This window comes from Myodes glareolus, chromosome 18, assembly GCF_982192425.1.
Source record: "Myodes glareolus chromosome 18, mMyoGla1.1, whole genome shotgun sequence".
Taxonomy (NCBI): Eukaryota; Metazoa; Chordata; class Mammalia; order Rodentia; family Cricetidae; genus Myodes; species Myodes glareolus.
Window position 1 is genome coordinate 41,675,522 of NC_142043.1, and position 144,179 is coordinate 41,819,700.

The 144,179-nt window shown below is 45.8% G+C and overlaps 1 protein-coding gene across 6 annotated transcripts; it reads right to left on the reverse strand.

Annotated features, from left to right (window-relative positions):
- Positions 1-9,806: 9,806 nt before the first annotated feature.
- Fhl2 (four and a half LIM domains 2) lies at positions 9,807-83,306 on the reverse strand. 6 transcript variants are annotated; one of them, XM_085679625.2, is made up of 7 exons: positions 83,145-83,306; positions 69,441-69,536; positions 39,351-39,533; positions 26,816-26,990; positions 17,553-17,722; positions 14,670-14,856; positions 9,807-10,380 (listed from the first exon to the last, which is right to left on the reverse strand). In XM_085679625.2, the coding sequence occupies exons 3-7, from the start codon at positions 39,504-39,506 to the stop codon at positions 10,229-10,231; spliced, it is 840 nt and encodes a 279-aa protein (XP_085535751.1). In that variant the 5' UTR covers positions 39,507-39,533; positions 69,441-69,536; positions 83,145-83,306; the 3' UTR covers positions 9,807-10,228. The 6 variants fall into 6 exon arrangements, with proteins under 6 accessions (XP_085535751.1, XP_048286147.1, XP_048286148.1 ...); XM_048430190.3 differs by lacking the exon at positions 69,441-69,536 and having other exon boundaries at positions 83,145-83,305; XM_048430191.3 differs by lacking the exon at positions 69,441-69,536 and having other exon boundaries at positions 39,351-39,530; positions 83,145-83,304.
- Between the last annotated feature and the right edge of the window lie 60,873 nt (positions 83,307-144,179).

Below are 144,179 nucleotides of genomic sequence, written 5' to 3' on the forward strand. Positions count from 1 at the left end.
CGCCATGACTGATTGGGAGTGCTGCAAGCAGCTTGACCCTTAATCCCAGCACAGGGACACAGGGCCCAAAACACTAGGCCTCTTTAGCAACAGCGCAGTGGCTGTGTCACGACCCTCTGCATCAGGTTGAACAGAGCGGCAGGGCAGGAGAGCCCGGCCGGGGTAGGCCAGGCTGCCTTGTTTATTGGCCACTAGAAGCTCTTTGACCTTTTGTGATCTGTGAATTTAACCTCTGGATTTGAGTGTATATATTCTAGAGTTTACTTCCTGAATCAACGCCATTGCCACGTGGATTCAGGTGCGCCCCACCTCCTACTGGCAGGCAACGGTCATTACAGGTAAGATTTTTCTTTTCAGTTGAAAATACATACATTCATTCATACATACATACATACATACATACAAGTACAATTTCTTTTGATTGAAAATGTCAGAAAATATTACTATCCAAAAGTTCAATGGTTTTTTTAATTGCGCTATGGAGGATATTCTGAAGGATGTCTCTGATATTCCTCTTACTTTGTTATTCCTGGGATCTGTTGCTTTTCTGGTGTTTGGCTATTTTATAAGAAAGATACAGTCCTTACAGACTGAATCTACAGTGCTGAGGGCAGAGATTAAAATCTTAAGAACAATTCAGACTGATACCAACCTCCTCAAAAAAGAGTTTGGAGATTTCAAGGAGGAAACTAGATCAGAGTTTGGAGTTTTCAAGCAGGAGACTAGATCAGAGTTTGGAGTTTTCAAGCAGGAGACTAGATCAGAGTTTGGAGTTCTCAAGGAGGAGACTAGATCTTTGTCTGATATGACTCGGTCGACTGACCAAAATATCAAGAAGGTACAGTCTGATATTGCTTCTTTAGAAGGGAGCTTCACTGCTCTGGAGGAGGGGACAACCAAAATGACTCGTAACCTCCAGTCCATGACTGTAAGTGCTGAAACATTAGCTGAGAGGATTATAATCATTGAATGTGAAAATCGGACTTTATCAAAAGGGTATGATAGATTAATTGACAGGATTTCCATACAAGAAGGCACAGTACATGCCATGAGGATTATGTCCAAGGAGGATATGATATCTCTAACTGACAAGCTCCACGCCTTAGAATTATCAATGAAGGCAATTGTGTCCAAGGAGGAAATGGTGTCTCTGACGGACAAGCTCCATGCCTTAGAATTGTTAATGAAGGCTTTGGAGCATAATACTGGACAGGAGATTCAGGACTTACAGAAGGCAGTGGTGAGCAGATTTACTAAGATTGAGGAAATCATAGACTCTGATGAACAGGAGCAAAAGGTAGAAAGGCAACATTCACCTCAAAAAACTCTCAGTCTACATAGAGTTATACCTGCCTTTCCAGTAATAACATCAGAAAAGATAACCGGCTCCAAAAACCCTAAGGTCATTAAAGAACATACATGGGAGCCTATACGTATGAATGATCTGAAAGAATTTAAACAAGCAATTGTGAATTATGGACTACATTCATCCTTTGTTAGGGAGATGTTAAAATCCTGGGCTCTGAGCAGCAGGGCCACCTCTCAAGATTGGAACCAGCTCACATCAGCTGTCCTAGAGAACGGACCTTTATGGCATTTCAAATGCCTATTCAAACAAGAGGCCAGACTTTTACAACAACAAGAATCAGCAAAAGGAATTGAGTTTTCCCTAGATCAAATTCTAGGGGAAGGACTTTACTCTGATCCTCAGGAACAAGCTCTTTATGATGAAAACATTTTATCCATATGTGCTACAGCAGCTCTAAGGGCCTGGGACAGGGTTCAAGACTCAGGTCAGAGAGTAGAATCATATATCAGGGTCAAACAGGGTCAGAGAGAACACTTTAGTGACTTTTTACAACTAACTAAGGCTGTACAAATAGGGATACCTGATCCAGAAGCAAGAAATATAGTAATTGAGTCTTTGGCTTATGAGAATGCCAATGTAGAATGCAAAAGGATCCTGGGGCCTTTAAAGCTCAGATCAGCGCCTTTGGATGAATGGGTTTTACATACAATGAATGTTGATACATTTGATTATGGCAATGAAACATGGGTGCAAGAAACAATTTCCAAAGGTAAAAGGAGACATCAGATTACAAAATGCTTTCATTGTGGCAAAATGGGACACATGAAAAGGGACTGCAGACAATGGAATTCCAGGAATAATGCCTCTTCTAGGAATAACAGGAATAGGAGGACTCAGCCTTCAGGTTTATGTAGGAGATGTGGAAAGGGCAGGCATTGGACGAATGAGTGTAGGTCAACAAGAGATAAACAGGGCAACCCGTTACCATCGGGAAACTCAATAGGGGGCCTCTCGAAGGCCCCCATGGCAAATGTGGTCCAGTCATTTCCGATCATTGCAGAGAACATGCCTCTTCAGGGAAATTAGAATGCCCCATGCCTGCTGTTAAAAGCAATAACGGCCTGAAGGATGAGTTAAATGTGGTGAATGAATCAAGAAATCTAAGAGGACAAAGTAAACGAATATTCTGGCAGACTTCTATAAATGAACAAAGGCCACAGCTAAGAGTGTGTGTAAATGGCAAACTTATTACTGGCTTACTGGACACAGGTGCAGATGTAAGTATCATTACACCAGAGTCTTGGCATCCACATTGGCCTCTTCAGGAGGTAGATATTCAGTTCTTAGGAATTGGAACCCTATCTCGAGTAAGACAAAGCACGAGATGGGTCAATTGTATAGGTCCAGACGGACAAATAGGAAAACTAAGGCCATATGTAGCAAATATTGCAGTGAATTTATGGGGCCGTGACCTATTGCAGCAATGGAATACCCAAATTAACATTCCTGCTGCTTCCAGAGCCCATATTTCTGAGGACAATATTACAAGATATTACAGATGGCGGAAACCAGCCATTAGAGCTATACAAGAACACAACACAATTGATGGCTCTTCAGAGGTACCAACAGCCATGCCTCTACAATGGTTGACTGAGAAACCAATATGGACTAAACAGTGGCCTTTAGCTGAGGAAAAGTTACAGGTTTTAGAACAGCTGGTACAAGAGCAATTAGATGCTGGACATATAGAAGAATCTACCAGCCCTTGGAACTCTCCTGTATTTGTTGTTAAGAAAAAATGAAGCTCTGGAATATACTAAATCATATTTCTGAATTTATAGAGCTGGTTTTGGAGTTGGACTCTTGGCTCGGTCCCTCTCTAATTCCAAGCCTGTTATTAGGAGAAAAACCCAGAGTTTCTGGAGTTTCTGTCTTATGTCAAGAGCCATGATATGAGACAGAAAGAAATATGAGTTTAGAAAACATCTTTGCTTTTCTTCATATCTATCATACTTCTCATTGAATATGTCTATCATACCTTTCATTTATTATGTTTGTATATGTCTATATAATTAATATTGAAGTTTTCCACAATGAACAATGAGTTCTTTCTGCACTGACATTTGAAGTTTTCAGGAAGAAGATGGGACCCCCATAACAACAACTCCACTCGGTTGATATGACGTCATGATACTGATAGTGCTACTACAAGTCCTGTTTCGGGTATCAGCTGTACAGATGATTCCAACTTGGTTAGCTGAAATGGTGCACATCTTGTACAACATTCTAGCCAGACCTCCACAAAATACTCAGAGACTGTTTGCAATTTTAAAAGACATTGATCTTGAAATTTAACCATCATTTTAGTTTCACAGGATCCTCCAGTAAGAACCATACCCCCATGACAGCTGGAAGTAATTCTAGAGGACGATGTCCCCTCTCTCAGCAAAGTTTGTCCTAAGGTTTAGGAACAATATTTAGGGATTTATTATAATTAGTATACAGTTGAGAGTTGGGAAAGGAATTTTATAAGCTCAGGGATCTTTTGAAAAAAAAAGGGGGGGATAATTGGATAGATAATAATGGTATTTGTGAGTTATTGTTTATAGATAATTACATCGGCATATATTGAATTTTGTATGTAAGCATGCTTCTACTTGTTTAAAACATTTTTTATGTATTGATAAATATTGTATTGATATATGTATACCATATTGCAGTGTACATTTCTACCTCTGATTCAGATACTCATATATTGTTTATGTATTGATATTTATTATTTACATTTGGAGGTCATTGTCCTCATTTATTGCACAGTTGTTTATTCTCCTAGTCTTTAAGTTAGATACATGTTAAGAATTGTAGATCGATAGTCATCTATGTCTGTCATATTTATGATTAGACTAATCAGGTTCTTTAGATACATAGAGATTATATATAAATAGTCTTCAACCTCTTCGAAGAGCTGTAGAAAATGGCATTTAATTTAATCTTAGAGTTCTGTGTAGTGAGACACAATCACTCCTGGCAACACCGACCTATTCTTGAGAGATTGTTGAGCACCAAAGACACTCCACTTGGAGCTTGTCTTCTTGACAAAACTGGCCTCTGGGTAAGGAACTGCTCATACCTCAACTACTGACATATACACAGTATCCGGAAATGGTTAAACAGAACTGTCAAATCTTGCCAAGACATGGTAAGATGGTTTTGAAAAATCTCTTGCCTGTTAAAATCCGGAAATGGATAAAATCCGGAAATGGATAAACAGAACTGTTAAATCTTGCCAAGACAGGGTAAGATGGTTTTGAAAACTCTCTTGCCTGTTAAAAGTAATCTGTCAGTTATTCTAGGCCTAAGTCAAAGTTGGTTGCTTCAACGCTGCAAACAGGTCTTTGGTGATAGCCAGTTGTCTCTGTGATCTGTTGCATGTTTTGGAAGTTCTTTGATTGCACTTCCTAATTTCTCAGGTAACATTATTTCCCTTCTCGGATCTTCTGTGGGGTTGAAGACTAGATAAATGTAGCTACTTTCCTCTCATGACTTGGCCAAGTTATTTATTATACAAGACTTTAGCTAGTTAGAATAGGATATTTGTACTTATTGTATATAATTGTGTAGGTTTGTACTTACTGTACATAATTTCATAGTAGGCTTAGAACTTTCTTACTTAAACAAAAGGGGGAGGTGCTGCGGGAGTATCTTCCGCTGCTTCAGCCAATAGTCGCTGAAGCAGCGAGCCCACGGTGCTGTGGGAGCGCCTTCCAGCCTTCCACTCCGTCAGCCAATAGCCGCTGAAATACCAGCCCACTGGGGCGTGGTATATTTCTCTTTTAAAAAGAGCCACAGAGCTCGGCTCTGGCCTCTTGGTTCCGGCGCTTGGTCCCAGCTCCTGCTCCCAGCTCCTGCTCCAGCCACTAGGCTCCCTTCCTGATGGTTTATAGTGTATGTAAGTTTTACCCCCCAAAATAAATAACCCCTTAAAACATAACTGGTGTGGGATTGATTCGCCGTTATTAAGAGGAAAGTTCACAGCACTAAATGCCTACATAAAGAAGTTGGGGAAAACCCTACACTAGTGAGTTAACAGAACACCTTGAAACTCTAGAACAAAAAGAAGCAAGCTCACCCAGGAGGACTACATGACAGGAAATAATCAAATTGAGACCTGAAATCAACAAAATAGAAACGAAGGAAACAATACAAAGAATCAATGAGACAGAGTTGGTTCTTCGAGGGGGAAAAAGAAAGATAAACCTTTATCCAAACCAAAAGGCAGAGAGAATATCTAAATTAACAAAATGAGAAATGAAAAGGGGACATGACAACATAGAGGAAATCCAGAGAATCATTAAATCATACTTCAAACCTGTACTCCACAAAATTACAAGAGTTAAAGGAAATAGACAATTTTATTTATTTATTTATTCATTCATTATGTATACAATATTCTGTCTGTTTGTATGCCTGTAGGCCAGAAGAGGGCATCAGACCCCATTACAAATGGTTGTGAGCCACCATGTGGGTGCTGGGAATTGAACTGAGGACCTTTAGAAGAACAGGCAATGACTCTTAACCTCTGAGCCATCTCTCCAGCCCCGAAATAGACAATTTTTGGTTAAATATCACTTACCAAAATTAAATCAATACCAGGTAAGCAAATTAAATAGACGTATAACTGCTAAAGAAATAGAAACCGTCATCAAAAGTCTCCCAACCAAAAACAGCCCAGGACCAGATGATTTCAGCACAGAATTCTACAAGATTTTCAAAGAAGAACTAATACCAATACTCTGTAAATTGCTCCACACAATAGAAACAGAAGGAACATTGCCAAACTCATTATGAAGCTACAATTACCCTGATACCGAAGCCACACAAAGACATTACTAAGAAAGAGAATTACAGCCAGTCTCACTCATGAATATTATTACTAAAATTGCCCAATAAAATACTGGCAAACCTTTAAAGATGAGCTTGAACCAATCAATGCTCCTCAAATGGTCCCATAGTATTGAAGGAATGGAATATCACCAAACTCATCTTATGAAGCCAATATTACTCAGACATGGTCTCTCTCTCTCTCTCTCTCTCTCTCTCTCTCTCTCTCTCTCACACACACACACACACACACACACACACACGGAGAGAAAAGGGGAGAAGAATTATAGATCAGTTTCCCCTATGAACAGGAAAGGGTATGTGGTCTTGGAGGTGTATCACTGGGGTGGGCTCTGAGACTTCAAAAGACTCCTGCAATTCCCAGTATTCTTTCTCTCTACCTTTTGGTTGTAGATCAAGATGTGAACCCTCAGTTGTTTCTTCACTCCACCCTGATGGACCCTAACCCTCTGAAACTGTATGCCAGATTAAATGCTTTCCATTTTGGTTGTTTGTTTTGAGATTGTCTTTTAATTATATTTTCTCCTTTCCTTCCTCCAAACCCTCTTGTGTGCCACCTTCAATATACTCCTCACACTCTCCTTCATATTCATGACCTCTTTTTTTTAAATCAGTTTAAATATTTTCTAAGTTGTCTTGATCATGTTGTTTTATTACAACCATAGAAAAGTGACTTAAGACAATGGCAAAACCTCAACTCAGCTCTAAGTCCCAGATGATCCACAGTACTGTTAGTTTCCTGTTGGTGGTAATAGACATTATGACCCAAAGAAATTTACGGAGAACGGGTATTTTTGTTTATAGTTCCAGAAGAATGGGGTGCACCTGGCAGCAGGTGCAAGAGCCGAAAGATCAAATCTGTATCCACACACAGGAAGCAGAGAATGAACTTCCAATGGAGTGAGGCTATACAACCTCAAAGCCTGCCCCCAGTGACATGCTTCCTGCAGGAAAGCTCCACCACCTAAAGGTGGCATAAACTCCCACACATCACCACCAATGGGATGGGGGTGGGGTGGGGGAGAACCAAGTGTTCAAATGCTTGAGACTTTGAGGAACAGGTCTCATTTCAACCACCACACCCACTTCACATGCTACTAAACATCACCCAAATTAGGAAACTGACTTGAAAAGCCTTTGGGAAAGTCATAAGCACAGGTGGAGAGCCTGCTGCTTTGTTAAAGGCACATGGTATCAAACGGCCTTCTCAATATTTGTTTACACCCGTAGATTAGCGCGGCTCTCAGCCTTGCGGTGGACAATGATTAATGCAGCAGGGGATGAATGAGTGACTGTTGGATATTCAGCCCGAAATGGTCATCCATATCACTGCAAACACTGCAGAAAAGAGGGAAGAATGTAAGAACTGGAGGCAGGAAGGACGGATATAAAATGTTGCTCTCTGACAATAGCATGGCTGTTGTCCTCATGAAACAGTGGTTTTGGTTATCGGTACACGATGAGGCCCCTTAGAGTCCCACCATTTAGGGATGAGGTACTGATAAGGCCCCACCCGTTTCTGAGGAACTAATGTGATTAATGATTGCTTGGAAAAGGGAGTAATTTTTTTTCAGTGGTGTGGTCATTGGTAAACTGTTCACGCTTGAATAAATAACCTCACCCATGCAAAACTAGGTGGATTATAATGTGAAGGTAGGAGAAGACTTTTCGGGGTTCAGTGGGAGTGGGAAGGGGCTAGAGAAGGAAATTGTGAGTAAAAAATGACTCATATACTTTATATACATGTTTAATATTGTGAAAAATAAAATGAAAGGACATCCTGTACCCATTAAAAAAACACCTGACTTTACATGATTGGACAGAGGTGTTTCCTTTTGTACAGCTTGCCTCTGTATCATTCTCTTTTCTTATGAAAGAAGAGGGAGAAAAGTTGCCATGTTGCCATCCCAAAGAGAAACGTATCATGATCCCGTACACAGATTGGCTCACCATGTCCTAGTTCAGCCACCAGACAGAGAACTCTTTCACAGGCTACTGCCACAATCTGAGTTCTCTGTCTGTGTATTTATTGTTTTTCCTCTTTAATGAAAGCCTGAAAGTGAGTACGCGCACTCACTCGCACGCGCACGCGCACGCACACACACACACACACACCCTGAAGATCTCAGTGTCTCCGTGTGTCTCCCCTTGCTAAGGGGCTGGGCTGAGGATGTGAAAGAAACTAGGTGTTGTCTATGGCTTGAGCCACTTGTGTCTTCGCTTGATGGATGAGAAGGCAGCCAGCCAGTGGGGCTCAACCTTTCCAATGCTGTGACCCTTTAATACAGTTCCTCATGTTGCGGTGTGAAGCGTGATTAATAAGAACTCAGAGACAGAAATTGGGACTCAACCGGCAGGTCAGAAAAGCAAAACAGCCAGTCACTGCCTCTTACCTCAACCTCAGTCTGAAGTAGTGATGCTGCCTCCAGGAATCTCAGAATGAGACTGTGTGAGAGCTGTCTGTTTTATAATCCTCTCTAGTTCTGGGATTAATGGTGTGCACCACTACCATGTGGTTTCTATGGCAAGCTAGTGTGGCTACTGGGATTAAAGGTGTGTGTCCTTGCTGCCTGGTCTGTAAGGGTGACCAGTGTGGCTGTTTTACTTTTCTGATCCTCAGGCAAACTTTATTAAAATACAAATGAAAGGCCCCTACAGTGGTGACCCCCTAACCATAAAGTTATTTCATTGCTCCTTCATAACTGTAATTTTGCTGCTGTTTTGAGCTGTAATGTAAGTATCTGATATGCAGGATATCTGATATGTGACCCCTGTGAAAAGGTCATTCAACCACCTCCCAATGGGTCACCACCCCACAGGTTGAGAACTGCTGGCTTACCCAGATCTGTGCTGATGGGATGGAGCCGAGCTCTGCTACCAAAAGTGAGACTCAAAACCTGGGTTCCCGGTCATTAGCCCCCTAAGCCTTGTTGTCATCCATATTATAGAGCATAGATTCATGCATCAAATGTAGAATATTTGTGTTACAAGAGGAAAGCTTGGGAGGGAGAAAAGTTAGTGTCAGGAAATAAGGTGCTGCCAGAAAGCTTTCTTGAAACCAAGTGTGGTAGAATTTTTTAAAAATACTTTTTATGGTTTATTTAACTTTATTCTATGTGCATTGGTGTGAGGGTGTCAGATCCCCTGGAACTGGATCTTCAGACAGTTGTGAGCTGCCATGTGGGTGCTGGGAATTGAACTCAGGACCTCTGGAAGAGCAGTCAGTGCTCTTAACCACTGAGCCATCTCTCCAGCCCCGTGTGGTAGAATTTTAATGAATACTGCCCCAGTCCAACCAGCTGGGCCAATATTCACCAAATACCGACCCATCACGACCCACTGCAGGTAGTGGTCACTGGCCCTCTCAATAAAGTATTTCTGATATCACATACCAGATACCCTGCATATCAGATATTTACAATGCAATTCATAACAGCATCAAAATTACAGTTATGAAGCAGCGATGAAATAACTTTATGGTCGAGGGTCACTACAACATGAGGAACTGTATTGAAGGGGCACAGCATTAGGAAGGTTATTTAAAGGGAGACTCCAACATTCAATCATGATTTTACACACTGGGCTTGGCCAACGGTTTTATTCTGAATAACTTTATTCTAAGTCACATAAATCTTACTCTGGGTGTACACAAAAAGGAAGTTACAAAGCTGCACATCCCAGCTCTCCCTTGAGAACACATTCATAACAAATGTTAATTGCACTTAAAAATTAAATAGGCAGTGAAAGAGGGATGCTTTATAAAGACACGCTGGAGCACATTTTCATTTACTCTGCCTCGTGTCTCCAAAAAAATTCCAAGTCATCTTTCCATCCAGGGTTTACAGTCCCCGCTAGGACTGAAATGGTGCAGAGAGCTAAAGGATTTCAATTAACATGAAGCTGAGACAGTGAGAGAAAGCCTTGCGGTGGCTAGTGGGAAGCAGAACACAGCATTGCCTGGTTAAGAAAGAAAATATCCGAATCTCCGCATCACAGGCTGCGGCTTCCGCGCTGCCTTCAGATGTCCTTCCCACAGTCGGGGCAAAGGATGTCGTCTCTCTCCGTGAGGAAGCCGCGTCCCACCAGGGACAGGGAGCACTTCTTACAGTTAAAGCAGTCGTTGTGCCACTGACGTTCCTCGAAGGAGATGTACTTCGTGCCACCGAGCCCTGCGCATGAAAGAAAAGCACAGGGTGAGGCGTCTCCAGGGGACCAGTCTCCGCAGAGCTGAAAAAGACATTACAGTTTGATCTGCTTCAACCTTGTGCCTACTGCACATGCGACCTTCAGATGAGTGACGGAGAGCCAGGAATCACATATAATCATCAATTCTACAAAGCCTCAAGGAACTCAGGGTCATCAGAAGGATGGGAAAACAGGTTCCAACAAGGGTGTGAGAACATGCAATGAAGAAGTGCCTGCTTGGGCTAGGTGTGTTGCTCAGTTGTTGAGCTCTTGCCTCTGAGTGTGGGGTTCTGGCTTCCAACCCCGGCACTGTGAAAAGAAAAGTGCCCGCTGTTTCCTGGGTTAGTATCTATTGTCTCCTGAAATGAAACCTGCTCCCCACGAGGAAAGGGAACAGGTTCCTGTGCCTTTGCTGGGTGCTGTAGCAAAGGGAGTAGACGCGGGGAGGCAGGAGAGGAGAGGTGTGATCATCCCAGGAATGGCTAGGAAAGGGCCAGCCTGCAAAGGGGTGACCCTGGGACCAGCTCTAGATCAGAAGCGGGGTGAGAAAAGGGGCCCGGTTAGTCGGGGTACAGTACAATGAAGGAAAATGGGGTCGTAGGCCAGAGCTGACGCTGAAAGAGTCAAGGACTGAGCAAAACCACAGTTTTATCTTTTTACAGTGCTGGAGGCAGGCCGGGGGCCGGGCATGCTATGGAAACTATTGAGCACTGAGCTACAGCCCTGCTCCAGTATTAGTAAACAAGCAAACTAACTAGTTTCACTTCTATCCTATCTGGTGACTCATGTTTGACTAGTCCTCATGAGACGTTTAAGGTACACAGCGTGCTGATTATGGTATCAACAACAGGTGGTCTGTATGGCCACGGGCCGCTCTGCAACCGAGAAGAATGGACTACATGAACACAGTTGCCATGTGTTCTGCTGGGATTTAGATGATGAATTTCTGATATCAAGAGTCCAGTGTGATAAACCATACTGTGACAAAGTAGCCACACCCACACCCGTTCTCAGACTTACATAACTCTGACTCACCAGATTCCTACTGTAACCCTTCCACACCGGGAAAGTGTCAAGATTTTTCTCTTTGGCAAGTCATGCTAGGGCTTGGTTTTAGCAGTGGTCTCTAATGAAGTGTCTGTGTCCTTCCAAAGGCCACTTCTGCTCATGATAGAGGGATAAGCCAGCAAACCTCATCAGCCTAGAGTTTTTGTTTGTTTGTTTAAAAAGGAAAAAAAGCAAGTTCCTGGAGCTAAGGGTGTAACACAATGGCACAGTGCTTGCTTAGCATGTGTGATGCCCTGGGTTTGATCCTCAGACCACAAGGGAAAAAAAAAGTAAAATTGAGTATCTAGTTTACATACAAATTGCCTCATGTGTTTCTAAAAACTAATACCTGGCCCCTAGCCCTGGGCAGAACACGATCAAGGCTTTAGACTTGACACTGTAGCTTTTCTGCATGTCTGAGTTGCTTAGTCGCCCTTAACAAGACTGAATTAGCAAATACGGAACTAAGAAACACAGAGCATGGGCTGGAGAGATGGCTCAGTGGTTAAGACCATTGCCTGCTCTTCCCAAGGTCCTGAGTTCAATTCCCAGCAACCACATGGTGGCTCACAACCATCTGTAACGAGGCCTGGAGCCCTCTTCTGGCCTGCAGGCATACACACAGACAGAATATTGTAGACATAATAAATAATTTAAAAAAGAAAAAAAAAAAGAAACACAGAGTAGGTTTCTAAACTCCTCCATCTCAAAGATGTTCCCCCTCCGTGTGCTTCTCTTAGAATATGAAACACTTTAATATAATTTACAATCATTGGCATTAAAACTGTGGCCAGTCACATTGGGACGCTTGAATGAACCTTCTCTGATGTATTTATTTCCTTTGTTAAGGCACATTGTCTTTTTACACTCAGGGTCACTATTTAGAAATGCTGTCTCTCCAGTCAGAAAAAGGTGGGGAAAAACACCCCTGTCATTGCCATTGGATGTGTCTTCAACAATGTACTTATTTGAGAAGGGAGCTAGAACACAGAGACGGGGCTTCATTTGTCCAGTGTCAACCAGAAACACAGATGCCTGGGACCTCAAACCTACTGCCGCTCTGTGCACATCCGTGGGTCGCTGACAGCACCATGGGTATTGATTTGAGGTTGTAAATCAGTTCTAAAGACTAGACATGCTTGCAAACCTGTGTGGGTAATAGTGAACGGTTATGGATGAGAAGGAAGCACTGTTGCACATAAGGATCTGCAGTCTTCTCCGATTTATTCACAAAAGCAGTGTGACTGGTGTTGAAGAGGAAACACACTAAAGACCTATCTGAAGCTTCGTCCAAGCTCCGTGTGTAAGTCTCTGGAAATCTGGCTGAGTGTACATCCTTAGCTGCAATCTCACAGTCCTTCCGTATGTTTTTGAAAATTCATCGCTGCTTTTCAGAGAATTGATTCTGACGCTTTAAAGGAAGAACCATGTTCTTACTAGAGGTTTGCTTTTTTTACCAAAAACTATGACAACTGCCACAAACATCCGTGTCAAATATTAAAGGACTTCACATTTATGCTGTTTTCCCACAGATTAAAAAGTGTTGCAGATGTTTCCCTCAACAGAAGTTATGAAGACGACAGCAAACATGGACGTGCCACTGAAAAATGCCCCACTCTCCTCCCTACCTAATCTCGAGGAAATGAGAGCGTGTGAGCACTGGAGTCAGGTGTCTTGACAAAGGAAAACATGACGATTCTGTGTACTCTAACTTTACATGTAAATAAAGCGTGAGCTCTGGGTACTTTCCAGAGTCCTGCCAGCTGGAAAGGTCAGTAGGACCAATGCGACTTGGTTTTAGGCAAGGTGAACAGTGGTGTGCAAGTGTGCCTGTGTAAAGATGAACAGTGGTGTGCAAGCTTGTCTGTGTGTAAAGGTGAACAGTGGTGTGCAAGCGTGTCTGTGTAAAGGTGAACAGTGGTGTGCAAGCGTGTCTGTGTAAAGGTGAACAGTGGTGTGCAAGCGTGTCTGTGTAAAGGTGAACAGTGGTGTGCAAGCATGTCTGTGTAAAGGTGAACAGTGGTGTGCAAGCGTGTCTGTGTAAAGGTGAATGACCAGTGATGTGTAAGTGTGTCTGTGTAAAGGTAAACAGTGGTGTGCAAGCGTGTCTGTGTAAAGGTGAACAGTGGTGTGCGTGTCTGTGTAAAGGTGAACAGTGGTGTGCGTGTCTGTGTAAAGGTGAACAGTGGTGTACAAGTGTGTAAAGACCCTGCAAAGCTGCAGGGGAAAGTTCTTGCTGTTCCTTGACATATGTGTCTGCTGACTGTGGGCCCACAATGGTGGGATGGTTAGCTTTTTGCCAACTCAACAACCTAGAGTTTATCTGGGAAGAGGGAACCTCTTCCTGTAGGCAAGTAGGCTGTAAGGCATTTTCTTGATTCATGATGAGTGTGGGAGGAGGGCCCAGCCTAATGTGGGGAGTGTCACTCCTGGACAGGTGGGTCTGGGTTAGACAAGAAAGCAGGCTGAGCAAGCCATGGAGAGCAAGCCAGAAGGCAGCACCCCTCCCTGGCTCTGCTTGAGCTCCTGCCTCCAGGTTCCAGCCCTTAACTCCTCTTCATGCTCGCCTGTAAGAGGAAATCAACCCTTTCCTCCACAAGCTGCTTTTGATCATGGTGGTTATCAGAGCAAACGCAAGCAAGCTAGAGCAGATGGAGTGAATGAACGGGGCTGGAAAATCCACTTCAAGAAACATTCCTCCATTTGACAGAACTCTCGCGATTGATACATGGCGAATGTTTAGTCTTAAGTCATCTCGTCTCCACCTTCAATATCTTCAGCATGTCTGATACCTTAGACCAGATAACTGGCCGGCCAGTCAAGCACATTTTGAGCTCTCAGTTTGTCAAACAGCTTGGGCACTGTGCTATGACTCGTCTTTCTAGACGAGTCTTACTAAGACGGCCGTATGTGGACACTTCCACATACCAAGTCTGCTGTTGGGGCCTGAAATGAATCCTACATTTTTGCTCATGTGATTATAACAGCCCCATAGACCCAAGCAGAAACACTCAATGAGAGGCCAGTGGTTCTCCATGCCCAGGCAAGGGGAAGATAGTTCTCCATAGTCTAAAAGCCGTGTGCCAAGGACGGGCAGCAGGGAGGCAGAAAGGTAGACTGGGCGCAGAGCCTCTGGATGTTAAGAACACCCGTGCTAACACTCTAGGCCTCCGCGGTGTGGAGCCACTAGCCTATCCCCTGGCAGTGGCCTTCCCGGGATGCTTACCACTGATGGGGTTGGTGCACCCAGCACACTTCTTGGCGTACAAGTCGCAGAAGCAGGTCAGGCAGTAGGGAAACTCATCCCGGGCTGTGAAGCGCTGCCCAGACAGCTGCTTCTTGCAGGCAGTGCACACGAAGCACTCCTTGTGCCAGGGTTGCTCCCGGTAAGTGACACCTCCTGTGGTGATGGGCTGGAGGACACAAATGCAAGAGTCAGGGCCACCCCGGTTTCTGGTAGGCATCTGCCACCATTATTGCCAGTGGACGACGCGAGACAGCCCCGGCCCCCTGCAAATGTCCAGTTTGTTGAAGGGGTGAAGGAGCCTCAACCCTCAGGCACCTCGTGTTACCTTCCCTACCGCTGTCGCTCCTGGCTTTCTCCCTGGTGACGATGGGTCTCTAGGTGTCACTAGTGCAGGGGAACAGAAGGTATGGGTGCTATGGGGCATTGTCACCTTCCCAAACAGGAAGGTGGCACAGTGGTGTGGTCAGCATCAGAGCCAACACTGAGGATGCAGACGCCTACTTCTGAGCAGCCCCGTTGCTGAAGAGAGAGCCATGGCTAAAGACCTCAGCACCTCAGTTCTAGCTATGGCATTGCCCTGATGAAGAGGGAGAAAAATCTCTGTGGAATAGTCCTTCAAATACCAGCAAGCAAGGACCTCTCCAGCTCTATCCCCATGCCCAGCTTGTACAGTGACTAGAGGATCAGGAAGGAAGAGGTGTGTCTGCTGGTGTGGCCTGAAGGGACCAGCATCCTGGGAGCCTTTCCTCACCCTGTCTTCCAGACATAGAAGTTTTGTGAAGGAAGCTGCAAAGTGGCAGACAGCTCTCCACCCCTCAACTGCATCTAGTCACTTTTAAATATTGCTTTTTGCAGGGATTTAAACACTGGGTGAAGAGCGGAGTCAGAGATCAGGGGAGTCTAAGGAGGTCTCAGCTTGATTGGCAGTGGTGAAGGAAGGTGGGATGGGGACACTCCAGGCCATACCTCGGCGAGGCAGCATCCGGCAGTTTCTGGGGTTCTTGCGTGATGCTTGTGCAGCAAGATGCTATTTCCGTGCTACAGGGGACTCGACCAAAACCCAAGCATTGCCCAAGGATGAAGTCATTGCTGGATAATGACAAGGCTGGAAGGATCAGGACTCCCTTCGGCCCTGCCCTCTTGTCATTAAGAGACCATTGGCCAGTCACTCCCTCATGCCAGGGACAGAATGTGTGGAAAATATCCTGGCCCTCCGTGCTCTGAGGAGATACAGGAGGCGTGGATCTGTGAGGTGATATTTCCTCCGCCTGGAGGCTCTCCTCCGTGCCCTGGATCCCACGCCCACTGTCTCCTACGCCTCACACTACTCCACCTCTCCTCACCCCTTCTATTCGTCCCTCACCACCCCACCTCTCTTCATACCTTCCACCCCTCTCCCTCAGCTCTCCTCACAACCTCCACCCCATCATTTCACACCACATCAGCAGGTTCGGCTTCACTTCAGCATGGCTTCCTTGGGGATTTCTTCCCTAAGCACCCCCAGTCTCCACGCCCCAGCCTAGCTGGTTTCTCTTGTTGCCTACTCTGTGAACAATTTGTCCTGTCCCATGGGACATGTATCAAGACACCCACTGGCTGCACGGTCATCTCCACCTAGGTGAAAATCCAGCCTTTGAATGTGTCCTGTCTGGCCTCCGATTTCTGGCGCTCCATGGCTTCTTTCATTGCCTGAGGAGGGATGTGTCCGGCTTGAAAGTCCTGAGTGTATTTGGGGAGCACATACACAAAGGCATGCACCCCACAAGGCTGTACTACTTGCACTTCAGCAACTAAAACGACCACGCGGATGGGCATGTGACAGAGGGGGTTACTCAGAGGAGGTGCAGGGAATGCCACCAGGGTCTTGCAATGTGGAGATTATAGGGGTGCCTATGGGTTTGTAGGCCTGACCATGGGGCTGATCTCAAGGTCAATGATTCCCAGAGCTCGGTTTTTGCTGTGCGTAAGTACAAATGAAGAGACTTTTAGGCCTCACATATAGAGTCCATGACCATCAAACACACGTAAGTGAAAAAGGAGTTCAGGATGAGATACCCGCCTTGCTGACAGAGTTCATGATGGGTAAATTCACATGGGAGCTTCCCCCACCACGTTAAGGTGAACCTCGCTGAAAAAGACCAAACTGTTTCCAAGATAGAAGAGGTAGCTGCATAGCAGAAAGATACTCAGAAGAAACAAGAATTTAAAGTACAGGAGTGTTCAACAAAGAACAATCATCAGTGTGGTGTGGGCTGGTGGAGCAGGAAAGTGAGGGGAGGAAGGGGGCACAGGTGAGAGGGAAGTGAGGGAGGGGAGGGCACAGGTGAGCAGGGAAGTGAGGGAGGGGAGTGCACAGGTGAGCAGGGAAGTGGGGGAGGGGAGTGCACAGGTGAGCAGGGAAGTGGGGGAGGGGAGGGCACAGGTGAGCAGGGAAGTGAGGGAGGGGAAAGACATAACTTAAGCAGGCTGGCAGAAGTCCTAATGGCAATGAGGCCCCGGAATTGTCCCCACCCACGGAGCTGTATGCGGGAGAGAGTGGCAGCCCCCTTCTGTGGCTTTTGTTGATTTCAGATCAGCAGAACAGAAAGAGGTTAAGACCCGGAGTTTCACTTCCCTCCACCATCAGGCCATGAACATTCAGAAATGTTCTGGAAGGCATGAAGTTTTCTCCGAGTTCATCTCTTTGAAACAGAGACCGGATCACAGACCCAGTAGATCAATGCACAGACACCCACAAGAACAAACACGCAAGGCAGAAACGGCCGCGCCCGGAAGCAGGGAGATGCGATAGGCGTTCCTTCACGGCAGCCAGGCCAAGGACCGGAAGTGAGAAGTTCGAGCGGCCCTAGGGGAGCTCAGCACCTTTTTGCATTGCACGCACTGCAGGGCGTACTGCTTCTCATAGCAGGGCACACAGAAGTTCTGGTTCTCCTTGGGTATGAAGCTCTTGGTTCCAATGGGCTGCTGGCAGCGCTGGCAGGTGAAGCAGGTCTCATGCCAGCTGTTGCCCTTGTATTCCATCTTGCGGGTACCTGTGGCAGGAGGCAACAGAAAGCAGCAGATGGCGTTAGGCTGGCTTGGGGTCTCAGTGATGTGCCTCCAGAGCCTGCTACCACTGAGTTTCATGATACAGCTAGTCTCTCCTGCTCTCAAAGGCTCGCCTCTAACTGGAGATAGTTCCTAGTTTGCCTTCAGATGCAATGCTTTACGTGTGATTCTCAGACAGTACGGGTACTTAGTAGGCACTTGAGAGTTACCTTAGATACGGTAGTTGGTAGTTAAATAAAAATAGAAGTGGAATGCTTTTCTGTATTACAAAACATAGATGATAACTACAGGCTTAGTGCATTCTTACGGGGTGGTGTTGGTGAAGGTTGCGATGTAGGGATGATAACGATCCCCTCCACACTCATAGCTTAACCTTCCATGGTTTTGGTTATCTGAGGTCAAACTTCAGCCAAACGGAAAACATTTAATGGAAAATTTCAGAAATAGACAATAAAAATAATATGTAGTGAGGAGCTGCGGGCAGGCCTGATTTTCGTCCTGCCCGGCTCCCGCATGGCTAGCTTAGCTTTGGAAATAACAACAAACAAATTGTATTCATTTAAACACTGCCTGGCCCATTCTCTCTAGAGAGTTAGTTACTGACTAACTCTCACATCTTGATATTAACCCATTTCTAATAATCTGTGTAGCACCACGAGGTGGTGGCTTACCGGGAAAGATTCAGCATGTCTGACCTGGTGGCTGACTCCATGGCATCTGTCTCATTGCCCTCTTCCCAGCATTCTGTTCTGTTTACTCCGCCTACCTAATTTTCTGTCCTATCAAAGGGCCAAGGCAATCTCTTTATTAACAAATGAAAATAACACATAACAGAAGGCCCACCTACATCAATAATAAAAAATAAACCATTAAAAACAAATTGCACATCCTCCCGTGTAGTATGGTGAGGTATCACATTCCCCTCTCCAGTCTTGCTAAGAATGGGCACTGTCCTATTGCCCCGTGCACCCACAGTGTGTGTGCTACCCACCCACCTCAGTTACAGGACCAGCTACCATGGTACCACAGTCCTTGGGTCCACATAACTTTACCTAATATTACCATGTCCAGTTTACACGTTTACGTTTTATCATAAAGCAGAGGAAATGCAGGCTGAGTACTATTGATGGGCCTCAGGCTATACTTGCTAAGGATGGAGGGGATCCTGTACTTTCTCCTGCCGTGCTTCTACTGATCCACATCCCCTGATTTCCAGTGAAGCTGAAGTGACTAGCACCACTGAGGTGGCTCAGCAGGTAAAAACTCTTGCTGGGAGAGCCAACAATCGGAGTCTGATCCCCAAAATCCACTGTAGAAGGAGCAAACCAAGAGGTGTCCTTTGACCTCCACAAGAGCACTGTGGCATGTGCATGCCCCGTCCGCACTCCGCACCCCCCTAACACCACACGTACACACAAGCAGATCCACAAAATAATAATACATAAAAGAAATGCCCGTGGAGCTGGTGATCTGAAGTCTCCAGCCCAGCGTGGGGGGCGCACTCTTGCCACACCTGCCACGTGCAACTGGCCACGAGGCCCACATTGTTATGGCTCCCTCTGGTCTTCCACATTGAGCTATGAACTGGAACTAAGTCTACTCTTGGGTTACTACTGTCACTGGGTATTTCTCCCTCTTCCAATCAGTTAGCATGTCCTAGACAACAGAAGCACGTTTTGTTCACTCCCCCCAACTGCAGCCCTGACCAACAGCTAATGCTGTATTTATTGACTGACTTATTTTCATAGAGTGGGGTCTCTTACATGTGATACCTCAGGGGCAGCCCACAGCACAGTCCATTGGCCAGACCCATGCCGCTGTCTGTTTCCTCATTGCGGTTTATTTTGTCTGTTTTATGGTGCTGAGAATTGACTAAGGGGGCCTCTGGTGTGTTAGGAAAGACCCTACCGCTGAGCTATACCTACAGCCCACAAACGGGGTCTGTGTAGAGCCCAGCCAAGTTCATCCATTTACTCTTATAATCTCTGGTGGGGTTTTTGGTTTTCCAACAGTGCAGAATAGTTGAGTCTGTAACAGAGACCGAGTCATCTGCAACTGCATAAAAGCACGTTTCTGACTTTAAAGAAAAAAAATGATAGATGAGGTGTTGCTGGCCTTGAACTCACAATCCTCTTGTCTCAGCTGCCAGAGTAGTGAGGGAATTCTCCCTGCAGTACAACATCTGGCTTTTGTAGCTTCGACGGGAGACCTTTTTTCAGTTGGGAGGATCATATAAAGGATGTTGACTATGGGCTGGGTAATGGCACATCCGTCAGACTTCACTTGAGCCCCAGGAATGTGGGGAGGCAGCTGGAGGGACCCCTCTGCTCCAGACCCGACAGAAGCAACTGGGTAACCTGAATCTACTACCAATGTTACACAGGAGCTCTGCCCCCTATTTACCTCCTCCTTTTGTTTCAGGTTTTATTTGGAGTATGATACTTTATATTTATCTAACAGGGTATAGCACTTTAAGTAATGATTGTAAACGATGAGTCGTGGTCAAATCATAACCATTTCTAGGCACAGGCATGTCTGTGGTACTAGCCATTCGGAAAGCTGAGGCAGGAGGATCACTTGAGTCAGAGTTTCAGGAAAGCCTGGCAGTGCAGAGAGATCCGATCTCCTAAATGCTAAATAGCAAAACCACCAAATCCCCTGGTCCTGATGTTGCTGTGAGTGTGGTTTTCGAGGGGATGACTGGCTGCATCCAGCGGACTTAGAACACAGCAGATCACACCCCTCACAACAGAGAGGCCTCACCCAATCAGCTGAAGACCTTCTAAGCAGAGATCAAGGTTTCCTCCAGGGTAGGAAACCTCAGGACTAACTCAGAGATGGCCTGTGTGCCTCCAGTCTGCTGCCCCACGGAATCTGGATGTTTTTGTGGAAGCTGAAGTCTGGGGATGTCCCTCAGATGCCATACTTTCCACCATCACAAGAGGCAGCCCCTTGCCCTCCGCACTCCCTAACAGCCTGTCTTGAGTCTGTCTCAAAGACAGGTGAAAATTTCAAAAAGCCAGGTCCTGGCTGGTGCTGAGGGTTCACATCTCCAACATCCCCTTGTACTGAGACTTCCAAACCACTTCAACGGACCATGGGCAGACAGGTTTTGAAGACTTGTTAGGAGAGGAGGCGATGTCCCCATGAAAGTCTGTGACTTCAGAACTGTCATTTCTACCGGGGAGAGTTGGGGATCCAGAGCAGCAGCCAGGGTATGTTCTGGACTGACTGGGCAGAGAGAGGAACAAAATAAACTGATCTCCCGTGGCTCACTTGTCATTCAGCAAGAACATTCACAGCATTCGAGAGGCTTCAGGAGGAGCTGAACACAGAGGGTCAATACTGTGGCAGTGCACAAGGGGACATGAGTGTGGTGTGGTCCCATCAGCTGCACTGCTTCTGAACTCAAAGTCACTCTGATTGGCATGACCCACTTAACTGTGCACTGGTAGGAGACTCATGCAGACCATGGCCTCCCTGGGAGGTGAGCAGACCAAGGCTCACAGAGCTCCTGGCCACATCTAGGTTCTTCTTCCAGCACAATGGACCACAGAGGGATGCCTCATTGGGATGGATCCCAGGACTGCTCTTCTATCCTCTCCTAGAGAGACTGTGTGTGCTCACTACAGCGAAACTCTGTGCCTCCTGTCTCTACCTTCACCTGCCTATGTGGGCTTCCTTGTTCACTTCTCCTGCACCCATGCTGGTGTCTCAGCTGCTCTCTGATGACACTTGTCCCTCCTCTGGACCTCTACTTCCCCAGGACTTGTCTGCATACCCCTCGGCACAAAAGATCCTAGCACTGGTCCTCTAGGCATGAAGGACAGGGCAAACTGGAGGGACCAGTCAGCAGGAGTCCCACGGAGGGTGGTGGGGCATTGCATAGGTGAGATCAAACAGTCAAAGGGAGAACAGAGATGGGAGGAAGGAGAGATTGTGGCTGGGCTGCAGCTGTGTGTCTGGGCTGCATCAGTGTGGCTGGGCTGCAGCTGTGTGGCTAAACTGCAGCTGTGTGGCTGGGCTGCAACTGTGTGGCTGGGCTGCATCAGTGTGGCTGGGCTGCAGCTGTGTGGCTAAACTGCAGCTGTGTGGCTGGGCTGCAGCTGTGTGGCTGGGCTGCATCAGTGTGGCTGGGCTGCAGCTGTGTGGCTGGGCTGCATTGGTGTGGCTGTGCAGCAGTGGTGAGGCTGGGCTGCATCAGTGTGGCTGGGCTGCAGCGGTGTGGCTGGGCTGCAGTTGTGTGGCTGGGCTGCATCAGTGTGGCTGGGCTGCAGCTGTGTGGCTGGGCTGCAGCTGTGTGGCTGGGCTGCAGCTGTGTGGCTAGTCTGCAGCAGGGTGTTTGGGCTGCAGGCTTGGGAAGGGTCTACAGGGACCCTGCCCACCAGAGGAACTGCAAACTGACTTTCTTGGGCTCTTGTCCAGAAGACCATCAGAGATTTAATTTGTTTTTCTTTTTTAAGATAGACTCGTGTGCCGGGTGTTGGATTTGTTTGTCTGTTTTTATCAATTTGATATGAGGTAGAATCACTTGGGAAGAGGAGCCTCAATTACTAAAATGCCCCCATCAGATCAGCCTATAGGTTGACGATTGATGTGAGAGGGATCAGTCTTTGGTAGATAATGCTTCAATGCCCACTGTCATACCCCTCTTGGGCCCTAAGTTTCTAATTAATGTAGCCTAGAATTTGACCATCATGTATTGTCATGATGCCTTCCGCACTCCTCCCCAGCTGTGTTTTCAGGCTGGGCGCTTCCATTCCCATCACAGTGTGTCACCGTCATTTAAAAGTCGTACTAACCGGAAAAGTGGTACAGCAATAAGAACCTACCTTACCAAAGGTCTAATTATCTCTGCTGGAGAAGTAACACTTCCCGTCCCACATATTCTCCAAATACTTTCCATATGTCAGTCTGTCACCCAGAATGGTGCAGCATCTCTTCTTTGCCAAAAGCAAAGCAAGCCAAAAACAACAACAGAAACCCAAAAGTGTAGCTGGTCAGTTGCTCTCCTGCAGAAGGGTCGGAGCTTGAATGCTGTGACTATAGCCCAGCAGTATTGTTCACTGGCGTGCAGGAGGCCGTGAGCATCCACTGTACCGAGTGTCACAATGTGACTCTAGATTGTCTCTTAAGCATCATGTACTTCACACGTCCATAGGACCTGGCTGCCTGTTGGGTGCTTTAAATTTTAAAGTTGAAACTACAAACTCAAAACCCTTGACTCGAATTGGACTCTCCCGTATCGCCCAAGTGTGTGTGTATGTGTGTGTGTGTGTGTGTGGTATGTGTGTGTGTGCGTGTGTACACATATGTGCAGAAGTCAGAGGTCAACCTCAGGTGTTGTCCCTCAGGAGCTGTCCACCTTGTTTTTTTTTTTTTTTCCATGGGACTTTGGGCTCACTGACTAGCCAACACTGGCTGGCATCTTCCAGATTCTGTATCATGTTTTAGCATATGATGGCATATTCTCTGACAGTTCTTGTCGCCAGCACTGAACAGCCAGATTGTCTACGTTCCTGGCCCAGCAGTGAAAGCAAACATTTAGGGAGAACGGTCGGTCCCTCCATCTCCAGCATGTCCTTCTTTCAGGATTCAGTTGCTTCTGGGACCTGTAGTATTTTTCTCCTTGGTAGAAATGGTTATCATATCTGAGGTGAAGCAGACAGAATGCAAAGAAAGGGTAACAACATCTTTCCAACAAAATGCAAGTCCCTGCAAAGACCTCACCATGACCCTGCCACATGGAGGAGCACTGAATGTCTGTGGGAGTGGGTTACTGTGGCTGGGAATTGGAGACTGGGTACACACTTGATCCCAATGACCAATCAATACTCTTCCTGTGAGCTGCCTGGCAGTAAGAGTGGCCACAGAATGGTCCCAGGACTCTCCTCCTGTCTCTCCCACTGTGTGAGGAAGCCTGCTTGCCACATGCAAAGCATGAGTCAACAAGTAGGAGAGACTAAAGGTGTCAGTCAGCGCCCGCCTGGTTAGACCAGTGTGAACACTGTTGAAGACCAGCGTGAACACTGCAAAGGATCGGTGTGAACACTGCAGAGGACCGGTGTGAACACTGCAGAGGATCAGTGTGAACACTATTACAGAAGCCCCTTCTTAAACCCCTTTCCAACTTCCCCTGCTGTTCCGACATGGAGGTTTCGCAGCTCACACACCCTTATGAAGGTGACAGGAATCAGGCACTTTCTGACTGAGCCATCTCCCCAACTCCAACTTCCATTGCTTTTACATGCATCATTGATGCTGCTGCTGGCACAATGGAGTTTAAACATCTCCTTCGACCAGACACAGGCAGGGGTGCATACCTACAGTTCCAGCCGCTAGGAAGCCTGAGGGAGGAGGATCAGTTGAGCTTTCTCTCAACCCCTCCCCTATCATATGTGCTTATATTTTACAGATCGGTCTTAAACGTTTGGTCTCAGTTGAATTTGATTCTGTGGTTTCTGCGTTTACACAGAAACTCATCATGTAAGTGGCTGGCCTAGAACTCAGAGATCTGCCTGTCTCTATCAACGGAGGGCGGAGATTGAATGTGTGCCCCATCACACCTGGCACCGAATGTGATTCTTTAAGAAAAAATACTTTAAAATGGCTTTATGTTGGTCTCAGTAACCAGCGGGGTGAACTGAATTTCTTTTAAGCTTCACTTTCAAATTTAATATATTTGATAGCTCTACTTAAAAGCTATCTGATTAACAAACGTCAAACTCTTAAGTAGTAGCAAAAATAAATTAAAATTATGGGTATTATGAATAACGAAATATTTAAAGTGCTAAAATAGCTAACGCGTTAAGAAATTTCAACTTAAAGTCACAAGTATGGCTCACTTTCTCAGTGTGTACTTTAAAACTCAGAATCCCAAGGTTAATTCACATTTTTAAAATCTCACACACACTTTAGCGGTGACTTAATATTACGGTGGTCTCAGGAGTGTGTCACCAGTGGACACGGCAATGCGATATTGTGATCTACAAACACATCGCTGGCATCCATGGTTGTTCTGGGACACTCAGAGCCTGTGGGCCAAAGTGGATACACCTGGTGATTCTAAAGTTTCTCAGTGTGTCTGCTTCTCCTTGATTCTAACCCTCCCTGTAATTAAAGGAGTCTAAAGAAGATGTCTTATTGTACATAGTCATGGCCCAGGCTGACCTGAAATGCACTGTCCTCCCGCCTCAGCTTCCCGACTGGCCAAGTTCAAGACCACATTACCAAAACTGCCTTGAAAACAATTTGAGTTCTCTTGTCTATACACAGTTTGTCCACTAGAGGACGCCTGATGGCCTTGCTTGGACCTTGCTTACTGGTGCTTCTGCCTACCTAGTCTTCAGGAAGGGCCTATACTTCCTAAGGACACTCCAGGGACGGAAGCTCTCTGCTGGCTTTGTGGAGCTAGTCAGCAGCCATATATGACACATGCTAAAAGCTCCCTGGCTCTTAAAGTAAGTGAAGACCTGCATCTTTTTTAAAAAAAGGATTTACTTATTTATTATGTACACGGTGTTCTGCCTGCAGACCAGAAGAAGACAGCAGATCCTGATTATAGATGGCTGTGAGTCACCATGCGGTTGCTGGGAATTGAACTCAGGACCTCTGGAAGAGCAGCCAGTGTCTGAGCCATCTCTCCAGACTAAGACCTGTATTTTTATTGGCTGAACCAGACAACTTGATCTGGGCATCCTTTAATAGGTCATGCAAAGGCTATTCCTCATGGTGGCCCCTGAGCCTACCCCTATGCCTGTACCATCTTTTTAAAAATGGGGTGACAACAGAATCCTAGGCCAGGTTCTCTGAGCTATTCTAATGCCCATTTTTACATCACGTATCTGCTAAGATTTGCTTCTTCAATCCCATATTTGTGCATGTGTATTTGTGTGTATTTTTGCAGTGATGGTAATCAAACCCACATGCCAGGCAAGTACTCTATCATTGAGCTACACCAGCCCTGCATATATTTTCATTAACTTACCTTGACAGGTCTCTAACTCCCAGAGATCTGCCTGCCTCTCCCTCTGGCATGCTGGGATTAAAGGCGTGTACCTCAATACCTGGGCTGTTCCCTCACCTTTTAAAAGTAAAGATTCCTTTTTTCTTCACAAAACCAAAAGGGGGGGTACCCTGTCTTCTCCAGGTGAAAAAAGAGACACCTTATCATTATGTACAGTTCTTAACCCAGTTGAGGTTCTGTCCTTTTTGATGTCTGTCTGTCTATTCAGGACATAACTCCATGAGTCAGACAAGACGATGGGGCTGTGGGACTCCAGCTAAGCAGCTTGTAGCTCTTGGCCGGTCCTGACACCCCAGGGCACAAGTCATAGTTGCTGAATCACTGAGTACAAACTCAGTAAGCAGGGCCGAATGCAAAAACACATGTACTGAGGAAAGTGAGGGAGAGGAGGAACTGTATTTCTAGGGAACGCCCGGCATTCCTTTTACTGGTCAGTTCTCTCTAGCTATTGACAACCAGCTGCAGGTCAAGAATCCTCAAAGAAAACAATTGTCCCCATAAAGGACTTATATCGACTTCTTCTGTTATTATTTTCCATTCCACATAGCACAATATAGCAGTGTTCATATAGCACTTGCAAATGATTTTAAATACACGGGAAGATGCTCTATGCAAGCACTGGGCATTTTGCATAGGGAGCTTAAGAATCTGTGTGTATTGGTGCCTGGACCCAATGCCTGGAGACACCAAGGGGTGACTGAATATAAACTACTTAGAGATCCCACACCTCCTAATGATACACCTCACCCCTGTATTTTTTTTCCAATTTTTGAGACAGGGTTTCTTTGTATAGCTCTAGTTGTCCTGTAACTAGCTCTGTAGACCAGGCTGGCCTCAAACTCAGAGATCTACCAGCTCTGAATCCTGAGTGCTGGGATTAAAGGTGTATGCTACCAACCCCACATCTTAGGTCACTAAACACATCTTGTAGTTTTGGAGACAGCACTGAAGTATCATTACCAGTGTCTATGGCCAAGTGAGAGTCCCACATCACTAGACTGGCTCAGGCCCTCCTGTGCCATGTGCGTGTGGGAAAGGCACGTGTTCTGACCTGGCATGATGGTCTTCTTGCATTCCTGGCACTTGGACGAGTACTCGTTGGAATAGCAGTCGGTGCACAGCAGCTGCTCCCCCTTGGCGGCGAAGGGCTTGTCCACCAGCGAGCTCCCGCATCTGGAGCAATGGAAGCAGCCTTCGTGCCAGTGCCGGTCCTTGTAGGACAAGTCCTGGAGAGTCAGACACACAGTCAGAGGCAGGACAGAAACGTTGGAGCTGCTGTCTAACTCATCATAGCACAGAGGCACAGCAAAAACCCTCAGGACAAACGTGGACACAGGTTGGCTGGAGCCCGGGAGCCTTGGTGTGCTGCATTGCTAGAGGGTGTGCACACACTCATGTACACATGTGCATGCGTGTGTGTGCACGTGTGTGAAAGAGGCAGGGGGATGAAGGAGGATGGCTTTTGAAAACTGTACTTCCTGTACAAAGTATCTTCAGCAGATGGGCCACTGTTGGGCTGGAGAGATGGCTCAGTGGTTAAGAGCATTGCCTGCTCTTCCAAAGGTCCTGAGTTCAATTCCCAGTAACCACATGGTGGCTCACAACTATCTGTAATGAGGCCTGGTGTCCTCTTCTGTACTGAGGAAAGAATACTGTATACATAATAAACAAATAAATAAAATATTAAAAAAGAAGAAGAAGAAGAAGAAGAAGAAGAAGAAGAAGAAGAAGAAGAAGAAGAAGAAGAAGAAGAAGAAGAAGAAGAAGAAGAAGAAGAAGAAGGGCCACTGTGGTCACAAGCACAACAGGGAGACCCTGGGTGTTGGGGCATGCAGACACAGGCTCCAGGGCAGGATCCGGGGCCAGCAGGAAGTGGATCAGGAAGGAGAAAAAGGATCGGTGTGGACAGCTGTGGGACAGGAGAGACAAGAGACCAGGTGCCTGTCAGATCTCATGTCACTGAGGGCAACAGGCCCAGGGTTAGAAAGTTCATGTCCAGGTGAATCAGGCTGTGTTCCTGTGAGCATGCAGTTCAGTTCATCCTGAAAGCTGTAGGGGGCAGCAGTGAGGCTGTAGTGTTGGACCAAGAAGGACACAAAGAGATTAAGACAAGGGTCAGCACTGGCGTGGGGGGTGGGCGGGGTGTGCACCGGGCTGCCTCTGAGGGGGAGAGAGGTGAGGGTTTGCACTGGGTTGCCTCTGTTGCTGATGGCAACAATACACACAGAGGGCGGGGAAAGCTTTGAGAAGACAGAAGCAGAGGCCTTAGTAAATGATGGGGCGGGGGGGGGCGGAGGGGGGGGTTGGCACAAAGCGACCAGGGGAGAAAATCCTGTTGACACTATGCTACCCTTGATCTTGCTTGAAGAATGAGAAAAGCCCTGCCTACCTTGGCCCTAGCGTTTTGAAAGCACCAACACGGAGCGAAGCCACAGCCCTGTCGTGCCCAGTTTCACGTTAGAAAGTCTCTGTTCCTGCTGTTGCCACCCCGATCCCCACCACCATCCACACATCCATCAGGCAGAAACAGAGTATGAAGCTACCAAGTTTCCTGGGCGAACTTCCAGCTGAACATCTCCTGGGCACCTCGGCTCAAGCAGGGGGATCAAGAGCAAACATCCCAAGCGTTGTGAGCTGCACCCAGGTCACACTTAGAGTGACACCCGGGGAAGGGGAAGGTGTGAACACACATCCTGGGGACTTGATTAGAAAGCTCTAAGTGTCCCCAACCCAAACTCAGAACAGAAACAAAAGTACAGAAATTCTCTTGCTGACACCTCCCTCCCTCCCTCCCTCTCCCTCTCCCTCTCTCTCTCTCTCTCTCTCTCTCTCTCTCTCTCTCTCTCTCTGATCCCAAGTGTCAGTGGGTTGGTCCTTTGAGGAAGGGGACCAGGGGCACAGCTTACCTATACCCTGGCCTCTCACAAGCCTGTGGAAGATGAGAGTAGGGGCATAGGAAAGCAGAGGCCCAGCCTCTCTTTTGCAGGTTTAATACTTAAATATTTTTAGAATTTTTTTTGGGTAGGGGGAGAACACATGACCTTAGTTTTTAAGTGAAATAAAGTATAAACTGCTTTAATTTGAACCCACAGGTCTGTGTGTTAACTCATTGCAAACTGCTAAGTTAACATGATGTATATGTTATCATTATATACATATATATATAATCACATGCTATAATATATCATTTGAAATTGGATATAACCTGTTTTCTCTCTATGCATATACCCTATCTTCACAATGAAACACATCAGGGGTCCAAATCACACAGAAAATAAAACAGCCACAAAAAATAAACCGCAGAAATTTGCACTACTGATGACAATTGGGACTGTGTGGTAAGCTCACGATCCTACGAAGGCCTAGAAGGTAGTTAGCGCTGAAGCTCAGAGCACTCCTCGGCTTGCTCACAGTCACACAGCTGGCATGTACCCAAATCAGGCTTTGGGCTCAAATCCTGATTCAAAGCTGTGGCATGGTCCAGGGGAAGGTCGCTTTTGCAGACGTTAGCTGGCCTTCCTCTGGGATAAGTCACCCTACCAAGGAGGGCTCTTGGTGGGAAGGTTGCACTTCCTTCCTAGGTAGGCTGCCATTGGACAGAAGCGAGGGAGCAAAGTCAGAGCCGCCTTTGTAAGCTGGGCTGTGGTTACCTGGCGGGCGACTCTGCTCAGGGAGCGGGCACTGCACACACATGCTGTCACTTTTTATTGGCGAGAAGAAAAGCAAGAGTTTTGTTTGTTGCTTTTCATAGGGGCAAAACACCATGCCCAAGGTAACTTAGGAAAGAAGGTATTTAATTGGGCTTAAAGTTTTAGTGGATTAGAATTTAGGATGGTGGAGCAAAATCATGGTGGCAAGGAGAGCCGAGATCTCACGTCTCAAAACCGCAAGTAGGAGGCAAGTGTGCAGTGCATTGAGATGACAAAGGCCTTTGAAACCTTAAACTGGCCCTCAGTGACATGGCTTTTCCACCAAGGCCACACCTCCTAATCCTTCCCAAACAGCCATCCACTGGGGACCAAGTGTTCAAATGCCTGAGACTTACAGGGGGCATCTCATTCAAACCACCTCAAGGATCCCAGAAAGTTAGTTGTATTTGGAGGCAACCTTCAGAAATGACAGAAACAGAGAAAGGAAGCCTTAAGAACTACAGTATGAGAGTGAAGCTGCCACATGTCACCAGTCCCTACCCTGGTTAATGAGTCCCTAGAAGGGCAGAGTCCTTTGCGTTGATGTAATGAGACATTTGCAGACAAGCTGACTGAACGCTCTAAGGTTCCGTAGAAACTCTTTGTTCTTTCCACAGGGAACAACACTTCTGCCATGAAAACGCAACAGGTAAAGACTGCCTTGCTGATAGTCATGAGACACTTACAAGAATAAATACGAGCACTGTCATGTCCTTTAGACAGAAGGATCAACGTAGGGCCTAGACATGTCCAAGGGCAAAGCTCTTACTAACTTGACTACTCCTGATGGGACACTCTGACTTCTCACCCATGGTCCGGAAGGAAAGGGCCTGTTCTTGGCTGTGACAGTTCACCCTTTGCCTCCACCTATGCTGCCCTGCCTTTCAAACTGCTAAAGAGTAGACCCCCAAAGAGAAACAAAACAAAAACAAACAAACGAAAAACCACCCCATCCCACTCAGGGAGCCCAGCCAGGCATGCAGAGATCACAGGACAGTCAGGCAGAGCACTCACTCCCAGCTGCCTTCCCATGATCAGGGATCTTGGGACGCATTTCCCAAGGCTTTCCTAACTCACTTGCCTGTCTTGCACACGCACTCGAGTGCATATGCACGAACACACACACTCACCATGAGTAGTATAGTGCACATTAATCGTTCTTAACCCTTTCTGACAGACATATTTTCTCTGAAGGTAAATATCAACCTCTGCTGATTATATTCCTAATTCCAGTGGTGGACCAGAAAGAAAAACACCACTAAACAGGACTGCATCACCATTGTTGGCAGGTCCTGGATGGGTGGGTAGGAGACTCAGAACGGGCCTGTCCCCTATTCCAGATGGAGATGGTGATAACCTTCCAGACTCAGAGTACGTGTGATACGCAGGCAGTAGGAGAACCTAGTGTCACGTGCTTTACATGGTGAGTGCTATTATGGGCTGGGTACTACTGAGATCCCAGAAACAGAAGACTCAACAATTACAGAGCCCAAGAGCCAGACCCACGATCCTCCATATACCAGCGACTTGACTGAGGGCAACCACTGAGCCTCTCAACCTCAGACTTCTCACCAGAAAACTGGAAGGGCGGCGCCTGCTATTGCTTGTGGCAGGAGGATGCCTTAATACACCTAAAGCGCGTGCAGCGGTTTCTGCCACATCGGGACTGCTCGGTGAATGTTTGTTCATTATCAGTCATGGAAGCGGTGGCCTGAACGTCACTCACTGGTACTAAATTTCCACAGGAAGATGGCAATGAAAATCAGACGTTCCTCTCTCTTGTGTCTTTTTGGTTTGTTTCTTTGTTTTTGAGCTTACTGTGGAGACCAAGACACAAACTAAGTATTCTCTTTTCTTAGCCTCCCAAGTGCGAGGGTTCCAGGCATGAGACACCACACCCCATTAAAAAATTTTAACATCTTGAGAGCTCCCACAGGAAGAATTCCAGCACTCTAATTCCGTGTAGTGCTTTTAAATTTTCCTTGGTCCTTATAGTCTAAAAATATGTTTCTAAATTCATCTTGCCTATTTCAAGCCATACAATAACCATATGAGACAAAGCTTTATGCTTATGCATGAGCAGATTCGAGACAAGGATGCAAAATACTAAATGCTTCCCCCAGCATCCCCCAACCTGCGCCCCCAGATTTCTACCTTCACTGATTTAATAAACCAAACTCTGCTCCCATTTTTGTTTGATTGATGGATTGATTTTTTTAGATGGCACATCGGCATTAGCCCTTTCCAAATTGATCCCAACCTGCTCACCCAGCCTTGGCTTGCTCCAGCCCCACCCATTCACGCCTCCATCCGTTTCCCTCCTCTCTGGCAAAATGCTTCTCAGCTGCAGGCTCAGCCCACATCTCACCTGCCCTGAGAAAGCCGTGGCCAATACAGAACCTCACGCATGTTGCTCAGACTCACACATGCAAAGCCATACAGTACATCACTTATTAGGCCACTGGGCTCTTTCTGGGCCTCTCAGGCTGTGCTCTGAGATCACTTGACAACGCTGCCACATCTTCCTCCTGGTCTCTCTGCTTACTGAGCTCACCAGGAAGTGGGCAAAGAGCTTCTGGTGAGAAGATGGTAAGCGAGACTGTGCATTGCACTTGCTTCAGAGCGGAGTGGTTTCCGGGCCCATCTGGTTTCAGTGTCTTGGGTCTTAGTGGGAGACAAGGTCTTAGTCCCAGGAGTCCCTGGGGCTCAGAGGCAGTTCAAAAATGCCACTCCAAAAACTGAGGTGATAGGTCAGAGCTGACCAACGCTTGACACTACACGCCACATATTCATCACGAAGACCGGGTGCCAAGTGATCTTGCCATTCTTTAGGTTCACGGCTCCAAACAGAACTTTGGTTTTCGTGATTAGTATTATGATAGTATTGGCTAGTTCAGTTTTTTCTATATTGTTCTTCACAAATGACTCAGATATCTACAGATTCTCAATCCTGAGGTTCAATTAACCACAGATGGAAAAGATTCAAAATTAAAACATCATCTGGATTAAACACACACACTTGGTGGGGATAGGGGGCCTAATAGTCCCTAAATAATACAACAATTCTTTACATACTATCTATACTGCAGTGGATATCACAAACAGCCTGTAGACAGTTTAGAGGGTGCTGGAGGCTGTGTGTAGTTACATGGAAATGCTATACTGTTCCGTAGAAGAGACTTGATCTCCATGTTTTATTACTAACCACCCAGTCTCCTCCAGATATTGAGGACCACACTGCATCATGAGCATTGACAATGACACTTAAATGTTGAGGGGAGGGGCAGCTTGAACTTGGTGAGCATGCGTGAAGCCCTATGCTCATCACAACACTGGAAAGAGAGGGAGAGAGAGAGAGGGAGAGAGAAAGAGGAGAGAGAGAGAGAGAGAGAGAGAGAGAGAGAGAGTTGGAAAGGGGGGGGAGGGAGGGAGGGAGGGAGGGTTGGGAGGAAGAGAGAGAGAGAGACTAAGTTTTCTAGAGAGACTGGAAAAGGGGAAAAGACCTTTTCTATCTCTCAGAAAAAGAGAAAACCACTAAGGCTAATCTTGAGCCCACAGGAAGGTCATGAACTGCAGGAAAATGTTGCTATATGCGGAAGAGCAGCACAAACACTTCTTTTCAGACTATAGTTTTCCCTTTGAGGACATTCCCAATTGAGAACACGCTTGTTGTTTGCCTCCAAATATGCCCTTGTTGGGACTTCAGCTGAACTCTAGCGTTCCGCTGGGCCTTTACGTAGCTGGCGGTAGCTCTAAGCAGCAGGCCCTGCTGCAGCCAGCTGCCTTCCCATAGTTCCTTTGCATACTCTTCCACCTAACCTAGGAGGTGTTTGGCTGCCATTTCCCCAAACTAAGTGCTTCGCAAGCTGATTTCAGAGCACGAGGGGATTTGCTCGTCAGCCATGCCCAGCCTGCTGAAAAGACGTTCTGCTTTGAGACTATTCGGTGATCCTGTTTCTACTACATTCTTTCAGATCGTTAGAAATGAAGTCAGCAGGAATGGACGGCAGGAGAAAGGATGGCTGTCGCACGGCGTCCCAGGGAAGGAGAATTTCCTCACATTGTTCATGTCCCTTACAGTTCTGTGAGATAAGCAACCTCGTTTGACAGATACGGAAATGGAGGCTCATAGGTGGCAGAGCTGGTTCCTGTCACAGAGCTTGCAGAAGATGGAACCAGGTATCAACTCAGGCAGAGCAGCTCCCGGGTCCCGCCTTGAGTAGGCCGCTGAAGGACGCACGCCAGTAAGCTGGCTTTATTCTTCACTCTGAAGGCCCCGATTTATTGAATTTCCTTTAAAATTTGTCCAAATAAATCCAATATTCACCCTTTATTACACTTTTACTTTCCATGTTCTCAGATACCTAAGCCAACCACAATATAAAATTATTAATGGGAAAATCCAGAAATAGATGAGTCTTAAGTTTTAAGTTGCAACACATTCTGAGAAGCATGACAACATCTCAAGACATTTCACCTTGTCCCAGACGGGGCACGAATTTTCTGTTGTCACATTGTACATGCAGCTCCCGGCAGTGACTTCTTGTCATGCTGACTGTAGGGTGTCCTGGTGCTTCTAGAAATCATAACGTCAGGGGTCCAGGGATCTTGGAATATACTTTGGCAGACAAGTGGGATTACTGTACCCACGATGTCTGTGCTCATTACAAAGTCTATGGACAGACTATGCATGGCGTGGCTTGCTCATTGAGACCTGAGGAATCGGGTCAAGAGATGGTTCATTCGACATAAAAGCTTGTGTATAGGCCTGATCCCTGGGCCCCATCAGTCAGAAGAAAACTGACTCCCAGAAGAGTTGCCATCTAACTTCTACAAAACACATAATGACTGCATATACCTACGGTCACACACATAAACACAAAGTCATAATAGCAACAACACCAGTAATAATAATTAATAATAATAAAATAATAATAATAATAATATGAACTTAAACATCCTAATTTGGAGAGTACTGACTTGATACACTATTTTAAACTATTGTCATTATTATTTTGTAGAGAGGGTAGCCTTGGCTGGCCTAGAACTTGCTATGCCAATTGGAATGGCTTTGATCTCACAGAAATCCACCTGCTTTGCCTCTGGAGTATTGGGATTAAAGGCACGAACCACCACACCCAACACAAAATCTCATATTTTTGAAAGGAAAAAAAAAACACTTGAAAATCATTCCAAAGAGTAAGCGTCAAGTTTGCAAGACGAAGAATGGTGTAGCACTCTTAGTAGAGAGGGGTCCAGGGCTGTAGGCAAGGCCTGCATCGCCCCGGCAGATGACTGACCCCTTCCTAACAGCCCCCTACTCCGCAGGTGCTCAAGAACTTTCTCAAATACAAGACAGGCATCTAGGTCTTCCCTGGGTTTGGGAGGACCAGAGTCTACCTCAGAGCTCACCCATTCAATTCCCCAAACAAGGGCCTTCTAGATTTTTCTGGTTAAAAACGCTTTAACATTAAGTAATTAGCTGCATCCTGATGGGGAGAATTGGCGCTGGTTCTATTAGTTCTCCGAGGTTTCCCTCTTAATTGACTAGCAAAGCCAGTGATTAGCTGGTGAATTGCTTAGAGCTCCTGAATCAACCCTCTAGGCTACATCTGCTGTCATTATTTATTTATTTATTTATTTATTCCCTATTAGTTGAGTAGAGATAACACCTGAGCTTTGGCCTTGATGTCCACAGGTGAGGAAGTTTGATACAACAGTCTACTCCATCTATTCTGTATTTAACCTGTAAATATCCCAACCCTGCCTTGGGGAGTAGACCTGAGACTTCCCCTTAAGTCTCCACAGCCTTATGGATAAACACTACTGGAAGCTCACTATTTCAGGGATTGGTACACAGTGGTGGACGGGGCAGGGGACACAGTGAGTCTGCCACAGTAGCACCAGAAAGCTGGACAGGAGCTGTAGCCCAAACCCGGCACCATTTCTGCAGCATCCTCATTGCTATTGAATAGGAGAAAGACAAGGACCTTTTCTATAAGGGAGACAGGTGGAAGAGGTCAGGCAAAGATCTCTTACTCACGGGACTGACCACTGAGAGTCCATTTCTGACCTGAAGTCCATGGCCAAGGCTGCGTGCAGGTGGGCAGGGAGCATAGCTTGTCGGTTAGGGACCTTTCATGTCTGTCTGTGACTATCTGCACTACTTCCTAAGCGCTCAGTAACACCCTCAACTCTTCTAAGCCTAGTGGCTTCTACATATGATGGGGTGCAAAAGTCCTTCTCAGTGGGAGGGCCCTAGAGGGGTTTAGATGACACAACGGAGTCATTTCCAAGCGCCAGAGCCAAGTAACTACCCAACGGCACTAAGTTTTAAAATTAGTATTGGCTGCTAGCATCCTCTACTGGCATCTTTTCGTTACTATTACTGCTCTTATCACAGCGCCCCCTCAAGGTACACTGGAGTATGACAGCTGTCCAGTGTCAGGACTTTGCAAAGGCATAGAATTTTTGGTCTGTTCAGTCTGAGACCTCTGTTACAGTCATTCATTTTTTAGATGCATAGTGCTCTATGAGAAGTCTGTTTTTCTTCACTTTCTATGGTTCAGAACTCAGGTTGCTAAAAAAAAATCCTATAATTAACACATGTTTTTCTTTGCTATTGTCTATGGGTATCCAAGAAAAACTAAACAAGATGGAATATTGCAGGACAACAAAATTACATTTGTATTGCGGCCTCTCAACTATTTCACTGGCTGTCAGAATCAATGATCCTGCCTTGAGTATTACAGCATTTCCAAAGAGTGGCTGAATGGAGACAGGAAGGGAGCTAGGCGGCTGCCAGGACAACCAAACAAATAGATGCATAGTAGCTACCGGGACAGGTTCTCAAAACACATCTATCTCGGTACCTCAAAATCAGCCCAATTCCCACAGGCATGAGTTTATCTTAAGTACCCATAAGCCTGTCTTCCATTGAGTTGAATGCAATCTGAGATGTCTGGACCTACTTTAAGAAGACTGAAGACTGAGCGGCCATTAGCCCCTGCTGCAATGTTTTAGTTTCCTTCCTGAAGTAACAGAAACTTTTTTTTGATCACTGCGTCCTCCACAAAATCAACTGCACAACTATGTCCGATGATCAAGAAAAACCACAGCAACCAGAGAAAATCCTCCAGTGCAAAAGTCTCCCTCCAACCCCACGTCTCTTTGTTCCCCAATGAGGAAAACCACAGGGCAGGACCCACACCCACTGATCTCAAGTTGCTGGTTGTGGGTTGAAAAGTTCAGCGTGCTAGCTTCTGACCCCTTCAGCAGTCTTGTTGACTTTGGCCCCTCGGAGAGACTCTTGTTTATTTGTGCATAAAATGTCTTTGGAAAGAAGACCGCCTTTTGGGGTCTTTCCATTAAATCATTCTGGAGAAATGAGAAGTGACTTTTGTCTTGTTTTGACTCCAGCCATTGGTCAGGGATGACTAGCCCCAGGTATGCGCATTATTTCCTTTAAGCTAGCCTTCATCATCAGAACACTATGTAGACCTCTCACCAGCTTAACTCTTTCCTACCCAGAGAAGGGTTTTTATAAAATCCTTCTTTTTGTCTCTGCCTAGGAGTTTGTCTTCCACACTGACATTTTTACTGATATGGCCATCGTGAAAACAGGTAGGGAGGGCAAGGCTTCTGGGAGGAGTGTGTTACAGGAGGAATGGAAGGAGGACTTGGAGCGAGGGCAGAAGCATGGGGCTTACAATATCGCAGCTGCCACTCAGTGCGAGGACTTTGCGTGAGGACACTTCTCACAGTGACCCTATTCGGCAGACACCGCGTTTTCCATTTTGCAGGTGTGGACAAGAGCACAGAGAGGTCAAGTAACTGGTTGAAGTCCAACAGGCAATGAGATTGCCTGGCAGCTGAGCTCTGGTGCTTGGCCTATTGAATGGTTGGAGAGACTGGTAGCGTTTGGACCTTAGGTTTCCTCCCAAGTCCTATGTGTTAAAGGTTTAGTTCCCCCACCGGGAACTCATGGGAGCCAGTGGAACCTTTAGAAGGTAGAGAGGGCCGTAGATGATTGAGGGTGTGCTTTAAAAGGGGGTTGTGAGACCCTGGCTCCTGCCTCCTTCCGGCTTTATTTCTCAGCTTACAGCGTAAGCAGCTTTGTTTTTCCGTGTGCATCTACCATGATGGGCTGCCTTGGCACAGGCCTCAATAAAAGTGGAGGGACCCCTCTTAAAGCTGGACGCCTTTAGGACTTTATGACTCTCTTTAGGAGCGAGTGATCTCTGCTACCATGATGGAAAGCTGACACAGGGCGGAAGAACGCTTACCACCTAAAACATGACACACACCAGCAAAAGCTGGAGAAAGGAAGAAATACCATTTGGGATGGGTTGGGTTAGTTGTTTGCTCTGTTTGGTCATCAAACCTCTGAGCGTTTTTAACACTGGTATGACATAACTGCTAAGTTGCCTCTAACACCCGATGCAGTTCTGAAGCTGAAGCGACCTGCCTGCAGCTTGGTTTTGAGTGATCCAGTCCCACACCCTTCATTGCTGGCCCAGACAGAAATCCTTCCTCAATACGCAGATACCTAGCAACAGAAATTGTTGGCATACCCATTTGGCTATTTTCTAGGAGACAGATGAACAAAGAATGAGTAAGGGCCATGCCCTGGGCATGCTGGAATGTTCCTACTGCCGACAGAGCCTGAGTCAGTTGGTCGGAAGTTACGTATTGGTTTTTAGAGTCACGGAGGAGAGTAGTAAAAATCCCAATGGAAGAGTAATTACTGATAGCAGAAATTAGACTGCCCAATGCCACACATTTCCTTTGAGTCCATAAGCTGGAAATTCCCTAGGGACTCCAAAGTTGCCCTTTTGGTAATCAGTTTTGTGGCTGTGGGCGTGGCAGTCACTTGAATGGCTTTCCAAGTGTGTTCTAGGAGCACTTTTGCCAGTAAAGATAATAAGAATCTTACGTGGACCCTCCACTAGAGTTGGGGTCTGAGGCTTCCCCCAAAGACCCATGTGTCTTGGTCTCCAGCTTGGTGCTGCTAAGAGGTGGTGGCACCTTCAGAGAGTGGAGCCTGAGGGGAGGGGGTCATTGGAGATGTGCCCTTGATGGGAATATTGGGACCTTAACCCTTTCCTGCTTCTTATCACAAGGAGAGAGGCTTTCTCTGTCTCAGGCTCCTGCCATGGTGTGCTGGCCAAAGGTGACTATGCCAACCTCACAAGAATTGGAAGGTCTCAAATTGTGAGTCAACTTAAACTGCTCCTTAGAAGTTATTGTCTTGGGTAGGCTGTCTGTCACATTGATGGAGAGCTAAGACAGACCCTCCCTTGTGTAGCCCGTTTGGCTATGTGTGACCTTTCATCACTAGTCAATTAGCAGGAACGAAGAGGCTCCTATCACCCATGCTGGGCCACCTGTGGGAAGCTGCTGATTCCTTTGTTGTATAAATGAAATACAAACCCCATTCTTCTCCCCAAAGAGAAAAGAGCCCATCAGATCCCAAGGACTTTGCTGCTTTTCTGGGCCCACTTAACTAGGGGGACGACTAGATAATGCCTATATACATTCGCTCATCAAATATTTACTAAGCAGCGCCTGTTCCCTGTTAGTCACCAAGAGGCAAACAACAGGGGCAGGAGAAGGCTTTACCATTGCCCGGAAGGGTGGGGTTAGATAAGGGCCCTAGTAACCAGAAGAGGGAGCGTGGACTTAGAACACCAACCAGACAACCTGGCACGACAGAAACTAGAACGTGGAGTGAGCAGCTCTGCCCGGCCTCACGAGAATTCAAAGCCATCAAAGGCGGCTGTCTTAGACACGGGAGATAAGGACAAGGGTGCCAACAAGTAGCTAGTTCTTGGGACGGTAGCGCGGGGGTGGGGTAAGGAGCGGGGGCGGCGTTGCCAAGAGCCAGCAGGCAGCTACCTTGCAGTCGCAGCCAATGGGCGTGCCACACTCTTCACACGTGTTGGCGAAGAGCTCTTCGAAGCAGGCCACACAGTGCGGGTTCTCCTCCTTCAAGATGTACTTCTTGCCGTACAGGGACTCGTTGCAGTGGTGGCAGTCAAAGCGTTCAGTCATGTTGACACCCAGCTCCACAGCAACCTGCTACCAAAGGAGAAAACCCAGACTTTAGCTTCAGGAACACTCCACGCTCCGTGTCTACGAGGGCAAAGCGTCAGACAGACTTACAACGCTCATCATTTCAGTCAAGCCCTTTTCAGCTGAGGGAGCTTGGGGCTTGAAGGCGCTTCATGCATTAGAGCAGTCATTCCTGACTGGCTCAGAATGTCGGATTTCAGAAAAGGCAGCAGAGCCTCCACTTCACCCTTGCTACGTGTAAGCTTCCAGCGCGTGACCCTGCCTCACCTCTCTGCCCTCAGAATAGAAAGGCAGGCGCAGAAACAATATGTCTATCTCTATAAAAAGATTTTCCATGCGCTCTGCTTTATGATTCATAAATTTGAGTAGGAAGAAAGCATGGCAGCACAAGGCAAGGGTATCTGACAGGAAAATCTGGAGTCAGAGGCCAGGAGAGTATTGACCTTGACCTGAGCCTGCTTTGGGAAATACAATGTAGATGAGAAACTGCCAACTTCCTTTAGGGAGTCATTCTCCCTACTTCAGCTGTCCAGGTATGGAGAAAGCAGGATAAAGAGGAAGGCTTGACTCCAAGAACAGGGATTAGCGCACAGTTGGGAATGCAATGACTACATTCAGTGACTTTCCAGGAGACACCTCAAGCCTTGCAAAGAGGGAACGAGAATGTGTCTCCATGCCAGACACATTGCATTCTTCCAGGGTGAGTATGCAGTGTCGAGAGAAAGAGATGTTCTGTAGCGTGGAGGGGAGGAAATGACTGATTTTCACCTCCCCACCTTAAGCCATCATACCTAAAGATCCTGTTAGGACGATTCTGGATACAGAAAGCCCACTCTGAGAATAATGGCATGGACCAAGGCCTCTGGCACATTGAAATTTTAGACTTGATCTTTTTTATTTTTTCAGGAGATTTTTCTTAATTGGCAATAACTAATGTGTTAAAAAGTAAAAAGTTTTACCAGTCATTCACAGGCACACCAGCTAGTTCTATGACTAAGCAGTATTTCACAAATGCTCAGCAAATCCAGCTCAATTTCCAGTCACCTCAAGTCATTCAAGGGTGAACTTCCAGAATTGGGCTCTCCGAGGCAAATACAGTATTGCTGTCTGGTTTATGATTACAGTAAATGTGATAGCAGCTATTAATTTGATACCTTGTGTACACAAGGTTGCAGTGACTACAAGCATTTGTCACTGGCTTATGTCTGTGTTTATAGAATAATTTGCTTCCGAGAGTACAAAACACACAGCTAGATACATGTGGCCAGAGCCTTCCTTCTAAATCGCTCTTCCCGGAGTTACAGACAACTGTCTGGACAGTCCCGTGATAGCATCCCAAGAGGAGGTCCTTGAGCCCTTGAGTAATAACTGAAACATGACATAGGGATAGCATTTTTGCTCAACTATCTGGGTTGTAGTAGCTATGCTGGCAGCGGAGCCCATGCTTTCCTGTAAGTCTTCAGTTAATGACCTTGAAAATGCCTGTTCACTTATTTCATCCCCGGGGGGAGTCGGCCTTCCAGCATATATGTTTTTCCATGAAACGGTGCCATTTAGCAGCAAGTGAGATCACTGTCTGTTCTGTCCACACAATCAGAAGGACAATGGGGAGTGAACTAACTATGAATCAGGGGATTTTGAAAGCTGGAAAACACTCCCCAAATCATCTAAAGCAACGACCTCACTTTAGGGATGGAGAAGTTATAATTCAGAAGTGAGAATGGACGAGGAGTCTCGTAGGCTCTCCCAAGAGCTACCTAACTGAGAAAGTAAACTGATCTTAATCAGAAAGGTGGTTCCACATTTAGATAAGCGCCAACCTTCTGGAAAAAGAAGGCTATCTCGTGAGCTATGCAGCTATCTGCATAAATACCGCATCTGTTTCTGATACCAGGGAGGGGTACATGCTTCTCACACCAGTCATGATATACGTGTTTTCCACCTCATCTGATTCTATAGGTCAAGTATGGAGAGAGAGAGAGAAAAAAAACAAAACTAAGGGTGTAACCTTTGAGAATCAACAGGGATTCTACAACTGTTCAAAGTATAAAGCCATGTAATACCAAATCTCACCATTGTTGAACCCCAGTCTCCAGCAGGGATGATGCAGCAGCTACTTTCTGATCTGGAGGTCTAACAGAGGTGATGCATTTGGCCCCATTTCCGTGGAATCTTTTCTCATAGTGGTTGAATCCATCCTGTCTTGTCCCTTCTATTTTCTAAGAGGTCACTGTGCCTTAACTAGCTAGTGTAAGGCATAAAGTGAACAGGTTAGGAACTACTATCATTAGTTCAGAAGATAGCAAGAAATTGATTTTTGTTTTTTGAGATAAGCTTTCATGGTGTAATAGTCCTGACTGTCCTGGAACTCACTCTGTAGATCAGGCTGGCTTCAAACTCACAGAGATCTGCCTGTCTCTGTCTCGCGAGTACTGAGATTAAAAGTGTGTCCCGCTGCCACCACCCAGCAAATTAATTTTTATAAACATACAAAATAATAGATTTCTCTTTTAGTTTTTTACAACTCTATTTACATACATGTCATATTTATTTCAGTGATTTAGTAATTATTCTTGTGAACATGATAATACTAAGCAAAAAAATACACATTAATGACAGACATTCTGATGATTAATGTGGATCAATTTTCAAAATAAAATATATATTTTCCACCTATGACTAGCTCATTAATTATGATTCTTAACATGAGAGGTCCTATTTTGTGTAATGTAAATGTTTCCCAGAGGGTTTCCGTACTTGAGACAGGCGTGTACCAGCCATAGACAGCTTTGTATTCATTTCTGATAATTGCCAACAAGTTGGCTCTTCCCTAGTTGGAAAAGAAAGAAAACCCTAGAATTTGACACCATTGTTATTTTAGAAGTGTGCATTCACTGCCAATGCTGTGCAAACTTAACTATATAAAATGGGAGTCAATTAATCAGGAGTTTAATTAATCAGGAGTTACTATTTTTTGTTGCTGGGACAAAACACAGTTTTCAGATGAGAGGGTTTATTTTGACTTATGTGTTCAAAAGGACACAGCCCATCACGGAGGAGAAAGCATGTGAGCCAGAGTGGGAGGTTGACCGATCCTATCACATTTGCCGCCAGAAAGTGGGGGGCTGGGGGAGGGTAGGGGGCAAGGAGAGAGGGGAGAGAGACCGGAACCAGCTTGTACAACTTTAAGCTCCACCTTCAGTGACCCACTCGTTCTAGCAAGGCTTCATCCACCTATCTCCTGGAGGTTTTATGACCTTCTCACACAGTACCACCAGTATTCGGGGACCAACTGTTTAAACACATCCAATGTTCAAACATGTGAGCCTATGGGGTGTTATTTAGTAAGGAGTATGAAGGTGTTAAATAAATTCCTAAATTTCAGGGTGGTGTTAAGAATCGCATCCAGGGTCTCTCCATCCCTGGTATCACCATCATTCATTGGTTAACATAGCTTTTTAGTTTTTCAGAGCATAAATTCACTGTGCATGTACTGTGTTAAATGACATTTTACACAGGTATATATGACTGATGTGCAGGTGTCTCTGTGCTATATATAACTGGAGTCCTGTGGGTAAATGCCTAAGAGTGGCATAATTAAGTCACATAGAAGATTAATTTTGTTTTCTGAGGACCCTCTATACTGACTTCAGTAGTAGCTGGGCTGGTCTGCGTTCACACCAGCAATGCATAAGGGTTCCCTTCTGTCTACATCCTCACCAGCATTCATTGTTAATTGCTTCTTAGTGACTGCCTCTGTGACTGGAGTCCAGTGGAATCCCAGTGTAGTCTGGCTTGTATTTCTCTGTACTGAGGCCGGACACTTTCTCAGGCTTGTTGGCTATCTGTGTTTTATCTTTCAAGAACTGACTGACTATTCATTTTACTAGTCTTCTTACTGATTGGATTGTTTGATTTCTTGTGGTTTAGATTTTTAAAGGATCTCTACATTCTACATACTAATCCTTGGTCCGAAGTATGATGAAGATTTTTATCCCGTGTGCTGTCTTTGCTTGATTAGCTCTTATCTTGGCTGGGCCGAAGCTTTTCAGTTTCGTGAGGTTCCATATGTCGGCTGTTGATCTTATTTTCTGAATGACTAGAGTTTTATTCAGAAAGTCTTTCCCTATGCCTATATCTTGAAGGGTTTTCTTAGAGAGTTTCTGGTCTTGCATTAAGGTCTTGGATCCAAAAACGGGCTTATTTATGACATTTTCATAATGTGTTTCATACTTTGCTCATATTTGGCAATCATCACTTCCTCTTGTCCTTTTCTTCTCTTGTCTCTTTAATCCTCACAAATATTCTCCCAATGCTCTGTGTGTGTGTGTGTGTGTGTGTGTGTGTGTGTGTGTGTGTGTGTGTGTGTGGTGTGTACATTTAAATCTAGGTCTCATTTCTGAGATAAGACATTGCATATTTTATCTAGGTCTCCTTGTGTCAGAGACAACAGTTCCCAAGATAATTCAAGAGCTTGGAGGACTTGTCTCACTGTCACAAGAGGCTTTAAACCCATTCATCCCTTTTATTTTTATGTTGGAGGCCGGGCATTGCTATGGGCTTGACACAGAAGCATGTGCTTATCAATGAGTTCCATCTATAGCTCCCGAATATTTCTTGTGAAAACCTGCATGTTAAAAGTTACACACTCAGATTAAGCCACCTTTTAAAAGGCAGACCACTACCTGCTTTGCTAATAAGCCATCTTATGTCATGCTTCATGAGGATGTACATCCATAGCGTTATATTAGAAATTGCTATAATTCTTCATTTTTAAAACCTACAAAATGCCTGGTTGTTCTTTCATTCACTCAAAAATGACTGAATAGGCTGGAATTATTTACTGGATGTCAGACAAAGGATTGGGGCTACAAAGATGAGAGAGGGATGAGCAACATAGAAGAAAGCCCTCATGTCAACTGCCAGAACCCCAGGCTGGGAGCTCAGTGGAGACTCACAGACTTTAGCGATATAACCTCCATATCCAGGAGTACCGAGCTGGCTTGCTGGAGGGGAAGTGCTTGTGTTGAGAAGGGTGGTCAGGTCATGCTGCAGGCAAGGGGACAGAAGGTCACACTATAGTCTAAAAAACACTGCCGGACACGTACACACCAGGAAGGCGAAACATAAGCATCTGGGATGAGAAGGGGGAGATGCCTAGCTCGCTAACTTTAGTGTTCCCTGTAGGCAGCGGGATTTTACAGTTTCCCCAAATCTGCGCAGCACTGAGTAGAGAATGTTTACTGCACAAAAGTGACTTTAACATGTAAAACCGGGGGAGAGAAAATAGGAGCAATGCCTCCTAAGAACGATGTCATGCTGTCAGAGTCAAGTTTTTGTCTGTTGAGCTCCTCCACCCACCCTCCACCTAGTGGGAGGACTCAAACCCAGGGATTTGCACACGTTGGGTGAGGACTCTACCACTGCTCCATATCCCTGCTCTTTACATTCCAGTTCTGAATAGCCTTTCCAAACATGCATGTAGACGGGTGTGGTGGTTTGAATAAGAATGGCCCCCAAAGGCTCACACACTTGAGTGCTTAGTCACCAAGGAGTAGGACTCTTTGAAAGAATTAGAAGGACTAGGAGGTGTGGCCTTTTGGGAGAAAAATGTTCACTGGAGGAAGACATTGAGGTTTCCAAAGCTCATGCCAGGCCCAAACTCTCTCTCTAGGTCAAGATGTAGAACGCTTAGCTACTTCTCCAGTACCGTATCTGCCAGCATGGTGCCATGCTCACTGTCAGGAGAGTAATGGACCAAGCCCTCAGTTAAATGCTTTCTTTTGTACGAGTTGACTTGGTTGCCAAATCTCTTCACAGCAATAGACTAGTGGTTAAGACAGGGAGTCTCTCACTCAACTGAGTACAGTCCATTTGCCATTTCTGAACTCTTCCCTTCCCACCAGGCTGTGGACATAATTCCTGCCCATTACCTGTTGCATAGGAATGCTGGAAGGATTAAGTAAGGGCATGCAGGGAGACACCTGAATGTGAGCTATAACTGCTGACTGAATCAAATCTAAATTACAGGGTGCCAGAGTTCTCAACCTTCCCAGGATGAAATCATCCTCTGATGTCATTCCCCTCCAGCTGCGAGGAACCAGGGTATTTGAAGCAGCTGGATTTTAGGGCTCAGTCAGGAGACCAAACTCAGCTACCTATACTGGGAGAAGCATGGATCTGGTACAGCTCGTGGGGAGAGGGGGTGTCTGCACTGGGGACAAGGGTTTTGACCTCAGCCAGCTTCCTGACTCTTGCAGAATAAAAGTTCAGAGGTCAATGGAGCAAGGATGCCTAGGGCTCAGCTACTACTAAAACTGACAAAGCCTGCATGAGTCAACAGGCTTACATTTGCGGTTCTGTTTATCCATTTTCAGACAGGGGAGTGTCAGAGCTACAAAGAGGAAAGAGAGAGCCATGCAAATCCGGGAGAAAGAAAAAGGAGGGAGGGAGTGGTGAGGGAGAGGAGGAAGGGCAGGAGGCAGATGAGTAACCAGAGAGCTCCTCTCTTGCTTTTCTGCTTAATTGAGAAAGATTTTCAAGGCAGGGGCTAGGATGCTATAAAGCCCAGGTCTTTGAGTTTCAGGTCAATCCTGTGAAATAAGGTAGTCCACTACACAAGGCTAGTGTTGGCAAAGAGTCCCCAAGAAGCAATACTTCTCAATACTTTTTTTCTCTGTTTATTTTTACCCCTCCCACGGGCCCATTCAAATCCCAAGGGATGCCAACCATGTTTCATAGCCATATCTAAAGTGAAACCTGTGACCCTTCCAGAGACCCCCCCCACACACACCCACACAACACGTGTAGAAGCAACTGCCATCAGCCAGTTTGAGACACAGTTGATATTCCTTCCTTCATTGTTTTGTTTCTTCACTCATGAAAGTTCAGGGTCTTGCTGGGCAAGTCAGACTGACCTTAAGTATGCATCCCTCATGCCTGTGACTCTAGAGAGCTGGGATTGCAGGCTGGGGTTACTAGACCTGGCTCTTCTCATGCTGATCTTTAATTGTTACCACAGATTTAGGAAGGACATCTCACTGCTAAGAAGCAATTCAGCACAGTTCGCTAATAAAAAAAAATAGAAAGTTGGTCAGTTAGCTGTGAGCTCTTTGTAGGGATGCGGTATTGGGCAGGGAGCACTGTACATCATGGAGACCTCCCCAGCAGGGAGCGCACACAGGGCCTTTGTAAATAAGTGTAGAACAGATGAGAAAATTGAACAGCTGGGCAAATTAACGAACTGTCTTAGCTAGGGAGTTTGCTCAGTGGTTAAGAGCTCTTCCTGCTCTTGCAGAGGACCCGGGTTTGATTTCCAGCACCCACATGGAATCTCACAATTGTCTATAATTCCAGCCCCGGGAGATCTGATGCCCTCTTCTGACCTTCTTGGGTAGCAGGCATGGATGCAGTGCACAAACATACATCTGGCTAAAATGTTCATGGGCATAAAATAAATAAATACTTTTTTTTTAAAAAAAAGTATCTTGTAGAAATGTGGGCAAAGGTCAAGAGTGCAAAGGTAGAAAAAGGTTTTCTATGTGTAATCTACCCATAAGTCACCGTGGTTTGGCATCTGACAGCATTAAGATCTCTGGGTCTTTATGTTTTCTCTTCAACACCATTTTTATCCCTCCTTCCAGACCATTTGCTGCTTCCACAGGAGGGGGAACTTACTTGTGGGGTTTGGACACTGAATTCAGCCAATACACAGCTGCATAGTTCAGGTTACCACCTGAGGAGGTCAAGAAGCAAAAAGCCAGCCAGGAGACACTCCCAGGCCTTGAGAAAAATGAACAGATCCAGACGTGGGCTGCAGAGATCAGCAAAATCCCCTGGTGGATGCCGTGTTTGTAATCAATGACATTCCACCTAAGCCCAGAGGCACGGGGCTCTTACACCAGCACCCAGCCAGAGGACATTTGCTCTGGTGTGATTTGTCTTCCCTGGATGGCAACACTGATGGGCAAACTCAGCTCCCTCAACACTGTGCTCTCTAGTCTAGGTTCGTCTAATCAACCTGACTTAGTTTAAGTCGAGATTCTGGTAAAAGGGACATTCTAATGATACCCGTGTGTCTAAATGTATCTGAAAATAGAACAACCTACCTAGAATCCACTTGAGATTAGCCTCTGTATATCTGGATTGCAAACACTTTAGATTACAAAGTGTATGCTTATTAATTCACTTAACCAGCCCCTCCTTGGATAGCGCACCTAAGGGCAGAGGGAAAGGTGAGTCACTGTGTGCCCTATACACTAGGAACTTCTGAAAACTGAAAATGAAAACAAATCTTGGCTTGTCTCTGGGAATTTTAAGATATATTATTGCGTTTAAAAGAGGGGGAGGATGCTGTCTTCTGAATGATCCTGGGATTATTCTGTAATGAAAGTCAATAAATGTCAAATTTCTGACCCGAGGCCCACCAATACAGGATAGCTATACTTTTTTTTAAAAAAAAAAAATATGCTTTTGACATTTTCAACCCAGTGAAAGAATGTACTGAGTAGCCGAGATGTCCCTGGACCGTGTTAGGCACTGAGGAGCTGAAAACAAAGGCATTCTGCCAAGCAGCCTCGGCCTGACTCTATGGCCAAGTCATTGTTTAAGATCCCATCACAACAATCCATTCTCAAAACATGCCCATTCGGTCTCCACAAGAAAGCCTGGTGAGGCCCAGAAGGGTAAGCTGCTTTCACTTCACAAGTCTTCCAGATGGCGGGAGAGCCCACCCGATGGCTCTACCACCGCCTTTGAGGGTGAGAACAAGAGACTGATGTTGTCAGCTCTGCACCAGCAGAGTGAAAGCCAACCGTTCTCTCGCAGGTTCCTTCTCTCTCCAAGGTACAAATCCCTAGCAGCTTGATCTTCATCTGCCTGGCCTCTGTGTCCCAGCCCCATATGCAGACCTCCGCTGTCTTTTCCTTTAGCCTTCCCCACTTCAGGAACAACTGCCCTCTTCCTTTGCATGGTATCCCTTCTCTCTTGTGGTTCTGCCTCGGTGTTCCGTATCAGGGCACCATCAAGAGAGGCTGGCATATTTCCTTCCACTCATTCACCAACTGCCTAACTTAACCGGCTCCAATGGTTGCAGCAAGCCCAGGTCTATGTGCTCTTCGACTGACAGTCCTGGTTGTACAACAAGCTGTATTTGCTGGTTCCAAAGACACTTCCCAACATCCTAAACGCTGCAGCTTTGTGTTCAGATGCTCCTTAATTCACGGTTCTGGGGATTCAGAGGCCTCAGTTCTCCTCTGGTGAGGATCTCAGAGAGGATGTAGAGAGAGTGAACTCACAATGCCCAAGTTCGCAGAGACTGAAAGAGATGGGTATCACTGTCCCTCCCGAGGGTGGGCCTTCTGGAGATTAAGACCCCTCTCTTAGGTTCTTTCATTTTGATTTTTTACATAGTGTGTATGTGTCTGTATGTGTGTGTGGAGGTGCCCATGGTATCCAGAAAAAGATGTAGAATCCTTTGGAGTACAAGTTCCAGGGGGTTATAAGTTGCACGTCAAACTCAGACCCTCTGTAAGTGCTCTTAACTGCTGAACCATCTTTCTAACCCCTAGACTCCACTCCCTACCTCCCAACATCTACCCAAGGATAACCAAGCTTCCAACACATGAGTCTTAGGGAAAAATCATATCCACACTACAGCTGTTCACAAATGGGGAAGCCGGTGTGTGCTGGTCTAAATGAGAATGATCCTTGTAGATGCATATGTCTGAGTCTTGGTCACCAGGGAGTGGAATTCTCTGAAGGAATTAGAAGGATTAGAAGGTGTGGTCCTGTTGGAGGAAGCGTATCACTAAGGGTAGGTTTGGAGGTTCCAAAAGCCCATGCCAGGCCCAGACTCTCTTTCTCCCTGCTACCTGCAGGTCATGATGGAGAACTCTCAGCTACTTCTCCAGCATCAGTCTGTCTGTGTGCTGCCTTGCTCCCCGGTCTTGATGAGCATCTGAACTACGCCTCTGAAACTGTAAGCCAGTCCTCAGTTAAATGCTTTCTTTTATAAGAGTTGCTTTGGTCATGGTGTCTCTTCTCAGTCATAGAACAGTGACTCAGACATGGTGTATCAGGTGCTAGGTACCTAGCCCTCCATGCAGAACAGAGGTAGAATCCAGACCTGTTGGCCTCCTGAACTTTTTTTTTCTATGTCCTGATGGGCATTTCTCTCTACAGTTGGAATACAGATCAGTATTGAAGGCATTTAACAATCTTAGGTCAAAACATATAGCACAGGGCCTCAAGAAAATATTCATACAGTGTGGCCCAGTACAGAGTAGAGGTCAGAACTCAGCTGTCAAGCTCTCTAGAGGTAGCTCTCAGGGCTACCAGATACAGGCTGGGAAACTTTGGACAGCAAAGTTACTTTAATCATTCTGTTTCAGTTTCTTCTCTGTGAACAAGAGGCTATAAAATTCACACACCTTGCACATATGTGTATGCACATATACACAAATACATATGTGTATATGTATATATATATATATATAGAGAAAGAGAGTTAAGATAGATAGGTGGATAGATAGAAGATAGGTAGATAGATAGATAGATAGATAGATAGATAGATAGATAGATAAATCAACCTTGCCAGGAAAGCTCCCTTGTTATCGGATTCTATGGGAGAAAACTGAGGAACCAATAGATTTTGTAGCTTAGGCAAGGCCATGTGGGCTGAGAGGTCCTAGTGCTTATTATGGCATCTTGGTTCTGTTCCAGATGCATCTATTTGCCAGTCAAACCTTCTACACCCATCCATGTTGTATCTGTGAGGCTGGACAGCAAAGAGGCAGAACAAAAAGAAGCCAGAACAGGGGCTGCCAATGCTGCACACTGTTCTGTGAAAAACTAGGAGAGAGCAGAATCTGAAAAAAAAAAAAAAGAGTGAGAAAAATAAGTGTTTTAAAGTTTGGTTCTATTGACTTTTAGTTATTGGGTTGAGAATTCATAGACTCTAAGACTTCAGGCAAATTTTTGTTGGGGGGGTGATTGAGGGGAAGGTTTTAGATCACCATAGCTGCAGGATGTCTAGGTCACTCTTGCAATTGCAACACTTTGCAGGCTGAGGCAGGAGGATAGGCACCAGTTTGAAGTCACCTGGGATGGCATGGTAAATTCCAGGCTTTCCTGGCTACAGGGGGAGGCTTTATCTCAACCAACAAGAACAATAACTACACACACACACACCACCACCACCACCACCACAAGCAACCTTTCTCTACTACATTACTGCTAAATACACACATAAGCAGGTAGCAGCACGTGAGACACATTTAGAGTAGTGTTTTGAAGACACTCTCTTGACCATAAACCCAAATTGTAGCTCATTACTTCCAAAATGCGTGTAAGAAAGTGCATGCCACAAGTAGGTTCTGCCGAAGACAGCTGTGCATTTCATAAAATGCCTACTTCATTGAGTTCCAGAGACACACCTGAAAACTATCGAGTAAATACGGCTAATTCTTCTTTTAAAACCAGAAACAGCATTGAAGAGTTTCTTTTCACAAGATATCACAAGACTGCAATCTATCGGTTAGAATTCTCTTCATTTAAAAATATTATTGTTTTTTTAACCCTATGGCTCAGGTTTTCATTTTGTGGATGAGTCAAGAAGTGTGGTCACAGGCTAACTCCCGCTTCTTCCCAAGGGAAATGCCTGGCCATCCACGTGTTGACCATCCTGTCACCTCCCTTACAGACTTCACAGACCAGTTCCACTTCGTCCCCCCGAGGGGGGGGTAGGTTCACCGTCTCCCACCACCTGGCGGCGACCCACCCCTCTAGGGCTGCAGCCAGCCCTCTGGACACCAATGGTCTCTTCCCCACCATTCCCAAGTTAAGCTCTCCTATGCTCGGATCCCTGGCACTCAAGGATCTGGTCCTCTCTGGCCCGCATCCGCTCTTCCTGAAGGTGTCTTCCCGTAGATCAGCTCCCCGGTTCTGGGGTCTCCCCTTCAAGACTCCCCTTCTTCTCCCATGTTTCCAGTGCACCGTCTCCATGACTCGCCCCCTCCCCTCCTAGGACCCTCCCCTTCATTTCGAGCCCCCATCTGGTATCCCCTACCCAGCTAGGCTCTCTTCTCCCCGGCTCTGTCCTCTCTGTTTTAGGTCCCCATCCCGGGTGTCCTTTGCAAAACAGAGCTCTCCTACCGTCAGGATCTGTCCTCTCTCCGTTTCGGGTCCCTACTCCGGTGCGGTCTGCACAGCCCTTCTCCGGTCTCCCAGGTCTCCGCCCCGCGGTCGGGCTACGCTGGCTACCGGTGTCTCTCCACGCGTGCTAGGGCAGCTGTCTGGTGACTATTCTTGTGTACCAGGCCAGACTGTGGCCTGGGCGGCGGCAGGAGTACTCGCCCGCAGCAGGGCCGGGGTCTAGGGCACCCAGCGGACTGTGGCGCGGTGGTGGTGGCGGCGGCTCAGCGGGCGGAGTGCAGCCCGCGCCGCTCCCGCCCTCGAGAACCCCCGCCGAGTCATTTGACCATATAAGGACAGACGCGCCGGGGCGGCGGGCTAGGCGCGCGGGCCAAGGGAGCAGGGCGCGGTGGCGAGCGCCCCTCGATGATCGCCGGTCGTCGCGTGTTTCCCTACTGCAGCTGCTGCAGACCCTTTGTTCGACTTAACGTTCTTCCTTGCTCCCTGGTGTTTGGCGCACAGGGCCAAGCCTCCCTGAGCCCTGGCCCTGGCTCCAGGGGCCAGTGGCGGTGCGGGGCAGACGGCTGTGCCCGCTGCCACCCAAGGGAGAAATGACATGAATTTACTCTCACTAGGACCCTCTTCTGGGTTTCTGGGTCTGAACCTGGTCACAGCCTGGCGCAAACATGGGTGGGCCATTTGGAGATTTGGGGGAGGAGCGGTGTGTGCACAGGACATGCCTTGACATGGTGGTCTTCCGGACTTTGCTTTGCAGATAACTCACCATTGGAGGAATGAACCCAATCAATGACCTAAAGAATCCTTAATAAGTCTGTTTCACTAAGGAGCTGACTGAGAAAAGGTCCTACGCCCAATGCTCAGGATTAGAGAACTGTTGACATTCAACGGCTCCGTCAGGGCAGAGGGCAAATGAAGGTCTTAATGTGTCCCTCACACTCAAAGCCAAGATCTCTGAGCAGAGTTGGCCCTTAATGGGGGCAGGAGGCAATGTCCGTCACGGAGGTGGGAGGCATCGGTATCCCTGTGACTAGAAAAGGCAGCATTTGCTCTTGAGCGGGCCCACATGCAGACACAGTGGCACATGGGTACATGGAGGGACAATGAAGTCCTGAGTTAGTCACGTCTCAGTGCTGTGATATTTGAGTGCAGGGTTCACGGAGGGCTACAGCTGGGTGTCACTGAGAGGGCATGGCCACCGTGAGAATGTGAAGCTCATTCTTCTTCACTTGCCTTCTCAGTCAGGAAGCAGAGAGAGATGAGAGCTGGTGCCTGGTTTACTTTCGCCTTTTCATCCAGTCTGAGAAATCAGCTCTTGAGGGGTGCTGTCCACCTTTGGCGGTCAGTCTTTCCCCTCCATTAAACCTCTCTGGAACCATCCTCAGAGTCTTCCAGAGGTGTGTCTCCCAGGGGATTCTAAACCCAGTCAAATCGACTGCACAACCATGACAATGGTAGAGGTTTTTGTGGGCGGGCATGTTATTTTCATCACTCGAGGGGGGGGGGGCTCAGGGTAACACGTTTTTCAGAGAAGGCAGGGAGAGCTGTGTGTTGACTTTCTCCTGGCTGACACTTCCTGACTGGTGTCACAAGAGAGTCTGCATGGTGGACTCTGCATGGTGGAACCTGAGAGGCGAGGGTGTCACGTGGTCTGTCACTTACTCAGCACTTGCTCCATCTGGCCTCTCCCAGGATGCTCAGCCCCTTTAGGTAAAGTTAGTTATCTCGGTTAGGAGACTTTTGCGCTAGATGAGGCGAATGATTTTTATACCAGCTGAGATGTGCACTGGTGTCTATGAGATAGCAAGGCCATGCAAGCATCGTAAAGGACCAGAAATTCTCAACTCCTGTCACTCACTCGGGGGACTCCGCAAGGTTAACACTTTCCTCCGAGGAGGTGGGTCAGCTGGGACTTGACACGGGCAATCCACCTCACTCCTGTCCCCATCTTCCAAGTGGGGCATGCCCTAAGTGAATTCTCTTCAACGGTCAGGGTAGGCTGGATCCTAGATTCCAAGTAAGGTGTGTGTAGACAGACCAATCACTCCAACATTTACTCTCTCTATGGAAAAGCTACAGATTGCAAAGTCGTCTAGCTAGCAGATGGTGAGTCTTAAGCCTCAGTTTTAAAATACAAGTTCAAAGAGTAATGAAACACTAATTCTGCATTTATTCTCGCCTGCTTCCTTCTGTTTGACTTGCTTACATTTTGAGAGTTGTGAATTTAGTTTTATTATTGCTGACATAGTACGTTACATAAAGCTTCTTCTGCTAACTTCAGGAGCTGTGCCACACTGACTCTGTTATGTTGGTGCTTTCTGTATTAGAAGTTCTGTGATTTATTTTTATATTTCCCTTTCGACATTAGAGAGATATTAAATACCTCAATGGTCATATGGTCAGGAAAATTCAGTCTCTCAAACAGAGTTATCCCACTTCTATAATGCTGAGAAAAGAGGGATGGGAGAGAAATCACTGAAAACCAAACAACCCCCCCCAAACCCAACCAACTAATCACCACTTATGTTTGGATTTTGATCGCAGAACAAACTATTAAAAAAAGATTTTTTTTATTAACCAATTTGAGAAAATTTTTCATTGACAGGTTATTTGATGATATTATAATAAGTTAGTAAGGTTTTTTTTTGCTTGTTTGTTTTTCGAGACAGTCTTTCTCTGTGTGTTGGAGCCTGTCCTGGAACTCGCTTTGTAGACCAGGTTAGCCTTGAACACACAGAGATCCATCCACCTGTGCCTCTGCCTCCCAAGTGCCGGGATTAAAGGCTTTTCAGAAACGTTCCCAAATGAAGTAATATGTCAGGGTTGGTTTAGAATAAATTGAGGCAGAGGAAGTAGATGGAGCTAAGATGTACATGTAAAACGGTTTCACCCGTGGGCTTTTATAGTAACTTAAGCTCGATAGTGAATGTTGAGAATTCATCATATCTCTCATTTCCCTTCACAATGCTTGAAAAACCTCATGATGAAAAATGTCTTTAAATTAAAAATGCACACACTGTTGGCCATTTCTAGGTTTTCCCCTAGCAGGAACCTACCTTGTATGTACTTTTTCCTAGGCAAAATGATATGTACCGAAGAGCAGTCCCTGAAGAACTGTTTGTGACAGCGAAATACTGGGCCAGATCAAGTGTCTGCCAACGGGGGACTTGTTAAACACAGCATGGTACTTTTCCAAATTATTTATGAGCGTAGCTGTTAAAAATGTGGTAAGTATATTTACTGATTTGGCATGATCGCTGAGATATAGCAACCAAGAAAAATAAAGGTAGGGAATATTTCCTAGATTGTAACCAATCATTTGCCTTCGTGAACAAAGAGAGGGGAAACAATACAGCTTTGTATGTGACTGGGCCTGGGAGGCTAGGGCTTGGGCCAGGAGGGAAAGGAGGCTATTTTATTGTGTATTTTCATTTGTTTCCTGTGACATTCAAGAAGCCCAAACGTATGAGCCGTTAAAAAACATATTAGTTAAATGTTCTTATGCTGAAAGTAACACGTGTTCATTTAAGAAGAATAAGAAACTTGTTGCTTAGAGAGAATTAGAGAGTCAGGGGACTTTTGGGAAACAGCAAGGTTAGATAATTGCAATTTCTGGTTTTAATATCATCTACTCATATCAACAACTCAAAGAATAAACTATTTAAAAATAAAAATTATCATATAATCTGGATGAACGAATGGACCAGTCACTGAAAGACAGCTTGGGACAATCTCTCATTTTTAAAATTAATGACTTTTTATAGCGCATTGGATAAAACATCCTGAAAAATATAAATTCTACTATGGAAGAATAGAGCCCTGAATTCAGGCCTGTACCTGAGTGCCCTATGATGAGATCTGTGACCTCAGGTAAACCATGAGACCTCCTAGCCCTCAATTTACTTATTTCTAATATGGCCTAACTAATATCTACTTTAAGGAATTATTGTGGAAGCTCTTAGTCTCTAGAGGTTTTGCATATAAACAACTCAGGACCAAACAGTATAGCCCACAGTAGGTCTCCAGTAAACGTTGGTTTTTATCCAATGGCAAAGGGGTGATGAATCCAAGCATGAGAAGGAAACATACTGCCTTCTCACCAGGAAGGAAATTAAGGCTCAGCTCCTTTCTATAAATGGAAGATTTTCTTCTGGAGAGAAAAACTCTGCTCTAGATAACAGGCTAGTTGGTCAGAGAAAAAGAAACTGAGAGGCAATCTAATTCCGTAAGCAGAACCAAGCCACAATGAGGGCAAAGGATTGGTTGAGTTCTTGGCCTGTAATTCAGTCACTAGCCAACACTCGCTGGACCCTGGGGCCACACAGCTGAGGGGAATGAGCTCCTAGCTGCGTGTCTCAAAACCTGTAGCCAGCTTTGCCAGGATGCACAGGGGCCATGTGAGAGGGCAAGTCCTTAGGGAGGCAGCCCTCTGGGTGACCCCGAAGGCGCTTTGAATGAAACAACTCCTTGGAATTCCAACTGCCTGGCTGAGGTTACTGTGATTCCCTGTCAATCTCTGGAAGAGGGAGGGAGGGAGAGCAAAGGCAGAACAGACCACTGTTAGGAACACCGAAACCCAATCTCATGTATCACGTCCTCTGTCACGGGAAAACGGCACAGCAACGTCACAACGTCAAAAGGTTTAGTCTGTGGAGCAGAGTGATCCAAATGCTGACCTTGCATTCATTGGCCTGCACCCACCTGAAGACTGAGTGCCTGGGGCAGGTGGATGCTACCACCTGGTGGCAAGTCAGCTAGTGAGACAGGCTGGCTGCAGGCCCACCTGTGAGGAGTAGACTGGGGTCCCCTTCCTCCGATGGTGGCCACTCTCTGGGGACCAGGAGGACCTAATCACTAAAAAGAAAGGGAGCACATGAAACAGGGCCAGGAGACAGACCTCCCCGTATGGCCACCGGCACTGGATAACTTTAAGAGCACGTTTGTCCCATCGAAGAGCGATTTCTCCCACGTAGACATCCCCACTCAACCCTGAGCAGGAAGCTGCCTGGATGACTCAGCCTTGATTCAGAGCTCATCTTCCGATTGCCTCATACAGTTGGAAGGTGAGTAAGAGTCCAGGATCAGAAAGCCAGGACAAGCAATTAGGCACGATCAGACACCATGCTCTCTCCACCGGGGAAGCCGAAGGCAGGTGTTTGCATGTGTCTAGGTGACACAGAACCAGATCCTGGTGTGGTGGCTTAGCAGGTTCTACATGCTTTCCAGAAAGTACTATGGCCTTGTCAGCAGGAAAACCAAACGGTTGACAGGGTGCCAGTCTTCTCAGAGCTTATGCAAACAAGGACTCCCAAAGGCTTCCTCCAATGAAGGGGAGGAGCCTTTGGGAGCCATCTCCCACTCCTAGAACCCATACTCTGTTCATTTGCCTGAGACGGCCAAGAGAAGCTCAGCGCCCCAGCAAAGGCCACCACATCCCCCTGTCTCCTTTCAGACTCTGTTTAGAAGGAAGATGCTTGGCTCTCTGGGATACAGTTTCCATATCCTGTCCCCCCCCCCTCCTTTTCACAAACGTATTTAATGGATGCAAACAGTCAGTGTTTGAAGCCTCAAAACACGTCTGACTCCCAGCCAAACCCACAAATGACTCTATGATTCTGAGTTTTCCATGGGTGGTTAGAGCTCGCTTGGAACGCTGGACACAAGTTTCCACTGTGGCTTTGATAGCACACCGAGAAGGGCTCTGCTTGGCTGGCTCAACCACCAGGGGCAAGGAAAAAAAGAAAAGCTAAAAACACAACGCTGGCATCACAGTTCAGTCCTGTCAGCGAATGTTGCCGAATATTAAACTCTTACTCATGAGAACTTCCTTGGTGCGGACCCTGAAAACATGTGCTTCTCGCTTCTCATTTGAGCTCTTAAAGGGAAACAAAACTCACAAGCATGAGCCGCGTGTTTGAGACCCCTCTGTTCTCTGCTCTCGAAGAGAATTATCTGCCTTTCTTTCTCCTTGTCTTCTCTGGCTGTTTCACTCTCTTGTGCCCCAGTCAGGATACCTTGAAATGCTCGCACATGTGGCCTCTCACCCTTCTTCCCTGCATCCCCGAAAGGGGACAGTCTCATGTGTCTCTTGTTCCTGGGATGTTTACTTAGACCACACCAAAACTGTCTCCCTGTGTGGAGTAATTTGGCGAGTCAGCCTTGCAACTTTGAGATCTCTCTCTTTCTCCTTCTCACTGGCAGACCATCTGAATGGTCTGTCCAAGCATGGCTTTGCGCCAGCCTGGCTAGAGAAGGGAGGGGGCTAAACTCAGAACCAGAATCTGTGGGGCTACGGCAGCTTTCTGTCACAACAAGGGAACATTATTTCGGCTCGTTTGAACAGGCCTGTGCTGAGGCTTTATGCCAATATGATGTGATAAAGCCGTTCACCTCGCCGGGCGGTGGTGGCGCACACCTTTAATCCCAGCACTCGGGAGGCAGAGGCGAGCGGATCTCTGTGAGTTCGAGGCCAGCCTAGTCTACAAGAGCTAGTTCCAGGACAAGCTCCAAAGCTACAGAGAAACCCTGTCTCGAAAAACAAAACAAAACAACAACAAGAAAAAAGCCGTTCACCTCAAGGCCAAGGATTAGAATCCTCAGGATCTGGGATCCCTGATCACCTTCTAGGACATCCTCAGTCCCCCGTTGGGAACCAGGGATTGGTTGTTATTGTTTGTTTACTTTAAGTTCGAGGATCCAACCCAAATTTTGTATATGCTTAGCACACAGTTTCTACTGAGCTCCAATCCAGTTTGGGGTTTGGGGAGGATAGATAAGATCCAAGTAGAGCAACAGGGGTGTTTGGGACTTGGGAAGGTCCTTCTACTTTTCCCCACCTCACCTGTGAAGCAAAGGGAAAAGTGGCTCTCTTTTTACCTCATGAGAAGAGACCACCTGATTTCTCTATCTTTCTTTTAATCCAATTGTTGGTGGGTTTCAATCGGAACACTTCTAGAAAGACTCTTGTGGATAATTCTGCACCAGGAGAATGTTAGCTATATATATGTTTTAAGTTTGCCTAGTAAGAAAATTGAGGAAAATTTTCTACCTATTTGGAGGACGCTTTAAAATTGGGCCCAGGAGTCGTGGCAGAGCTTTCTAGAACGACCACGTTTCTTTTCACATCCCTGAACTTGGTAGTTGCCTGTTGGAAAGCCAGGAATACATTTTCGGAATTGTGTGACGTTCAATGTCTTCTGTAGCAATATTTGCTGGAAAACTACAAATAAAGACATAAATGATGCTCAGGCTGTACTAACTGTACAAATATTTTTGGAATCTTCCGCACAGGAAAGATGCTGGCGATTCTGTACAGTTGTTGTAGTGGTTTGATTATCTGCCTCCTGGGACAGATCCAGGGAGCTCCAGAGCGATTAATTGTCAGACACCTGAGACAGCCAGCAAGCGGTCAAACTCTATGCTGCCAACCCCCGCCCCTGCCGCCTTTGCCATCCTTTCCGCAATTTGAAATTCTACATTTCGCATATATCCTTGAGGTGGTCTGATTTTCTGGCTTCATGGCCTTGGGATGGACTCTCCCGCCCTATTAGATCCCTGTCTGCTTCCTTGGGTTGCCGTGGGTACCTTGTACTTCTGTAGTAGGTCAGGTTTAAAGTAGAGGAAGGACATACTGGAGGCTTTCTTTTCCCAAGAATATGCTTGGCCAGTTACCAGGCCAGGGCATCAAAGACTGTAACTCAATCCCAAGCAAGAAGAGGGGCTTTGGGATCCCATCCTGTTTATCCTCATTGGCTACAGCTTGTCTTGGTCTGCCTTCAACCAAAGTGAGAGCGCTTTCAAGAGAGAGTTTTTTTTTATTTCCATATCAGTATTGTATTGTACCAGAACCTTGAAGGTGCTAAACTAACTCTCTCTCTCTCTCTCTCTCTCTCTCTCTTTCTCTCTCTCTCTATCTATCTATCTATCTATCTATCTATCTCTCTGCTACACCCCCAGTTATCAGAATGAGTCTCTTGGAATGTCTGTCTTTTCTCTGTCCTCTCTCCTCTATTACCCAGAACTCCAACCCTAACCGCGTCGAAAGACTACATGCAGTAACTCCAGGCAGAAGCTCTGTGAAAGACATGCGCATGCGCCGTGTTAGATCATGCCTCCTCTTTCTCTCAGCGCGTATCGGCAGAAGGAAAGGATGTGAGCCCCTCACAGGAAGGACTGGGACATTTCCATGTTCACGTCACTCTGCAATTTGGTCTTATTTACTGAACTGAACTCAGGTTTCCTGAATACCTGAACCAAGTATATGGTTGCAAACGTTGTGCTCTACATCACTTGCCTGGACCAAAGCAGTCAAGGCCGATTCCCACTCTGGCACTGTCGTGATCTGGACTTTGCCCTGAGATCGACCTTGCAAACAAGCTAATTTGAAAAGCCTACTTGGCAGCATACTTGGGCTTGGGAGCAATTCTTCCTGCATTAAGGGAAGTGACCGCCACGTCATAGCATTTGTAGTTGCTTCAAAGAGTAAGGTTGCCGGAAAGCCACATGTGGGAAGTCTCGAAGAGCTCAGGAGCCCATTTGCTCTGCCTGCCGTTCCCGACACTGCTTACCACAGCTCTAGTCAACCCCAGAGAACTTAGTTCAGGGTGGCTTCCAGGAAGTCCCCATTCTGCAAATGACCCCTCTTTTCATTTCAGGGAACTGCATCAGAGTGCACGTCTTTCTGCAAAGATTGCATTAATTGTCTGTCGACTATTTTTAAAACCTCTGTCTGTGCAAACGAGAACATATAAAATAAAGCAAGGAATCTATCTCCCCACCACCCTGAGAATCTCTCCTTCCTAACAGCGTGAGCATAGGTCACTGTGCAGGCAGGCATATGATCCAACGTCACCGACTCAGTCATAGCTTCACGAGGCCTCCTCAGACCTCTTCCTGTATTTCTGATAGTCCTTGGGCAGAAGCCCTCACACCTCCCTTTCAACACTACCTGCCTATGACACATTCACTTGGATTGAGAGGCTCAAGTTGTGCATAGAAAACATTGACCTGTGTAGTAGACAGGGTCAGAAGGTCTAAGCCCACAGATAACTGGAGGTGAGGCATAGTGAGAGGTCTCCAGGTCACTGAGGGTGTCTCCTAAAGGAGCTTGGAGCGGATTTATCTATTTCTGCTCTTATCTTTTTCTTTTCAGTCAGGGAGTGAGCTGGCTCTAGTGCACTATCCCTGTTTTGATACAATGCCTCACCACGGGGCCAAAATGGCAGAGCCTAATGACCCAATACTACCGTCCCAGGGCCTTCTAGGTTCTCTGTCTGAAAAAAGGTAGAGAAGTAGGTATGAAATTCATCATGAGGCTGCCTCTAAGGCCAGTTTTTAACTCTCCTGGGGTCCCTGAGGCATCTGTGTGGGCTAGATGGAAAAGGATGGGAAACACTTTCCCATGGCAGCCAACACCAAAGCCGTGACTGCGGGCTGGATCTACCCCAGTGTCTCGGCCAGGAGAACAAGTCGGAGCATGCCTGGTTCCTAGACAGGGTCTACCTCACATTACTGGAATGGAGAGGTGTTACAGAGATCGGGGATCACAGTGACTCAGCCCTGCTACCATTTGCACCCGGGTGGAGCTGTAAGCAAGGTCTGCAGTTCGAAAGAAGGCAGGACCCGAAGTCCAGGGCTGGACACAGGGGACTTGGTAACCTGGGTAGGAACCAGAATGGAATTAAAGGTGGGAGGGTAGACTGACAGTTTTATCTCTCAACTGTAATCAGGGTGAGGCCAGGCAGCTGGCCAGCTGGAAGGGAGACAGGAAGGCTAAACCCGGTGTGACTTCATCGGCAACTCCTCCACCTCCTAGCTTCCTTAGCCCTTCTCCCTTCACAGTCTGTGCAGGGACTGTGTTCCACACAGGCCCTCATATCAGCAGAGTGGAGCACTTTCTCTGCATCTGGTGGATGTGTGGCTGCTCTCCATGCTGAAGGGGAGGGTTATCCTGCATGTAGGTCTGTTTTAACAGCATGCCTCTTTTCCTCAGCCACCTCTTCTGGACCCGTCCCTCAGTAGGACCTGCTCCGATATAGCTCCTTGGCGAGCTCTCTGCCAGCGGGTCTATTAGGGTGAAATCTTTTGAAGTCTATTTTGATTGCTAATCTCTGAGAAAACAGGTCACCCATTGTACTGCTAGTTGGTGGTGGTGTCCAAAACCAACACTGGCCTGTGTTTCTCAGGCAAGAAGGATTCTTGGCTCAGGATCCAGAGGGAAGTGTGTGGTATGCATGTCTTCTTGTATCAGCTTGTGTTCTGTCGTCCTGGCAGTCGGAAGGTCCACAGAGGTGGGGAAAAAAAGTACTGCAGGATGTCAGGCAAGGAGCAATGAGATGCTTGGCCCTTCTGGATTTGCCTTAACAGTGCTCAAGAGCCAATCAGGGGCAGCCACAGCTGTGGCCGCTGGTGTAAAGGAGGAAGGGCTAGGTGATAGAAACCTGCTAGGTTTCTGTGCACCCTCCTCCACCCTCTAGCTGAGGACTGAGCCCAGAACCTTGGGCAAGCTCTCTGCCACTGAGCTAAATCCCCAACCCCACATGCTAGCTTTTTCTAGGAAGCCACACACCACAGTAAATCCAACTCACTAGAGAAGCCACAGGACCCATACTCAGAAGATTCTGGCGGTTGCTCCAGGTCTGTTTCATCGTTTGCCGAATTGCTGCCATTTTGACCTTAAGTCTATGGCTGTGTGCTGAATTGTCATGAAGCTTAAAGGGGAAAGGGGACTAAGACGAGGAGCAAACACTCAAGGCATAAAAGGAAGCCACCCAGTGCCCTTTCTCCCTGAGATACCTACAGCCATTTTTTCTAATGTCAGTTTAAAACCCGATCCTGAAAGAAGTCAGGTTGACACCCCATCCATTCTAAACTGCGCAGAAAGTTAGAGGATACTAGTGTACGCGTCTTGTATTATCTCTGGGTTTGTTTCAAAGTATTACTAAGAAGAAAATATAACTTTAGTAGAAGTATCAATATCAGCGTTGCCCCCATTTGGACGTAAGTTTTCAGACAATAAACTGTGGGGTACGAGGTTTCTGACTCATTAACCCCTTTCAAACACAGTCTAGTGAATCTTAATCTCTTATTCCTGGTTTTAATTGAAGTCCTTTATTTCTGACTCATCCAGAGTCCTCACATTTGGAATGAATGATGTGAAAACAGTGTCAGAACTTGGGGGCCATTCTGACATTCAGAGCTCGTAGGGCCCAGGGTAGAGCGATTGCTTAGCATGTGAAAGGTTTTGAGTTCCGTCTCTAGAATGATAGCAATAGAAAAGCAGGCTCCTACAGCATCCCTCCAGGAGTGTGTGTGTGTGTGTGTGTGTAGGGGGGGCATACAGACTCCTTCCAGGGGCGGGGGGGGGAGCCCAGGAGGAAGCTGTTAAGAAGGAACCTGTTATTTATCAAGTGACTCATGCTTACAGTGCCACCGTGATTAATCCTCCCCATCCCCTTTTAGTAGGACTAGAAGAGAGGGAACTAGCTGAATAAAGGTGAAACTCCAGGAAGATCTGGTCAGAACTAAGATCTGGAAGGCATGCTCTGCTTCTAGAACTGTATCAAGAAGACTGAAAAGCAAGATCTGTATCCACTCTTGTAGAAGTACACATGCTGGCCAAGAGGCACATCTAACTGAAGTATCCACAGATAGAGGAATGAATGAGCAAACTATGTATGAGCAAAACTCATACAGTGGAATGACGCACACAATAAAACACTATATAGTCCTAAAAAGGAAGGAACTTCTGACACACGCCACAGCATAAGCAGAAATGAAGGACAGTATGTTAAATGCAATGAGCCAGTCACAGAAGTACAAATCCACAAAGCAGTCGGAGACGTGCAGACAGGAAGAGCAGTAAGTTCCAGAAGCTGCCTCGGGGCACTGGGTAGGACGGAGGTGGGGGAGGGGCGGCAGAAGTTGAACTGGAAACAGCTTTCCATTTTTAGAAGATGAAGGAGTCCCAGAGATGGCCCTCCAGCTGGTGCACGTACACAGAGTGATTGAAGCAGACATTGCACAGTGGTTAAGATAGTGGGGGAAATGTATGGCAAGAGCGTGTATAGAAATTATGGAAATATGGGCACAGTGCTTAATGTTATATGTTGACCCGAGTAGATTACTAAGTATTAAGATATTCGGCCAACCTTATTCTGGAGTTTTAGATGAGACTGACGTTTGCGCTAATCAGCTTTCTGAAGGGGAGACCAAATGACAGAGAGAATTGACTTAAATGGAGAAGAGGTCTGTCTGCTTTGACTCGGGGTTTCCAAAGCTTCAGGCTATGCTGCTTGGGCTCTGTGGTGAGTCAGAAGACCACGGCAGATGCATATGGAAAAGGAGGCTGCTCACCTCATGGTGGCCAGGAAGCAAAGAGGAAAAAGGGGCTAAATATGGGGCGGGGGGGGGGGGAGATTGGAATGTCAAGTGTGCCATTTGTGGGCACTAGCCAAAAGCCTAAATCTCCTTCCATTAGGCCGAACTCCTAAAGGTTTCACCATTTTCCAAGAGTGCTTTCAGCTGGGCACCAAAATCTCAACACCTGAACCTTGGGGGAAGCATTTAAAATCCAAACATAATCGCCTCCACGGCAGTCCAGAGAGATAGTTTATGTCGGGGTCTGGCCGAGAGAAATAATTTATGGTCCATGTTAGCACCGGACCCCAACAAGGAACAAAGCAGTTTAGCTTTTGTTTTGTGAGTGCCCTCCGATCAGTTAGGGCCTGGATAGAACAAAGCCTGACCTACCCTGCCTGACACTTCTAGGCCTTTCCATCAGGTTTCTCTTATTGTTAGCTGCAAGTGGAAACTGTGGCCTGAGCCTGCCCGTTCTCATCAAGGCAAATCTCCTTTTTCCCAGTTCTCGGGCGCGGGCTCCCTTGGCTTCCAGCTTGTTGACTACACTTGTTGACTCTGGGACTTGTCATCTGTCACAATAGTGTAAGCTATTGTGTGTGCGTGTGTACATAGTCATCCCTTGGAGTCGCAGGGGGGACTGGCTCCAGGAGTTACCCCAGGACACCAAAATCTGAAGGTGGTTGACTCTCTTACATAAAATGGTGGAGCACTTGCAATATAACCAAGGGGTGTCGTTGAATATACTTTAAATCATCCCCAGATGGTTTATAGCACCATTTCAACACAAATGCTATACAATACTGATACACTGGATTATTTCGGGGATGATGATAAGGAACAAAAAGTTTGCACATGTTCAGGAGAGAGAGAGAGAGAGAGAGAGAGAGAGAGAGAGAGAGCCTACCTGTCCTTCCACTCCTAGAACAGCAACAGCAAAATAAATCACAAGAAGAGCTCATCCAAAGAACAGCATCCTTTGCCTAGGAGTAGAGTGGAGCATCCAGGAGGGAGAGGAGACACATGTAGGCTCCAATCGACACGAAGGTAGTGTTATTTGAGAGCATTATTGTCTGTATGCGTGAGAGCAAAGTGTCTGTCCACTTATGAGAACACCCTGTACAACGGCATTTGTAATACCTGCTTGGTGCCCACAGGAACGAGATAGTGAGACCCTACTGCTGAAGCTACTTCACGCTTTGGTCGCAGGGCAGAGAAAACAAGCTGGAACCAGAATGGACGCTTCCACCCTGCTGGCTAGTTCACATAGTGCCAGACGGGGCTACTAAGGCTCTTGGGGGAGAACTGTCATCAAACACCTTACTCGGCTGTGTTGCTGGGGGACCGGGTGAGAAGTATCCCCTGGTGCCATACTGACAAATCTCCAGTAGGAATAACTAATCCTCTGACTGGTTTTAAGGCCTCTTCTACAGGAGGGAATCTGCATCTGGTTCTGTAAACCTAGTCTAAAACCTGTGGCTGGGGAAATCATAGGCCCTAGTGGAAAAGCTCTGCCTTTGCTTTGCTAAATAGACACAATGTCCCCATCAAATGACTACCTAAAGAACCATGTGTATACCCATAGACTAGTGCTACCATCATCTTTGGGAAGGGACGCTCCTTTATGTAGTGGGCAACAATACCTGCCAAGAGTTATGCATGGTTAAGGTACTGAGAGTAAGGAATCGTTGAGCACTCAGCCACAAATGGGATCTCTATATCATTCCTCCGAGGCTCAGAGAACATCGTGGAAGACTGGTGGGAAGCAGGCCAGAGGCCAGGGAAGAGGGAAAATGAATAGAATACCATCTTCAGAATGTGTCCTGGCTCTTACAGCCTTGGTCTCACAGCACTTGAGATACTGGCAAGACCTATATAAGGTTGTACCTGTCACCCTGGGCCCTTGGGCCCTCCCATCCCTAGGACCTATAGGCAAATGAGGATAGCTAAGGGGAAGGGGCTAAGGAGGCCTTTTCTCCTCCAAGTATCTATAGACACTTAATGGTGGTTTGAAAAGGGAAAGAGATTTTCACCAGTGGTGTATGCGCTAGCAAGGAACCCGTAATTCTGTGAATAATTTCTCAACCGCAACACTGTAATCAGCCCTAGTGAACTACATCGGAATGCCTGAAAACAGACAGACAGATAATAAAGACATGAGTGTTGAGAAGAACTCGGAGAGAGGTGGAGGGGATCAGCAAGAACAGAAGGGAGCCAGCAGAGGGTAATGGTGGGTGACTATGATGAAAGCTGTGTGAACTGTATGAAAAGCTCTATGAAAATGCCATAGTAAAATCTATCATATTTGTCCAGCATGTGCTAATACAAAGTAAAAATTAATTAATTGCCTGTCGGTCGTGCAATTTGGTAATGGTTTCAAATAGAGACCAGAGGTGTTTCACGTCAGGCAGTGCAACAAACCCTGACAGAATGAGAAGAACGGAAACTGCATCTGTGAAAAAAAAAAAATACCACCAGTCTACGTGAGGGAGATGAGCCAGCTGAAAAGATATTCTTAAAATAGAACCAAAAGACAAACCAAAAAGGAAACGAAGCAAAGTCTTTCAGAACACGGCTGTCCATACACCTGAGTGGAGCCACGGCCGAGCCGTCCTGACAGAGCACACTCCTCGGTGAGGACATGGCCCATGCTGTGCACTGGCCCAGGTTAGCCACGCCAAGAAACACATCTCCGACTCAGCGTTTTCTGTAACCAGCTGAAATGGGGGCTGTGGAGAGCTGGAACTGTCTCTGGAACCATCCTCAGCATATTGCCCATCTTCTGCCCCTTTCCCACACCAAAGTCTCTGGCATATTCTTTATGGAGAGGTGACTTGTTCATTTTACGGCTCCCACCTACACAGCAGTCTCTCCTGTCTCTGTACACCAGGAAGGCATTTATACAGATCTGCAAAAGGCCACCAAAAAGGACCAGGATGTACCACCCCCGTGCCACCCCCACTCCGGTGTACCAGTTATTTTGAGCCTAAGGCATCTGAGAAACAGTCAAAGCAGAAAGAACAGTTCTGCCACCCCTGTTCCCCATCTGGGTAAAAACAAGACATAAATTTCCCTTTGAGGCCCTGCCCACCTTCCAGGATCAGAACAGCCCGCAAGGCACCACAGAGGGTCTGCACAACAGACTTCTCTTCCACCAACTTCCCCTCCCACAATTCACCGTTCCCAGAACCCCAACACCTTTTCCCTTTGTTTAAAAAAGGAAAGAAAGAAACAATTCATACATCCATTGTTGTTTGTTAAAAACGGACTATGAACTCCCAGGTCTGGCCGCCTCTCCGGCTTTCCATTCTGCTATGAACATCTCTGGGAAAGAAAATAAATCCTCAGCAAACACAGCTCAGTGTCTTTCCCCCTGGCCGTCTGTTTTCTTAGTCTGACTTACAAGCTTCATCTGCAGAACGTGAGGCTAGAGAAAATGGTTATTTTCTTTCCCCACACCGATAGCCCGGCAATACACACTAATCAGGGGAGGGGGGGTCCAGAATGCACTGGCCAATGCTTCCAGAGAAGGCTTGAGCATGTGGATTCAGTCCCATTTTTTTTAAGACAATCCACCTGATGGCCCTCGTGCTAATCTGCTATGACAAGACTGGGTGACCTAAACACTCGGATTCATTTTCTTATAGCTCTGGAGAATAAACATCCACAAAGTGCCAGTAGACACGTCTCATTTGAAGGCCACAGATAAAAATCCATTCCTTGATTCTCACCTAGTTCCTGGTGAGTTGCTAGTCATTGCTTGCTTCCCTTGGTTGGCAGACTCATCACCCTGATCTCAGTTTTCACGTCCACACACTATCTCCTTGTCCGACTGTCCTCCTTTTATCAGGACACACATCATACTGAATTGGAATGCATGCTGATCCCTTCCTCTTAACTGATTGCTTTTGTAACAACCCTATCTTTTGTTTGTTCCATTCTGTTCTTCCTTCCTTCCTTCCTTCCTTCCTTCCTTCCTTCCTTCCTTCCTTCCTTTCTTTCTTTTTTTCTTTCTTTCTTCAAGACTTTCTCTGTACAGCCCTGGCTGTCCTGGAACTTACTCTGTAGACCAGGTTAGCCTCAAACTCAGAGATCCACCTGCCTCTGCTGGTATTAAAGGCATGAGCCATCATGGCCTGACGTACCAACCTTATAAACAAATGAGGTTCCACCCTGAGTTGCTGAAGATTAGGGTTTCAGCAAATGAGTTTTGGGGGTGGGAGCATAATCGACACCTTAGCCAGACTAAGGGAGAGGTACAGATTAGAGTCAGACTCCATCTATTCCAGACCTCCTGGGAACAAGGCTCTCTGATGGAAATAAAGTGAATATTGCTTCCATCCATCTATCAGCATGAACTTGTCACTAGCTCGGGGAATAGCCAGTTCTTCATAGGCACAGGACAGAGTCTTCATGGACTTGATTTGGAGCTGGTGATAATGGCTCTACAGTGGCACCTTGCTTTGCTGGAAGTTAGGGATGTGGCTTTAAAGGGTGGCAGTCAATCCCTAGTGAATTGAGTGGTGGGGTTGGAGTAGACTGATCACAGTTACAGTTGGCTTTCCCTAATTATGGATTCCTCATCAAAGGATTCAACCAACCATGCATAAGAAAAGGTCAAAGCAACATTCTGGAATGCTCCAGAAAGCAAATCTTGAATTTGCTACATGAAGAGTATTATACCACATTGCATGTATGACATGATATGTAGGCATTGTGCCAGGTATGCCTGAGGTAGTCTATGTGAAGATGTGTGTGGTTTATGTGCAAACATGACACCATCCAATGCCCTTGAAGGCCCATGTATCCCGGAGGTCTGGAACCAATCCCCTGTGGATATATGTCCGACAGAAAGCCAAATGCCCAAGGGAAGAAAATAAACTCAGCTCTCATCAAGAAGACAAATTTATCCCAAATCAACACCATTACATTGAAGTCAGACCTGCCAAGTTCAGTGGTATCAGAGGAGTGAGAAGCACAGTGTGTACTGGGCTCATAAGCACAGTCCTTGCTGTCGGGGACTCCTTGTCCTGGGGTTTCATTTTCCCCATTTATTTCTTTGATTTAACAGGAAAAAAAATGTCTTGGTTTCCACACTATACTAGTTCTCCCCTGGAATTAATATTGATAGTATTTTTACTTCCTTTAGCCTTTTGTCCCTCTTGGGATCCTATAGTTCCCAATGTGAGGGCAATGCAGACAGAGAGGAATTACAATGGAGGCCACTCTCCCAGATTCCTGCTGCAGGTTCCTCAACATGTCAGCTACTCTGCAGTGCATGTGCATCAGAAGGCAAGTCACAGGGGAACTGCTGGTTAGCTCGGGATTACAACAGGTTTCCCTTTTTTGATCTGGGTTTTCAAGAGGCTGCTATCTACTATAGTGAAGATGGTATAGATTGCTTGCCTTCTACTTCCTGGCTTTCCTATGTGTGGGGCAAGCTGGGCTTGGAAGTCAGTGGCTTATGCTGTGAAGAGTAGAGGTTCATGGGAAAAGGCTTTCCTCTTTTTCAGATACGGCAACACGTGGGAGAAATGAAATAGAGATGGAAATAAGGGATTACCGAAAGGTAAATATCTTCTTCTGATTTATGATTTCCTTTGTTTTGATTTTCTTTTGACTTCAGGATTATAGCTCTAGATGAGACATAATCTACAGACCAATGAAAATGAAAACTAGTTTTCTTATTATTTTGCTTGTTCGCAAAGCTGTGACTGGATGACATTTCAGATCCAAGATGTAAAATTAAAGGCTGCCTGCAGTTTCAAGAGTCACCACCTGACATGGTCTAGGTTAGTCTCATTCCCTGTATTTGACTGATGAAGAAGGTCATTGTCTTGATCAGAATACTGTGAATGGATTCATTGGGCGGCATTCCAAAATCATCAAAGAATGTCCGGTTTCATGCTGGCGTTTGTACCACCAGCCCACATCTATTAGCTAAGAAGGAAGTCAGAGCAAACGTGGCATGTGGCCCACTCTGTCAAGCCATTAACTTTCTCATTTCTTTATTCCCCTGCAACTCAAAGCACCTAGCAATATCCCATAGTAGTAACTCTGGAAACAAGAAGGGTGTCTTAGTTAGAGTTTCTATTGCTGTGAAGAGACACCATGACCACACAATTCTTATAAAGGAAAACACGTAATTGGGGTGGCTTACAGTTTCAGAGGTTTAGTCCATTAGCCTCATGGTGGGACATGGCAGTGTGTAGGCATGCATGGTTCTGGAGGAGGAGCTCAGAGACCTACATCTTGATCTGAAGGCAGTAGGGAGTGAAGGACAGAAGGACATGTCACACTGGGCACAGCCGGAGCAGGGAGATCTCAAAGTCCACACCTACAGTGACTTGCTTCCTCCAACAAGGCCACACCTACTAATAGTGCCACTCCCTTTGGAGGCCATTTTCTTTCAAACCACCACACACAGGGTGTTTTCTTGGAGTCTCATCTAAGCAGTGTGATCTAGGACCAGATCCCTGGGGTGACTCTTCCTTACCAGCCTTGACTTTGCCCCCAGAGCAATGTGGATATTTTAGGTTTTGCTGCAGGGCTGAGGCTAGCAGTAATACTCAGATATGAGGACTAGTCAACAGTACGGAGATCACCACCAAAGGCAAGATGGCACCAAAACACACAGGCGGGTCACCTTTGCTTATCGGGGAACCTCTTGAAGATGTCAAAAGCTTATTTCATGTGTCCTAACAGTGCTATAATAATTGTATTATACAAGTACAATTATCTTCACTGTTGAGGAGGAGGGAGAGAGAAAGACGTGCTGGAGATAAGACTTGATAAGACTTCTGGCACTGGTACCAGATTAAAACAGTCTCTGTTTCTCTATCTCTGTCTGTCTCTCCATCTCTGTCTGTCTGTCTCAACTGCACATGGATGTGGACATGTGGAGGTCAGAGGACAACTTCTAAGAGTCAGTTTTCTCCCTTCACCACTGGGTCTCCGGGAGAGAACTTAAGTCATCAGCCTTGATAACGTGTGGTGTATTTACCTGCTGAGCCGTCTTGCCCACCACACAACAGAAGTTTTACTCCTAACACTGTTTTCAGGATTTTTTTTATCTAATAAGTGAACCATTCTTTTATTATTATTATCATCTCTTTTTATGGCTTTCTTTTTTAGCAAGCCACCCTATTTTTGCAAGAGTAAGAATGTTTATCTTTGCATCTTGCTCTCTGGTCCAAAGGCAGCTGCTTCCAGTGCAGCAGCCTCATGGCCACACACTTTGTGGTCTCCGGCTCTTCCTCCACTGGAGGCTGAGTTTTACCATCTGTGCTAGCCAGAGCTCCCCGGGCTCTTTTACAAACGGATTCTTTTCCCACAAGGAAGAAGGAAGAAAGGAATTTTCCAGATCTCTAGAAAGGCAATGTGCTTTCTGCCTTAGCCATGTAGCATCCTCGTTAGCCCACCCCAGACAAATCACTAACCATTTTTGATGTCTAGAAGCAATTGCAACCGTGTTACCTTAACCAAGCTCCGTAATGAGAGCCAAGAGTAACCAGAACGGGAATGAAAAACACATGGCAAAGATGGGAACAACATGTCCACTCAAGTACCTTTGCAGTTTGCTCTCTCATGACATGTTGCCGAGGGCTGGGGAGGCTGTTCCACACGGGGGCCTCAGGGACCCCTGTCTCCCTCCCTGGTTAGCAGGAAAGAGGGCTGTGACAGAGAGCCGGGGCTTCCTACGTCAACCTTCTGCTCCATGATGGGAAAAGGCCGGTTGCGGGAGCATTTCACAGATCCTCAAACAATGCACAGTAAGGCCTGGCCTCGGGCTGGGGTGTTTTCCACTCGTGATGTGGCACAGAGGGGATTGGGGCAGAGCACACATCTGCAAATGCTCAGAACTCCACGCATGCCATGGAGCCTGGCGTCTGCGCAGAGGCTGCTTTGACCGTCATCACCATAGCTGTTTTGAGCTTCTCTGAGAGTTCTACACGCCAGTGATTCTGTCACTTTCCAGGGAAAAGTGCAGATTTTTTGGTACTGTTTTTTTTTTTTTCTTTTTCAAAAAAGACACGTGCTGATTGAACCGAACAATCGGAAAGCTGCTTCATCCGCTCTCTCAAACCTTGCCATCCGCGGTCGGAGGACTTTTGAGAGACTGCATAGTATTAGGCGAGTCGTTCTAGGAATCCAGACGAAAGCAGAGAGGAAGCAAGCAAAACAGTCTAAGACCAGAGATCAGGAACTCGGCAGCAATCGTACCGAAGGGCAAGTCATAGCCCTTCTCTGCTTGGACACACAGGACGCTAGAATAGTAATATCATTACATTTCACACTATTGTGAAAGAACTCTTAATCTTCCTTTCCGCGGCTCAGGTTCTTTCTGATTTTGTATTTTTTCTAGAATATTCCATTTTGCTATTCAGAATATGTTGGTCTGCCTCTATGGGCTTGATAGGCAAATATCATGACTCAGTATGCTAGGAGTGCAAGAGTTGAAGACTTTTGTGGAGACCCAAACAAGGCGGGAGGCCTTTGAACCCTTAGAGAGGACAGTAGAGGCTAAAGGCTAAGTTAGGACCGTGTCATAAACTAGCAAGTGACTAGGGCCAGCTCTTCAATATTGACAGATAGTGCTGGAGGTTCCTAGAGTCAACCTGAAAAGAGCTGGACTTTAGCCTTTCTGATTTTCTGCAAGAAAGCAATTCAAATATGTGAGTCTGCCGGCAAGCTCACAGAAGCCACATGTTTACAGTGTCGGCAGCACCACTGGAGACCCGCGTGTCTGTGTTCTGAGAATTCCAGTCAACGGATTTTGGTTCCGCCTTCAGGAAGGGCAACAAAGAAAGACTTTCCCCAAAGCAAACTTTTGGACCCAACAAGCATGTATCCCTTAAACGATGGAGAAACGTTCTGAGAACCATGAAGTTAGGCGATCTCATCATCGGGCAATTTTGTCACCGTGTGAGCCGCAAAGCATGCTCTTCCTCAACCTCAGATGGTGTGGCCTCCTACATGCGCGGGCTGAAAGGATCAATATACTGTTTCTTATTGCAACACCACGCAGCACGCTACTTACTGCACTGAGCACGGCAGACAACTGGAACATCATGACAAGGTTCAAGTGAGTAAATATTGAAAAGATACAGTAAAAGTCCTTGGTGAGAGCCATTTTTTTTTTCAACCTCCACCATGTTCATGTGGCGGTGTCACCGTACTGCTTTGATCTCACTGCCATTCCGAAGCACGGTTAAAGAACTCTCGAAAGGGCCTCCGTTTGGGCAATACACTTTGTAAATGTTGGGACCGTCCTCTGTAGGGAGAGACGAGGAAAGCGTGTCTACATACATCTCGTTGCTCTGTCTCAAACACACAGCCCCATGTGTACATTCGCCTCTCTTTTCTGACATTGCAATACACACAGCAAGCAAAGGGTGGACAGGGTGCAACTCACTGGGTGCAGGTACATACCCTTACCCAGTCATTCAGGAGCTTGCTTAGGGTCCCCTAGTCCTTTCTGCCTAGAGTGGCGGTTCTCAACCTGTGTGTTTCGACCCCTTTAGGGGTTGCTTCTCAGATATCCCGCACATTATGATTCATAACAGTAGCAAAATTACCATTATGAAGTAGCAGTGGAAATACTTTTATGGTTGGGGGGTCAGCATAGCATGAAGAACCACACTAAAGGATCACAGCTTCAGGAAGATTGAGAATCACCAGCCCAGAGGAACAGAGGCCCCTTTGGGGTTCTTGCAGCGCTGGGAGCATTTGTATATTTTCCTGTGGAGACAGCCCTATGACTCTTAAGGGTGAGATCTAGATAGGGATCATCAGAAGAAGGGTTTGGGAGCCAAGGGGAGGCAAATGCTGAGGCTCAGGGAAAGCCTGAGCTGAGCTCAAAATGAAAGCCTCGGGAGCAAGATTCCTCGCTGACCTTCTCCTGACCCCCTATTCCTCCTTCTCCCTTGAGGCAAGCCATAGGAGTCCAGATTGCTCTTTCCATAGGCAGGTCATGGCATCGGAATCACTCTTCCCCAAGTCAGTCATGAAATACAAAAATTGGCCCCTAACTTTCCTGTCTATAGGAATTAGAGTTGAACTACTTACATATATGTTTGAACACATATGATACATATGAGTGTCATGATGGGGGTCAGAGGACAACCTCTGGTTTGGGTTCTTTGAGACAGGGTTTCTTTGTTGGTTGCAACTGTAAATGCCGAGATAGCTACTCTAAAAGCTTCCAAGGATTCTCACATGGCCACCTCCCTTCTCACCATAGACCTCGTACCAATGCGTGCTGTGCGTAGCTTTCTGCGGGTTCCGAAGACTCAAAATCAGGTTCTGATGTGCGTGAGTCAAGGGCTTTACCCACTGAGCCCTCTCCCTAGAACCTCCCCTGCCTTTTCATTTAGGAGCTAGCCACAGGGAAATTCTCTCATCTATCTAGTCCGAGAGTAGATTATAGTCTTCCAGTTCCCAAGGGCCCTGCCTCACACCTGGGAGGAAGGAATGCGGCAGCAAGAGGCCACAAACAATAGGAACAAGCCCTGTGGCTTCCCCACTCAGTCTGTTTCCACTGGGTCAACACTTTTTCCCAGTCACGGCAGCTCCTGCCTTATTGACCCCAAGCATGAAAATGGATTGTTCTCCCTAGACCTGTGCTCTTTAATCTCAAGGTTCTTAATTGTCCCATCCCAAAGAACCAGGACAAGTAGCCTGCTGAGGTGCCTATTAGCATACCAAAGTACTTGTTAGCAATGTGCTGACTGCCAGGCTCCCTCAGTACCTGTGGCTCCTCTCTACTCTTCCCACCCCACCCCTACCCTGAATCCCTCTAACCCAGGGTCTTCCCTTCCCTTCCCTTCATCCAGCTTCTCTTTCGTGTGTGTGTGTGTGTGTGTGTGTGTGTGTGTGTGTGTGTGTGTGTGTGTGTGAAAAGTGGTTGCCATTTCAGCCACTTACTTGCTTGGTCCTCACTTTCTTGGTCCTCTGTGCTTGGTCCCTACTCCTCCCTCTCTCTCTTCTCTACCTCTTTAGTCCCCTCCCCTCTCATGTCCGACTTCAGTCTGCTGCTCATGTCCTGTCTGGTGCTTTCTCTCCCTGCTCTGGACTCTTCCAGATGCCTCTGACTGAACTCTCACTCACGTACAGTGAAAACCTTCTCCTCTACCGTCCCTTGTAGTAGCTATGACCTCATTTCTGTCCACTTAGGTCATGTACAATTACACTCCGACAAATGCCTTCCGTGTCCCTCCTGTTAACCCGGCAATTGCTGGTTGATTTCAGCAGATTCCAGTGTTTGGCCTTCCGAGGGAAAGTTCAAACACCACTCTGAATATCATTGTGCTGAGGGCTGCTGCTTGCCTCTAACTTCTGACCTTCGCTCAGACTTACTGCTTTTGGACCCAGAGAATCGTCTGTCTGTCTGTCTGTCCGTCTATCTGTTTCTGTCTGTCTGTCTGTCTGTCTCTCTCCACTAAGTTAGACTGCTATCTGGGGCATCTCCTTTGCCAGCCTTGGCATTGCCTGTGGGCTCTGTTCAGTCTCAGGAACTTGAGATTCCTGTAGCCCCTGCAAACTGACTTTGACACCAGTCACCCCCTGTTTCAGAGGGCTGTCGGCAACTGCTGTGGACCCGCGACTGTGCCCACTATGCCCTTTGTCTTTATACATCACCTTGTTCTATCACCCTGCTGATCTGATCTTGGAGCTTCTGCCTGTCCTGGTCTGACCAACCTTGGTTTCCTGACTACTTGGGCTTGGTTTGTCATGGAGGACACTGAGCTAGGTCGGTCTTTCTGTTGACTCTTTCAGGGATTAGAGGCTCCTCCTCCATCGATCCTCTGTCACAGGTCTGCCTGCTGCTCCTGGCATTCTGCACAGGCACCAGGCTCCTGGTGAGTGGGAGGTACAGCTCAGCCCATCTCCAGCAGGGCTTTCATTTCTCCCGAGACTGATTTTTATCACATATCTGTGGTCTCAATCATATGTTTGGGGTTCCTGTGAGACTGATGATTTGGTGAGATACGGCCATTTTCCAAGTTCACTGGGAATCTGTGGCACCCTGTATTGCAAACCAGCAGGACAGAAGAAGGAACCGCCCTGTGCAGTTTCCTATAGGAACCCCAAGCCAGGCTCCTGGGCCTCCCACCTCTCTCATAACAAACGGGAGGACACTGCCGAACACCTCTCGGGGTGATGGAGTTTAAGCCACCTTCTGCCACAGATCCATTCCCCTAAGAAGTACACATTTTATATCTGGTACCTGCGGGCATCGTGCCTTACTTGGAGAATGGGCATTGTATGTGTGATTAAGGGTCACAACATGAGGAAATTGTCTTGGATTAACTTGTGGCCCGAGTGCACTCCTGAGAGCCCTTACCACATGAAAGGCCATGTCAGGGAGAACTTTGCTCTTGCCTTGGAAGGGGAGGCAGGAGCCACAGGCTCTAAACACAGGCAGTCTTCAGAGCTGGAAAAGTCGAGGAAACGAATGTGTTCTGGTGTGTATCCCGTTCTAATGCCTCAATTTTAGTTCACGGAGACACACGACAGACTTTTCACCTTCACAGCTGGAAGACCATAAACTTCGACAGGTTTAAGACAGAACATGGGTTCTGACGGACAGCCTCAATATGAAACTGATGTAGTCACCGCTGCGCTTCAGTTGTGTGGATTTCACTGTGGTTCCTCATTTGAAAGTCAGGGGTTATAAAAGTGGTAACTGTTGAGAAAGTGAGGCCATTGTTTCCATGGCATTTGCATCATATTTACATATTTGCATATTCAGTGCTCATGGCACATCATCTAGAGATGGATATGTGAGAACATGAATAGCTTCCTCATAAATAAGTGCTGTGCCGTTTTATTTTAGGGATTTGGACATCTGTAGATTTTAGAACCCCAAAGGATCCTGAATCTAATTCTCTGTATATAAAGAGGGATAACTTTCTATATGCCACATTCATACATGTATATACACATAGAGTATTTCCAGGTGTATATATGTGTAAGATAATGCTCTGAAGAAAATATAGAAGGAAAAGTAAGTTAGATGAGGCACTAGAAGGTGGCTGTCAGTTTTAGATGGGGTGACGGGTGGATCTCAGATGTGGTTTGATAAAGAAGAGAGTAAGATGTGTGATTCTTAGGTACGTGCATGGTTGATAGAGACCCCCTCAAGTGTGAAGGTCCTTGGCCCAGCTGGGAGGAGGTCGATGTGACTGGACACCTCTAAATAGAGAGGAGGACATACAGGCTGGGACTAGTTTTCTGGGCCCTGGATCGTGCAGAAGTCAGTCGGCCATGCTTAGAATTTGGCTGTGCTGACTCAGGAAGCCTTTCTAGGGTATTGAGGAGGGCAAGCTGTGTTCGAGTTCAAGTTCCACGTACAATAACAGGCTTGTAAAGGCAGCTAGAGGTGAGGCTGAGTGCTCGCTGGTCTGTGTGGTTGTCTGGATGCTCCTGCTTTGGGCTTGGTTCGTCGGCACTCCCCAGGAAAGAGAGGGGTGCTGCTTAGGAAAGAAGAACAGCTGAGGGAAGAGAGCCAGGCCCTGCCCAGTGGATCAGCAGCCAGACAGGAGGATCAGCTGCTCTTGCTAGAGTCTAGGACTGCGGCCTATCCGTTCTTCCACCCCGATCTCCTCACATGAAGGACACTGACCTTGGTGCTGTGACCTTGGCACTTGGGAACCCAAGCCCCTGACTTGTTGAGGACTGTGTTTGAATCAGAAGGTCCCTTCTCAACCTTTCCCTACGTCTTGCAGAGTTTTCCACCTGGAAGTGTGTGCCAGAATGGCATGGAGATTGGGCTTATTTTTTTCCTCTCAAGGATGCTTGCCAAGTGTGGTTCACTAGAGTGCTGGTGTAGGAGGGTCTTTTGTCTATGTGTTACTTTCATTGGTTAAATAAAGAGGCTGCCTTGGCCTAGTTGATAGAGCAAACTCAGGTAGGTGGGGAAGACAGAACAAAATTCTGGGAGGAAGAAAGCAGAGTCAAAGAGAGCCACTGCCATAAAGCTGCCAGGTCAGACATGCTAAATCTTTCCCGGTAAGCCACGAGCTCATGGTGACATACAGATTATTAGAAATGGGTTAAATCAAGATGTAAGAATTAGCCCAAAAGAGGCTAGATATAATGGGCCAGACAGTGTTTAAATGAATACAGTTTCCGTGTAATTATTTTGGGTAAAGCTAGCCAGGAGTCAGGCAGCGGAAAGCAGCCTGCTGCTCCTATTACAACAGAGTACCAACACACTGGCACCTGCTTATAGGACTTCTTCGCATTTTCAGTTTGTAGGGGCAAAGAAAGGGGCACCTACATTGAAATTTGTCTGTGTAGGTAATCAATTCTCTTAGCTTTGTGGATTGTTGTAGTCTTATCACTCTTTCGCTGACGTTCTCTGACCGCCCTCTGTCTTCTGACTTTGGGATTGGAAGAGAAGAACTCTTGACCATGGGTCCTCAGTTCCACACAGTTAAAACTGGCTTTGAAATAAAGGTTATACTGTTTCACCTGAGTTTTTGTTCCCTAAGTTGTTATTTCGAGAGAAAAACATGTCTCCTAAAATTAATTAAAAGACTGTGGCTAAAAATTGGGAGATTGTTCAGAAATGGAAGCTTCTAAACTTTGGAATTTGTAGAGCATCGTTTGGCCAACCTCCAACACACTGGCCCAGCCCCCACATTGTGGAGAATGAGAATTCCAAGGCAGAGGATACTCAAGGGTTGATTATCACCAGATATTAGTGTTCAGTGCCCAATAAAATGACACTTAAAACATTATTCTAAGCACCATGTTCTTGTACGGTGTACAAAGGGTTCAGGAATGAACATCAAGCCTGCTTACCAGCCAACATCCCAAAAGGAGAAACTGTCCACTAAGAGAAAGCTCCAAGTTTCTTCCTTTGGCTTTCAGGACTTAATTGACCCATACAGTTTAGTTTCACAAATGTTTGCTAGACAGTTGGGTGAGTCACTGTGCCAGCTCTGAGTCTGACTAAGAAAGGTAAATACACCCTTCCCAAGCTCCAGGGACGCCGGGTACCCTGAAGAATCTATGGGAGGGGAGATTGGCATTTCCAGTTTCTGTTCCGATTTGCGTTGCTCTCACTGTGGGTGGGCCCCAGGCTGCTTTCCCACTCACTGCTTCTGAGCCTCTGCACTCACTAGGATCCAACAGGCCTCCTTAGAGAGGGGCATGAGCCCTGTGGGGCACAAGCATAGATGTGTGATACACTCACAACAGTGCTGGCTGGGCCCATGCACACTTTAACACCCACTTCTTTTCTCCCTCCTGTTCAAACTGAATGAAAAAAATGCAAACGGTATGTGTGTGCATAAGGACATGTGAGGCTCTGTGTGGATGCCGGAGGGAGACAAATGCATTCACTGACCAAAAATTCCTCCAGACACACCAACCACCATGACTGTTGCACTGCCTAGAACATGGTCAGGTTCTTCACCTATTTTTTTTTTCCTTTCCATTTTTATTTAGAGGAGCCCAGACACTTCTTTATTCCCTTTCCTAAAATATTGAGTGTTAGAAATTCTCCAATAAGAACCAAAAAAAAAAAAAAGTAAGCCAGCCCTGGTCCCTAAATCATTAGACTTCAAACATACACTTCGTGGATTTCCTGGGCCTTAGAGAAACCACATTTGTTTCCATCTCTACATCTTGTCCCCGGTCTTTCCCACTGCCGTGTTCACAGATGTCAGGGATCCGTCTCTGCTTCCTACAGGCTGAGCATGCCAAGAGGAGCAAGCCAGTAAGCAGCATTCCCCTGTGGTCTCTGCTTCATTTCCTGCCTTGACTTCTCCTCATGATGGATAGACTGAAAGCTGAAACAAACACTGTCCTCCCCAAATCGCTTTTGGCCATAATATTTGTCACAGCAACAGAAGTCAAACTTAGATACATATGTTTTATGTTATTAACTGATGCGGGTTTTTCCTTTTTGGCTTGATTCTGAATATTATTTTTTAAATTGTAACAAAAACTTGTTTTTAATTATTTTTTTATTCATATGTATATTTTAAATGCAAACGAAGTAGTAAATCGTAAAAACGCTCTTTCAAGTTAAAATTTGATGAAAAAAATTAAATGGCTGAGGCCTTGCGTCGTATGACAGTGGCCTGTATTCAAATTCCAGCACCAAAAAATTAAAATATTTACCTTTACTAATTTTCGCTTTTAAAATACCATATTTAGGAAGCACATCTGTTACAGAGCAGATTGCTCAAGGCTTCTCTTTATTCCTTTCATTTTCACTCTCAGTTTAACATAATGGGGATAAGGTGATGCGCTTCGGATAAACCAATGGCATTAGCAAAAAGAAATCAGGAAAACAGATTTGTGAGGCTGGCTGGCTGGGTCCGCAGGGAAGTGTGTTTGCAGGTGCAGGCCTGATGACTTGACTCCATTCCCAGAATCCACGTAAAAGTGGAAGGAGAGAATGAACTCCAGAGAGTGTCCCCTGACTCCCACAGGCACGCTGTGGCACATGAACACTCGCATACGGGCCATAATGACAAGGTTTTGAAGGGAGGGTACGCCAGTAAATGTGCAGAACAATTGAGTTCTGCACGACTCAAGAGGTTGCAGTAAAAGGTGGAGAAATCATGGGACCTATCCGACCTAAAAGCCGGTTTTACAGTCTAATAAAATGTTGACCAAATCTCCAGCTATGCTTTTGACTCCCCATTTGTGCAACCATTACCAGTATTTTAACACAAGAACTGAGAGGAATCACACTGCCATATAGAAATACTCAGTTTTCAAAACATTGGAATTTGAGTAGACAGTAAAAGTATGTGGACCATAAATTAGACGTAAAATAGGTTACCGTAAAACCTGATTATATTTAGAGTTAATGTATATTTATTCATATACTTTTGAAATAAAAACAGATCCTCTTAAGTTATAATGAGCAACATATTTTAAGATGAATCAAAAACACCTCGTCGTGGAAGGAAGATATAACCCAAATGGCTGAAGATCTCTTTTTCTCCCTTAAAACTGTTTATATTAATGCTTGCTCTTCAGCAAGGACGTCTAGGATCAAGAGGCAGTAATAGGACTGAGAAGATGGCTCAGCGGGTGAAGCACTGGCTGTACAAGCGGGAGGACCAGAGTTCAGATCCACAGCATCAGAGTAAATGTCGGGTGGGTGCGGCAGTCAGTCTAGGATCCAGTGCTGATGACATGGTGCCAGAGGGTTCTTGGAGAAAGCTGCTAAATTAGCTGGAATAGTGAACTCTTCACTCATGTACAAATCAGTCAAGGAAGAAACTTGACATCAACTTCTGGCCTCCACAAACATAAGCACACACTTGGACCACCCTCACATGCACCACACACATGTGAATGCAATACATACACTTACAGTCACGCCCCACACATACACAAACAAAAATTAAATTAAGACAAGAAAAAAGAAAAAGTGTAAAAGTGGAAGAATGGTATCATGGGTAGAACCACACACAATTTTCTCCTTTTCTCTTTCTGCTGTTCTGCCTTTTCTCTGACAAGTAAACACTATTTGTATCACTAAGAAAAACCAAAGAAAAATATAAGCACCAATAATATGGCTTTACCTCCTGTTTTGGTGGGGAAAAAAGACTTAAAATGAACACCAGGGTCACATATTCCAAGTACCAAGTATTTTGAGATGAAGAGCAAGGTATCCTCACTCTAGGTTTGGAAACTGAGGAAAAGAATGAGGTGTTCTAGGATCTTGGATGGAAAGTTCTGAAAGCACTAAGTAGGATGATGAAATGTACAAGTTCAAAACATGCTTAACAACAGATGGGGTCTGCACAGTCAGAGAACCCTGTATTGGGGAGAATGCATGGCTCTTCATAGGTTTTCTATATTATATTTTCTAAGGCTGGGGATGTCTAGGTTGGCCACAGAATGCTTGCCTAGCATTCACAAGGCCCTGGATTTGATCCTTGGCTTTTTTATTTCTGGAAATAATTTCCTTATTGATTTTTGTGTATGTCTGAGTGTCTTTATGTGCCTATGTGTGTACATGCACACATGCACGCTATCCACAGAAGCCAGAAGGGGGTGTTAGGGTCCCTGATGCTGGAGTTACAGGTGGTTTTAATATGACTGCTGGGATTCAAACTCTAGTTCTTGGGAAGAGCTGCGAGGACTCCCAACAACTAGGTCATCCCCCCACTCCCTTAATCTTTTTTAAATATTGGGAAAAGTTTCTAAAATGGAATGATTTGAACTAATAGGCCTTCTACTCAATGAAAGACAGGATGAACCCTAAACGTGTACCACACTTTATCACAGTCCAATCGGTTATCAGCCTAATAATAACAAGGAATCCAAATCGCAGAAACGAGAAAACAGCAACAACGAACCGATAAACAGCACCTGTGAGATAAGACCATATAAGCCTAAGACTTGGGTGTCTAGTCTAGGGCTTCAGAACCAAAACAACAACAACAGCAACCAACCAACCAACCAAGTAAATAACAAAAAAACTGGGGTAGGAATATTTTTAAATTATGATCGAGTCTAGTAAGAGATGCTGATCGATGCCACGTTGATTGTCATCTGAGTCGGGTTATCAATACTGAGAACGTTATGCAATCTGCCAGATGTAGTCAGTCCTGTACAACTTAGCGGCAAGAAATGGTAAGATACGCACACATTCGCTTTAAAGCACACAACAGCTCTGGACGTTCAAACCGTCAGCCTTAGCGCGTAAGTCATCTTGTATAAACATGCCTTCCCAGAGTAATCAGACACATCAGTAATTGACCTTTCCACCCAGGCCTCCCGGAAATATTGGGATGGGGCTAGGGGTGGGTGCTTAAGTACACTGCAGCTTGACCTTAGCCTGTGTTTATCTCAGGATTTTTTCTTCTTCCTTTGCTTTCTCTTCTAAAAGCTCTACTGGCTGCCAGTTCTGGTTCCCACAGAGGCAGGCCAAGGTGAAGACGGACTAGGGTTGTTCTCAGCATCTAAGCAGGTACCACAGCAGGCATTTGGGGAGCTGGTGACCTGAGGGCGCTCCCTCTGCACTGAGCACAATGCCATCTAAGCACAGTGGGCATCGAAGTACGACCCAGACACGTACTGGAACCGACCATCATGAAGAGGAAAAGCCCGAGTAAATGTGATCCTTACCTGTGGCATCAGAGCCCTTTCTTCTGCCCTGCCACCAGACCAGGGGGGATGAGGGCCACCGCTGCGCAGGCTGTGTGCCTCATTGGGTTGCCTCAATGTTGTGGGCTTCTGTCAACAGCGCTATAAATAAGGCATGTCCACTGGCCCAGCCCAGCAGATAAGAGCCCAGCCCTGGCTCCTGCAAACCTTTTTTGGTCTCTAAATGTAAGAAGTCTCGGGCCCCAGTTGGGAAGAGGCTGTTGTGTATGTTCCTATTTGGCCTGCCTGTCTCAAGGACACCCTAGGCCTCACGTGTATTTCAGCAATCCAAGAGCAGCCCAAACAGGGAGGCCATTGGGTCCAGAACCTCCAAGGCTATATACCTTGCTTGGAGGCTGCAGGCAGCAGGCGCATGAGTGGGAAGGTCCTTTTCTGGGGATACAGGAGCACCTCCACAGGCTCAGAAGGGAAAGCTAGGTGTTTGGCTCTCCCTGTTGGAAAGAGTCGTTGACCTTCCTTCTCCAGCTTATGAGGACAAGGGCATTTGCCTGGGCATGTATTCTAGACAGTACAGAAGGAGTCATGGGTTCAAGCACCAGGCATGTATTTGGCTGTGGGCTGAAATACATTTCCAGAAATTCATGCCTTCTCCATCATCCTTGCTCATGTGTGACCATAGAGATTCTGTGTGGAACTGAAGCAAAGGGTTTACTGAAGTCTTTTAGGCAGCCTGTATGCCAGAAGGAAAAAAAGACTGGGGGAGCAGCAACTCCTGAACCTCCTTACGTTTCCAATTTATGAGCAGATGAAAGTGGCATCTCATGGCCCCTGCCCCCAACACCGTCCCTATGCTGTGTGCTTGGCACTAGCTGCCTGAGCTCCCACAGAAAAGCAGCTTGGGAATTCAGACCACTGCAGCCAGTGCTGTGGGCAGATGGTGAGCAAGGGTGGTTCCTGAGTTCTCTTCAAGGCATCAGGGAAACCCACCCATCACCTTCCTACTCAGCGTAAATTATAGAGGAGAAGAAAATGGCTGCCTCCACCCTGCGAGGACAGGATCCAGACAAATTGATATCAAACAGTTGAGAAGGAGGAAAAGCATCTTAACCACATGCATACTGTCATGAGTGACTGTCCTCTGAGCCAAGAAATACCTATTCTTGTGGAAGTTTAGCTGCCCTCTGTGGTGGTTTGAATGAAAATGGCCCCCATAGGCTCGTATATTTGCATGCTTAGCCCCCTGGTGATGAACTGTTTGGAAAGGGTTAGGGGAGGTGTGGCCTTGATGGGGGAGGTGTGGCCTTGTTGGAGGAGGTTTGGTCTTGTTGGGGGAGGTGTGGCCTTGTTGGAGGAGGTGTGGCCTTGTTGGGCGAGGTGTGGCCTTGTTGGAGGAGGTTTGGTCTTGTTGGGGGAGGTGTGGCCTTGATGGGGGAGGTGTGGCCTTGATGGGGGAGGTGTGGCCTTGTTGGAGGGGTGTCAAGGCCCAGAGTCTCTCTCTGCCAACTGCCTGTGGATCAGGATTTCAAGCTCTCAGCTTCTGCACTGTGCCTGTTTGCTCCCTGCTGTGATGATAACCCACTGACTCTCTAAAACTGAAAGCAAGGTCCCAATTAAATATTTTCTTTTATATGAGTTGCCTTGGTCTTGGGGTCTTTTCACAGCAAAAGAACAGTAATGAAGATACCCCATCCCTTTGCAAAAGTTCATTCCAGTCAGGCTGGTCAATGTTTTTGTTGTTGTTTGGTTTGGTTTGGACCTTGCTTTGTCGACCAGGCTTGGTGTCAGACTCACAGAGATCAGCCTGCCTCTGTCTTCTAAGTGCTGGGATTAAAGGTGTGTGCCACCACTGCCCAAAGGGGCTAGTTGCTGCGGGAGTACCTTCCACTGCTTCAGCCAATAGTCTCTGAAGCACGAGCCCACAGTGTTGCAGGAGCACCTTCGGCTCCGTCAGCCAATAGCCGCCGAAATACCAGCCCACTGGTTTTTAAAAGAATACTTCTTCTTTAAAAGAAGAGCGGCAAGCTCCGCTCGGCCTCTTGGTTCCGGCTCCTGCTAGCGGCTCCTGCTCCAGAGACTAGGCTCCCTTCCTGACAGTTTATGGTGTATGTAAGTTTTACCCCCCAAAATAAATACCCCTTTAAAACATAACTGGTGTGAGATTGATTCGCCATTAGCTAGTCAATGTGTTTCACCTTCCCATAGAGGGACAGAATTCTCTCCCAAGTATCCAGATGATCCCTGCCACTAGGCAACTCTGCACCTGGCCTGGGGGAGGGGCTAGAGTAAGCTAGAGGCTGGGGAAGACTAGAAGGCAGGGATCTCTATATCTATTCCTGTTGGGTAAAGCTTTTGAGGTGGTAACTGGTTAGAGGAGGAAACACCCACACCCTTGTAAGTAACCCCTCATCTAGCCTCCATAAGGAAGCCCAACAAATTCATAGTTCCCCAGGGTAAAATTTGGCACAATCATGCCTCAGTTTCTCAGTTTGAGACCTAAGGAGGAGGGGTAACCATTGTTTCGTGTCTCCCCCAGGGAAGGGGTTTTAGCAACACTAGGATCCCATAAAATACTAGGCTTGAAGAAGGGTCAGATAATTCAGGCTTATGTGACATCCTGAGTACTTGGAGAAGAATGGAGGCTTGGCCACTCTGGGGGTGAGTGGTGATGGAGGATAAGATAGGAGAGCGTGGCTGATAGATCCTGCCACACAGCTTTATTAACACGGGTTAATCTCGTGGGTAATTTAGATCTCTGCAACTTCACCTTCTTCATCTGTGGATTCAACTGCGGGTTGTGGAAACCCTGGATCCAGACTGAAAATACGACCCACCAAGTTGCATCTCTGGCATCTGTTTTTAACCCTGTGATATTGTCTAAGGCACAGAATGGGCTGGGTTTCCGAAGCCTTCCTGTCAGGTGACTGTCACGAAGAAGGGTCTGTGGCAGCTGCAAGCAGTTGTGGCCTGGGTACAGAACCCAAGAACAGAGCCTGGGACTGAAGCCTCAGCTCTCTAGACTGTCTTTCTGAATTGGGGAATCAGAGCCCTTGGACTAGCCAAACCTTTCCTGAGGGTAGTAACGCTGATTTCCTGCCTCTGATGTCACTGGGCCGGTGGGATTCACAAAGTGAGGCTTCAAAGCCAGGCATCTCTGAGGTTGAGCCGCCCTTCTGTCTCTCACTGCTCATTCTGCTCTGAGGCAGACCACAAAGATGATAATTCATCTTCCCCAGTGTGGGTTATAGAAATCAGAACCACTTTCTGTCTCCCTAAACACAGCCGTTAAACCTAAAAGGACCTCCTTAACTCTCCCTGGTGTTTCAATGGAAGAGTCAGAGATAAAGAAATTCTCTAGCTTGCCATGGTCATGAGACCCTCAGTCAGAGGAATCCTATTCCCCTCCAGGATTCTTCCCTGAAGGAAGAAAAGCTACCCAGAGGGGTCAGCAGGAACCTGAGCCACCACGCCTGTCTGGGATTTCCCACTCTGCTCCCAACCTCTTTGTCCAATTACGTTTCTACCCCCCCCCCCCCCCCCCGCTTCACCAGTCCAAGCATAAACACAGGGAGTCTCCAAGTCTTCAGTCTGCAGGCTGCTTTGTCACGGTGATCTGTGAGCACACTCCTGCATGTGCTTTGCTCTTGGAAGTACATCTATGGTGGTGCTGGCCATGGTCATGAGGAAGATTAGCTCTCGGGCAACGCTGGAACTTCCAGTCTGAGGTCAGCCTCTAGGCCCTGGGGGTTCTGGAGTGAGGCAGGGAGACTGCGGGCTGAGAAAGCCAGCTGGACACCTTCTCTTAACAGGAACCAGACCAAGGACCAGGAATTCAAGTGTCCACACGAGGAAGGACCTTCTGAAAAGAATCTGTGAGTTTGGAGGACTCAAGTGGAGGAAAACTAGGTATCTCCTTGCCCTTCTCTGGTTCTTAGCTGTGACGTGCTGGAAACAAGGACAGATCTGCAAGAGAATAAGTGCAGGGGCTGAAGAGATGGCTCAGAGGTTAAGAGCATTGCCTGCTCTTCCAAAGGTCCTGAGTTCACTTCCCAGCAACCACATGGTGGCTCACAACCATCTGTAATGGGATCTGGTGCCCCTTTCTGGCCTGCAGACATACACACAGGTAGAATATTGTATACATAATAAATAAATATTTAAAAAAGAGAGAGAGAATAAGTGCAACACTATGGTAAGCACCACGAAACTGTGATTGGAAAAGGGGACTGAAGGAGAAACCTGGCTAGATCTGTCTACTCAGATCCCCCACCCTTCACGGAGCCCCCATAGAGCCCCCATATATGGAGTAGGATCTCTCTGAAGTGAGAGTCTTACTGTCTCCCATCAGACAAGAAAGATGAGAAAATTTCTTCTTGGCAACTTTGAGGCAGAAAAGCAAGAGACAATTAGATTATCAATGACAGCTTCCTGGTAGATGTAAATTCCTCGGACCAAAGGATCTCTTTGCCTGAGGTTCGGTGTGGCATATTTCCATCTCTGTGAGCAGCATCCTTCTTGCTACAGCTGTGGGGGTGGGTGGCAGGTGGTGAGCAGGCAGCCTGTCTGACGTTCACACCCCACCCACTGGAGCCACCACAGGTGGGAGGGAACAGCATCTGTGGCAGCTGGGGCCTGGCATTCTGGGTTCTGATCAGGCAGGCCCAGGTGTGCCAGGGAGAACTGGTCTTGACTGTGGCATTTGTACATCTTTTAAATGGTGCTTCTAGACTGTGCTATCCAAAACTCCAGAGATCAACGTCAAGTGCCTAGAGTAAGCAGTGATTCAGCTTGCAAAATGCATAGTAAAGATGGACAAGATCACTACAGTGTTGTTCAAAGATCTTCATCACCATTATCATTTTGAGAAAGGATCTATCATCTATCTATCTATCTATCTATCTATCTATCTATCTATTTATCTATCATTTATCTATCATCTATCTACCATCTATCTATCTATCTATCTATCTATCTATCTATCATTTATCTATCTATCATTTATCTATCTATCATCTATCTATCTATCAATCTATCTATCATCTAGCTAGCTAGCTAACTATCATCTATCTATCTATCATCCATCCATCTATCTATCTATCATCTATCTATCTATCATCTCTATCAATCAATCAATCAATCTATCATCTATGTATCTATCATCTATCTATCTATCTATCTATCTATCTATCTATCTATCTATCTATCTATCATCTATCTATCTATCTATCTATCTATCTATCTATCTATTCCCTTCCAAGCTATATAAGCCAGAACCACTGTGCCTGAGAAAATAAAGCGTTCTACTGGCTTTACTTATGGTTGCATTGTACCGTACTTTATCCCACAGAATAGGAGAATAAACATCCTGATGGGATGCACAGGAGTGGTTTGGGCAGACAGAGAAAGGATGAAGCAACAGAAGCAGAAAAGAACATAAAATAGACAGGTCACTAGGAAGTACCTGTGCTTGGAGACACGAAGACAGAACAGGAGAAAACCAACTGGTTTGCTTAAATCGGGCTGTCCTTTCGGTGTGAGGATGGAGACGGGGGAGTGTCATTACCATGCCTGTTACAGATGGTAGCTTGGGAGTTTGGTTTTCATTTCTCAAGCCTTATATCTCCTTAGGTCAGATGAGCAACTTAGTTTCGGTACAGTGAGTGATTCTATCTTGACTTTTCGCCTCATTTGTGTATGAACAAGCATAGAGAGGTGATAGACTCAGGAGGAAGAGTATATCCCTGCCTGTCTACTATCCTAAATAGGGATAGCCCTCCACAGCAGGGTGTCCTGGAGAATCCCAATCTCCCACCCGTGGCCTATGTCTATTCACTTGGGCGTTTTAACATGGGATCACAAAATCTGCTGACACTATTGTTCCTTGTTTGGGGTTGGGCCGATAGTGGTTTCTCCTGGGATCCTGGTGCTGTGGCTTCCTGAGCCTGTCAGAGTGCAGCTGGCAGCTGTGGCCCCTGTGCACTGTCCGTCAGGGGGTCTGTGTTTCTGGTCAGTTCTGAGGTCCAGTAGGCCCATATACAGGCTGGTTTTGTGTGTCAACCTGACACAAGCTAGAGTAATCCGAGAGGAAGGAGCCTCCGTTGAGGAACTGCCTCCACGAGATCCAGCTGTAAGGCATTTTCTTAATTAGTGATCAACGGAGGAGGGCCCAGCCCATGGTAGGTGGTGCCATCCCTGGGTTGGTCCTGGGTTCTATGAGAAAGCAGGCTGAGCAAGTCAGGGGAAGCAAGCCAGCAAGCAGCTCCTCTCCAGGGCCTCTGCCTCAGCTCCTGCATCCAGGATCCTGCCCTGTTTGAGTTCCTGTCCTGACTTCCTTCAGTGATGAACAGCAATGCTGAATAAAGCCTAATAAACCCTGTCCTCCCCAACTTGCTTTTAGGTCACGGTGTTTTGTTGCAGCCATAGAAACCTTGGCTAAGAAAGCCTTTCCTCACTTAGTTTGCCTGTTGCTGTGACTGCCTTTCTTGGGTGCTCAGAACACCGTCCCTCAGGGTTTTGATTTTATTTATGCTGAGTGCTTTGAGTGAAAGGCGATCGGAAGTCCTTAGAACCCAGGTCTCTTTGCTCTTCTCCCGGCTTCCTGTCTCCTAGTTCATAGTCTCCCCAAAGGAAGCCACAGAAACCAAAATTTCTCTTCCCCAATGTGGATTAGAAGAATCTATCTGTCCCTTCCCCCAAAATAAGGTAGGGAGCATAAGCAGGACATTCTCTCCCTTCTTTCCTTCCTTGGAGTCCTGCCCCACATCTGCAGGCTGGAGAAAGGAAGGGTGCACAAAGCCATCAGGAAGAGTTCTGCTCTGCACAGACATGCCTGGCTGGGTTCCCCTCCATCTCTTTCCATTAGTTCAACCTGGTTAGCCTGTTCTTTGTTACAGGAGAGCCAGCTGTGACCCTGGTGACAGACTAGGAAACTGGAGCGCACACCCACGCTGCTACCTAGCCAGGTGGTCACTGGATTCCTACATCTAATGACGCCAGGGAGCCTGCAGGGAAGGGAAGGAAAGGAGGAACACGGTGCTGGGTCAAGAAGCCTGAAGGCAACGGCTGCTTGGGAGAAAGAAGAGCAAAGGCAAAGAAAACTGCGTGGTTCTGGACTAGGAAGTTCACAGATGCAGGACCAAGGTGAGTCTCCAGTGAGATGCGAAACTGAGTGCCTCAGGGAATGTTTCACTCACCAGATGTCTGTCTGCGGAGACTGGGAGGACGAGTCAGCTTTGTTTCAAGTGGTTGCCGGGATTACCTAGCCACTGGATCTGATCTTACTGAAAGTTCCCTATAAACAGCCCTTCTGCACTTCCCAGAACAATGACCGGGAAGGCGGCTGCAGAAATGTCTGCAGTATAAACACATCCCTGCAGCTCTGGAAAGTCTCAACCTAAAAAAATAGCACCAGCTTTTGCTGACGTGACAGAATCCAGGCACCTCTTCCTTCTAAGTGTGGCTTAGCCAGAACTCATTTGGATGTGGAGAAGAACCAAATTACCTTCCAAGCAAGAACTCAGACGGGAGTGTCTGGCATGCTAAACCATCACTCTCTTGGGGGCTTAGAGGGTAATACCCCACTGTAATATTAAGTTCGGGGTGTCACCACAGCCCCTGGCAGTCATCCATGAAGCGCCAATGGAGCAAAAAGCTCCATCTCAGGCCCCTCCCCCTGGGAGTTGCCTTGGCCCGGACTTCATCTCCCAGTCTGCCAAGCGCTTACCCCTTCCCTGGGAAGGGTCAGGACCACTCCCACAGGCTATTTAGGCTAGAAAAAGGAACACGTGGTCTCTCGTCTCCCCATCATGCTGTCTCGATCGAGAGTGCTGCATTTATTAAACGCAGGCATTTTAATTTGGTCTAATCTGGTCTAATCGGGGTTATTTGTGTCGGCGGAGCAGCTTTTCTTAAGATTAAACCAAACACCCACCTTAAAAGCTTCTGACTCTAAACCATTCCCTCATCCTCTCCTGCCCCACTATCAGCCACCCTTCATTGTTCCTGAGGTGGTATGAATAAGAATGCCCCCCCACAGGCTTATATGTTTGAATGTTTAGTTACAAGGAAGTGGCACTATTTGAAAGGATTAGGAGGTGTGGCCTTGTTAGAGAAGTGTGTGACTAGGGATGGGTTTTGGGGTTTCAAGCTAGGCCTAGTGGCTCTCTTAGTCTAGGGATCAGGATGTAAAACTCTCAGCTGCCTCTCCAGAACCTTGTTGCCTGATTGCCGCCATGATGATAACGGACTAACTGCTGAGACTGTAAGCAAGTCCACAGTTACATGCTTTCTTTGATAAGAAAGCCTCGGTCATGGTGTCTCTTCATAGCAACAGTGACTAAGACACTTCCTCAAGGCAAGCCATGGAGACTCTTCCCCAGCATGGATCACAGAATCCAAGGTCTTTCTCCATAGCCAGATACTATGTCCTGGAAGAGCTGGCCATAAAGAAGTTCTCTGATCTACAGCACACTAGTAGGTCACAAGACACCACTACCCCCAATTCCAGAAAGGGTGCTGCCCACATCTAGAAGAAAGGAATGTTGCCCAGAGATACCAAGAAGAACCAGAACAGACAGGGTCTACTGGCCTCCTGCCCCAGGTCTAGTCCATTAGCTCAAACACTTTAGCGCAACCACATTTTACACAGCTGTTTGCACTTTGCCAAACCTAAAGATGAAAAGGGATTGTTCACCCTGGTCTTTAGCTCTTTAGTCTGTAGGCTTCTGTGCCATGTAACACTGTGATCAAATAAATTTATTTTTATTGGATTTCTGTATCCATAGCAAATACATGAGATAAGCCACTAAAGGGAGGAAAGATTCATTTTGGCTTATGATTTCAGGCCATGGTCACTCGGCCCCATCATTTTGGACTTGTGACAAGGCAGAATACCACAGGGAGAGCATGTGTTAGAGCCAAGATGCTCACTTCATGGGAAGCAAGAAAGGAAGAAGGAGGAGGAGGATACAGGGTCTAATTACTATGCCACTCACAACAAGGACTTCAATGACCTAACTTCTTCCATGGGTTTCATCTCCTAAATCTCCCAACAGAGTCATCAGCTTAGACACTGACTATTCAAAACAGTGTTGGATGTTGTGGCATAGATCTGCAGTCCTACGGCTCAGGAAATAAAGCCAAGAGTTTGTGGTCAGCTTTAGCTATACGGTGAGAGCCTGTCTAAAACAAAACATGAGATAAAACAAAACTAAACATCCAAACCACCTTATTTGTTAAGCGGTCTTTTGTTATAGAGTATGACTCTCATACGGTGGGCAGGGTCTCTCCATCCCTACCCCTACAGTATTTTCAGCAAGCAAACAAATGCTTATGGAGTGCTCAGTTGTTCAAGGCTTCTGCAGTTCAGATCTCCTGGATTCGGTAGGTCGTTTTTCTTCTTGTCACACTGAAACACGTGTGTGTGAGTGCACACGTGCACACACACACTCACTCACACACACACACACACACACACACACTGCAGCATAGTAGGTGCTTATAGATCAGTATCACCCCCATATTACAGATGCTGTATACCCTCATTTTCTATTACTAACATTCCCATCCAATCTGCTTTTAAAGACTTTATTCACACCAACTTTTGTGACTTGTAATAGTGCAGGGATAAATTTTCTTTTCTTTTAATTAACTTCATTAGTTTTATTGTTTGAGAATTTCATTCATGCGTCTAACACATATTAGTAAGGGCTACCCCCATTCCCGCCCTTTCAATGTCTCCCCATCAGCCCCACCCTTTTCCCTGCCAACTTCATGAACTGTTTTTAAAAGAAACCCACCGAGTCTACTTAGAGCTGCGTATGTGCGCATGGGCATATTGGGTGTATGGTTGTCTACTGGAGCATAAGTAAGTTTCAGGGCCAGCTTCCTGAAGAACACTGACTCTTCCTCCCTTGGCAACCACCAACTGCCTATAGCTCCTCAGCCAGGGGACTTCTTGAGTCCCTTTTCCCACCTGCCCTGTGATTTTGGTTGGCCAGATCTAGTGCAAGCCTTGTGCATGCAGTCACAGTCATTGGGCATTCGTGTGTGGTGTATAACAGCCATGTCGTGTCTGAAAAGCACTGTTCATAACAGTCCTCTGATACCTCTGACCCTTACAATTGTTCCAATCTCTGGCCCATGGAAATCCCTGATCCCTGTGGGGAGAGGGTGTGATTTCTGTCCCAGTTAGGACTAAACGATCCATAATCTCTTATTCTCTGCACACCGGAAGGTCATAGTCTTCTGTGTTAGTGTCATCTTCTGTAAAAAAAAAAAAAAAAAAAAGCAAAAACAAAAAACTTCTCTGATGGAGTCTGAGAGATACATTCATTTGTGAACATTAAGAAAAGCACATGGGGGCAGTTTATTACTCTGCCCATTTAGCAGAATAATGCTAGTGGATTCTCTGCGAAGGTTTGTGACTCCCCCAGCTACAGGTTCTCGGTCCCATTAACAGCATCAGACATGTGTGCAATTGATGCATTTTAGTCAGATGATGACAAATCCAATGGAGACAGCTTCCGGCCCACTGAGGAACTGCAGGAGAGTGGACTGAATGCTTTACTAGCTGGAGTTTGCACAGGAAACTTTCTTGAGAGCTGGAGTCGGAGTAGTCTAGTGGTAGAGTGGCCGCCTGGTGTGCAACAAGCTGTCGGTTCTATCAATAGTACTGCAGAAAGGCTGTGAGGAGGAGGAAGAGGAGGAGGAGGAGGAGAAGGAAAACTGGTAAGCTACTCTTGGACCTCAGCTGTCACTGTAAGTAATAACAGAATCGGGCAAACAGACTAGACTCATTTATAATCATCCTATAGCAAGATCATTGAGAAAAATGTAACCCACTGAAGAGGTACCAGAGAGCTCCTTTGCCGCCTGGCACTGGTTTGGGTTTAGCCAATGCAAGGGACCAATGGAAATTAGAAAGCAGCAGGAGGATGATGGCAGATTCTTGGAAGCCTAGAATCACCCTGCAGAAGTACTTCAAGTTGACAGTCCTACTTCAGGTAATCACCTCAGCCCTCAAGGATTGATGATTCCCACAGCACCAGCTCCAGGTTCCTGTACTGTCCCTTGTTCGTTTCCCAAAGTGCTGACCTCGTTTGGTTCCTTGGTTTGAATGCTGCTGCTTCAACACTAGGTTGAATGTGTTTCCCAGTCTGAATCTTCAGGATGAACCCACTGAGAAATGACTTGGGAAGAGGTGTTTAGGTCATGGGCGACTTTTCCTCATTAATGGATTACTGGCTTCATGACGGCAATGAGCTCACTGTAAAAGCCACCCTAGCTCTTTCGATCTCAGATGCTCCTTCCTACACATCGCAATTGGGCAAGAAGGCCCTCAGCACTTTTGGACCCATGACCTTGGCTTTCCCAGCCCCCAAAACCACAAGACAAATCAACGTCTGTGGTTTATCGGTTCCTCACTCCATGATTTCCTATGCAAACAGCTGAACGACCCTGCTCCAACTTCCCTGGGAGTGAGAGGCTTCCCTCACTCAGCTCTGTGCTGGCTAACCCAGTCTTCCTCAGGCTCAAGGGCAGTGCTAGCTTCTATCAGAGGACCCAAGAGATTGTGAGACAAGATTGTTCTCTGAGTCACTAGAGCAAGCCTGATGACTCAGAAGGTACCTGTGAAAGCCGCCTTCAAATGTCGTACATACCTGACAAAGAAGGAAACCACAAGCCAAAGTTTTGTATTGTGGTGTACTTTAACCCTTTCAAAGGCAGAGTTCAGTATCTGCAAGTGTGCTCACATGGTCATGCAAGAGTCTACACCACCCTCTCCTAAACATTTTACCTTCCCAAACTGTAACTCTGTCCTCACTAACTTCTCACCCACCCTCCCGTCAGCCCCGACAGCCATCATTCTGCTTTCTTTATGTGTGCTCGGTTTTTCTCCTCCGTGTTGCAGCCTGTGTCTGCACTTCCTTTTGCAGGGCTGAATTAAATAATTTCCAGTACAATGTATGCCATATTTTATTTAACTATTCATCTCACCTATCAACAGAGAGTTGGGTTGTATGAAGTAAAAAAAAAAGATTTATTTTCATTAAATCGCCTCATACACTTCAGAATAAATGAACATACCCATAATTTTAGGTACAAGAAACCCCAGTCAAGGGGCTCATTTAGGAGGGCTGTCAGAATATGGGTGTTTCCTGAAGCAGATATGTGTCCCAATCTAGAAATGTGGGCGTTCAGGAAACACCCCTTGGCTTTTTGCAAGTCTCCAACCAATTGTGAGAGCCTTAGTCAGTCTATTTAAAGATGCTATGTTCCTGGACTCTGCTGAAGCAAGCTACCAATGCAGTCAGGCTATTGAGTGCTAGCCAGTGGGTGTGGAGGTCATGGGCTGCTGCTGTTCTCTATCAGGGGGTAGGAACTGGCCGAGTCTGGTTTGGAAGCTCAGGGAGACCCCGGAGCATCCTTTGCTGTGAGCATGGAGCCGTGGGTGGTGATCTGTCCGTGGAGAAGAATAAAGCTCTGCCCTTTGACCTCAGTCTACTTCTGAGCTCATCACAGGCCCATTCTGCCCTGTCACAGCCATGCCACCAGGCTGTATTTCCTGGTTCAGGTGTCTCAGCCACTGGGTGATGCTGGCAAGTGAAGGCATGAGAAGCCAGATGTCTTAGTGTTTCTATTGCTGTGAAATATCACCCTGATCACAAGAAGTCAGAAAGGAAACATTTCATTGACATGGCGGCTTATGGTTCCAGAGGTTCAGTCCATTATCATCATGGTGGGATATGGTGGCGTGCAGGCAGACATGTGCTAGAGATGTAGCCGAGAGTCCTGCATCTTGCACGGAACAAGAAGTGGTTGGTCTTGCTGGTAGTAGTAGACCTCAAAGCTCACGCCAACAGTGACACACTTCCTCGAATAAGGTCACACCTACTCTAACAAAGACACACTTGTTAATAGTGCTACTGCCGTTGGGGGCCATTTCCTTTTACCCCACTACATCTGGTATCTTCTCATCCTTCTCTGGTAGGACCTCTAGTTTGGTTGAGGGTTTTTACTATAGTTTGAACTTCTGAGAGGTCATGTAGCTACTACCAACAGGGATTTCTCACCCTCCCAGGTAGTATCTCGGTGTACCATTGCCTGTGTATCCATTGCCCAGCAGAACCCCCTGTGGGAATGACTTGAGTCTGTTTTCTTAATTAGGTCACTTCCCAGATTTACTGCTAAGGTTTCCTCATCCACACCTGTCCATTCATATTCAGTACAATTGTGTTCCTATCTTCCAAGCCTGATTGACTTAACTTTTCAGGTACAAATAAGTCCTAGGCTCTCTAAGATCAGAGAACTCAAGTGCTGAGTCCCTTTTGGCTGGTTTTCATATCTGTGGCCTCATGTCTGTGAACGGACAAACTAAAATATCTAAGAAGGAAGGCTTGAGAAGGAAAACCTATATCGTTTACTGGACATACAGAGATTTTCATTGTCACTATTTCCTAAACAATGAAATCAATATGTCAAGAGAACAAATGACAACGCTAGCAAGGATATGGGGGAAGGGGAACTCTGATTTACTGCTGGTGGGAAGGTGAGCTTGTGCAGCCCCTGTGGAAGTCAGGATGAAGATGCCTCAAAAAATCTGAAAGCAGAGATTGCATGTGACAGCTATCCTACTCGTCCATCTACAGAGGAAGAACCTTCCATCAACATATCATAGAGACGTTTGCGCATCCATGCTTGTTGCTCCATTATCGGCAGCCAGGAAATGGGACCATCCTAGATACACACCAATGGATGAAGGGGTAGAGAAAACATGATACATATATATAAGCTATAATGAAAACTGAAGCTATGGCATTTCCAGGTGAATGAGTACCACTGCAAATCACTATGTTAAACAAAATAAGCCAGACTAAGAAAGACAAAATGCTGAATGTTGTCTCTCGTAGGCAAGACCTAGATCTAAAATTACAGATAGGCCCTTGTGTGCTTTCTAAAACTAGAAAGGGGAATATTCATGAGAAGAGGTCAAGAGATCTTAAGGGAGCTTGGAGACAGAAAAGCTAGGGTAATAAGGAAGTAGAAGCTGGGACTAACTGGAGGGAGAAAGGGAACCAACTGAGTGAGGGGAATGGACATGGGGCAGGGCAGTGGGGAGCAGGATAAATGAGAACACATACGTAGAAAAAAGAATGATAAAACCATGCCGTGTGTGCTAATCTAAATTTTAGTTAAAAGAAAACAACTCGGCCTGGCAACTGTTTACATAATATTTGATGTGTAAATCTCATAGAGTTGGCTTAAGGTCTCCTGAAGCATGCACACAAGCTGTGTGAAGGGTTATTTTATTTATTTGTGTGTTTGTTTATTAGCTTTTTCTGAGACAGGGACTCTCTCCGTAGCCCTGGATGTCCTGGAACTCTCTCTGTAGAGCTGGTGGGCTGGTCTTGAACTCACAGAGATCCACCTGCCTCTACCTCCCAAGTGCTGGGATTAAAGGTGTGCACCACTGTGCCTGACATGAGTGCTATTTAAATAAGTAATTCCTGCATCCATGGATTTTGATGCCACTAGAGGATGACTTAATTGAAAGAGCGACAAGGGTCTGGGGCCAGTTGTGACAAAGTGAGGACAGAAGCCAGGGAAGTATTTGCCAAGGGGTTGCAATCAGGAATATTAAGAGTATTTCTAGAGCTGTAGAGACATGGAAGAGACTATAAAAATCAGAGCTGCAGAGTCAAGGCATATGCAGCCTCATTCCCATGGTCTTGAGCATCTGCAGGTTTTGTAACCTATAGACTGGCCCTAGAGCTCATCCGTGCATTAGAAGTTGTGGGGGAAATTAGTCAAAAGAATAGTAAGGGGGAAGCTATGGGAACTGCACTCTAACAAAACTAGCCCTACAGTCAATTAAGCAATTTTTGAGATATCTATGAGGTGGAAGAAAAAGCGCATTAAATTTCATGATACTGAAAGAGACTGGGTGTTAGTTTAACAGGAGAGTAGAGACCAGGACTGGGTAGACCAGGGTGCGTGTAGCTGAGCCCTCCTCAAGTAGTATGGGCAGGGAGAGACCTGAACTGTGGAACTGCAGCAAGTTCCTGGGCTCCTCCCATGCTTCCAGGGCCGCAGGTACCCACAGCAAGGTGTCCTTGTGAACATCCGTTGATTATAGTCCAAACCATCACCTGATCTGGAGACACAAGGGGCATCAAATCTCCAGGTACCCCGTCAGATGCATTTTCTGTTATTCCACCCTGCCTGGTATCACACAAGTAGCCAAGAACCAGACTAATGATCGCAAGGGGTGGAGTAGGTAGCCTGGGACGCACTAGATTGGGAGCAGACCCGTGGAGACCCCTAATGGATGCAGGACGAGCTCTCATGGGATGTCTTGGGCTGACAATGGGAGAGAATTTACAAAAGGAGAAAGTGTGACTTACTGCTAAGAGGACAGGAAACTCCAAGTGAGCAGGAGCCGGGCGTGGCGGGGGGGGGGGGGGGGGGGGGCGGGGGTAATGGGACAGTCACATCTGCAGGAAATGGTGGCTTTAGATGAGAAGAACTGCTCAGGTGGTGTAAGTGCATTTCCAACCTCTGTCCCAAACTCTCCAATCATGAAGGACCCACGAGGGCATTTTTTTAAAATATTTTATTTTGTATGTATGTATGCATGTATGTGCACTCTTGTGTGCCTGGTGTCTGCTGAGGTCTGTGTAAGGCATCAGATCCTTAGGAACTGGAGCTGCAGATGGCTGTGAGCTATTGTGTAGGTGCTAGGAATCATATCTGAATCTTCTGCAGAAGCAGCAACTGCTCTTAACCACCAAACCATCTCCACAGCGCCCCCCAAAGGCCTTTGTAGCAATCTTTTCTTCATTAGAGATTAGAATCCTTTGCATTTGGTCTTTCACTATGACCTTCTGCAAAAATATTAGCTAAACTTTGCTGATTCTAACAGCAGTGAACTCAGAGAGTGCCATTCATTGGTTCATTCACTCATTAAACTCTTGCATATGGTCTTTGAAGTGAAATGAGCAGTGGCGTTGCATACAGCCCGAGGAAGCCATTCATTGCTCACCCTGGCTTCTCATTAGCCTCAAAACCATTTCTTCTGGGCTGGAGTTATAGCTCAGTGGCAGAGCATTTGCCTAGCATGCGAAAAGCCCTGGGTTCGATCCTCAGTGCTTCGAAAACAAGCAACAATTTATTGATTCTGCTATAGTACAAAGCTTCCAAAGGAAATTTTGTGTCATGACCCATTCTTGATCCCTTATCTGGTTTAAAAATCACTCTGTTTTTATCATGAGCCACTTTTAGGCCTAGTGTCGGTACAGTCCAGTCAGTCTGGAAACCCTTACCTCCTGTGGATAAAATTTCTAAGAAACAGCCAGCCAGTAGCCATGTTCAGTTGTCAAGGAGTTAACTCTGCAGTCGGCTCAGCACTAGCCTGTGCTCAGCCTATGTGCCCTGGTGGGAAGGCATGTGGCCCAAGTGCCAACGGAGTCTTGAAGGCACAGCTAAACAGCTGTTGCCGCGATAACTGATGTTTATTTTCTGGGATCGTGTCAGAGTTACTCCTGGCACCTAGCTGGTAACCCGACCTCTAGCAAAGGCCTGGCCAAGTGCTGATGGAGAGCTTCTATAATTACAGCAGGATGGAAAGGTTGCTTTCCATCCTCTTAGCACTATGAAGGGAATTTAGGGGTGGGGGTGGGGGTGAAACTGTCTCTGGTAACCCAGCAGGCGAATGGTGTGGATTTCCTGAATTTGGAAGCTAGAGATCACGCCCCTTGTCAGATGCTGAGAAACAAATCACAATTGCCTGTATGACCTTGAGATTAGGGAAGGTGTGAGACCTTAAAACCACTGTAGGAAAACATTGAGCTGGGCCATGTGGAAATGAAGTGGCAAGAGGGCCAGGGAACAAGAGTGTGGTGTGAATGCCCTTTTAATGACTCTAGGAGAGAGACGACACTCTGAGAAGAGAAAGAGAGAAGACTCGGCAACCAAAACGCGAATGGGAGCGCTGAAAAGGAAAGCACAGGGAAGCAACAAGGCAGCTCAGAGCCAAGTGGGAAGCACCTCTCAGCTGGAAGACAGCTCCCAGGTGGTGAGGAGGGGAATCCAGCAGACGTTCAGGTGTGCCTGGAGAGCAGCCAGCCCCAAACCAGCACTGTATACTGTATTTCAGGAACAACTTTGAGATGGCCAAGAACAAGGCTCAGTGCCCACAGCCTGGCCCCTCTCCCTCTAGTGTAAGACCCAGTGGATCCATCTATCCTGCAGCATTTGGAGACATATTGAGGCATAGACATTTGCAAAAACCCCTGGAGCAAGTAGACCCTGGTCAGTACATATGCCATTAAAGCTCCTCAGGGCTAGCAGCAGCTATGGGCGCCTTCCTCAGCCCCTACTCCCTCCAAGGTTCTGGGGAAGCTCTGGAGTGAATATAACCCTGAAGCAGATAATATACACTTACTCAAACTGGTGGGAAGTGAGGGAGGCCTCCCCACTACGTTCTAGCGCCAACAGGCTTGGTGGGAGCCTTAAAGAATTACAACAGTTTCAGTTGTGACCCAGCACCCCATATTTGGTAGATTCTACCATTTGAGAACCCAGCAAGAAGCCTTTGCCATCTGTGCACCTGTGCACAGGTGGGTATTTTAAACTTGTTTTTCCTTCCTTCTTTCCTTTCTTCCCTTTCTTGCTTCCTTTCCCTTCCTTCCTTCCTTCCTTTCATTCTCTTTCATTTATTTTTTTTTACTGAATTTGGCTTACTTATTTTATTCCTTAATTGAATCTTAGGAAGTCTTGCCTTTTTCCTTTTCTTCATACAAGAATCTTGCTTTTTAAAAATTAATTTTCCCTATTGTTTTTCATTATATTTCATTCCACCATCATTAATATTCAATATCTGAATTTATTCTGTATTATTTTGTCTGTTTCTTTTCTATTGCTCCTGATGTTGAGTATATTCCTGAAACACCATCTTTCTATAACATAGATGTGTTTGTTTCTGTGTCATTACCATATTGTGATTTGTCCTGTTCTCTCTGAGCGGTCCTGGGGATCCAGTCCTCTCAGAAAGGTTGTTTCCCAAGGAGACTCTCACATACAGAACGAAGTAATCTCCATCCTAGTGATGTTTAAATCTGCACCAGAAACATGGGGGGTGAGGAACAACATGATTCCCCCAAAAGTTTCTAACACCCCAGTAAAAGAATCCGAAGATATCAATATGGATGAAATTATGAACAAAGAGTTCAAAAGAGTGCTTTTTTTTTTTTTTAGTGGTCAGTGAATTCAAACAAACAGCTAAGTGAATTAAGAAAGACAGTACAAGATTATGAAAGAGTAATTCAATAAAGAGCTCGAGATGCTGAAAAAAAAACATAGCAAAGCAGACCTTGGACAAGAACAGTCCAACAAGTGGAAAGAAAAGGTCAGAGGAAGGCCCTCCTGCCGAGGTCTCTTTTCCTGTCACTGTGAGGGACAGATGGAAAACTCTGACAAAGACGTTCGAGGAAGAAGAGTCAGCTTTGGTCCATTGTTCCATGGTCTGCCTTGATGGTGGAGTCAAGTCACCTGCATCCTAATGTTACTGCTCATATCATGTTTGTAGGCAGAGTGGAACAGGAAGGTATATGCTGGTGATCAGCTGTCTTCTGGTACTTTCGAAAATGCCCACCCCAATGAATGGTCCAGTCTACGGTTAAGATGGGTCTCTGCACATCAGCTAATACAATCAAGATAAACCCTTCACATACCTACCCAGAAGACCTTCTTCTGGGGGATTCCAGATTTTGTCAAGTTGAAAATCAATATTAACGACAATATTTAGCAAAAGAGCAGATACAATAGGAGAAAGAATGTCAAGTACTTAAGAAAACAAAGAGAGAAAATAAGTAGTGAACATTATATACAAGACCAAATCACACATTTGAGAGACCAAATTTACAAATACTCAGTTTAGGCAAAGGATTGAGGTACAAACTAAAAGCACAGAGAACATAGTCGGTGTAATAATGGCACCAAGATCTCAACTCCAGAAAGATGTGAATATCTAGGTACAGAGGCTTTTCAATCCCTGTGTAGACACACCCAGAAAAGAGCCTCTCCATATCTCATTATGTGCGGTAACAAAAGTACAGAACGAAAATGAATACTGAGGTCTTCAAGAGGAAGCACCAGCCATGTGTTAAGGCAAGTCCATCAGAAGAACTGCAGATCCCTCCACAGGAAGTCAAAGGCCACGAGTACATAGAGGGATTGCATTTCATGCCTGATAGGAAATAACTGGCAACCTTGATCACCATAACAAGCAAAGTTATCCTTTAGAATCAAAGGTAAAAGAAGAGGTTCCCCAGCTAATATAAACTAAAGGAATTCATGACTGCTACACCAGAAGATACGCGAATCAGCCTGTCACTCAGAAGAGGCTGAAAAAGTAAATAAACAAGAGAACATATGTAGGTGGAGGCTGCCTGTTCGTTTCCCGGCCACCCAGACCTGAAATAACAACACAGAAACTATATTAATTACAACACTGCTTGGCCAATAACTTAGACTTCTTATTGAGTAGCTCTACATCTTAAATTAACCCATTTCTATTCATCTGTGTATCGCCATGTGGCTGTGACCTACCCATAAGGTAAGGTTCCATCTGGCATCTGTCTCCTTCAGTGGTAACATGGTGTCTCTCTGACTCCACCTTCTTTTCTCCTCTATCTGTGCCTGGAATTTCCATCTTGCTCTATTCTGTGCTGCCATAGGCCCAAAGCAGTTTCTTTATTAACCAATGGTAATGAAACATATTCACAGCAAACAGAGGGGAATCCCACATCAAACATAGGACAGTACAATCCTCACCAGAGGAGAAGAAAGTGAGACTCAGGGAAGAAAAACAGGATTAATTTGCTGGATCTTCAAACCTTTAGAAAGAATAAGAAAAATGGACATTGAACATCCAAAACAAGTAGAAGAAAAAACCAATATGTCTGACACTATTTCATATCTTTTTTTGCTTTGTTTTCTGAGGCGGGGTCTTCTATGCAGCCCTTGCTAGCCTGAAAGTTGCTATGTAGACCAGGCTGACCTCAGACTCACAGCCATCTACATGTGTCTGCCCCGAGTGTTGTGATTTGTGTGTCACTGTTCCCAACACACATGCCTTTTCTTTTTCATTAACATATCTTTTAAATATATTTTTATTTTTTAAATTAAGAATTAGATAATACCCCTTCCCTTTCTTCCTTCCAATTTCTCTTACATATACTTCATTGCTCCCTCTCAAAGCCAAACCTTTTCCTTTTTCTGAAAGAAAATTTTCTTTTATTGAAAATAGATTTTTTTCATACAATATATTCTGATTGGAGTTTCCCCTCCTCCCACTCCTTCCAGTTCCTCTCCACCACCCCTCCCCTCCAGACACACATCTTTTCTGTCTCTCCTTATAAATCAAAACAGGCTTCTAAGGGATACTAATAAAACAATGTAAGATAACCCAAAAACATATCAGAATATAACCAAACAATCGGACAAGAAAAAAGATTCCAAGCAAACACACAAGAAACGCATAAAAGTGCAGAGACACATATTCGCATGCAATGGAATCCCTCCCATAAACACCAGAAGCCAGAAGCCATAATAGATACACAAAAGTCCTGTAAGGTTAAAACAAAACAAAAGCAAAAAAGCAAAACCCTGACTTAACATTATGAGGCAAAGAACCTCCCAAAATACTGTCAGTCATTTTATCAGTTCTGTTCTTTTAGAGAACCCTAACAAATACACAAATCAATTCAGTTAACAGAATGAACTAGCTAGCTGTGAAAGAGCGGGGAAATGATGGAAGCAGACAGACAGGAAGCTGTAAGGTAATTGTGTCAAGAGGCGGAACTCTGGAGGCCGCTGTTACTCCAGCGTTGGCATGCTCTGAATTAATATCAAACTCACCATATCTATGTATGAGCTGGATGACCATGCAGCCCTAAGCATCAAAACTCAAAGCACTAAGTTGAAGCCAGATCAACGATCCGCATCATATTGATAATTTAATATATTGACACAGATACATCTATTTACATAGCAGGTATAAACTTGCTTGGATATTCACGAAAGCGTACTTTTGAATAAGAAGGAAGAAGATATTTTGGCAAGTTCAGGAGCCTCTTTATGTTGGGCGTCTGGCATGGAACTACACTCAGGCTTTGGAAATGGTAAAAATGATTTATCCTTATTAAAACACAATATCCTGTCTGGAGGCCTGGGAGGAAGAGAGTCCTTTAAAAGAGGCTTCCACAAATCTTTTAAAAGTGTTCTTGGACACAAAGAAGGTAACAGTTGGCTGTGTCAAGTATGAACGTGGGCGAAACCCGGGGATTATATTTCATTTAAAGTACACATCCAGTTCAGCAGTCACAGGAAAGCTAGAAAAAGTCCAGGAAGGGAGAGAGCTTTGGTTTTGCTAAGCCCAAGGAGTTGAAAGTTAAATGGTGACGTGTGACACAGTCAGATGTCACTTTATTTGTCATCCTCCCCTCGAAATGAACTCTTCTTGCTCAACACAGGAGGCCTTGTTCTCCGATGATTCCAGGTACTCAACCACAAAATGACGGGGTAACTCTGCGAGTGTGTGGAACGTGACCCTGACACTCACCGATGCTTTGATGCCTCAGGGGTCCCACAGAGATCTGTTCACAGAGCCTCAGAGATATGATGCTCTCTTGGAGCTGGTGAAGGCAGGTTGGCCGTCTTTTGCGGTCCAGGTGGACTTTCCCGGTCAGGCTACAAGCTGTGTGAGTTTAGGTCTAACTGCGGGTTTACGAGTTTACGTCTAAAGAGATGCAGGTGAAGGCAAAGAAAGGAATGCGGGCAGAGTGCTGTGGGAAAGCTGGGTCAGGGAGGAAGATGTGGAGGGATGTTCGGAAGAAAGACAAAAAGACACAGACAAGTAGAACCAGGGGGATGACATCCTGAAAGCAAAAGAACGCAGGAAAAGATCTCATCTCACTCTCCATGGTAAGGGGAGGGTCAGCACCTTGAAGACATTGTCAGCTGGATGAGACAGAAGACAAGCCTTCCTGGGAAGTCCTGGAGAACGGCTCACATGGTTGCTTCCCTCCAGTGGTGCTTGGCTCCATGCATAGAGGTGATTCTAGTCCACTCCAGCTGCCATGACAAACCCTCCCAGAATGATGGCTTGTACTCGGTAGAAGGTTATTTCTCGAAACTTGGAAGTCCAAGACCAAGGCCCTAGCAGACTGGGCATCAGGTTTATAGATGACTTTTTGTTCCCCTTGCACGTGGCCTCCTGAAGTTTAAAAGCCAGGAGGTCCCCTTACATCAGGGCACCAATCCTCCGATGAGGCTTCATTCCTGTTATCTAAGCACCTCCTAATGATTCCGGTTTTAATACTGTCATTTTGGTGGTCGGGATTTCAACGTAGAAATTTGGAGAGACATATGCATTCAAACCGCAGCTCAGGTTCTGTCCTAGCTCATGAAAATGTCCACTGTAGCATACATATTCTTTTTATAGGAACGAGAATATTAATCATTTAAGAAATTTATCTTTAATTGATACAAAAACATAGAGCTGCACAGGCTAGTGGGACACCATGTAACAATATTCAATGCATCTATAAGTTTCTTAATGTCTACATCAGATTAAATATATTTGTTTCCTCAACTGACGTTTCTTTATAATGAAAAATTTCAAAATCATTTGACATACTTAGTCTATAAATTCACAAGATTTACTTAGCCTTTTCTTGAAACCACTTATTCATATCAGCAAAAAAAACTACCAAGGAAAATTATATCCTAACTTGTATTGTCTTTAGAGCAAAAATAAAGCAGAAAACTTCAAGTATGGAGGTAAAAACTCATCTTCTGTTAGGAGGTGCCTAGCTTAAAGTCCCTAAGAGGGGCTGAGAGATGGCTTAGAGGTGCTTCTATGCAAGCTTGAAAGCCTGAGTTCTGATCCCCAGAACCCCAGGAAAAAGTTGGGCCAGGGCTTTTTTATGAAGGGGGAGGAGACAGGAGAATCCCCAGCCCCTCAATGGGTCTGCTAGACCAGTATACATAGCTGTGAATGAGACAGACCCTGTTCTCCAACAAAATGGAATGTGAGAACCAAAACCAAAGCTGTCTTCTAACTTTCACGAACACGCTTTGCAAGCATGCACACACACACACACACACACACACACACACACACACACACACACACACCTCTAAGGTGGGCAGGAAGTAGGAATAAGATATTTTTTAACATAAATGAAACCATAATACCTTCTCCCCTTTTCCTTTCTTCCTTCTTTCCTTCCTTTCTTTAAAAGAAAACCCTTCTCCAAAAGAGGCAAGCCAGCATGTCATCAGATTTAAATTGTTAAGGTCAAGGATCATTTCCAAGGGGGTCTGGAATCAAGTATGAGTAGAAGATGGTGTTTGCCAACCAGCTGCGATCCGTGCGTGGATGAGCAGTGCCCTGCCAGCTCTTCATTCCCGACCCTCGAAGGCTCGCTAGTCCACTACTATGGAAGCACAGAATGAATCGGAGCATAGAGGTCCTTAAAGGGATAACTTTTCTTGCTTTAATCTCTTGTTTTGACTTGGCTAGGCACAACAAAAGAAGCAACGATAGCCCCTAATGTCAATGACTGTTATTTAATGGGTAATAACTTTCAGCTCGGCTCCACTTGCGGGCCAGGAGGGTCAGTGGCTGTAAACTCCTTTAGCTTCAGGAATTTCAGTCCCGACTCCATAACGAATGGGTCTATCTGAAAAGAATGTGTGCATTGGATGACCACGTCCTGAGAAAAGCCAAACAAACAAACAGGCTCCAGTTTAGGAATGTCTGCGGTTTCCCGCTTATCATGTCCTCCCCTTCATAAATCTGGATATTTATGGAAAGCCAGCCTTTCTGAGTAGGCTGTTCTCAGTAACATTCCAGAAGCAAGAAACCCAAGGTCTGTTTTGCTTAAACCGGAAAAATGTAGGAGGGAGAGGGGAAGAAAAAAAAGAGATGGGTGGAAAGAACCAGACTTAAAAGAGCGAAGGCTAAACTTCAAGGCTTTATCTGGAAGTCTTGGCCAGCACCTGCTAGGGCCCAGGCCGGGACTGTCAGCCTGACTTTCCAGGGCCTGCTCTCCTCCAGGGGCTGCCCCGCCACCACAGTGAGGCCGCATGCTGCTGCTCCTGGTGACTCTGTCCCACTTGCTCAGGATTCCCCTCCCGCCCCGAATGTCCTCAGAGGTCTATGCCACACACGTAGGCACACAGCTGGCTGTTACAGAGGCACAAGTCTGAAAGATCCCAATCCTTCTTAGGGGGTCCACGTTCAAGAGTGAATTCATTTCCGTCAGGTTTCAGTGGAACGCAAGAATGGAGACAGGAAAGTATGGGACCCTAAGATGAGCCACCGCTGCCAGGCTGGTAGGTGCTGGCTCATAGCCCTGACTTTGACAGCTGTCACAATCCCGGGCTGACCACACCAAGCAGGCCATCGGGGACTCCTAGGCTGTTCTAGCCTTGAGGTGTGAGCATATATTTCTTAGAGTCTGGGCTTCTGGGCGTGCCTGTGGGGAGGGGGCTTTGTTACCTATATTAACTGATGCAGGAGATGCATTTTAATTGTGGGCAGGGCCGTCCCCTGGGCTGAGGCTCTCGGCTGTGTAACATTTAGATGGTGAGCTGAACACTGGCAGGTACCTGCCCTCCTCAGATCCTGATGGTGGGTGCGGTGTAACAGCTCCCTCCAGGGTCTGGAGCCTTGACTTTTCCATCCTGATGGGCTGTGCCTTAAACTACGAGTTAACATAGACCCTTTCTCCTTTTCAACAGGAAAAGAAACAAACACCAGCCAAACACTTTATCCTTTGTTTCTGTTTTCTATGACTATAAAGCTAGCCTCCTCTGCTGGCTCATGGATGGTCTGTCCTAAGTCTTTGTAGAGTGCACTGCTGATTTAGGAATTCCTCATGAGAGATCCACCTATTGCTAATAGATAATAGTCTAATTTTGATGAAATTTTGTTTTTGTAAGTTTTTATCTTTTTTTCTAACACAGAATAAGATACGAGAATTTACTATTCTGTTAAAGGTGCTGTATTTTCTACATGAGATTTCATCAACTCTTTCCTTCCTTCCTTTCCTGCTTCCCTCTTCCCCCTCACTCTTTCTCTCCTCTTCCTCCTTTCCCTCCCTCCCTCCCTCCCTTCCTTCCTTCTATGGTGGCCTTTGGTACATCTGATAAACAAAGAGAAAGCTTGGGGTTGTCTTAGCCAAGAGAAAAGCCTCATAAGGTGTTTCGAATAAGATCTCACTGATGCTGATAGTGTTCAGGAGTTGGCAACCTATGTTAGCCTACAGCCAAAGCAGGCTTGTTGGTGGTCTGTGCTTGGGAGACAAGCGTGCGAAGCCAGGATTCTGACACAAGCAGTTAGATGTCCTTGTGCAGCCAGCTGGTCTATGCTGTTCCAAATAAGCTCTCACTGGGAAAGCATTCTGTGGCAGTTCCTGCTTTCGGACAAACCAGGAATGGTGGTCTCTCTCCATGGCCTTGCTCAACAGAACAGGACCGGAGTTTCCTATGAGAAACTCCATTTGGGATCTGAAAACATCCACAGTATTTGCTTACTACCTCCAGATCACCCTCAGTAGCTTCCAAGTTGATATCTAAACTGCTTGGCTTGGGCTGGGAGTCCCCATGCCCCATCCTTTAGACTACCGCCCACCCCACGCAGTATAAAAGGGGTAAAAAAAAAATCCCAGGGCGTCAGAAACCTATGGCCAGCACCACTTACCACACATATCAAGGCTGCCACCATAGCTGTTTAAATTAACTACCTCAGGACACCCTGTAGGCCTGATGACCACTGGTAGAGAGTAGATGGGGACAGGTGGAGATGGTGAACAGGAGGCCAGTTATAGGAAGAAGCCTCCATTTGCTTTGTGCCATTTTCTCTGGACACACAGACTGGGTGCTGCCAACTCCTCCTGGTTTTTGTTTTTATATTTCCCCCCAAATCTCTGGAACTCAGGAGGGCTAAGTATATCCCTGCAAGCTTTCCGTGCATCCTAGGTGATTTAGTATTTTCCCCAATGTTCTTATTCTCTGCCCACAATTAAGATGCATCTCCTGCATCAGTTAGTGTAGGTAAGATAGCCCCTTCCCCCCAGGCATACCCAGAGGCCCATCCTCTCAGAGTCTCTGTGGGACTCTGAGGCAGGTTTCTTCTTCTGAGTAGGACTTGCAAGACTTTATCTAAATTATTTTAAAAATAGTTCCTAGAATTTCTTCAAGTCTTCAGGGAGCAGATGGCTTCCAGATAGCCCGATGTCAGATAACAGTCAGCAGGAAAAATTCTTTGTGACAATCTTCAGTTCTATTTCGGTTTGGGGTCCCCTGGCTCCCTCCTTTTCTACAAACAATCCCATATAAACACTGTGGAGGAAGGCGACCTTCACTTAGCAGAAGCAGAGAGGCTGGGCACCGTGGCTGGGTGGAGAAGCTGCAAGGCTAAGGAAGTAGCTGATCACTAAATTAGAGGCTGGTATGGTACGTGGGATCCAGGACGGTACACAGGCAGTCACAAATGGAAACTGACCTGGAGCCAGAGTTCACTTTCAAAAACAGCAGTGGTGCCTAAGTTCTATGTCATGGGAGTGTCATGGCCCATCAGCATCACAACACTGCCAACAATGGCTCACTTGTGGACAAGCAGATCCACAGTGACCAAAGGGGGCTACGCAGTCTCTTGCCTTCCATTCTCTGTTCCTGCTGAGTAGTGGAAAACCACCAAGAACAGAGACTCCAGGACACTTGGGAAGACTACTCGTCATTGCCTGTATACAACCGCACACAGTTCACAAGCAAGAAGCACACTGATATGTGGCATGTGCATGAAACCTGCTTTCGTGGTCTTGCTGCCCTTCTCTATGCTGTAGTTTGAATGTGTCCTCCAGAAATAAGTGCTTCTCAGAGCCTTCCTAAAACAACACTGTCGGGAAATGGGGCCCAATGAGAGAGTGTGTCATGAGGGTCCACTGCTGTGGGACAATGGTACTGTATTGTTTTAATAAAACACTGATTGGCCAGTAGCCAGGCAAGAAGTATAGGCGGAGCAACCAGGCAGGAAGTAGAGGCAGGACGACGAGTACAGGAGAATTCTGGGAAGAGGAAAGAGTCATTCTGCAGTCGTCACCCAGATGCAGAGGAAGCAAGACGAGAATGCCTCACTGATAAAGGTACCAAGCCACATGGCTGACACAGACAAGAATTATGGGTTAATGTTGGATGTAAAAAATAAGAAGCCTGAGCTAATAGGCCAACTGGTTTATAATTAATGTAGACCTGTGTGTATTTCTTAAGGACTGAACAGCTGTGGGACTGGACGGGACAGAAACCTCTGTTAGCAGGTCCACCTCATCAAAGGGCTTGATTGCTTGCTCATTTCTTTTTTTAAAACCCTCTTTAACAAATGCTTCTGCCATGGGATGAAGTGACAAGAAGGTTACGCAGATATAGAGCAGGTACTGGCCCAGAGACATGGACTTACCAGCCTCCAGAACTGTTGGTTAAATGGGTTAAAAATGACGTTGTCTCTAGTGCTCTACTACAGTCTAATAAGACACATGAAGATACTGGGCAAAGCACTGAGACAACAAGCCCAAGACCTCAGAAGCATCTTTTCCACATTTACTGTAGTGTAATTACTGTAATTACAGACTGGAAACCAGTGAAAAAGGGCTCATCTTTCTTCTCATTCCTGCAAACATTTTTTTCCATTTGTTATCTTGTTGTTACCATTCTGCCTGGAATGAGATGGAATTTTGAAGATGAATAAAGATGTTAAACATTTTCCCCAAACAGCTATTGACCATTTGTGTTTCTTTTTTTGAGAACAGACTATTTTACTTATTAGTTCAATTATTGATCAATTTATTTTCTGTGTATTTAGTTTTTATCATTCTTTATATATCCTGAATATTAATCCTTTATCTAAAGTGTAATTGTCAATCATTTCCTCCCATTCTGTAGTCTCTCTTAACTCTGACAACTATTTCGTTGGCCGTGCAGAGGTTTCTAGTTTTATGTAACCTCACTGTCATTCTTACGGTTATTTCCTGCACTAATGAAATCTTATTTAGAAAATCCCTGCTTGTGTTGTATCTAGAAGTATTTTATACATGTTTTCTTTTAATAGTGTCACAATTTTAGTTTCTACATTAAGTTCTTTGGTCAATTTTGAATTTAATTTTTAATGCAAGGTGAGAGATATGGATTTAGTTTTCTCACAGCATTTGTTGAAGATGTCATTCCTATTAAGTATATTTTTATGGCTTTATCAAAACTTAGGTGGCTGTAATTGTGTGGGCTCATTTCGGCCTCCTATCTTCTATTCCCCTGGTCTTCACATCTGCTTTAGAGTCAGTATCACTGTTTTGTTTCCTAATCCAATGAAATCAACAATCAGAATAATCATAGTTACTACTGGCAGTTTCACCCAGTGGGTGCCTTGGAATGTGTTCATTTTATATAAGAGGATGCCACCATCACAAATGGCAGAAGCAGAAACTCAACCCCAGCCACCCTGCCTTTCTCATTGGTGATGATCTCTTCTCACCCATAAGAGCATGGTGACTCCATCAGTAAACTGTTCATCATGTAGACAGGGGGCTGGCTACACTTTCACAATACATTTCATTGAGATCAAAAGAATCCGAGTTTATACATGGGCTTCAGCGAGTGTAGCAGGAACAACCATCCTGTATGTCTCCTCTATGAGTCACATTGGCACCCCAAGGTTGTTCATGCTTCCTCTAGGAACCTCTATTGGGTGTTTTTCCACAGAGTCCCTCACTGTTCTGGGAAGGAGCCCATTCTTCCTCTTCAGGCTTGGCTTTTTCCTTTAGGTCAGATGAGAAGTTCTTTCAAGTTCCAATTTTAGAGTGGAAGTGAAAAGGAAATGATTCAAACACTCAGAGTCCCTTGGCCCAGGTAGCTGGGGGGTATTTTCAGTATTTAAAAGTTCCCCCCTCTAGAATAGGAACCTTCCTTACAGCACTGCTCTCTGTTTGCTGGTTTGGCATCTAATACATTTAGATCAATACAATGAGGTAGATTGTACGTAAAGGTTAATAGATTTAGGTAAAAGTTGAACTACAAAATATGCAAAAATATTTGATTGTGAAAATCTTTTCTCCAAAGCCTTCTGAGACAAAGTTAGACTTCAAGTTCATTGATGGGAAGATGAGATTTTAATTTTTATAAAACATGCTTCAATAGATTCTGTGTTAATATTTTCTGTCATTGAGGACAGAGAGCTCAGAGATCATGGCCTGGAGCAGAGGGGGAGATGCAAGTTCTGATTAGTTTCACTTGGAGATTGTGTACCTGAGGAAGGGAACACTGCATGAGTGGTTAACATCACTTCTAGGAACTCCTTGGCAATTTGATTCTGACAACTGCCATTAACCATTAACCAGTTCCTCCAGTTCAAGAAACATAAATGCACGCAAAAAATTATAACAAGTCTTTCTTTGTTCTGCCAGCCAGCTCCCAAATGACACAGAGACTTGTTATTAATTAATTAATTACAAAAGCTCGGCCTATAGCTTTAGCTTTTCCCACTAGCTCTTATAATTTAAACTAACCCATTTATATTCATCTATGTTTTGCCTCCTGGCTTTTTACCTCTTTTCCATCTTGCACTTCTTGTTTCCCTCCATGATCTCTGGCATCCCTCTCATGCCCAGACTCATCTCCTCTTCTGTCTCTGCTCAGATGTCCTGCCTCACCTCTTCCTGCCTGGCTACTGGGCATTCAGCTCTTTATTAAACCAATCAAAAGGGGCCTTGACAAAGACATGGTGTAGAAGGTTCTTCTGTCTATGTGTTGCTTTTATTGGTTGAATAAAGAAATTGCCTTGGCCTTTTGATAGGGCAGCACTTAGATCGGCGGAGCAGACAGAACTAAATGCCAGGAAGAAGGGCAGATGGAGAGCCAATATGGAGACACCAGGTCAGACATGCTGAATCTTTCCTGGTAAACCATGACCTCGTGGTGACATACAGATTATTAGAAATGGGTTGAATCAAGATATGAGAGTTAGCCAATAAAAGGCTAGAACTAATGGGCCAGGCATTATTCAATGAGTATAGTTTCTATGTGATTATTTTGGGTGTAAGCTAGCAGGATGGCTAGGACGACAAGCAGCCCGCTCGTTCCTACTACAGATTGGCAGCCTTATACAACAAAGACATGCAACAGAGCCTCATGTATGCAAAGCCTCATGCAACAAAAAGATCATTCTACAACTAAGAAAATGTCCTTCAGTTTTCTTCAGAACAGGAAGGAACTGTTGAAGATGGCAGGAAAGCTAAGACCAGCCTGGGCTCACTTGGTGATTTTCAAAGGAAAGACAAGCTTACAGAAGGCTCTTCTTTCTTTATTGATTCAGGTAAGCAGTATTTTTTTTTTTTACAGAAATACTCATTTTTCATTGATATTTGTGATGAACTCTCTCCACTGTGCCCATGGACCACCTGTGTGATTTACACAGACATTATTTGACCGAGTGTCTGCTCAATCAGAAAGTGGGAAGACTTTCACGCATTTCTCTCTGGGGACAAAACCAAAGCAAACCAACAAAAACCAAAAACCTGAGAAAAGATACACAATATGAAAATTACTCTTTTGTTTTAAGAGTGCAGTTCATTGGCATTAGAACTTTGTGATACTATACACCCTCGTCCCTCCATCTTCAGCCCTTTACATCTTCCCAGAGCATAACCATCCTCTTAAGTGTCAGCTCCTCAGGCTCTCCCGCACTGCCTCCAGCGCCTGCCCATAGCACCTGCGCCAGCACCCACCATCTTCTCTCTGGGTCTGAATCTAGATGCTGTCATTACTACGGTCTCAGCACACCTGGACATTTCTGCCTGGGCAGTTTCACTGTGCATGACATCCTCAAGGCTCATCCTCATCAAGACTCTGTCAAATTTCCTTCAGGGCTGAATAATATTCCATTGTATGTTTACATATACCACATCTCCCCCCCGATTGTGTTATCTATCTGCAGACCCTCCATCTTCAGACTCTTCTCATCTTCCCGGACTGTCACCATCCTCATAAATGCCAGCTTGATTGTTTCTGCCTTTGGCTTTTACCCCACACTAACAAAGCACAGGCTTCCAGTTCCTCTATGTCTATGCCAGCACTTGTTACTTCCTGATTTTCATAGAGCTGTTCCATCACCTTTTTTGTTGTTGCTGCTGCTGCTATAGTGAAATGCCCAAGGCAGCCTTAATAAGAAAAGACTTTTTGTTCTTCTTCTTTTTTTTTCTTCCAACTCACACTTCTGAAAGTTTAGAGGCATGGCGCTCATATCAGTTGCGTTCTGTTGAAATTTCTGTGGTAGGTGACTTACAGCAGCTGGAATACAGCAAAGAGAAAGGGTGACATGATGAACAAGTCAATAAGCTAATTAGGGTCGTGTGGCCCTAGCTACTTGGCAAACTGATCCAGGATAATTGAAAACTCAAATTTTACATGGGCCACAAGATTAGTTCAAGGGCAGCTTGGGCAACTCAGTGAGTTTTCTCAAATTAAAAAGAAAGGTATGTTAGGAATAAGCTCCATGCTCGAAGCTTGCCTAGTCATGTGTGAGACTTTAGGTTTTATCCAGAATCACACACACACACACACACACACACACACACACACACACACACACACACGAAGCCCGCTCTTTCCTCAGCCCATGCTCACATCAGGTGGTGGGTGTCATTCCCCTCATGCATGCTGGAGCTGCACAGCATGGGGAGCTAAAACAGCAGACTCAGCCACCAGAGAATTAGAGACATGGAGGCCTCTAAGGTCTTAGGCGCGGGGATCTGGCTAGGTGGCTACCCCAAAGGAAGCAGCATGGACTGAGTATCTCAACAATCCCTGGCTAGAGTCTGCCAAGTCCCTGTGTCTCTCTCAGTTTCCTCTTGCAACTGAGCTATTTGTCATACAGTGACTTCCACCCCCCACCCACCCAAAGACAGAGTTGTGTGCTTTGTGCTTCATATTTTGGGTACTTATTGTCACTCATGTCTTGGTAGCTATCACCCCTTATTTCTTAGGAAACTATTGCCCCTTATGTCTTGGATACCTGTCATCCATCATGTCTTGGGTATCGATTGTCCCTCGTCTCTGGGGTGCTTGTTATGTCTTGGGTACCTATTGTCTCTATGTCTTGGGTACCTGTTGTCTCTATGTCTTGGGTACTTATTGTCCCTCATGTCTTGAGTACCAAGAGTCCCTTATGTCTTGGGTGTCTATCTTCTCGGACAAGCAGATTCTGGATTACTTCCCTGAGTGAGGTGCCTTGTTATGAAGGAGGTCCACAGACAGAATCTAGCCAGTAGGGTTTTGTTAGAAAGCCTGGATAATACTGTTTTTAAAATGTGTTGGCAACTTTATAAGATTCCCCATGAAAATACAGCTTTCAGTGTCTCATGAAATGACAGATCTGGCCATCCTAGAGCTACTTTGAGCATTCCTGCCTTGGCGATGAGGAGACAGTGTACTTTTTGACAGAGCAAGAACTTGCCAGCTTGTCCCAATCCCCCTCTACCTCTCACCTACCCTAACAGACTTCATTGTCTCTTGGGGGTTACTCAGTTGTCTGTCACTGAAACAAAATATCTGGGGCAGTTCAATTTTAAAAGATGGGAGTGTTTTTCTGGCAAATAGGTTAGGTTTTAGTTCATGGTTGGTTAGCCTACAACAATTACTTTTTAAAACATTTTTGAATATTTACTGTGTATCTGTGTGTCTGTGTATGTCTGTGTGTCTGTGTGCACTCACACCTGCATGCACCATGGTTTGGAGGTTAAAGGGCAACTTGTGAAAGCTGTTTCTTTTCTTCCGCGATGTGGATTCTGGGGCTAGAACTCAGCTACCATGCTTGGCAGGAGGTGACTTTACCTTCTCAGTCGTCTCTCCGGCTTCCTGCTACTTTTAGAGTTTAACACAACCCAGAAGCATCATGGGGTGACCATCCTTCAACACACAGACCTTTAGGTGACACCAAACCACGACTCCTTTACTGCCAGCCACACGCTTAGGAGCTAGGAGCGCGTTCACACTCCCTCAGAGCCGAGTCCTTGCGAGGTTTCACAGAAGACTCCAGCAGAGTGGCAGAGTTCTCAGTTCCCACTTCTGAATTAGAGTTAGCTTTTGTTAGAAACCACATTAGACGCCCTTCCGCATCCCATTCGTCTTGTCTGTCTATGACCTCAGGGCATGTCTTCACTCTCCAGCCTCAAAAAAAAAAAAAAAAAAAAAAAAAAGATGACCTCTTTCCAGACATTGCTGGTTCCAAAAAATAAACAAGAACTTGGTGACTGGGTGTTCTGGAGGAATGTGTGTTCTTGTCCCTCTTCCTGTAAATCCACTGCATTCTTTGGGCCCCCTGAGCCTTCTAAACACTCGGGCCAAATGATCTGGAAATTGTTTGTCTAACCACGATTATCCAAGCCTGTTTTCTTTCCAAGTGTCCAGTTGGAGCCACTTGGTTTTGTGAAGAGGATGAGGCAGCATAGCCTTTTGGGGTCAGGTATTTGCCGGAACTGTGGCCTGAGAAGAGGTCGTTGTCCCCCACTTTCTTCCAAGGTCTGAGGGTGCATGAGGAGGACTCAGGAGAAAACCCCAGACCTTTCCACCTCCTGATTGGTTCTTGGTGAACCTGGCTCATCGATTCCTCTGTCACCAGGGGTTCTTCTAGGCTCTTGATGCTGTGTGCAGAAGCCGTATGACCCAAGGGGCATTGCCAGCACTGAACTGATGAACTCACATCTGTCGTCCTGGGTGTTGGCATGTGATTCCAGTTTATACATCCACATGCACAGAAAACTCAGTGTGGACTTAAAAGCGCCTGTAACATGAGACGCTAGCTGCTGTGAACAAGAGGAGGAACATCGGAGGGAAGAAATACACGGCCTTTTAGGCACACTAACCATGCTTACTCTCTGCCACCACATCTTCAAGTGCCATCAGCTCTGGCCCTCTCTGTCCCTGTTAGGCAGCGACTCTCTCTCTCTAGCAGTTCTGTCCCAGAAATGAAGTCTTTCAAAGCAGATTTCTGAGCACAGATGTCCCCAGCGCTCCATGACACCGGCAGCCAAGACTCATAAAACAGGCGGGTGTTGGGGGTCCACCTGCACCCAGCACAGGCTCACTGCTTCCTCTAGGCTGTCCACGCCTCTCTTTCCAATGTCCTCCCCACTCTCTGCTCTCTGCCTCCTTAATACCCTCCCGCTTTCCTCAAAGCAGGGCCATTGAACATTGCTGCACCCGGGGACAATGAAAGTTGATCACCCCATTCCCAGATTTTCACTTTTAGAGACCATAGCACGTTAAGTTACACATCTGTCCTTTGGAAAAGCCACAAAGGTGTGCATTTAGAGTGAAACTAGACAAATAATGAACCATAGGATAATGACAGTAGATAATACCCAAAGCTGCTTGGCAGATAGGGACACTAAGCTGGAGCATGTTTGTTACTGCCAGTGGTGTTTCTCTGGGCTCTTACTACATCCCCATCCTCCTCATTTCTACAGTAAAAGAGACTCCCCTCTGGCTGGCATTGATTCTTATGTGGGCCATCGTGTCTTGCTGTAAAGGCTACATACTGCTCAAGGATAGACGGTGCCATCTCCATAAACATGGATGAATGATGTCTTACGGCTTTATGGTGTATTTCTTGCTCTCATCTCTTTAATTTTTTCTTATAAATTCTTTCCTATCTTATGAATTCAGATATGGTGGATTGAGAGGTAGGACCAGTGGAGACGTCAAGACATGAGGAGTATTAACTTTCTTTTGTTGCTTTTGCCTTCCTTCAGATTTTGTGTATCATTCCATGCTATGCCTCTTTGGTCCTTTTAAATATTCCTATTCCGTTTTGTAGATCTATGAAGTCTTTTTGGTCTCAGAAGTAGCTGGTATTGTTCCAGGAGTTTGAGACCAACTGTGGACACTGACAAAGTGCGCACTCATGCTGAGTTTGTCTCTTTCTCTCCATCTACCTGAGAAGTGGGTACTTTTATGATTTTTGTTCGTGTTGGTCCAGGGAGAGCGGCTTGCGCCGGGGCCATGTGGTGGCAGGCAGCGGGCTCTGGGAGCAGCCAGTCCCAGTCAAAGACTGGCTGTGAGTCCCTGCAAGATGCCCGGAGCGGTTGCTGGTCGCGGGCAGGAGACAGAGACATGGATAGACACAACATGTAGAGTGAGGTTGAATATTTATTCAGGGGGTTATGGAGGAGGAAGGGAAAGAGGAGCAGAGAGAGAGAGAGAGAGAAGAGGAGAGGAGAGGAGAGGAGAGGAGAGGAGAGGAGAGGAGAGGAGAGGAGAGGAGAGGAGAAAGAGACAGAGAATGGGGGAAATTGGGAGATGCACTCACCCCAAGAGAGGACAGTAAGAGATCTAAGATGGCGGTGGGAGGGAGGGGGGCCGCCGGGAGTGGGCATGGCTTGCCTCTTAAAGAGACAAAAACCATAACAGGTACAGGAGCTCTTGCTGTCAGACTGGCCTTTAGCCATTCCAGTATTTTGTTGTATGTATCTTTTGAATAGATTTCTAGAAGAAGGAGAAGAAGGAGGGGGAGGAGGGAGGAGGGAGAAGGGAGGAGGAGAAGAAGAAGAAGAAGAAGAAGAAGAAGAAGAAGAAGAAGAAGAAGAAGAAGAAGAAGAAGAAGGGGAAGGGGAAGGGGAAGGGGAAGGGGAAGGGGAAGGGGAAGGGGAAGGGGAAGGGGAAGGGGAAGGGGGAGGGGGAGGGGGAGGGGGAGGGGGAGGAGGAGGAGGAGGAGGAGGAGGAGGAGGAGAACTACTGCATTGGCAGGAATGAGCATTTTAAAGCTAAGTTGGCGACTTCTCCAAAATGGGTGAGATTTTCACAACCATAGGGTAGAAATTAGCCTCAGCCAAGGGCCCCCGAGATTGGAAGGGATCTGTAAGTGTCAGCTACAAGCCTTTACACAGGCAGTAAAGAGAATCCAGTTCCACTTGGTGGCTCTAGCTGCCAGCACTCAGCACCTCAACAGAAGGGACAGGTCACTGCCAATTGTTTCTTTATGTTCTTTGGGCCAAAGCTATATTAAGCCCAAATCCAACTACTCCTGACGTGAAGTGCCCGCCACATGTCAGGCGTGATCCCTGACAGCTGGGGCCATGAAGGTAGCACACACCCACTGCCTCCCTGAAGGACACAGTCAGTGGTAGCTCCATTAAGGGATACTCACAATGACATAGATGGGCCCTTGGGGAGCTCCCAGAACCCTAGCAGAGCTCAGATTTCTTCAGATATGAATCTGGCCTTGGAAGGGCTCATTTCAGGCCATTCTTTGTCTGCATGACAGACTTACAAAAATTGAATGCTGTCCCATCTTCCCCTCCTAGCCTCCAGGCTTGCAATTCTCAACATCTCCAAACATACACAAGCATATGAATAGTTTTTATCATGAGTGTCCTCATCTAAAGTTCTTCTGAGATATCTCCCACCTCTAAGCTAAGCACAGTGGTCCTGATAGACCCCAAATGGAGCATCACACAGGGACTATTTCCCAGACATAATCCATGGAAGTGCTATGAAAACCAGCATCTCCCACGACCTTGATGTTCTGAAAATGAGACCAGTGCCCGTGGGTTTTGTTTCCTGAAGGTCATCTTTTGATGGTCAAAACCCAGTGTCCTCCTTCCCATATCTCCTCACCTGCCTCACACCTGCCTCCTCAGTGATGAGATGGTGACTTCCCCTCTGCTTTGAGGTATGGTTCAATGTGCTGATATCAGTGCTTCCCAGGAAGGAGCTAATTAATGCCTTGGGGCATGAGGCTGAGTAGAGATGATTTGTAGTGTTTGGGAGGAGGAGTTGAGGCCAGGTGGAAAAACACCTCACCATTTTATAGTGGAGACTAGAACACTTGTGGACTTGAGTATCGGGAGGAGAACCTAGAACCATACCCTCACAGACATCAGTGCTTGGTTGGGTGTTGAATTCTAAGAAGGACAAATTTCTCCCTTGGGACTTGACTTCTCTGCTGTTTTGAATGCAGGTTTTCTTCCGGCACATTCAATGCTATCCCACTCCACCCATTGAATGTGACACACTCAATGCTACCCTCTCTGCCCCCATCGAGTGTGGCACACTCAATGCTACCCTCTCTGCCCTCATTGAGTATGGCACACTCAATGCTACCCCTCTCTGCCCCCATCGAGTGTGGCACACTAAATGCTACCCCTCTCTGCCCCCATCGAGTGTGGCACACTCAATGCTACCCCTCTCTGCCCCCATCGAGTGTGGCACACTCAATGCTACCCCTCTCTGCACCCATTGGATGTGGCACACTCAATGCTACCCCTCTCTGCCCCCATTGAGTGTGGCACACTAAATGCTACCCCTCTCTGCCCCCATCGAGTGTGGCACACTAAATGCTACCCCTCTCTGCCCCCATCGAGTGTGGCACACTCAATGCTACCCCTCTCTGCCCCCATCGGATGTGACACACTCAATGCTACCCCTCTCTGCCCCCATCGAGTGTGGCACACTAAATGCTACCCCTCTCTGCCCCCATCGAGTGTGGCACACTCAATGCTACCCCTCTCTGCCCCCATCGGATGTGACACACTCAATGCTACCCCTCTTTACACCCATCGGATGTGACACACTCAATGCAATCCCTCTCTGCACCCATGGAATATCACCTGTTGATTCTGCTATTTTACTTTTTGTAGGAACTTAGGAGTTCTCTCTGTCCCCAGCTCAGTATGTTGTGTAATTTTACCATGACAGCTCTTGGCTGTTTTGGGTTTTTGTTTCTGTTGTTTCCACATGTACTCTTTGTTTTTCTGGGTACTTGTCTTATATTGTGTTATTGATTATTTTCTCATCTTAATGGCCCCTTTGCCCTTCAAGAAACTTCTATCTATGTTACTTTTTTTTTCACCTTTATGGTCTCTTTGCTCTTCCTGGAACTTCTGTCTCAAATGGATCCACTAATTTTCCCACTACTGCCTCTCCCCACCCCCCCACTTTTTTTCTGTTAAAAAATTATTTATTTTTCAAATGTATTCTGAAATGTCTCAAGAAGGCAAAACCTAACTCTCAACCAAGACTGTGTTCCAAAGAGGAAGTACACAGAGTCAGGAAGCGCGCTTGGGTTTTATTCTAAAGCAGGTGGTGACTGTCTTCCTTGGCTAGAGTCTGACCTCACAGATGGGCTAGTCTGATAGGAATCAGCACACAGGAAATGAAGAAAAGAGAAAAGCAGTCAGCTCAACCAGTTCCCAGAATTCAAGGAGGCTTTGTGTAAACAAAGGCTTTTCTGGGTGCAGGGATTAAGATATTTGCATGAAGGTTTAAGAAGGCTAGGGAGATAGGAAACCTTTGAAGTCCATGTTTTATTGTATTTGACAGAAAAGACTGCCATTTAATGTTTCTTACAAATCCCTCCTCTGAGTTTTAAACACTCTTTTCTTCAAACTCATTAAGACGTTGACTCTCTTTGTCATGTCTTGGAATAAGAAATTGCTCTGTGTGTGTGTGTGTGTGTGTGTGTGTGTGTGTGTGTGTGTGTGGGGTGGGAGTGGGGTGGCGAGGATTGTTTAATAATAACTGACTTGATAAACCTGAGATAATTATTAAGTACAAGGAATTAATCATTCCAACTATTCCTTTAGCATGACTTAGGATGAACCCACTGTCCTAGGGGTGCTCCTTGTCTTGGAGAGTGACCTGCCGTTTGGAATGTTAGGTCTCCACTCAGGCCTACTCTCCTGATTAGGAGTTTTTCCTAACTGCTCCTCTACCCATTGCCTTCCCTTAGAGGGAAATAAGACCAGAAATCAGAGCTTTCCAAATCACATTCGGCACATTGGTCTCTGGCAAGGATGACACTGTCAAAAACCATGAGGGCATTTTTAGCTTTTAATCAAGAGAGAAACTAGTTACTTTGCTTTGGGCTCTTTTTATTCTAAGCCACCCAGCTAATTTCTACTTCCTGTTCTTATCAGCCTCCGCCTTCTCCCCCCGCCTACCCCCCACATCCATCTGAAGATGTAACCCTCAGTGCCATTGTGGGATTGGGGTGATGAATGATCTGGCTTTTCCCAGCTGAATATGGGGTACTAAGAGGGGCTGTTTGGGGGTACAGTTCCAGAAGGCCCATCTAAAAGACCCCAACTGTCAGATGTAGGGAGCAAAGGAAGTCTTTGACTGGTGTCTGAAAAAAGATGCTGGGGAGAGGTTGACAGCAAACATTATTAACGTCAGAATTCAAGAGAGGTAGCCAGGAGAGACTAGAAGACAGGGTATTTCTAAAAGTTAAATCAAAGTCTGCTACATGGGCACACAAGAGCACCCATTTGCTAGGCGACTCCTCATTGTTCTTTTGACCTTCAAGGTTGACTAGATAGCAACGAAAACAAGATCTGTTTTCAGGTGTTTTGAAAGCCATTGGATTGGCTAGAAGCAGTGTGAGGTTTCTCCCAGATGATTTCCAGAGAGGGACAAAGAGAAGACATTTAACCACTAAGTGAAAAAGAGAAACAAAAACGGAGGACCTGGCTGCTCCTAGGTATGGTAGAGGAGAAGGTTCACTGTAGATCTGAGGAAGAATACAGAAAGGGGCAAAGACAGAGTTATCTAGGAGAGTCCAGAGTGAACGTAGCCAGACTGAGCTGGCCATGAGAGGAGAGAAGGAGAGGGAAAACAAAGAGGAACAACCAAGCAGGAGGGATGCCCTGGGCCAAGAGAATGGGGTAGTCAAAATGTCTGAGTTATACAGGGGCCAGAGGAGCTAGGGGAAGGCAAAACCCAGCCCAGAACCTGGATAGTTCAGGGTAGGGAGGCAGGGTGTGCCTGGTGTTGGAGGAGCCTGTACCAGGTAGGGACTGAGGGGTGCTGGGAGAACCTGGTGGCCAGAGTCCGTTTTGACATGCTAATAAGAACCTTAGCTAACCATTTGTCCTGGATTTGAAACCTAACAACCATCATTTGATTTTTTTTTTTAAGGTTAAAATAATTGCAGCCCTGTCTCTTTTTAACTACAGGTAGGTACTGCAGTATTGAACTGAGCCAAGATCTGAGGTGTTATACCTGGGTAGTAATCTTCTTATAAAGAAGAAAATCATTAGTGAGAAATATTCTAAATAAGAACCCATATAGTTTTAAGTCTAATGACTGAGAAGTGTGATTCCTCAGAGTGTTAAAGACGACAGACAGACAGACAGACAGACAAAAAGCATCATACTCATCATTTTAGTTTTTGGTTACACTATCTTCCTGGGTGTTTAAGACCACTTGGGGTGACCCATGGCACGGAAGCCAGTACTCACAATCAGTGTGTGCATCTTCCAATGGAAGCAGACAACTTGAGAAGTTCAGTAAGTACCCTCCTCCTGTGCAGACATTAAGTTGTAGGACAATACAGAATGCTGATTATTCATTTCTGTAGAGACTTCCTTTTATTCCCTAGTTTCTATTCCGGGCCAGGCCTATGTGTCAAAAAGTATAGATATTTCTTTCGTAAAGCCCAGGAATGGAAGACATCCTAAAGGGTAAGTGTCAGGATTCAAGCATTATGCTGGCCTGCCCAATTATCTAGCAGGATGTACCCAGGCAGTACCCTGACCAACCCAGGGTCCTGGTCTGTACGCAGGTGCAAAGGTCCCTTTAAGAGACAAGCTCCACCCAATCCCTTCTCTCTTCATTTCTGCCATTCTCTCTGAGGAGGCAGCCTTCTGTCTCTCTCCCTCTCCCCCAACCCTTTCTCTTTCTGTCTCTTTGTCTTTCCTGTTCTTTCTTCCCATTCCCTTTATCTCAATAAACTCCACATTCAAACTCGTCTGTCTCTTCACCCGTCAAGGTTTGGACTGACCTGCCACGCGCTGTTTTACACACTTGGTGCTGTTTCACAACAGTAAGGATGCAGCCTAGAGGAGGCTTTAAGTGACACTATCCATCTTTCAGGCAAAAGAAGATATATTAGAATCATTGTTGTTTCTTTCTCTACAGCATCTGCTGGAGATCTCTTCTTCTCGGGTACTTACTGGGTTAATCCTTCACCAGTGTGGGCCTGGCTGTCTGTATTCTCTCCTTTGTTAGCAACCATGGAGAAGTCAGAGTCCCTTAGGGTTGTTTGCTCCTCTACATGTGACTTTTTAATTTCCTGTGACCTTAATGAATGGTCTCTGTATGTAGTCTAGGTGATTTTTTAACCTGCTTGTGTTGAATCTATCATCCACCAAAACTTGGAGTGGATACACACACACACACACACACACACACACACCTTGAACCTCACATGTCAGGTCAGTCAACTTTTAATAATTGTGTAGTTTAGGGAGGGTATTTGTCTCTTCTGTGAGTTAAACTTCCAATATTTCCTTTAAACACCCCCTTTGAGGGGTTTCTTCAAATTTATAATCTGTCAATCCCTATTTTAATTTTCAATCTAAATAGGAGGCAAATATACTAGCACCGAGGGTGAAGTCCTTGCTTTAAAGGTAGCTTCCTATCAGCCTAGCTGCGACGCTTAGAAAGGCCTCAGTGGATTTCACTGCACACGATTTAGATTAAGTACCCGTAGTGTAGAGACTCTAGAAAACATGGGAAAGAACGTGGAAAGAGATGATATCCGAATGTTCTTTTTCTGTAGAATTCATATGCCACAGCAACTAGAAAGTTCCCAGGGTACAGTGGGGGCAGAAACAAGGGCAGACAAACATGGAGCAAAGGAGTCTTAGGTATCTCAGCTAGAGAAAAACAGACTTGGAGATGTGAGGCTGAGAGAGAAGGCCTTGAGACCCAGCAAGGGTTGCCTTTCCAGCTTCCAACCCAAACAGGCTCTTCTTTGCCTCCAGCTGGTGTTAGCTGCCTCTGAGGGCAGCTGATCTAGCACCTGGAAGTTGATTCTTCTGGCTCTCCTAGGGAACCTGTGATTTCCCAAGACTCAGCTCGGGGCTCTTGCAAACTCACAAGCGCTTTTCCAGTCTAGCAATTTCAAACTATCAGCTCCCTTGGCTACTTGACTATTGTTGGAGGCACGTGGCTAGAAAAACTTTGAAAGTTCCCTCTAGAAACCAGTAAGCATGTCATGTAAAATAATGCATCAAAATGAAATCAAAACAAACAAAAAAACTAAAACAAACAACAGCAACAAAATACCATGAGGTCTCTTGTTGCTTCCTTAATCTAATATAAAGGGGATACAATGATCTCCTGAGGGTTCAGTGAGACTGAGAAGTTTTATGGGTGCCACTATTTTGATTCATGCTCTGCGACTGCACTGGCCGAGATGATGGTGAAATCATACGATTGTTACCACTTTCATGACGACGTCACTAACCAAGATGGCGGTGAGTAAGTCAATGGATGCAACCATCTTGATACCAACATCTCAGCCAACATCTTTCTATTTTTAAATTCTGGATTTTCCCCTCTATTTTAAACTCTCAAATGTCTAATAGAAATGTTCATCTCCACTATTAGTTTTATTTGTATAGAGCTCTAGTTGGTATTGAATGCTTTCTTTCTTTTTTTATTTTGAATGCTTTCTTAAAGAATGAATTCTTTGGTTGTTCGGTGAGTACAAAAATCTCCCCCTTCTCAGCATGATAATGAGTTATTTTCAAAAGTCTATGTATTTTCTGTTTCTTGCAATTTACTTTCCCTATTGGCTTCATTCACTGCTTTTATGTTACAGATTTTTTTTAAATTAAATCCTTCATCTTTGATTAATTTGTAAACTTCAAGGCTTCAGAGGTCTTTGTATAAATATCTCCTTTTCCTTAGCGTTTCAGCAACTCTTACTCCTTTTATATAAACCCAAATTGCCTTCAGAAAGAAAACCCTTTTTCATTTCTGTTATTTTAACTCAGGTTTAATTGAACATAAAATTCCTTTACTGTATTTGAGAAGTATTTTAAGAGCTAAAACTTCCATTTCCTCAAGGTTTAAGAATGTATTTTTAGGATCAAACTCTAAAATATTCTTAAAAATAAATATTCCTGTGCTGACCCTGGTTGGGGGGGGGGGGGTCACACTTGCCAGTATAGCACTTGGAAGATTGAGGCAGACGGATTGCTTCAAATTTCCAGGTAGTCTGAACCACACAGAGAGATCAGCCTAAACTATAGAAGGAGACTCTCAATTAAAGAACATGAGTTCTTTTCATAGACTGTTCAATCTTTAACATAACAAAAACATAACAAAAGTTAACGTCTTGTGTACATGTGCATGCAAACTCAAGCATGGATATGTACTCCTGAGCATACCTGGTGCTAAGAGACTGAGGGAAACTTGCAGGAGCTGGTTCTATCTTTCAACCTTGTGGCTTCTAGGATAGAGCTCTGGCTGCCAGGGTTAGTGACAGACACATTCACCAACTGAGCCATCTTTCCAGCCCAACTCTTCAATTTGTTAATGGTTTCCTTGTTTTGCATTGCTTTAGTTAGGGTTTTATTGCTTTGAGGAGAATGGGGACCATGGCAACTCTTAAAGAAGACATTTAATTGGGGCTGGCTTGCAGTTTCAGAGGTTTAGTCCATTATCACCGTGGGGGAGATGGTGGTGTGGTGAAGGCAGAGCTGAGAATTCTACTTCTTGATCTGCAGGCAGCAGCAGGAGATTGTGTGTCATACTGAGTGTAGCTTGAGCATATAAAACCTCAAAGTAGTACACTTTCTCCAACAAGGTCACACCCACTCCAACAAGATCACACCTCGTAACATTCAAACGTGTGAGTCTATAGGAGTCATTCCTATTCAAACCACCACACACATTTATAGAAACAGGCTTGGGGAAATCAAGGGAACTGATCAGGACTGTGTTGGAAGTCACAGGGTTAAACTTCAAGGTCAGGGGGGCTGGAGAGATGGCTCAGAGGTTAAGAGTATTGCTGCTCTTCCAAAGGTCCTGAGTTCAATTCCCGGCAACCACATGGTGGCTCACAACCATCTGTAATGAGGTTTGGTGCCCTCTTCTGGCCTGCAGACATACACACAGACAGAATATTGTATACATAATAAATAAATTAATAAATAAATATTTTAAAAAAAAACAATTTCAAGGTCAGGTTTGGTTGACTCCAAAATCCACGACTTGGAAGGCTGCTCAGTCCCTAGACTGGAGTCTAAAGCATCATCTCAGGCGAAACAACGGTCATTGGTGGTTTGAATCAAATGCCCCTCCCACCGCCATCACTCTAGAAGATGTCCCTGAAGGTGAACTTTGAGAGTTTAAAGACTTGTACCATTTCTAGTTCACAATGTCTGCTTCCTGCTCTGGTTGAAGATGTGAGCTCTCAGTTCCCAGCTCCCGCCGCCATGCCTCTGCTCCACCGTCTTGAACTCTAATCCTGCTAGAATCATAAACCCAAATAACTCTTTTGTCTATAGATTGTCATAGTCATGGCATTTTGCCACAGCAATAGGAAAGAAACTAATTGGGGGCCAGAGATGAGGTGAGATTTTTAGTGCGATTTCTTATTTGGAAAAGTGGAGCTTTCATATTTTATACTTTGGGACTTCTGGGTCACACTGTCACAATGCCAGCTCTTCACGGAACCTCCTCTAACGCCACATGCCCTTCCTATTTTCTGATACAGTTTTACTGCGAGGTAGGCTGACCTCTCCTCAGAAAGGCAATGCCTCTGACCTGCCCGTTATCTGAGGCCCTGCTTTCACAACTCCGCACTCTCGGTCCCTTCACCGGTAGCTGGCTGCTGGGAGCTCTCATCTGGCGGCTTTGCTCAAGGTGCTTCAGAGGTGATGAGCTGTGTGTGAGGCCCCTTCAGATACGGGGGAGGGAGGAGGCACCTTCAGATCCAGGGACGGAGTGAGGAGGGGCATTCTGCAACAGGGCCTGTGGGCAGGGAGGATAGACTTCTGGAGGGTTTAGGATTTTTCTCGAAGAAGCCAGTGTGCACATGGAAACCCAACCAGCATGCGACTGTACTTTGGGATGCACCAGAAGGGCAGGGTGAACCTATGCTGATCTGGATGGCTTTGCAGTTTTTTATTTCTGGTTTTGTTTTCCGGTTGCAATTTCCTATACCAGGGCTTGACAATAGCACACTGAGCTGAGTCGAGAATTTAAATTTGAAGTGGCAGAACATCCACTGGGTTAGAGGAGAGCAGGATCTTTCTTCTCTGCATCCATGTGTTTCCCTTCCTGTACTAGAAAATTGAAGGACCCCCTTGAAGCCCTCGCTGGGAGATAGAAATTTCACTGTGGAGTCATCTTGCTGTCCTTTTGTGTCTTGCCTGCATCTTGCAGCGCAAGCCAGGCAAGTTCTTTCTGGAGGTGCACAGCTCTTGAAAGCCCTAGGGATACACCCCGAGCAGCTGCTTCCGGGAGCTCCTCACACGGCTGAACAAGAAGCCTGCACCTATAAGGAAGTGTTTGGAGTTCACGCTGCAGTGGGTGCATCCAAGGCCACTGACGACAGGGAGGGGCAAAGGGATGCGTCCTAACTTTTAGACCTCAGAGAAGAGGTGATGGACCTAGACGGTATTATAAATAGTGACCCTCCCTTCTCCAAAGAGGAGCAATGCGTGGCTATCTCCAATTGCGCGTTAACAGAGTTCTCAGGAAAGCAAAGTTTCCAGTTGCCTTTTTGATAAACACATTCTTGGAAAGGGCAGCCTGCTACCTACCGAGGGACCCTGGGGAAGATATTTTGAGCAGTCTGGAGCTGGCTGGCTGCACTCTTTGTTCTCACAGTTTGAAACCCTCTGCAGTTTAATGATCAGAAATGAGGAGTTAGTATCCAACTGGCAGTTTTGATCAATATCTGTCAACCAGGGTCACATGGGGCACCAGATCCCAGTACATAAAACATTCCAAGGCCTATTCTCTACCCTGCCCTCTGGTCACAGGGATGTGAGGAGTTCCGGGAGGGGGGATGCCTTCCAGCACCACTGACCTGGATTTATGTTGTCTCCTTTTATTAGCTGCCCCCCCCCAACGCACTGTCCTGTCCCCCAAACCAGGCACACACAGTCAGACCTACTACTGGAGTGAAGGACTCTCAACACATAGTTCATGCACCAAGTAAACCAAATGGCCTCAGTTGCATACCCCTCATATACTTTTCTGGTCCCAAAGACACTGTTTATCTCTATCATCAGCCTGATTCCCGTTCTAGATCTTACTTCCACCCCTGAAGCCCCAGGTCATCAAAGCACTGGAGACACAAGGTTTCAGATCTGAACCTTAGATTTAGTAGTAAATGAATCTCTGGCATTTATATCTTTGTCCTCCTGGTATTTCTTAAATCCTTGAAATATTCCTGAGCTTCTTCTTACCCCTGTTGTTTCAGATCCCCTGCCTGGGAAGGGCCACCCATGGGGACAGTGGTATGTTCTGTCTTCTGAGTCTACTGCCACCTTCCTCCTCCCTCCTCTCTGCTATTCAGTTGAGCCATGTGAAGCTGCCACCATGTGCCAATCAGGACAGAGGAATAATGAGCAGCTTCTCACATGGCCCACTTGCCACCTCTATGCACTATCCTAGTTACTTTCCTACTGCTGTGAAGAGACACCATGACCAAGGCAACTTATAACAGAAGATGTTTATTGGGGCTCATAGGTCCAGAGAGCTAGAGTCTGTGACTATCATGGTAGGGGGCACAGCGGCAGACAGACAGGCTTGGGGGTGGAGCAGCAGCTGAGAGATGACCTGTTGAGATAACCACAAGGCAGAGAAAGAAAATTTGGGAATGGCACTGGCTTCTGAAACCTCTAAACCCACCCCCAGTGACGCACTTCCTCTAACAAGGCCACACTTCCGAATCCTTCCCAAAGAGTTCCACCAAACGGGGGCCAAGCGTTCAAATATAAGAGTCTCTATGGGGCATCCTTATTCAAACCACCACAACTGTTATTCCTTTGCTGTCACTTTAAGAACTAGCCACGCCCACCCTAGCCACTTCTGACCTTGTCGCCATCTTGGCTTTCCCTTTTCTGTCCGTCTCTTGTTGTGTGTACACGTGTTTTCTGTCTCTCTCTATGTTTGTCTATGTCTCCCTTTCTTTAAGTAATAAATGTTTAGTTTTATGTATAGCCGTATGTCCATTTACTCTGCCGTCCACCGCATCCAGCCACCTGACTCTGCCGCTCGCCCAGGGACCCTGCACTGCCCTGGCGTCTGCCTGGCTCGCAGGCTGCCCGGGGCATCCCAACATCATATTTTCTTTTAAAAGAACAATAACAACTATCTCTGGAGTTCCTTTTCGATCTCCCATTTTATACATCACACAGGTGCACACGCTGCCCTAACCCACGTTGTATTCCTGAGGAGTAATATTTCTAAGGATTTATCCCAGCTAAACATCTAAGTAGTTTTGGTCCCAGTGTCCTGATTGTGGCTTTTGTATGCCCACCTCTGTCCGCCCCCCAGCCCAGACATAAACAGTCTGAAATCTAAACAGTGTTTTTGTGGCTCATGTTGACAGCAGAGATCACAATGCCGATTACCAATCTCTCCATTTGGAGGTCTTGACATATCAGCTAGAAACACACAACAGATAAGTAAGCTTACAGAAAAATCAGAGATGAAACTGGAAACTAAGCAAGTAATTCATCTCTTATATTGTAAATATTTAGTAAAAAAAATATGCTTGTTTTACATGGAAAAACAAAAACTCTTGTGTGGAAATCCCTGTCACAAGAATTCTCAGAGAACAGCCTCCTGGAGCGGGTTAGTGAGGATCCCGAAAGGTCACGTCAAAGGCTGTGTACTTGACAGCTGCTCCAGCATGGAGAGACGGGAGCACGTGTTCCTGTGTGCCAGCCTGGCCAACGGCACTGCCCCCAGAGGAGCTGCTGGCTCTCAGCCCACGAGTCACTTTTCCTGTCAATTATGTGCGCTTGACAAGTCTGAAAAGGAAACGGAGGGCAGACACGGTCACTGAGGGCGCAGTAGAAGTCCTGTCTGAGTTGTCCGGAGAGGATGTTCTGGAGAGCAGGAGGAGGCCTGATGTGTGTACTCTACAGATTCACCTGACACTAGCCCGGAGACCTGGAGTGAGTCCATTTGCCTCTGGCATCTTTACCTTGAAGGAGCACAGGGGTTGTAGGCTCCTCCAGGGTGACACGAGATGCTCCTACAAGTGCTTGCCACAGAGCCTAGCACACGGGTCCTTGAAAGAAAACTTGACCAAACTCAATCAAGATAGCTTTGCTGGCAGCTGAATTACTGGGAATAGAGTGTCTGGGCTGCTTAGACATGAGAGGCGGTCAGAATGGGGGTGGGATGGGATCCTGTGGTCTAACTGGTTGAATGTGCTAGTAGGTGCCAGCTCTGCCTTCCTAGACTTGTGGGGAAATCAGAGAAGACTTTAGAGGGAAAATAGCAGAGACCCAAAGGCGAGAACGGATCTATTCTATTCATGAGAAATCAAAAGGCACTAAATCATTGTGCCAGACACTACTGGAGAAGGAAGCCACACTGCCATGTCGGCTCTCGCATTCCTGGATGACAAACACCCGGGAAGTAGATCCCCACATCAAATGTGTCAGTGAAGTCTCGCTCTGTCTACTCATCATCACACCGGTGTTTCCCATCAGCGCATACAACAAGAAAAGACCCGAGATGCTCTTCCGCTGAGCCAGTCCTTCACCTTGAGTGTGCGCCTAACCAGTCGGGCAACAAACAAATCAGCGGGTGTCGAGTGATGGATTGTGAAAACCGACTACCCGCCTTTCTCCCCGGTCTCCCTCCTGAGCCTCGTCAGCACACAATGTATTCATCTACTTGCTGTCTCGTCTTCTTTGCTGACGTTTCGTGTGTCAACATTGCCTCGTTAGCGAGATACTTTCTCATCTTGGCTCCTATTTTTACAGCCTACTTGGAGTCTCTGAGATCACAGTGCCAGACTTGGGGTCCCTTAGCGCCTGATGGCCTCAGCGGCAGAGCCAAGTGAGTCCAAGTTCAGGCAGTGCCTAACCTTGTCCAGAATATTCAGGGAAACCTACTGTGCTCCGTATACAGGAGAGGCCTGAAATAAGACACCAGAACTCTCAGACATAACTTTAATTTGTGTTGACGTCAAATAGAAACCAATGGTCTATTTCTGGTTTCTTTTTATCTGTAACTATTCCCCATGCTTCGCCACATGAAAGATCGATCTGAGGGGGCTGGAGAGATGGCTCAGTGGTTAAAAGAATGTACTGCTTTTTCCTGAGGACCTGAGTTTGGGGTCCTCCCCTAGGCCCTGCTGTACACAATGGGACAAGACCAACTGCCTGGAACTGCAACTCTGGGAAGCCCGAAGCTTCCATCTCTGAACATTTGCACGCATGTGCTCATACCCACACACCACAGACATACACGAATGTGTGTATTTTAAAGACTAATAAAATAAACCTTAAAAAAATCAATATACTGTAACCTGGTGAAAAATGACCGTGGTTTCTCTTCAAGTAGGCCTGGCATCTGCCTTCCACGTCAGTTCACATCAGATGTGAGCATTTGCAAAAGTACCTTAACTGTATGCGTTTTCATTTATTAATGGGTAGATGGAGGAGAGTGATATTAATTTACTGAATTTGTTAGAGAATTAAATGTTGCAATTATGGTAAGTCACTGCTTGCATCTTAGTGAAGGAGAGCATTCCCACCCCCCCGCTTGGTTCAGGCAGGAATTGTTTTAACATACTGCTTTGGTGGCCATGGCTCTACTTACTCTTCCAGCCCCTTGGTTTACACATGGATGGCAGTAATTACGGGGATCTCTGATAACATTTGATGAATACCTGCCTCATGTTCAGCCCTGTGCTGTTTATTTTTAGGAAACCAAGCGAGCTGGTCACAGTAAATGGTGAAGCCTAAGTGACAAAAATTATAGCTGGATGCTATGAAGCGATTATGTTCAGAATCTTAACAGTTGGGCAACACTGGAGGTGTGCTGTGCAACCTTCTTGTCAGAGAGGTAGTGCTTTGTGGGAGATGAATAATAGATGAACAGTTAGCAGCGTGCCCCTAATAACTAATCACGAATGCACTAGGAGAACCCTTATTAAGAGTCAGGCATTGTTCTTAGTGTTTTACATTTAACTAATTTATTTTAGGTTTTTTGGTTGACAAGTTAAAACTGGTTTGTGTGTCTGGAATATGATGCTTTAGTGCACACAAATGATGACACGGTTATATTGTGGTACCTGGCATATCAATCACCTCACTTGGCTCTCATTTTTAGGAAGAGATGTTTGAAATGGACTTAGTTATTCTAACATATGCAGTGCCTTCTTTATTTACTCACTGCTAGGGTTGATCACCTTGCTCTGTGATAGATCTCAAAGCCTGTTCTTCCTCCGCATGAAACTGCACAAAATGTTCCTTCCTTCCCATCCTCTCCTTTCTTCTCCTCTTTCCTCCTCTTGTACTGCCCTCCCCTCTCCCCTCTCCTCCCCTCTTCTTCTTCCTCCTCCTCTTCTCTCCTCCCCTCTGGTTCCTGTCATTATCTGCTTCATTGCTATGAGTGAAGCTTCATTGAATTCCATCCATAAGTGATGCATGTGCTAGTTAGTCTTTCTGGAAATCTTATAATTATCATTACGACTGTTTTTCAGAATGGGAACTGAAGCACCGAGAGGCGGTCGGAATACAATATGCTAATATAGAAGTCTATGAATCAACACTTTTCGCTACTCACTAGTACTTCAGATAATTTCATCCAGACTCCAGTTTAGCTGCCTTTCTGCAGTCATGCTAACTTCCTGTTTGCCTTGTTTTAATTGCATTTTAAAGTATGGCTACACCTAGCCCATAATGTGCCACAAGGAAGGAGAGAGACAACGCTTTTGGGTTCCAAACACTTGAATAATTCACCGTAAGCAGGTCATTGATCGACCAGGGCTCCAGGGCAAGGACTCGGGAGCCTTGTTTCTCCTGAAGCCCTGAGCTGGGGCAGAAGCGGGAGTTTAGAAACACAAAAATCACAAACATTTGTTGTCAAGTTACGGCTACATTTTCACCCATCAGGATTTAGAGAGGAGCGCTTCTTTGTGGGTTCCACATTGTCAATCGATATACAATGCAAGCCTTTCAGTCCAACCAATCAGATTCACTTGTTCTTTGTTGTTAGGAGTAGCCATGATGTTTCTGGAGAACTAAAGATGCATAGACTATGTCAGTGCTTTGGGGAGGAGGTTGGTCAGTCATTGGAAGTTCTCAGCTCCCCTAGGGCTTGAGAACCTGAACTTAATTTCACTCTACAGAGACTGAAGACAAACGGAAGTACTCAGGCCAAGGTGCTTTTCCTGCTCCCTTGAGTATACGTTCATGAAAGTGTCTCTCCCATGGGCATATTGTTTCTTCTTTCTTGATCTTACAAGAGTCCATGTGGTTATGGAGTCCTCAATGCTTTTTAAGCATTTATTATTTCACTGTATATGTGCGTGCTTGAGTGTGTGTACTGCACTCGAAGCCTGCAGGAGCTCAAGGAGGTCAGAAGAGGGCATCAGTTTCCCTAGAACTGGAAACACAGGGGTTGTGAGCCACCACCTGGGTACTGAGAACTGAACCTGGGTCCTCGCTAAGAGCAGCAAATACTCTGAACTGTTGAACCATCTCTCCAGTCCTCTCCTCGATGCTTTTGAATAATAAAGCTAAGGTACATATTTGCTAATCACTGTGAGCAATGGAGTCTGCAGATGCAGTCCTCAGAACTATGCCAACATTTTTGCCCAAGCTCTCCAGTCCTCTCATTCACCCCTTACCAATCCCACAGGACCATGTTTAGAATTAACTTCAGATATCTTGTCTTAGTCAGTGTTCTATTGCTGTGAAGTGACCCCATGCCCACGGAAACTCTTATAAAGGAAAACCTTTAATTGGGGCCGACTTACTGTTCAAAGGTTTAGCACATTGTCATAATGGTGAGGAGCATGGCTGCTCAAAGGCAGGCAGGGTGCTGGAGAGATAATTGAGAGCTTCTACATCCTGATCCACAGGCAGCAGGAAGCATTTGAAACTGGGCCTGGCTTGAGCATTTGAAACCCTGAATCACACTTACAGCAACACACTCCCTCCAACAAGGCCTCATGTGCTGAACCAAGGCCACATCTCATGGTCAAGTAGTACCACTCCCTAATGACCAAACATCCAAATCTATGGTTGCACATAAGGGGGACACTCTTATTCAAACCCTAGACGTATTTCTTCTTGTTCAAATTCTAACTTCAGTTTTGCTTGAGCTGTGTGTCTGCAGCCAAACGCATCCTTGAGAATGAAGAAAGGATAAAGGCGTGTAAGCACGCAGACATTGTGTCTAGGAAAGAGAGCTGCTGAATCCCAGCCAGTTCTCACTGTTTGGATGTTGAGTAAAGTCTTCCCACAGCAGAGAAGCCAAGGTTCAAATATTCAGCCTTGAGAGCAAAGCCCGTTCAGCCAGCATCACCACCTGGGAAGAAACCCTAGCACATTTTTGGCTAGGTGGGAGTGAAAGCACTTGTTCCAGACTCTGCTGACACAGACTCCCCTTTGCACTCAGCCTCCCCCCCCCCCCAGCCTCTACCATGTGCCTTAGAAACAGTTCTGATACTAAAATGTCATCCCTGATCTGAAAGAACTCAGATTCTCACATCCTCATAAGCCCGAGGATGGGCAAAGAGCCCAGAGAACAAAGTGATGTTTTTTCTTCCAACATCTACATGAACCCTTTATATATACATTCACACACATATATATGTGTATATATATATATATATATATATATATATATATATATACACACACGTGTGTGTGTGTGTGTGTGTGTATCTCAGAATTTAAGACTCACTGCTGAACTATAGTGCCAGTTCAGTGGCCAACCTAGTCCAGTAGGAGGGGCATGAATGCCACCCTGGGCAGGAGTACAGGGTGAGTCAAGGCAGGTGTTTGTGCATCCCCTTAGGTAGAGCGGTGTTGCCGTGTCGGGAGCCCTGAGAAATATCTCAGTCCTGACGGCAGCTCTAGACTGGAGAGAACACTGGGAGGACAGGCAGCAGAACTTGGTTCGCCTCACAGACGCGATACTGATTCGATTTCTGTCAACTTTGCTAGCTGTCCTCCGTCTTGCACAGCACAGTAAAAACTCTCCAGCATTATCCCTGGGGTAGAGGAAGATTACAGGGATTTTAAGTATCTTGGCAAACTCCAAAGAGCATAGTGGCTCCATGTTCTATCTAGACTTCCCAAGAAGAGTTCATTTCCCACCAGCTGTCTTGATGAAGGATGAAGGCTTCTTGGAGACAATGTTAGGCCTGGACAGTTCCTTAAGTTTATAAACGCCCATCTTTCCACAGAAAGGCAACTGGGGTTTCTTCACTTATCTGCAGCGGATGCATCTTCCTCCCTCCCTCCCACCACTGCCCTGTGTGCGCCTCTTCCCCTAGATGAAGAGCGACCACAATGAGTGGCTGCCGAGAGAGGGAGACTCAGTCTTCTCTCTGATTGGTTAGCCCCTTGATTGGTTAGCCAATCCCAAGTGAGCATCCCTGAAAACACAGCCGTACAAGCAACACCAAATGGCCTTGACAGGTTGTATTTATGTTTCCATATGTACATGCCTGATGGCATTAAGAAACATCTCCACCTACAGAAGGAAGTCAGCTATAGGATACGGCAATGGCGCTTGAGATACTTCGGCCACGAAATGAGAATCATGATGGCAGACACCCGAAGATAGCACTGCTTGGAGGAGTACACGGGACAAGGGGAAGAGGAAGGCCCCAAATTCACTGGACAGACAGCATAAAGGAAAATTGTGGAGCCTTGGGTAGGACAATAACACAAGCACCTAGGACTGCCCAGGACAGGAACAACTGGAGAACCGCCATAAACGGGCTGCCCATGCATGCTTCAGCATTGCCGGGGCATAAATGATGATGGTGTATATGGATATTTATATGTAAGTAATAAAGAAGAGATCATGAATTTGGGAAGGAGGGGGATACAGGAGCAGTTGGAGAGGGAACTGGAAGGTGCAAATGCTGTGAATATGGTAATGAAATATAAAATTCTCAAAACCTTAATAAGCAAACAAAAAGCGATCCCACAAGTTAACTAAATGTGCCTCCCACATGCTCCCAGCTTGAGCTGCCAAGGCTCTTGCTGCCAGACTATCTCTCCCTCTCTACCACACCAAGGTTTTCCGGCAGTGGGATGTTGGTGATGAGGTTGCAGATGTGTCTGACAGAAATGAAATGTTCTATTAAATCCAGAAATTACCCTTAAACTCAATTTCAGAGGCTAAAGCTTACAAAGCTTATGTATCCACTCACAATTTAGGTTTTAGAAAGATACTACAGAGGTCTTCAGGAAGTCAAAGCATCACTGAGAAGGTCAACTTCAAGGGCAGCCTGCAGTTCCTGTACTCCTGGACACTAGTGACCTGTAAATGGAAAAACAAACAAACAAACAAACAAACAAAATGTGAGCAGTTTCTCTCAAGGAGTTGATGGGTACACCTTTTGCTATTTTTTAAATTTTAGATTTATTTTATTTATGTGTGTGAATGTTTCACCTGCATGTCTGTGTGCCACATGCCTTATAAGAGGCCAGTAGAGGGTGATAGATACCCTGGATTTTGCACTATGGGTAGTTGTGAGCTACCATGTGGGTGCTGGGAACCAAACCTGGGTCTTCTGCAAGAGTAGTGAGTGCTCTTAAACACTAAGCCATCCCTGCAGCCTGCTATGCTCTTCTCAATTTGTCTCCTAGCTTCTTTCAGTTCATTATTCTTTTTTAGCTTTCTCCCTGGATGTGTTTAGATGTCTTAAAATTTAACTTCCTAGGAAAACATTTTGTGCACACCTTAAGTTTACAACATGATGCTACAGGATGCATACAGATAAAAAAAATATTATTATAATGAATCCAGGCAACCTATCTAGCACTTCACTTACTTACGTGGAAGAAATGTAACTTAAAAAATCTGCTTATTTCTCTAAAGTCCCTGAATCAGCAGAATTTTATTAATGTGGTCCTCAGGTTGCTCACTAGAATTCTAGACTATTTCTTTGATTGAGCTTTATTCTTATTTTCATTTTTTTGTGGGTGTAGAGTTTTTTTAAATAAATTTATTTATTTGTTTACTTTACTTCTGGGTAAACAGTTCCCCTCCCTCCTCTCCTCTCAGTCCCTTCCTCCATCCCTCTTCTGTTCCCATCCCCAATCCACTTCTCCTCCATTTCTGTGTAGGAATGTGGCAGGTCTCCCATGAGCATCAACAAAACATGGCATATCAAGTTGCAGTAAGACTAAGCATTTCCCCATGTATTGACGCTGAGCAAGACAACCCAGTACGAGGAGTAGGGTTCCAAAGGCCTGTCAAAGAGTTGGAGACAGTCCCTGTTCCCACTGTTAGGAGTCCCACAAGAGAACCAAGCTACATAACTGTCCCATATACGCAGAGGGCCTAAGTCGGTCCCATGCATTTTTAATTTAGTGGTTACTCCAGGGATGGCAGTCTGCATTCTTGACTTACCAAATCTAATAACATGTTTCTATCCATAGAGTCCTTTACATAATTCATGGTTTATTTTGGTCATCTAAGTCTCTTGTGTTTTTATCACCAAAAATATTCTATGCAATCAATATTTCTCAAGTTGCTAACATTGTTACTCCTTCACACATTTTCAAACTTCTATGGGCTCTTTTCATTTCGACTTATAGAATACTTCTGCTGTTTCCTTTAATGTAGGATGACTGGCCACAGGTAATTTCAGTTAGTGTGTCTAAAAACATGCAGCATCTGCCTTTAAAGATGAGATGGTTTTACGGCCAGAAAACTGCAAGTTCTTGCCTCAAAAACTTACAGCAGCTTCACCATTCCATGGACTTTGTGTCTCATTCTCACTGGCATTTCTCTTCTCTCGTTTCTTTGAAGTGTTCTCTTCTTGCCTGTCTTTAGAGATATTTTAGGCCTTTTTGATGTGAATTCATTTGTTGTTTGTGTACCAGAGAATTTCTTGAATTTGAAACCCCAAGTCTTTTATCACGGCTCAGCAGTTTCTCTGCCATTATCACTTATGCTATGCTTCTTCCTTACTTTGGTCCTCTGATTCTGATTCCACATAGTCAAGACTTGAGTGTTTGTGTGTGTGTGTGTGTGTGTGTGTGTGTGTGTGTGTGTGTGTGTGTGTTGTGTATGCACATGAGTTTGTGCACAAGTGTGCAGAGCTCAGGTGGAAGCCAGAGGTAATGATCTTTAGGAACCCGTCCTGCTCCCTACCTCAGTGCTGAGCCTCTGTGTGCCAATTTCCTTTCTCCTCCCCACCTCAGTGCTGGAGTCTGTGTGTGCCAGCTCCAGGTTACATGGGTGGATCCAAACTCAAGCCCTTATGCCATGACGGGCACATTACCGAAGGAGCCACCTCCCCCTCCTTTATGCACTTAGGACTTTTTCATTCTACCCTGACGGTTTGTGCATCTCCACCAGTCACCTCTACGCTTCCATCTTTGCGTGCTTGGCTATGGATGGTCCTTTCTCATGTATTTTTCTAGTTAATTATTTTCTCTCAGTTGTGCTCATTTTGTTGTTAAACTCTGGCTACTGTAGCCTCGCTATTGTCCACTAAGGTCTACTTATTGACTTTACGATACATTTACAGATTTACTTCATTTTCCTTTTTCCTGATAGTGCTGGGGTTGAACCAAGGGCCTCACACACTAGGTAAATTATCAGTGAGCTAAATTTCAAGCCCAAGATTTATTCCTTGAAGACAATTTCCATGTTCTGTGGACAATCAAGTACAGTAAACGGATTATTTCAATATTTCCATCTGCGGACTTCAGAGTCGGGAACTCTGCAGGCCTGTGTATGTTGTCGCTACTTATTTATTCTATTGCTTTTCTTCCCTTTACCTTGTTAATTTATTTTTTAAATATTTTAATTTTTTTGAGATTATGATATAATTACATAATTTCTCCCCTTCCCTTTCTCATTTCCAAACCTCCCATGTATCCTCCCTTCCTCGCTTTCCAATACACGGCCTCATTTTAATTGTTTTACACACACACACACACACACACACACACAGACATTTTCTCTCTCTCTCCTAAATACAAGTGTCTATTTTCAGGGCTGACTACTCGGCATTAGATAACCAATTTGTGAGATCTTCCAAGGCAAAGCCTATTTCTCCCATGCTCTGCATTCAGTAGCTGCCTGTAGTTCTTTGTCTAGGGCCGAGGCCTCCTGAGCTTCTCCGCTTCCATGTTGGCATGTCTGTTGATGTTATCTTTGTGCAGGTCATTTTAGGAAGCCGTGTAGTTTAAGTTACATGAGTGCAGCTTTTCTGATACTCCTAGGAGACACAATCTTATAGTAAGTATAGTGTTTTGTGAACTTGTAGAAATAAACTTGGGGAGCCCCATGACACCCTCTTTCTCCAAAGAAGCTCCGTTATTTACTTCTATCAGAGGGCACTTAAACATCTGGGAATCCTATCTAAGGTCAGAATGTGAGATAATTAAAGAGTATCTGAGGTCCTGGATGGGTTTATTTGTTTCTATTTCATTCTTATTCTAAGGATAGGACCTAAAGTGAAGAAATCCCAGCGACACCATCGCCTTCTCTGGAAAGCTCTGGACACCTATAGAATCTTGCTCAGTTCCCAATAAACTTCAGGTTGCTCCCTCAGAGATGGGGATACCCTGCTACTCCAAATTCATCCGTTGAGTTCTTGTTCCTCAGATGCTACCCCACGATTCTCCATCTTATTAGATCTTAAATGACTTTTTGTAGATGGATGTTAAATACTTTGTACAATTTTTATAGCTGTTTTAGGGAAGATTTTCCTCAATGTCTTTTGATATTATTGGAATCAGAGATTCCTAGCCGGATGTGTTTGTGTAAGACTGCATGATGTCATTCTCAGAAATCTCAATAGTAATAATAATAAAATAATACGGGATAATAATTTTTGTTATCCACTTGTGAGGACCCATGAAAGTTGACAACAGACAGAAAGAAGACCCTGAGTGTGGCATCTTAGTCCACACCTGAAGACGACACCACCCTGACCCATCTCTCTGTGTCTTTTCCTCTTCCGGAGTGTGTGACTGTGTGATGCCAATGCAGACCCTTAATCTTCTGCTTCTTTATCACAAGATTTCTACGTAGGTTTCATGGTTCCCAATTCATAGTCAGAATTTTCATCCATCATGCATGACATTATTTTGAAATCTCATTTGTGCTTAATAACACTGAATTCCCCAAAGTTTCAGGTCTGGGCATTGTCAACCTCTGTTAAAGCACCATCTTCCCCAGACTGTCATGGCTCAAGGACTCCTCTTTTACCAGAGAAGCCCCTACTGTGGTCTTACTGCTCCACCCCAGCCTGGCCTTGGGTAAGAGGACTGTGGGTCCTTCCCAGAGCCTCAGAGTGTACCACTGAGGCAGAAGACCACAGAGACCTCTGCTTTACCTTGTCTTAGCTAATAATTAAGAAGACATGTTTGGGAAGACTGAAGATAAGATATCACTTTTCCTAATTTTTTGCACTTGGGAAATGTTTCCCAAATGTATCTTAGAGCTTGACAGACATTAAATATTCCATAAAAGAATATTTGTAAAACAAGGAAGAAATTTTCCAAGCCTTATTTTCATGGAGGCATTAAAAGCAGAACCCAATTCCCTGATCTATTTTAGTGATATTGCCATAAATTAGCCCACACTATAAACAATCTAAACAAAATTGACTTTCATAAAGGATACTTGGCATAGGGAAGTTATAAACAATCTTTTTTGTTTTAATTAGGACACATTTGGTACAAGAACAAACCCTGAAAGGAAATAACAGAAGGAGCAGGGTGGAGAGCAAGAGGAGGAAAATGAAAACGGAAACCAAACATTTGCTGAAATCTGTCTTCCTCGGGGATCCCCATGTTCAAATCGATGGATCCCCACCCCCTGTCTTCTGGCCACACCACCCTGACCACCCTGACAGAGTGAGCTGTGTCCTCTGCTCTCCTCAAACCCCACATCCTTTAACATCTCCTCCTCAGTGGCCGTCTGATGTTACACACTCATATTTTGTCTTCCCATACATTCTGGCTCCTGGGGATTTGATCAAAGGGAGTAGACAGACTTATAATATCTACCCTCAAGAAATTTTCCCCTGTAAGGAAACAAGGTTGGGTTTTCTTTTATGTAGTCCAGCATCTCAGTGTTATAATCATCTCTCTTCCAAAGCCACAGCTGGTCAGACTTGGGTAGCTGGAAGTTAAGTGTTACTCAGTGATGAGATACATTTAAAGAAATATTAGATAATTGCATCATTATGCGGCCCTGTAGAGAGGACTCATGCCAACTAAGATAGCTAGGATGTCACTAGGCCATATAAGCTGATAAGCCTACAGTGGAGTACGCATTCCGCTATTGAGTAAGACCTCACTCTGTGTCACATGGTTACATTTGCAAATTTTGATCGAAATTATAGAGTGTGTATTTGTTGAGGAGCCCAAAATAAAACCCAAACCCTTTTAGCTTTCACCCACTCTTTTCATCTTTCTCAATTCATTGTGTGTGAATTCAATTTGATAAGATTATATTCTGTTGGGTCTTATAAAAGCAAGCAATCTAGGAAGGTAATTTGTACAGTCTAGACCCTTAATGCTTAGCACTCTTCCACTGTTGCTAACGGTGTGATGGGCAATTTGTCACGGGCCTTCTCTAGGGTCTGTTGGTCTCATTAGTTTCATTAAGTCATCAAAGTATCAGGGTTGGAAATCTATTTCCCGACTGCTGTTCAGATAATTCCAGAAGTCCGCATCTTATGCTTTTACCTGCTCACAGTGTGTCAGAGCTTCCTGCAAGCAGGCATCCCCGGCCATGACGAGCTGACCTTCTGCACTTGCCACCTCTGGGAATGATCCAGCTTCCTGAAGATGCACTAACCTGGCATCCAAACCAGCTGACGCTATTGGCTTTCAGTGTTAGCTTCCAGCCTGTCTGTCAAAGAATGAGTCCACTTGAGAAACCTGATGCCCCCACTATCAGATCCAGAATCGAGTAAGTCTCCATCTGCAACTGGCCAAGGTACCTCTCTAGAGCTCTCTCCGTTGTCAGATGCAAAATATACAAACAAACTCCACTACTGGGTGTCTCCTTTCCCAAGGTTATTTTTAGTTGAACCGAGTACTCCCAACTCTTTACACTTCTACAGCACCAGCTGAGCTCCTGTCATGCCCTTCTTCCTCTCTGTTAATTCCTTTTTCAGAATCTACCATGCCCGAAGCTTAAGACCCCTATCCACACCCTCACCCCACGTCATTCGTTTCTCAAGCGCATGGAGTAGAAGAAAGGTCATTACATTTTATGTCATTCCAAAGGAGCCAAGCAAGGTGAGCTCCTAGTCATTCCTCCTGCCTGTGGAAATGCCATCACGGTGACAGGAGCTGTTCGGTAGTCCCGTTATGACATCTCCTAGGGGCTTTCTCTCCTAGCCCTCGGGGTCTGGTAAGCAGCAATCAATTTTCACACAGTTATGGCTGGTACGGCCTTGATTTTGCTAACTATGAAGAGTCTCGGTGCTCAGCATCCTTCCGGCTTTGCTGGTGGTGTGAGCACTGGGGTCATCTCCCCATCTCCTGGAGCCATACTTGGTATCTTTTTCATTGGTGTCCATGCTGGGGCTAGGACTACAAAACCCACAGCTGCTTCTAGACTCACCATGAGACCAAATACTGATAAGGACGTGTACTATACATGAAAGCATGCTGAAAATGCTCCATCTGAAGCTCCCGAAGGGCATCACGGTTGATAGATAGAGAACTCTGGAGTATGGACTGTTTCCTCGATGACCACAGGGTTAACTGGGAGTTGCAGCTTGCTGCCCATGTCCAGCATCTGGAGAGAAGGCCAGCATGGACAAAGATATAAATTCAAAAGTTAAAGTCTGGCTGGATGTAGAGGCACACACATTTAACCCCAGGACTTTTAGCAGACAGGATGGTCTTTCTGCGTTCCAGGTCAACCTGGTCTACATAGTTAAGTTACAGGTCAGCTAGAGCTACATAATGAGTGTTTCAAGGAAGGTTTTCTTTTTTTTTT

What these genes read in the sequence shown, in the direction of transcription:
- Fhl2 (XM_048430190.3), bottom strand. An exon ending in CCATTGGCTGCGACTGCAAG is followed by an intron (nt 26,991 to 39,350) that starts GTAGCTGCCTGC and finishes CTGACTCTCCAG; the next exon opens with GACTTGTCCTACAAGGACCG. An exon ending in AGTGCGTGCAATGCAAAAAG is followed by an intron (nt 14,857 to 17,552) that starts GTGCTGAGCTCC and finishes TGTGTCCTCCAG; the next exon opens with CCCATCACCACAGGAGGTGT.